A 144,179-nucleotide genomic window follows, 5' to 3' on the forward strand; every position below is an offset into this window, starting at 1 on the left:
TTAGATAGACATAAAAGTGTTTTTAACCACAACCACTTGAAGCACATGAACCGCTGTCCCAGCCCGTGGGGATCAAGAGAGTGCAGGGCTGAGGCTGACGCATTTCTGCTTTCATATTCAGTTCCTTAATACTTTTCTGAAGCTTCAGTATTGAAACCAGACTAATGACATTCTCTGTAGCAGCCGCAAAAGTGGCTAGAAACAACCTAACCAAAGTGTACATAGAGGGGTTTTTTATGTTGCCTCTGCAGTTGTTTCTGGACAGAACTTTACTTAAACCTGAGGGAGAAAATGTAGCCTTAAGTCTCTTGGGTTTTTTAAATAATAATTGTCTATTAGGAGAAGTATCCAGGTTTTCACTCCCAGTCCTAAAGGAGAAAAAGCAGGTCACAAGGCAGCTTAAACCTTTTAAAATGTCATGAAATCTTTCCAATCTGCAGTTGGAAACCCTGACTGTGAGGAGCAGAGATTGTGGATGTGGATCATTGTAGCTGCACAGAGCCCTTGGAGAAGGTAGTAGAAATTCCTTAGGCAGAATCAAGCACAGAGAAAAAACCCTCAGTATCTGCAAGATCTTGATAAGAGAGATGCAGGAATTCAGCAGAACTGCTTGAAGTAAATACATTTGATCTAATGCTGTCTGAATTCTGATTCCACATTGCCAGTGGAGTCGGTATGTAGCAAGCGCAGGGAAGCTCCTCACTTTGGATGAAATGCTCTGGAGGTAGTAAACACTTTTATGTGGACCTCATCCAAGAATGACTGAAGTTAGTGAGGGCAGGATTTCAACCTCAAAGTAATTTATAAAGGTCAGTGAAGTAAAAAGAAAGACTGTTATTGATTTTTATGGGCTTTGAATGCACTTGTTTTTCACCTTTGGGAATTTCAGTCAGATCAGAACTTTGTAAGTCTGATCTGAGCAACAAGAAGTTGTCCTTTTGTTAGGTATTTTCCCACACCCAAAACCACTAAAAACTCTCCCACATTTCAGTATGATTAGCTGTTGCTGTTCAGGTCTGTGGAGAAGGTCCAACCAGAATAAATAAAACCAGGAGAGAAAGCTATACATTTTGGAATCATATTTCATCACTTATGCCACAATATGCATTTTTTTCCAAATGACATTTAATTGCTTTCTTCTGGGGAGCTCCGTTTAAAGCAAGGTTTTCCTAAATAAATCCAGAAGTTTCTACATCTCAGACAAATGACACATCCTGCATTTAATCTGATTTCAAATAATTCCACTTGAAAACATGTTTTCTAATTTTTTTAGGTGAGTAAAATTAAGATCATCAGAGTTGAGAAAAAGGATTACTGTTTCCCAGTTCTTTCAGTCAAATTGCATGTTTGCTTTTTTGATTCTCTACGGGGTCTTTTTAATGGTCTGTAAATGAAGCACAAAACTCATATATTAGGGCAAGAAATGAAGGAGATACATCTTATGCATATGCTTAATAAGGGCTCAGGAAAGTAGTAGATATTCTGGAAAACCCTGTCTTTCCTATCCCCTTTCTGCTTTCCACACACATGGAGCAAACTCTTCAAATGAGAGAGAATGGATATGCCAAGTCTAGGAAACACCTCCTATTTCCCACAGAAGGGTAGCTGAAGAACGTTATGCAATTTGACATGCTGCACCTGAAAGTTAAGAACTGAAGAAACATTCATGGTACAGCATTCAATGACAACTGCAGGTTCACTTGTTTCAGCTAGAGTAGCCAGTTGTATGGACTGTGGTCTGTCCTCCTTCAGACAGGCAGTGGTCCCAGAGAGCTTGGCCAGGCACCACAGAATTTTCCTGTGGAACAGACTTTCCCATAAGTGCTGCTGTATTTCTTATGCAAAACATTCACTATTGCCTTAAGTCCAAGGCTGCCTTCTTGTGGAGTCCATTATTGTCCTCCTCTGCTTCCATTCCCTGCATGCAATTCAAGGTCATTGACTTTGGTGGATGGGCAGGTGTTGGATCAGAGCTGCTGAGGCTCTCAGCTGTGATGCAGAGCTCTGGTTAAGCTCCTCTGTGGAGCCTGTGTGGAAGGCAGGAGCTGCCTGCCCCTGCACTAAGACTTGAGAAGTTTCAGAGAAGCTGCTTGGATCCTTTGGGTCATGGAGCAGGCTCCTGTATGCAGGAGTGCTGCAGCTTTGCTCAAAGGTAACTGGGGTCTAGACCAAGAGGGAGCAATTATCAACTGCTGCAGGGAATCTGCATTACCAGAGCACATAGTACCTGTATAAGCATTTATTTTGAATAGAGTTAGGCACTTATTTTCCTCTTCTTTTTCCCTTCTTTTTTTTTTTTTTTTTTTTTTTTTTTTTAAAGTGAGCAGTAGATGTGGTAAAAGAAATGGAGCTCTGGAGGCAATGAAATAGACAAAAATTTGTTCCAAGATCAACTGAAAGAATTTTGAAGGCTAAAAGGCAATTTTCCTCATTCTCCTTGTATGAAACATTTGTCTACGGAGACAAATGTGCCAGAGTAGTCTGCTGTCGTGGTTTGACACGGAAAAAGAAATTTTCTTAGAAGGAAGAGGTCAGTTTGGATATTGACCAATTGAAGGTGGACACGCCTCTGAGAACACAGAGGGGTTAAAAGCAAAATTCTCAGGAGAACTCGATCTCTTTAGTTTCAGTCAGCATGCAGTGCAGACTCTCCCCTGCCCGGCGACGAGCTGGATGGGGGAGGGGAAAAGCCATGTGGCCTTGGGAGATAGGCCCAAGGGTGCAGGGACTGGGACCAGGCTGGCCCCCTGCAGATGGAAGGGTGGAGAAAACTGAGATGTCTCCATTCCCCCCGCACCCCGTCAGAGTCTCTCTCTCTCTCAAGAGAAAGAGACAGAGGCAGTTTTGTCAGCAGTACGCTGCAGGGAAGGAGAAGAGTGGGGGGGGCCTCAAGCTGCCCAGCTGCCTGTGGAAACCAGAGCCTGGGCAGTGAGCCATCCTTGGGAGTTGGGACTTTTAACCCTTCCTTGAGAAATGAAAGCTTTGTGAAATTTTTCTCCTCCTTGACTTGAAAGAGAGGAAGAGAGACAGCTTAAACCCTAGGATGTCAGAAAGAGAAATTCTAGGTGGGAGGAGATGATGGAGTAGCTTTTGGCTAGACTTTTTCTTGGTAGTCACAGACTAAACCAATCTTCTCCTCCAAGAGAGACTGTATTTTAAGAGGATGCTGGTGGGCCAAAGAGACCTGCTTCAGCTGAGAAAAGACAGAAGTAGAGCGAACAGAGAAAAGTTAGGGAGGTTTGTGGTGGTACCCCCTGTCTTCAGAGAAGAAGAAGAGAAGATCTCTGTTCTTAGACCCTCGGCCCAGGGGAAAATGGGGGGGACTGTAGTCCCAAAAATGAAAAACTGAACTGCTTTTTTTTCCCCTCTTGGCAGGGCATCCTTGAAAGGAAAAATCCTAAAAGCAGTCTGTCTATCCATGCATTAGTAGTGAGAGCACTGTGCATGGGAAAGGAAAAGGGTCACCATGGAAAACTTTTTCTCCAGGTGGTGCCATGTGTGACATGGAAACACATGATGTGGCATCTGTGTTTCTTGGGGGGTCTGTGGCACAAGAGAGACTCCTCTCTTCCTCGATGGACTGAGTATCGATTGTCTGGAGGGTGGAAACCTGATTGGGGTCCAGATTGTGTCTCGCTGTGGTTTGTTGGAGTTAGGTAGTGGAAGGAGGAATGCTTTGCAGAGTTTTCATTTTAATCTTTGTGTGGGGGTTTTTTTCTTTCTTTTTTACTTTTATAGTAGTAGCTTAATAAAGTTTTTTTCCTTGTTATTAAGCTTGTGCCTGCTTTGTTCTTTTCTCGATTTCGTTTCACAGCATTCAATTGAGAGATTGCATTTTCATGGGGGCACTGGCATTGTGCCAGTGTCAAACCATGACATCTGCTTTGACATTTTTACTTCTGGTCCTTTTTCATTAGCATACCTTATAAATAAGGAAGCACAAAAAGCTTCTTTTAAAAGCAATGATGACAAAAGGGTGGATTAAAATGCTTTGTTTCAGAGTAAATTAAATATCTGGAGTTGTCCAAAAATACCTGTTTGTTGTTTCTATTCTGACCTCTCCAAATGGAATCTAAATAATATTTCTCCAACTTTTTCCACTCACACACCAAGAAAAAAAGCCTTTATTCTTCCTACTGTATTCAGAAGTTGTCAACCATACATGAATTATGTGAGCTATCTTGAGGTACAGTTATGTGACCTAAAATCTATAACTTACCGGGCCAAATACCAAGCATTCTGTATGCTTGAACAAAGATTATTTTGCATTTTAATGAAAAATATACTGCAAGTAAGCTGAGGATTTAGAATTTTCTTATTCTCCTACCTAGAGATACTGTGAACATCAAACACAGATAGAAGTTGCAGTTAATAAAGTTTAGAAACTTCAAAAAAAAAGAGAAATTGCTTTTTTAAAAAAGCAAATTATTTTTTTAAAATAGCATTCTTTTAATTCTTAGAGATTTCTGAGCCTATTAAATATTTCACAGGGCACTGGGGAGCTCCCATGTCTAGTTCTGGTGAGACAGTGGATCTGAAACCTGACATCGGTTCAGACTGGTTTATTGCAGGTGCCACTTGGATATTTATAAATCAATGGGACCAGATGGGATCCACCCTAGGGTGATGAGGGAGCTGGCAGATGTGCTTGCGAAGCTGCTCTCCATCATTTATCAGGAGTCGTGGCTCACTGGTGAGGTCCCGGACGATTGGAAACTGGCCAATGTGACACCCATTTGCAAAAAAAGGTAGGAAGGAGGATCCTAGTAATTACAGGCCAGTTAGCCTGACCTCAGTACCAGGTAAGATAATGGAACAGTTCATACTTAGTGCTATCACACAGCACTTACAAGATGGCCAGGCTATCAGACCCAGTCAGCATGGGTTTACAAAGGGTAGTTCATGTCTGACCAACCTGGTCTCCTTCTATGACCAGGTGACTCGTCTGGTAGATGCAGGAAGGGCTGTGGATGTTGTCTATTTAGACTTCAGCAAGGCCTTTGATACTGTTCCCCATAGCATACTCCTGGAAAAGCTGGCAGCCCATGGCTTGGATGGGAGCACCCTTCGTTGGGCTAGGAACTGGCTGGATGGCTGGGCCCAGAGAGTGGTGGTGAACAGTGCTGCATCCAGCTGGGGCCAGTCACTAGTAGTGTCCCTCAGGGCTCTGTGCTGGGACCATCTCTCTTTCATATTTTTATAGATGACATGGATGAGGGCATTGAGTCCTTCATGAGTAAATTTGCAGGTGACACTAAGCTGGGAGCTTGTGTTGATCTGTTGGAAGGAAGAAGGGCTCTGCAAAGGGATTTGGATCGATTGGACAGATGGGCAGAGTCCAACAGCATGAAGTTTAATAAGTCCAAGTGCCGAGTTCTGCATTTTGGACACAAAAATCCCCTACAGTGTGACAGGTTTGGGACAGTATGGCTGGACAGTGTCCAGACAGAAAGGGACCTGAGGGTGTTGGTCGACAGCCGGTTGGATATGAGCCATCAGTGTGCCCTCGTGGCCAAGAAGGCCAATGGCATCCTGGCCTGCATTAGGAATTGTGTGACCAGCAGGAGTAGGGAGGTTATTCTTCCCCTATACTTGGTGCTGGTGAGACCACATCTTGAGTGCTGTGTCCAGTTCTGGGCCATTCAGTTCAGGAAGGACATAGAGATACTTGAGAGCGTCCAGAGGAGGACAACAAGGCTGGTGAGGGGCTTGGAACACAAGCCCTACGAGGAATGTTTGAGGGAGTGTGGGTTGTTTAGCCTGGAGAAGAGGAGGCTTCTTAGAGGTGACCTCATCGCCCTCTACAACTTCCTGAAGGGAGGCTGCAGACAGGTGGGGGTTGATCTCTTCCACTGGGCAGCAACTGGCAGAACAAGAGGACACAGTCTCAAGCTACATCAGGGAAGATTTAGGTCGGATATTAGGAAAAAAATTTTCACTGAAAGAATAATAAAATACTGGAATTGTCTTCTTAGGGAGGTGGTGGAATCACCATCTCTGGATATGTTTAGAAAAAGACTGGATTTGGTACTTGGTGCTATAGTCTAATTGTGGTGTTAGGGCACAGGTTGGACTTGATGATTTTAGACGTCTCTTCCAACCTCATTATTCTGTGATTCTGTGATTCTGTGATTCTGTGATTGCCTGCCTTACACCTTGGGTCAATGCAATTAAAGCAAAAGAACACAAGAAAAGTATCATAGTTTGGTACAACTGAAAGAAAAGGTCTATGATAAGGGGATAATTTGCAAAGTTTTTCAGGTTTTGGAAGTTAGATGTGGTCCTTGTAGGAGACTGGGAGGACCAGGGACAGTCAAAATATGAATGACATTTACCTTCAGTACATCAACATTATTTTTCATCATGCAAAGTGTTTGTTATTTTAGTGCCCTTTAAAGAGCACTGCTCTTCAGAAGCCACAATCTGCATGAATCAGGCCCCAGAAGTTATGAGAACTTCTACTCTGTGACCTCTACCAAAAGCACAGTGCATACAGGCATTTTGTGTGCACAGCCCAGCAGGCAAAGGGCTGCTCACAGTGGTGTGCCATATCCATACACCATTCATGTCTGCAGGATTTAAGATGCATTCAGACACTGGCATCCTAAAGATAGAAGGTCAGATATTCCCCAGACACATTCTCTGTGCCACAGGGATACTTCAACAGTAACAAAGTGCTACTACAGCTGTCAATGAAAAAGACAACTACAACTGCATCCCTTCTTCTCATCCCTTAAAAAAGGCAGCAGAGACAATGCAGGTATTTTGACATGTGAACCCAACTACTAAGAAAAGCAGGGTGTTAATACATGTATACACTCAGTATGTGTATTTGTGTGTGTGCGGCTGGCATGAATGCTCACAGCAGTCAATTACCTGTATCAGGTGTGTTCCATGGGACTCTTCACAGTCCTGGCACCTTGACTGCTCAGCCTGGTGACCTGGCTCTGATCCCCCTGAACCTGCATTCTATACAAGGAGTTGTGACAGTGTGTATCTCTGAGAGTCAGGATGCAGCCAGAGTAGGTACACAGAGCACACAGCTGAGAAGTTATCCTAGATCTGACTGATGAGAGAACACCTACACAAACAGCCAGCAATGTTAAACCTTGTAGTAAAAACTTATTTTCTCAATTTTCCATTGATACTTTTCACTGAGGTCATGGCACTCATGATCCTAATTCCACAGACCAGAAAGCCATCTGAGCAGTTAGAGGCGAGCAACACTGCTGCTGTCCTCCAGCAACAGTGATGGAAAGGAATCTCATATCTTTTTAGTTCCTAGTCCACTGGCAGCCTTATTGTTGCACAGATTGAGAGCTCTACTCCAGGTCGCTGAGGTATCATGAAGTGTGTTGTACATTAATTACACAAAGAGACAGGAGAGCCGTTGCATCCAGAAGTATGTAATGTAAGACATATTAAATTCAAATATATAATATTGGAAGCACACATACAATTGAAAATGCATAAATTGATATGGAGACAAAAATTTTATATTAATTTAAGTGATTTTTCAGTTACTTAGACCCCCTGAAAAAGGGGATATAAAGTCACCCGGTTCCATGCACATGAAGTAGCAGACCAAAGACCTCCCTAGGTCCTCCCTCTGACGAGAACAGACAGTGAAGCTCTTCCAAGAGCAATTCAGTGTCAGTGCTCTGGGTCAATTCCTCTGGGAGCCTTTCTCTGAATACTGTCAGGATGTATTGGTGAAATTAAGGAAGCAGTGAGTTAACCTAGATGATAAAAGATAACTGGCAAAGGTAACATCTTAATACATCCGTGGCTTTTACTCAACACTAGCTACTAAATTTTTTGCTTTATTTTCTCTGTTACTTTAATGTTTAGGATATACTGACCTCTCAGTCAGAGGTACAGATAAAAAAAACAGAATACATTAAATTGCATGGTCACGATACCATTGTGTCACTTCTAATACTTCCCCTGCCATTAGGTAAGATTGTCTACAGGCATATTGTATAACTTTTTCTGTCAATACTGGACATGTGAAACTGAGTAATGTAATGTTACTCTTAGTATCTGTTTATCTTCTGACTTCAAATACAGAGCCATTGAGCTGCTTCTCTGGAGTCTGTGAAAGGTGAAAAGGAAACACAGTGTAAACTACCACAATCTCCATATGAGAAGAGAAGAAAAATCAGTGTTGAAAATAATTGCTCAAAATGAATAAATGGTCTCAGATCACAAAAACTAAATATCCACCCTTACTGTGATGTTTTGCAAGAAGCCTCTTCACGCAACACAAAATTAAGCGTTTTTATTTTTACTGAGCTATAAGAATACTAACATTTTATTTTGAAAATAAGATCATGCCTTATTATCCTAAAATTGATACTCTTAGTTTCACTGTTTTAAAAACTATGAACTAGATTAAATGCAATTTGCATTTAGTTTTGCAGAATATTGTATCTTTGCAAAATTAACTCATTTCTAACATACCAAGATGTTTCTCCTGGATATGCTGCTTAAAGTTTCCATTTTTCTTGGGTTTTGAGAGAATATTAAAATTTGCAAATATGAAACACAAATGCGAAGTAGATAGTTTTTACGGTTTAGAGGAAACACATAACAAAGAATCTGAAAAAAACCCCAAACCCACGACCTGAATCCTTGCCAGCTTTGTTGCAAGATTTAAATTTTTGAATAATTAAGTTAAATTTCCAGATAAGTTGAAACTTAGAGTTAAAACAACATTAAAATGCTATTTCAAAATTATTCTCTTATTCTACCATATAGGACAGTCTGATTAATCTGGATGGCCTTCATTAGATTTTTTTTTTAATATAAATATATATTTGTAAGGAATATCCCGAGCCCTTTTAAAATCCACCTCGACTTCTGTGTCTTTGAAATTGCATGTAATAACAAACAAACAAACAAACAAACAAACATACATACATTTAGGTGTGTTCTGCACAGCTGGTGTAAAGAGACTCTATATGAAAGTTATGCCATTGATAGCACAGTTCCTCAGATTATATATACAGAAGACATTAACAAGAGAGCAGTTGCCAGTGATTCTCACTCTAGTATAGATCTCTGTACTGTTCTGAGAACAGCTGGTGCAGACTCAAAATTTAAAAATTCTTAAATTAGCTAGTGTAAACAAAGGAAAGCTCTGGACTGTGATTTTTTTTTTTTAATGCTTCACTCCATTACTGAACCTGCTCTGTCACCCCAGGACAACAAGAAATCAAGAGAAAGAAGCTGAAAGAAGCCTGAAATCATCCATACAACCTGACCAAACCTGGGCTAGGATGCCAATTTTGTTTTGCTTGAAGAAGAGAACAGAGTTCTGATGATGAGTGCTGTGTATTTTTGCAGTCTATTCGGTGAATAGAACATGTGCTTAGTGGACATCACTGGGGGCCACAAGGTGTGGCCTCTGCTGTCTTAGAGCATCTCTCTGACCTGTGTGTGTACTGCAGATCAGTAAATTTAGTAGGCTGACTCCTCAGAGAGCCAGTGGAGCTCTTCAGCAATATGGTAAACTTGTTCATCAAATCACAGGAACTCCCTTACCTGGCTTGGGGCAAACACCTTACAGGAAGGAGGTATGTTTGCAAAGGACAAAGGAAGATTCTCATGGTCAGTTTTCTCTTAAATGTATGGCCTCACTGTGCAACTAAACCTAGAGAGTTCAGAAACTTCATAGCAAAAGTACCTTCCATATTCTTTGGTGTAAGACAGGACTTTTGCAACATTGCAGGAAGAATTGCAGGCTGATGTTCTTGAACAAGCTGCACACACAATATGAAATCTCTGTATGCCCATTTGCTGCTCACATGCAACACTACTATCACATTTAGCCAGAGCAAATTGGAAAAGGCATTAGGCTTTCAAAAAGTGACTACTCTTTGAAATAGAGCTTCACAAGTTCCTAAAAAAGCACATACAATTATCAGGTTGTAAAAGAGACTGAAATGCAATTGGTGTTGATATTTCTTCTGAGACGGTCGATTTATAGAAGTGCTTAAATATGCGTTTGCTGGACAGATCCCAAGAAGAGATGCCAGTGGAACAGAAGTCTCTCTTCTTTCCAATTTTTTTCTTATACTCCTCTACCTCCTCAAGAATACTTACTGCCCAGCTTCTAGACCAGATGTGTACCTTTTCATTGTAAATATTAAAAACTTGCTAAGAAGAAAATGCAAGTTCTTTACTATACACAAACTGAATTTCCATTATAAAACTGATGAATGTATTAGCCAAGCTTCTTGGCAGATAAATATAATAGGATTACATACAGAGAGGTCTTCAATGTTCCCAGTTTAATGAATGGCATCAGGTCATTCAGAGATAGTAGTTTTTTACTTCATTTAGCAATTCTGATACATAAATCTCCACTGTATCCCCTTCTGTGAATATGTGGATATAAAAAGTGAATTAGGAGCTCCTCTTTTCAGCTATAGCTTTGTGCCTTCCAGAATATTACTTAAAATAGTTCAAAATTTGTATCCTGTGCTCTGACCTTTCCAGTTGCCAATGGAAATACATATTGCTGTTTCCAATAGAATAATAGATTCCTAGAATATTCTGAGTTGGAAAGGACCCACAAGGATCATCAAAGCCTAGCCCTTGGTCCTGCACAGGACACCCCAAAAGTCACACTATGTGCCTGAGGGCATTGCTTAAACACTTCTTGCGCTCTGTCAGCTTTGGTGCCATGACCATTTCCCCGGGGAGCCTGCCTGGTCCAGTGCCAAACACTCTCTGGTTTAAGCACAGCTTCATATCATTTCCTCATGTCCTATCACTAGTCACCAGAGAGAAGAGATCAGTTCTTGCTCCTGCACTTCCCTCATGAGGAAGCTGTAGACCACAAGGAGATCTCCCCTCGATCTTTTCCAGGCTGAAAAAACCAAGTGACCTCAGCCACTCTGCAAATGACTTCCCCTCATCCCATCAGCATGGATGGCCCAGATTAGAAAGGTGTGAAGGTGACAAACTGCAGCTAGGATGTGATCTCCTTGTCATGACTCTGAGCCCCAGTGTCCCTGGGACTGGGAGCTTTCTGGCTCTCTGAGCTCTACACCTAATGGAATCTTGGGGCAGCAGGTAAGGTCTCTTTGACCATGGTTTTCCTGGATTAGAAAAGCATGGAGGCATAAATGTGGGTGTCCTGCCGTGATTCCCTAGCAGGCCTTTTCCAGTCTCAAGTGTCCCCTGGCTGAATCCTTGCTAGTAGATATACACAACTTTAAATCAAACATAGGGAAAAAATAAGGAAAAATATCAGAAATGCAGAGTGCTTAAGGTTTCAGATTTTGGTCTTGCCATCTGAACCCCAGTTGAAAACATAAAGATATTGGCCTCTGCACTCCAATTCACTGCACGTCTGAAGATGGTTGAAGCCAGCAGCTGGTTTTGTTTTGGGTTTGTTTGCGATTTTTTGAGATTGGTTTTTAAAACAGAAATTTCTGTTCCACTTCAGCGTACTACCTTGCATCCATTTTGTTCAGAATTCCCAAACTAGAAATAAAAAGGGTGCAGAAACAGCATATATTTTTATGGTTGATACAACATAAGATGTGAGGGCAGAATGATGTGCCCAAGCATTCAAAGAGAACGGCAGAGCTGGACATTGAATATGTCTTTCAGTATAATATTCCTACACTTATACAAGTACCTGTCTTTCTGCTTTCTCAAAGGCTGACACTGTTACACTTAACACCTTCAGGTCTCTTTCCATATGCCTAACATTGGTATTCCAAGAATCAGTCTCTCTGCATGTCCTACACACCTCTAACCATGCCCACCATGGCATACTCATACACATACATAAGGACGGTTCATACATAAACTAGTGTCATGGTTATGTATGAACTGTCCTTATGTATCCCCTTTCCATGGCTGTGCCCTTTCCCCAGAAGGACAACTACAGAACTGCTTTCCAAAAACTGTAACAGTGTACAAACAAAATCTCCATAGCACAAGGTGTACTTCCTACACCCTCATTTCAGGTCTGGCTCTTTTGGGCTGACAACCATGAACATCGATTGGCCACCCAAATCCATTTTGTTTTTTCTGGTGCATTTCTCTAACACCACCACTTTGTGAAACAACACACTTTAAAACTCAAACATATATATATATATATATATATATATATATATATATACTTATTTCTGGCTTTTTTTCTGACACAGTGGACCCTTCCACTGTCACTAGTCAACAGAAAGATATGATATTTCTTAAAAGACTTTTCTTTTATACAATACTTTTCTCAAAAAAAATTGTTTGAATTCATGTTCTATCTCTTTTTTCTGAAACTTTTCTCTGGGCCACCCACTGTCCTCTAGGCAGTGGTACCTATCCAATAACATGCTGAAAAAGCTTGACAAGCTCTGGCTTTTCCTCATCTATAGCCTCCCAGATCCTATTCTTTCACCCACTAAAACCTTTGGCAAAACTCCATATGACTTCAATGGAAGCAGAATCAGGTTGCTGATGGATAAATGCACTTCTTCCATCAGATCCCCATAACAGATATAGAGTTGGTAACCGTATGGGCCTTTTATTTTTCTCTATTGTCTTATAAGAATACTGAAAAGTATCATAAATGTATAATGCTGTACGTGCCTCTAACACCATTTTCTGAATCTTACACAAAGTACTTGGCTTCTTCCATTTTACTTCTTTCGATTTCAGGTTCACATTCCAACAACCACTTGCAGAATTAAAAAGGACTGACTATCTTGGCCAAATGAAAAAGTACATTCCTGATAGGGCATCCAGCTGAGAATTTGAATAGGAAGCAATATAATCAAAAGGCATTCTGTGTCTTCCTCCAACCCATCATCCCACCGATTTTCTGTTCTCTCAACACTCTCCGACTAAGCAGTTCCTTTACAAGATTAGCTTACTCCAAGATATTTTATTACCTTAACCATTTGTTTGTAATGGTGGTTGCTGAATGCAACCTTACGAAGGCATGGATGAAAAGAAAGGAAAAGGTTTGAATGCAATAAGCTGGCCTGAACGTCAGCCTAGAATGTGTGGTGAACTGTTCTACGAACTACAGATTTATGAAGTGTCTCTACATCCTTCTCTCTCAGTGCATTGCATGGTTACTTTTGAACACCTAGTTCTGCGTGGTTAACGTCAGAACTAGCCTGCTGTAGCAGGGCCTCTCCAGATGTCCTAGTTTAGGGCAAATTTGGGGAAAAGCCTCTTGGAGGGAGCCCCCAGAAAACAAATCCTCACGGCCCCTCCCCACCCACCTGGTTCAGGAAAAAAATTTCACAGAGAGAAGTGGAAAAGAGCCTGTTTATTTAACAAACAAAGCACTCCCCAGCACTAAAAAAAATAACACCACATGACAAAAAAAACTCTTTCACCACTCTGAAGAGATGAACAAATCCAGAGAGTCTTTCCTGGGCGTGGTTGCCCAGGTCTGGACGCTGGGGATTGCTCTCCGGCACTGGGGATGGCTGCTGCAGATCACAAAGCGCAGGCTTTGGGTATTACTTGGTGTTTCCCAGGTCCCAGTCCGGAGCAGGTTGGGTGGCATTCAGGAAAAGGAAAGGAAAAAAAAAACAGTCCAGGGAAAGAATTGGATTGCTTAGCTGAACTAACTAGAAAGCGAAGGCAAAAGCAGAAGCAAGCAAAGCAAAGCAAGTGAAAGCCAGCAAGTAAGCAAAAGCAAGCCAGCCAGCACTAGCCTCTTCTAGACAGCAGACCATGCAGGGAGGTGAACCGGCTGATAACAAGGCAAAACAAACCTTCACTTTCAGAGTCAGTTCTGAAAGTACAGAACATAATATCAAACATAAACAGAACACACAATTGGGGATACAAACACCATAACGTCACCCTACGACACCAGTACACAGCCCTTTTCTGCAATTTCTCCCTCATACTGCTGCCACAGCAGATATTCCTGATGAGACCAAACATAGCACTCCTTGCAGGAAAGACATTTATTTTGTTATGACTGGCAAACTCTGCTGAAAACAGTAATAAAACAAGTCATATAGGCTTAACACTGGATATAAGCAAAACGGCCATCAAAGTGAGCATAAGCCGTGATAATTAAGACTTGTGCTGTGAGCGTCCACCAGAGAGACTTGGGATCTGGGAGCTCTCTCTCCTCTCCTGTTATGGAGCTAGCCAGATAAACAGGGGAAGCTTGACTGCTGTGGTATGCCTTTAATCATACCAAAGTGCATTTATTATGGAGACAAAAATCAAGTTTGCTTGCCAGAATGTCATTATGAAAAACCTAAAATATGATGGAAGGTAGACTGACGTTGTAGGCTTACTTAATAATATATAATTGCTTTATTTATCAGTGAATTCCAATGAATGTGCTATGATGTCAAATGTGCCCAAGATTTTATAACCAATATTTATGAATTTGCAGTGCTGAGTAATTCTCACTGTTGGTTTTTATTAGCAACAGATCAGTCTGTGCTCTACTCATTTTCATCTTGGGCCAAAACTGTTTTAATTTATTGCATGTCCAAAGGAAGTGACATCTTCATTTAGTCAGTCAAACAAGATATCATTACCATTCCCTGCACATCTGCAACACTCAAGTATAGCTACATAAAGAAGAATGTGCTGTTTTATATATTGTCATAAGTCAAAGAGAAATAAAAGTACTTGTGTTTTATTACCTTTAATATAATGATTATCTTAGAAGGCTTATATCTTGCAAAATAATCTCTATAAGGCATTTGTTTGGATTTTGGAAATAAGACCTGCAAACCTGACCTGGAGCATAAAGCCCAGAACTAAAAAGCTGTCAAATTAAAACAAGAAAACAAACAAATAAACTTCAAGATTTTTCAAAAGTACTTCTACAAAAGGTTTTACAAAAATTCCGGTTGTGGTAGACATTTTGTTTCTGGCATCCATTTTGGTACAATACCCCATGGGAATGCTAGCAAACAGAATTAGGGCCTTAGATGTGGGAATCCAGGTCTTCCCTCTGGTAGTCCTGGAAGGTCTGGGACCCTGACAAGGGGTCAGGAATCCCTCTGTACAGAGCCCCCAGAGACACTGTCTGTGATCTCTGTCCATGGAAAAGAGTTTTCAATCCTACAGGATGAATTACAAGCTCTGAGTGTTTGATATAAGTAATAATTAAGTGTGGCATGGGTGCAAAAGTAAAATTTTAGGATTCTAGATTAGGGGTCAAAGGGGACAAGATGGAGGAAATTGGGTGTGTCTTGTCCTTTTTCTTCTTCTTCATGCCCTCCATGTTTCACTGTAGTGTTGGCATTTTTCTATTGGTTTAGGCTGGGGACACGCTGTTCAACGTAGGTGACAGATATTGGCACGTTATTGTAAATATAGCGCAGGTAGTTTCTGGTATATAATGTTTGTAACATCCCACTGAGGGCAGAGCTCCACACGCTGCCCTGCAGGACAGACCTGCGGCAGGGCAGCAGAACATGTTAGAGATAAGCAAGAATAAACAACCTTGGAAAGAGCACAGATGAATTATGACTTCTTCTTTTGCAACTGCGCAGAAAGACAGAGACATTCTACAATCTCGGAATCATCAATACCTCAGATTCTGACACTTAGAGCTTTTATACACAAGAGCTCAGTAGTGGCTAACAAAGAATCCAAGAAAACACGTGTCTTTGTTACCCAGGTTAGTTTCACAGATAGCAAACTTAGCATCTCCAACAACTACGCTTACCAAAACTTATGCTGGGATAACTCCCAGAGACATACCATTGCATCACAAGAGTTGTAAAACCATACACGTGTCTCTGGCAGTCCCACAATCTCTCTACAACACTGTGCAGATCTCAGACCTGAATTTATTTTCTTGTTAATGCATGCACAAACTGCCTCGGGTTTACCAATACCTTCTACACATTTTGCACTCCTACACATTAACAGAGCAAGGTCTTTTAAGAAAAAAAAAAAAGTCACCATAATTCTTCTTTGCTTTTTCCATTGCACTATCCTAGTCCAACCGGAGACCCAGAAAGAATCTTACCCTACAATCATAACAGGAACAAACAAAATTCCTATAAGGGCAGATCTTCTTTCATATGTTCTTTGACATCCAAGCAAAATTTCTAGCTGCGTTAGGCAGCCCAGGACCTCACCCTTGTTTTTGGAAAGAGTGCCAGTGCTGCTGAGAGCCTACAAAGAAGATCTAAACAACAAATACAAAAGAATGAGAGAGAAAGAGTAGCTTGAGAAAACGTGTTACAGCATTTGAAACCAGAAGTATTTTCTCATGACAGAAGGGCACCAGCACACTGTGGCACTCAAACAAAATCAACACCAGTGCCAAAGGATATGGGATAATGGAGAACGGGAATTTGGGACCTGGATTCCCACATCTAAGGCCCTAATTCTGTTTGCTAGCTCCGGTGTAGTGTGCGCAAAGCAGCCGCTTCTCCTGCTCCGGGAGCCGGACAGAGCGGTAGCTTGTACGAGGGCGAAGAACGAAGCCGCAGACCACCGGACTTGTGTGCACAGCCTACGGGCTGCTAGAGGAAGGTGGCTGCTGCTCCCTAACCCATCAATTCACAGCTGGCATGCTCTATGGAGCTGTTCCAGGACAACTTTCATTGCTTATTGGTTCGTCCTGATACAACCCCTCCTGGGAAATTCATGCTCGTCCCCTGAGGCTCCGACATGCAGAAACATCGATGGCAGCTGCAGAAAAGAAGGGCTGCGTTGAGTTGTCGAGAAGCAAGAACATAGCCAGCGCCTTGTGTTTGGGAGTCAGCAGCTGCTGGACTTTTGCGATTGCTTTCACTGTGCACTGAATGCCAGGACGGCATGTGCACGTTAAAACAACAAGGTGGGCAAGAGGAGGAAGGGAGCACGGCCATCAGAGAGCATCTGACATCTTGCCCTGGAAAGAGCACTGTTTTTGGAGTGTGCAGTAAAATCGTGTTTCTGGACAAGGGAGGCATAAGTGCGCTGCGCTCCTAAGCTATCTCCCTGCGAGACACACTGCCAAAGCTTTTCGCTAGGATGCAGTCTAGTGCAGACGCACACTCCGGCTCTCCGGAGCTGTCCGAAGCGAAGCGCCGGTCGCCGGCGTCTTTCGGCTGAAGCAGCGCTTCGGAGCGTACGGCTGTTGTGTGCGCGAAGCAGCCGCTTCTCCTGCTCCGGGAGCCGGACAGAGCGGTAGCTTGTACGAGGGCGAAGAACGAAGCCGCAGAGCACCGGGCTTCTGCGCGCACCCTAAGGACTGCTAGAGGACCGTGGTGGCCGCTCGCCTGCCTCTTCAATTCCATTCTAGCATCCTTAGAGAAGGTGTTCCAGGACAATTTTCCTGAGTTTTGACTTCGTCCTGATGCAGCCCCTCGTGGGAAACTCGTGCTCGTCGTCTGAGTCTCCGAGTGCAGAGACCTCGATGGCAACTGCAGAAATGAAGGACTGCGTTGAGTTGTCGAGAAGCAAGAACCTAGCCAGCGCCTTGTGTTTGGGAGTCAGCAGCTGTTGGAATTTTGCGATTGCTTTCACTGTGCACTGAATGCCAGGACGGCATGTGCACGTTAAAACAACGAGCTGGGCAAGAGTAATCGAAAGATCACGGCCGTCAGAAAGCAGCTTATATATTGCCCTGGAAAGAGCATTGTTTTTGGAGTGTGCAGTAAAATCGTGTTTCTGGACAAGGGAGGCCTAAGTGCGCTGCGCTCCTAAGTTATCTCCCTGCTAAGACACACTGCCAAAGCTTTTCGCTATGATGCAGTCTAGTGCAGACGCACACTCCGGCTCTCCGGAGCTGTCCGAAGCGAAGCGCCGGTCGCCGGCGTCTTTCGGCTGAAGCAGCGCTTCGGAGCGTACGGCTGTTGTGTGCGCGAAGCAGCCGCTTCTCCTGCTCCGGGAGCCGGACAGAGCGGTAGCTTGTACGAGGGCGAAGAACGAAGCCGCAGAGCACCGGGCTTCTGCGCGCACCCTAAGGACTGCTAGAGGACCGTGGTGGCCGCTCGCCTGCCTCTTCAATTCCATTCTAGCATCCTTAGAGAAGGTGTTCCAGGACAATTTTCCTGAGTTTTGAATTCGTCCTGATGCAGCCCCTCGTGGGAAACTCGTGCTCGTCCTCTGAGGCTCCGAGTGCAGAGACCTCGATGGCAACTGCAGAAATGAAGGACTGCGTTGAGTTGTCGAGAAGCAAGAACATAGCCAGCGCCTTGTGTTTGGGAGTCAGCAGCTGTTGGAATTTTGCGATTGCTTTCACTGTGCACTGAATGCCAGGACGGCATGTGCACGTTAAAACAACGAGCTGGGCAAGAGTAATCGAAAGATCACGGCCGTCAGAAAGCAGCTTATATATTGCCCTGGAAAGAGCAGTGTTTTTGGAGTGTGCAGTAAAATCGTGTTTCTGGACAAGGGAGGCATAAGTGCGCTGCGCTCCTAAGTTATCTCCCTGCGAGACACACTGCCAAAGCTTTTCGCTATGATGCAGTCTAGTGCAGACGCACACTCCGGCTCTCCGGAGCTGTCCGAAGCGAAGCGCCGGTCGCCGGCGTCTTTCGGCTGAAGCAGCGCTTCGGAGCGTACGGCTGTTGTGTGCGCGAAGCAGCCGCTTCTCCTGCTCCGGGAGCCGGACAGAGCGGTAGCTTGTACGAGGGCGAAGAACGAAGCCGCAGAGCACCGGGCTTCTGCGCGCACCCTAAGGACTGCTAGAGGACCGTGGTGGCCGCTCGCCTGCCCCTTCAATTCCATTCTAGCATCCTTATGGAAGGTGTTCCAGGACAATTTTCCTGAGTTTTGAATTCGTCCTGATGCAGCCCCTCCTGGGAAACTCGTGCTCGTCCTCTAAGGCTCCGAGTGCAGAGACCTCGATGGCAACTGCAGAAATGAAGGGCTGCGTTGAGTTGTCGAGAAGCAAGAAGATAGCCAGCGCCTTGTGTTTGGGAGTCAGCAGCTGCTGGACTTTTGCGATTGCTTTCACTGTGCACTGAATGCCAGGACGGCATGTGCACGTTAAAACAACGAGCTGGGCAAGAGCAGGAAGGGAGCACGGGCATCAGAGAGCATCTGACATCTTGCCCTGGAAAGAGCACTGTTTTTGGAGTGTGCAGCAAATCCGTGTTTCTGGACAAGGGCGGCATAAGTGCCCTGCGCTCCTAAGCTATCTCCCAGCGAGACACACTGGCAAAGCTTTTCGTTATCATGCAGTCTAGTGCAGACTCAAACTACGGCTCTCCGCTGCTGTTCCGGGGGAAGTGCCGCTCCCCGGCGTCTTTCGCCTGAAGCTCCGCTGTTGTGTGCACGAAGCAGCCGTTTCTCTTGCTCCGGGAGCCGGAGAATGCGGTGTCGTGTACGAGGGCGAAGAACGAAGCCGCAGAGCACCGGATATGTGTGCACAGCCTACGGGCTGCTAGAGGATGGTGGCTGCAGCTCCGTAACCCATCAATTCACAGCTGGCATGCTCTATGGAAGGTGTTCCAGGACAATTTTCCTGGGTTTTGAATTCGTGCTGGTGCAGGCCCTTCTGGGAAATTCGTTCTCAGGCTGGCTGCTCCCTCTGAGCACAGATAAAGCTCCTGGAAAATAGAAAGGTATCTGCTATCAGCAGTAGACAGACATGGCAAGCTCATGAAGTAAAATTCATATATTAACAGGGAAATGTCCTCAAAACAGGAAAAGATGGAGTCACGATTTTGGGTTTGATCACAGAGTGGCCCACTGGAGAGACTGGCCTGCTTGCAAAAGTTGGATGAGTAGTCAGATTGCAGCTTTGAACACTCAAAAGATACTCAGAAATGGGCAGTGGATTCAGATACAGCATCAAATGGGCTTATGTTTTTCTACCAGTACTGTGTGCAGAATAAATGTGAAATAAATTCAGATCACCCCCATTACAGAGGAGAAAATATATTAGTTTCCCCCACTGTGCATCTCATATCTAGATCACTTTGAGAACTGATAACTTCAAAGCTGAGAATGCAGCTGTTTGTAAACAGTTTCAGGCCCAGTTTGCTCAGTCTGTATTTCACATCATCTCAGTTTTTCACACAACATACACGTTCATACTACTTTAGGTAAATACTCCATCCAATCCCCTCCTGAAATTTTGTAACTCTTTTGGTTCCCTCATAAATTACACAGAAAATAACAGAAATTAAAAAAAAAAAAAATCTGTTGTAAGCATTTGGCGATTGAAACACAGAGCAACCAGAAGATTTACACAATCCTCCAGATGTAATCTTGGTATGAAGATCATGGTAGTTTTATCCATGACAGAGCAGAATACAAAGAAATTGTGTCATGTGTAAGAGAAACCCAAAAGCATTTAAACTGGTCATTGCCCAGCTTACTTCTTCTCCCATTACAGAGAAGGCTTTTCGCGGCTAAAATAGTATCTCCAAAGAATCCAGATTCTTTCAGAGCATTTCTGCATCAGTTTACTGGTCCTCTTGTGATGATTCCACTCCTCCCATGTTGAGGGTTGGGACTGGATGATCTTTAAGGTCCCTTCCAACACATAACATTCTATTATTCTGGGATTCCATGTTGCTGAACTGTGGAGCTCTCCACAGTCATGGTTTCCTTTAGGATGGAAACTGAAGAGTGATGGAGTGGACAGGAAAAAGGAAACAATACCCCTCAGAAGGAAGGACAGGAAATCTGAAGTTGGTTTTGCAAGAGAAAATATAAAAAATCTGAGAATCTAAACACTATGTTTTGACAGTATCAAATGAAAATTATCTTGACTGCAGACTCAGAGATCTTTGGCTCTGTCTACATTCTTAAACTTCTACATACATTTGAAGTCTAAAAAGAATGAATCCTGCAAGACTGAGTTTTCAAATTGCAAGAGGGAGCCTTGAAGCTGTCCAGATTCTGAAAAAGAATTGCTCGAGACCTTACTTGCTGCACCTTTAACATTGTCATCCCCAGAGCTATTCAGATAGTGTTCCAAAGCTGTGACTCAGAAAATGAGGCCTCCAGGGAGTTTTTCTCACCTAGTAAAAGCAGCCAAAATCCAGGTTTAGCACCAGAGCAGGCTTCTATTATAAGAGTGTTAGTGTAATGATGGATCCCTCTGAGACACTCTAGGATGACATCTGTGATGATAAGAGCTCTCCCCAGTCAGTTTTTATCTGTCTCTGTTCAGTGACCCTCAGAAAAACAACATGAAATCTGACAAACACATTCCAGGAACATTACTTATGGTACATTTTAGTGACTTCAGCTACAAATATTTCCTCCTGTTTTTCTCATTGTTGTAATCGTTGCATGACAAAATAGCTCTCAGTATTCACTATCACAATTGATTTAACCTATCTATTTTATACAAGCCAACCTATCTGAGTCTAATTTCATTTTGCTTTCAAAACAAGTTTATAGAATAGGCTAAGATATTTTTTTTGTAATTTATAACAACTCCAGACAACCCGTCTAGACTTCTATGTGTGGGAATGCAGAGCTTCCCTCTGGCTGCCCTGGAAGGTCTGGGACCCTGGCAGGGGGTCAGGAATCCCTCTGTACAGAGCCCCCAGAGACACTGTCTGTGATCTCTGTCCATGGAAAAGAGTTTTCAATCCTACAGGATGAATTACAAGCTCTGAGTGTTTGATATAAGTAATAATTAAGTGTGGCATGGGTGCAAAAGTAAAATTTTAGGATTCTAGATTAGGGGTCAAAGGGGACAAGATGGAGGAAATTGGGTGTGTCTTGTCCTTTTTCTTCTTCTTCATGCCCTCCATGTTTCACTGTAGTGTTGGCATTTTTCTATTGGTTTAGGCTGGGGACACGCTGTTCAACGTAGGTGACAGATATTGGCACGTTATTGTAAATATAGCGCAGGTAGTTTCTGGTATATAATGTTTGTAACATCCCACTGAGGGCAGAGCTCCACACGCTGCCCTGCAGGACAGACCTGCGGCAGGGCAGCAGAACATGTTAGAGATAAGCAAGAATAAACAACCTTGGAAAGAGCACAGATGAATTATGACTTCTTCTTTTGCAACTGCGCAGAAAGACAGAGACATTCTACAATCTCGGAATCATCAATACCTCAGATTCTGACACTTAGAGCTTTTATACACAAGAGCTCAGTAGTGGCTAACAAAGAATCCAAGAAAACACGTGTCTTTGTTACCCAGGTTAGTTTCACAGATAGCAAACTTAGCATCTCCAACAACTACGCTTACCAAAACTTATGCTGGGATAACTCCCAGAGACATACCATTGCATCACAAGAGTTGTAAAACCATACACGTGTCTCTGGCAGTCCCACAATCTCTCTACAACACTGTGCAGATCTCAGACCTGAATTTATTTTCTTGTTAATGCATGCACAAACTGCCTCGGGTTTACCAATACCTTCTACACATTTTGCACTCCTACACATTAACAGAGCAAGGTCTTTTAAGAAAAAAAAAAAAGTCACCATAATTCTTCTTTGCTTTTTCCATTGCACTATCCTAGTCCAACCGGAGACCCAGAAAGAATCTTACCCTACAATCATAACAGGAACAAACAAAATTCCTATAAGGGCAGATCTTCTTTCATATGTTCTTTGACATCCAAGCAAAATTTCTAGCTGCGTTAGGCAGCCCAGGACCTCACCCTTGTTTTTGGAAAGAGTGCCAGTGCTGCTGAGAGCCTACAAAGAAGATCTAAACAACAAATACAAAAGAATGAGAGAGAAAGAGTAGCTTGAGAAAACGTGTTACAGCATTTGAAACCAGAAGTATTTTCTCATGACAGAAGGGCACCAGCACACTGTGGCACTCAAACAAAATCAACACCAGTGCCAAAGGATATGGGATAATGGAGAACGGGAATTTGGGACCTGGATTCCCACATCTAAGGCCCTAATTCTGTTTGCTAGCTCCGGTGTAGTGTGCGCAAAGCAGCCGCTTCTCCTGCTCCGGGAGCCGGACAGAGCGGTAGCTTGTACGAGGGCGAAGAACGAAGCCGCAGACCACCGGACTTGTGTGCACAGCCTACGGGCTGCTAGAGAAAGGTGGCTGCTGCTCCCTAACCCATCAGTTCACAGCTGGCATGCTCTATGGAGCTGTTCCAGGACAATTTTCATTGCTTATTGGTTCGTCCTGATACAACCCCTCCTGGGAAATTCATGCTCGTCCCCTGAGGCTCCGACATGCAGAAACATCGATGGCAGCTGCAGAAAAGAAGGGCTGCGTTGAGTTGTCGAGAAGCAAGAACATAGCCAGCGCCTTGTGTTTGGGAGTCAGCAGCTGCTGGACTTTTGCGATTGCTTTCACTGTGCACTGAATGCCAGGACGGCATGTGCACGTTAAAACAACAAGGTGGGCAAGAGGAGGAAGGGAGCACGGCCATCAGAGAGCATCTGACATCTTGCCCTGGAAAGAGCACTGTTTTTGGAGTGTGCAGTAAAATCGTGTTTCTGGACAAGGGAGGCATAAGTGCGCTGCGCTCCTAAGCTATCTCCCTGCGAGACACACTGCCAAAGCTTTTCGCTATCATGCAGTCTAGTGCAGACGCACACTACGGCTCTACGGAGCTGTCCGAAGCCAAGCGCCGGTCGCCGGCGTCTTTCGGCTGAAGCAGCGCTTCGGAGCGTACGGCTGTTGTGTGCGCGAAGCAGCCGCTTCTCCTGCTCCGGGAGCCGGACAGAGCGGTAGCTTGTACGAGGGCGAAGAACGAAGCCGCAGAGCACCGGGCTTCTGCGCGCACCCTAAGGACTGCTAGAGGACCGTGGTGGCCGCTCGCCTGCCTCTTCAATTCCATTCTAGCATCCTTAGAGAAGGTGTTCCAGGACAATTTTCCTGAGTTTTGAATTCGTCCTGATGCAGCCCCTCGTGGGAAACTCGTGCTCGTCGTCTGAGTCTCCGAGTGCAGAGACCTCGATGGCAACTGCAGAAATGAAGGACTGCGTTGAGTTGTCGAGAAGCAAGAACATAGCCAGCGCCTTGTGTTTGGGAGTCAGCAGCTGTTGGAATTTTGCGATTGTTTTCACTGTGCACTGAATGCCAAGACGGCATGTGCACGTTAAAACAACAAGGTGGGCAAGAGTAATCGAAAGATCACGGCCGTCAGAAAGCAGCTTATATATTGCCCTGGAAAGAGCAGTGTTTTTGGAGTGTGCAGTAAAATCGTGTTTCTGGACAAGGGAGGCATAAGTGCGCTGCGCTCCTAAGTTATCTCCCTGCTAAGACACACTGCCAAAGCTTTTCGCTATGATGCAGTCTAGTGCAGACGCACACTACGGCTCTACGGAGCTGTCCGAAGCCAAGCGCCGGTCGCCGGCGTCTTTCGGCTGAAGCAGCGCTTCGGAGCGTACGGCTGCCGCTCCGCTGTTGTGTGCGCGAAGCAGCCGCTTCTCCTGCTCCGGGAGCCGGACAGAGCGGTAGCTTGTACGAGGGCGAAGAACGAAGCCGCAGAGCACCGGGCTTCTGCGCGCACCCTAAGGACTGCTAGAGGACCGTGGTGGCCGCTCGCCTGCCCCTTCAATTCCATTCTAGCATCCTTATGGAAGGTGTTCCAGGACAATTTTCCTGAGTTTTGAATTCGTCCTGATGCAGCCCCTCGTGGGAAACTCGTGCTCGTCCTCTAAGGCTCCGAGTGCAGAGACCTCGATGGCAACTGCAGAAATGAAGGGCTGCGTTGAGTTGTCGAGAAGCAAGAAGATAGCCAGCGCCTTGTGTTTGGGAGTCAGCAGCTGCTGGACTTTTGCGATTGCTTTCACTGTGCACTGAATGCCAGGACGGCATGTGCACGTTAAAACAACGAGCTGGGCAAGAGCAGGAAGGGAGCACGGGCATCAGAGAGCATCTGACATCTTGCCCTGGAAAGAGCACTGTTTTTGGAGTGTGCAGCAAATCCGTGTTTCTGGACAAGGGCGGCATAAGTGCCCTGCGCTCCTAAGCTATCTCCCAGCGAGACACACTGGCAAAGCTTTTCGTTATCATGCAGTCTAGTGCAGACTCAAACTACGGCTCTCCGCTGCTGTTCCGGGGGAAGTGCCGCTCCCCGGCGTCTTTCGCCTGAAGCTCCGCTGTTGTGTGCACGAAGCAGCCGTTTCTCTTGCTCCGGGAGCCGGAGAATGCGGTGTCGTGTACGAGGGCGAAGAACGAAGCCGCAGAGCACCGGATATGTGTGCACAGCCTACGGGCTGCTAGAGGATGGTGGCTGCAGCTCCGTAACCCATCAATTCACAGCTGGCATGCTCTATGGAAGGTGTTCCAGGACAATTTTCCTGGGTTTTGAATTCGTGCTGGTGCAGGCCCTTCTGGGAAATTCGTTCTCAGGCTGGCTGCTCCCTCTGAGCACAGATAAAGCTCCTGGAAAATAGAAAGGTATCTGCTATCAGCAGTAGACAGACATGGCAAGCTCATGAAGTAAAATTCATATATTAACAGGGAAATGTCCTCAAAACAGGAAAAGATGGAGTCACGATTTTGGGTTTGATCACAGAGTGGCCCACTGGAGAGACTGGCCTGCTTGCAAAAGTTGGATGAGTAGTCAGATTGCAGCTTTGAACACTCAAAAGATACTCAGAAATGGGCAGTGGATTCAGATACAGCATCAAATGGGCTTATGTTTTTCTACCAGTACTGTGTGCAGAATAAATGTGAAATAAATTCAGATCACCCCCATTACAGAGGAGAAAATATATTAGTTTCCCCCACTGTGCATCTCATATCTAGATCACTTTGAGAACTGATAACTTCAAAGCTGAGAATGCAGCTGTTTGTAAACAGTTTCAGGCCCAGTTTGCTCAGTCTGTATTTCACATCATCTCAGTTTTTCACACAACATACACGTTCATACTACTTTAGGTAAATACTCCATCCAATCCCCTCCTGAAATTTTGTAACTCTTTTGGTTCCCTCATAAATTACACAGAAAATAACAGAAATTAAAAAAAAAAAAAATCTGTTGTAAGCATTTGGCGATTGAAACACAGAGCAACCAGAAGATTTACACAATCCTCCAGATGTAATCTTGGTATGAAGATCATGGTAGTTTTATCCATGACAGAGCAGAATACAAAGAAATTGTGTCATGTGTAAGAGAAACCCAAAAGCATTTAAACTGGTCATTGCCCAGCTTACTTCTTCTCCCATTACAGAGAAGGCTTTTCGCGGCTAAAATAGTATCTCCAAAGAATCCAGATTCTTTCAGAGCATTTCTGCATCAGTTTACTGGTCCTCTTGTGATGATTCCACTCCTCCCATGTTGAGGGTTGGGACTGGATGATCTTTAAGGTCCCTTCCAACACATAACATTCTATTATTCTGGGATTCCATGTTGCTGAACTGTGGAGCTCTCCACAGTCATGGTTTCCTTTAGGATGGAAACTGAAGAGTGATGGAGTGGACAGGAAAAAGGAAACAATACCCCTCAGAAGGAAGGACAGGAAATCTGAAGTTGGTTTTGCAAGAGAAAATATAAAAAATCTGAGAATCTAAACACTATGTTTTGACAGTATCAAATGAAAATTATCTTGACTGCAGACTCAGAGATCTTTGGCTCTGTCTACATTCTTAAACTTCTACATACATTTGAAGTCTAAAAAGAATGAATCCTGCAAGACTGAGTTTTCAAATTGCAAGAGGGAGCCTTGAAGCTGTCCAGATTCTGAAAAAGAATTGCTCGAGACCTTACTTGCTGCACCTTTAACATTGTCATCCCCAGAGCTATTCAGATAGTGTTCCAAAGCTGTGACTCAGAAAATGAGGCCTCCAGGGAGTTTTTCTCACCTAGTAAAAGCAGCCAAAATCCAGGTTTAGCACCAGAGCAGGCTTCTATTATAAGAGTGTTAGTGTAATGATGGATCCCTCTGAGACACTCTAGGATGACATCTGTGATGATAAGAGCTCTCCCCAGTCAGTTTTTATCTGTCTCTGTTCAGTGACCCTCAGAAAAACAACATGAAATCTGACAAACACATTCCAGGAACATTACTTATGGTACATTTTAGTGACTTCAGCTACAAATATTTCCTCCTGTTTTTCTCATTGTTGTAATCGTTGCATGACAAAATAGCTCTCAGTATTCACTATCACAATTGATTTAACCTATCTATTTTATACAAGCCAACCTATCTGAGTCTAATTTCATTTTGCTTTCAAAACAAGTTTATAGAATAGGCTAAGATATTTTTTTTGTAATTTATAACAACTCCAGACAACCCGTCTAGACTTCTATGTGTGGGAATGCAGAGCTTCCCTCTGGCTGCCCTGGAAGGTCTGGGACCCTGGCAGGGGGTCAGGAATCCCTCTGTACAGAGCCCCCAGAGACACTGTCTGTGATCTCTGTCCATGGAAAAGAGTTTTCAATCCTACAGGATGAATTACAAGCTCTGAGTGTTTGATATAAGTAATAATTAAGTGTGGCATGGGTGCAAAAGTAAAATTTTAGGATTCTAGATTAGGGGTCAAAGGGGACAAGATGGAGGAAATTGGGTGTGTCTTGTCCTTTTTCTTCTTCTTCATGCCCTCCATGTTTCACTGTAGTGTTGGCATTTTTCTATTGGTTTAGGCTGGGGACACGCTGTTCAACGTAGGTGACAGATATTGGCACGTTATTGTAAATATAGCGCAGGTAGTTTCTGGTATATAATGTTTGTAACATCCCACTGAGGGCAGAGCTCCACACGCTGCCCTGCAGGACAGACCTGCGGCAGGGCAGCAGAACATGTTAGAGATAAGCAAGAATAAACAACCTTGGAAAGAGCACAGATGAATTATGACTTCTTCTTTTGCAACTGCGCAGAAAGACAGAGACATTCTACAATCTCGGAATCATCAATACCTCAGATTCTGACACTTAGAGCTTTTATACACAAGAGCTCAGTAGTGGCTAACAAAGAATCCAAGAAAACACGTGTCTTTGTTACCCAGGTTAGTTTCACAGATAGCAAACTTAGCATCTCCAACAACTACGCTTACCAAAACTTATGCTGGGATAACTCCCAGAGACATACCATTGCATCACAAGAGTTGTAAAACCATACACGTGTCTCTGGCAGTCCCACAATCTCTCTACAACACTGTGCAGATCTCAGACCTGAATTTATTTTCTTGTTAATGCATGCACAAACTGCCTCGGGTTTACCAATACCTTCTACACATTTTGCACTCCTACACATTAACAGAGCAAGGTCTTTTAAGAAAAAAAAAAATGTCACCATAATTCTTCTTTGCTTTTTCCATTGCACTATCCTAGTCCAACCGGAGACCCAGAAAGAATCTTACCCTACAATCATAACAGGAACAAACAAAATTCCTATAAGGGCAGATCTTCTTTCATATGTTCTTTGACATCCAAGCAAAATTTCTAGCTGCGTTAGGCAGCCCAGGACCTCACCCTTGTTTTTGGAAAGAGTGCCAGTGCTGCTGAGAGCCTACAAAGAAGATCTAAACAACAAATACAAAAGAATGAGAGAGAAAGAGTAGCTTGAGAAAACGTGTTACAGCATTTGAAACCAGAAGTATTTTCTCATGACAGAAGGGCACCAGCACACTGTGGCACTCAAACAAAATCAACACCAGTGCCAAAGGATATGGGATAATGGAGAACGGGAATTTGGGACCTGGATTCCCACATCTAAGGCCCTAATTCTGTTTGCTAGCTCCGGTGTAGTGTGCGCAAAGCAGCCGCTTCTCCTGCTCCGGGAGCCGGACAGAGCGGTAGCTTGTACGAGGGCGAAGAACGAAGCCGCAGACCACCGGACTTGTGTGCACAGCCTACGGGCTGCTAGAGAAAGGTGGCTGCTGCTCCCTAACCCATCAGTTCACAGCTGGCATGCTCTATGGAGCTGTTCCAGGACAATTTTCATTGCTTATTGGTTCGTCCTGATACAACCCCTCCTGGGAAATTCATGCTCGTCCCCTGAGGCTCCGACATGCAGAAACATCGATGGCAGCTGCAGAAAAGAAGGGCTGCGTTGAGTTGTCGAGAAGCAAGAACATAGCCAGCGCCTTGTGTTTGGGAGTCAGCAGCTGCTGGACTTTTGCGATTGCTTTCACTGTGCACTGAATGCCAGGACGGCATGTGCACGTTAAAACAACAAGGTGGGCAAGAGGAGGAAGGGAGCACGGCCATCAGAGAGCATCTGACATCTTGCCCTGGAAAGAGCACTGTTTTTGGAGTGTGCAGTAAAATCGTGTTTCTGGACAAGGGAGGCATAAGTGCGCTGCGCTCCTAAGCTATCTCCCTGCGAGACACACTGCCAAAGCTTTTCGCTATCATGCAGTCTAGTGCAGACGCACACTACGGCTCTCCGGAGCTGTCCGAAGCCAAGCGCCGGTCGCCGGCGTCTTTCGGCTGAAGCAGCGCTTCGGAGCGTACGGCTGTTGTGTGCGCGAAGCAGCCGCTTCTCCTGCTCCGGGAGCCGGACAGAGCGGTAGCTTGTACGAGGGCGAAGAACGCAGCCGCAGAGCACCGGGCTTCTGCGCGCACCCTAAGGACTGCTAGAGGACCGTGGTGGCCGCTCGCCTGCCTCTTCAATTCCATTCTAGCATCCTTAGAGAAGGTGTTCCAGGACAATTTTCCTGAGTTTTGAATTCGTCCTGATGCAGCCCCTCGTGGGAAACTCGTGCTCGTCGTCTGAGTCTCCGAGTGCAGAGACCTCGATGGCAACTGCAGAAATGAAGGACTGCGTTGAGTTGTCGAGAAGCAAGAACATAGCCAGCGCCTTGTGTTTGGGAGTCAGCAGCTGTTGGAATTTTGCGATTGCTTTCACTGTGCACTGAATGCCAGGACGGCATGTGCACGTTAAAACAACGAGCTGGGCAAGAGTAATCGAAAGATCACGGCCGTCAGAAAGCAGCTTATATATTGCCCTGGAAAGAGCAGTGTTTTTGGAGTGTGCAGTAAAATCGTGTTTCTGGACAAGGGAGGCATAAGTGCGCTGCGCTCCTAAGTTATCTCCCTGCGAGACACACTGCCAAAGCTTTTCGCTATGATGCAGTCTAGTGCAGACGCACACTCCGGCTCTCCGGAGCTGTCCGAAGCGAAGCGCCGGTCGCCGGCGTCTTTCGGCTGAAGCAGCGCTTCGGAGCGTACGGCTGTTGTGTGCGCGAAGCAGCCGCTTCTCCTGCTCCGGGAGCCGGACAGAGCGGTAGCTTGTACGAGGGCGAAGAACGAAGCCGCAGAGCACCGGGCTTCTGCGCGCACCCTAAGGACTGCTAGAGGACCGTGGTGGCCGCTCGCCTGCCCCTTCAATTCCATTCTAGCATCCTTATGGAAGGTGTTCCAGGACAATTTTCCTGAGTTTTGAATTCGTCCTGATGCAGCCCCTCCTGGGAAACTCGTGCTCGTCCTCTAAGGCTCCGAGTGCAGAGACCTCGATGGCAACTGCAGAAATGAAGCACTCCGTTGAGTTGTCGAGAAGCAAGAACATAGCCAGCGCCTTGTGTTTGGGAGTCAGCAGCTGTTGGAATTTTGCGATTGTTTTCACTGTGCACTGAATGCCAAGACGGCATGTGCACGTTAAAACAACAAGGTGGGCAAGAGTAATCGAAAGATCACGGCCGTCAGAAAGCAGCTTATATATTGCCCTGGAAAGAGCAGTGTTTTTGGAGTGTGCAGTAAAATCGTGTTTCTGGACAAGGGAGGCATAAGTGCGCTGCGCTCCTAAGTTATCTCCCTGCTAAGACACACTGCCAAAGCTTTTCGCTATGATGCAGTCTAGTGCAGACGCACACTACGGCTCTACGGAGCTGTCCGAAGCCAAGCGCCGGTCGCCGGCGTCTTTCGGCTGAAGCAGCGCTTCGGAGCGTACGGCTGCCGCTCCGCTGTTGTGTGCGCGAAGCAGCCGCTTCTCCTGCTCCGGGAGCCGGACAGAGCGGTAGCTTGTACGAGGGCGAAGAACGAAGCCGCAGAGCACCGGGCTTCTGCGCGCACCCTAAGGACTGCTAGAGGACCGTGGTGGCCGCTCGCCTGCCCCTTCAATTCCATTCTAGCATCCTTATGGAAGGTGTTCCAGGACAATTTTCCTGAGTTTTGAATTCGTCCTGATGCAGCCCCTCCTGGGAAACTCGTGCTCGTCCTCTAAGGCTCCGAGTGCAGAGACCTCGATGGCAACTGCAGAAATGAAGGGCTGCGTTGAGTTGTCGAGAAGCAAGAAGATAGCCAGCGCCTTGTGTTTGGGAGTCAGCAGCTGCTGGACTTTTGCGATTGCTTTCACTGTGCACTGAATGCCAGGACGGCATGTGCACGTTAAAACAACGAGCTGGGCAAGAGCAGGAAGGGAGCACGGGCATCAGAGAGCATCTGACATCTTGCCCTGGAAAGAGCACTGTTTTTGGAGTGTGCAGCAAATCCGTGTTTCTGGACAAGGGCGGCATAAGTGCCCTGCGCTCCTAAGCTATCTCCCAGCGAGACACACTGGCAAAGCTTTTCGTTATCATGCAGTCTAGTGCAGACTCAAACTACGGCTCTCCGCTGCTGTTCCGGGGGAAGTGCCGCTCCCCGGCGTCTTTCGCCTGAAGCTCCGCTGTTGTGTGCACGAAGCAGCCGTTTCTCTTGCTCCGGGAGCCGGAGAATGCGGTGTCGTGTACGAGGGCGAAGAACGAAGCCGCAGAGCACCGGATATGTGTGCACAGCCTACGGGCTGCTAGAGGATGGTGGCTGCAGCTCCGTAACCCATCAATTCACAGCTGGCATGCTCTATGGAAGGTGTTCCAGGACAATTTTCCTGGGTTTTGAATTCGTGCTGGTGCAGGCCCTTCTGGGAAATTCGTTCTCAGGCTGGCTGCTCCCTCTGAGCACAGATAAAGCTCCTGGAAAATAGAAAGGTATCTGCTATCAGCAGTAGACAGACATGGCAAGCTCATGAAGTAAAATTCATATATTAACAGGGAAATGTCCTCAAAACAGGAAAAGATGGAGTCACGATTTTGGGTTTGATCACAGAGTGGCCCACTGGAGAGACTGGCCTGCTTGCAAAAGTTGGATGAGTAGTCAGATTGCAGCTTTGAACACTCAAAAGATACTCAGAAATGGGCAGTGGATTCAGATACAGCATCAAATGGGCTTATGTTTTTCTACCAGTACTGTGTGCAGAATAAATGTGAAATAAATTCAGATCACCCCCATTACAGAGGAGAAAATATATTAGTTTCCCCCACTGTGCATCTCATATCTAGATCACTTTGAGAACTGATAACTTCAAAGCTGAGAATGCAGCTGTTTGTAAACAGTTTCAGGCCCAGTTTGCTCAGTCTGTATTTCACATCATCTCAGTTTTTCACACAACATACACGTTCATACTACTTTAGGTAAATACTCCATCCAATCCCCTCCTGAAATTTTGTAACTCTTTTGGTTCCCTCATAAATTACACAGAAAATAACAGAAATTAAAAAAAAAAAAAATCTGTTGTAAGCATTTGGCGATTGAAACACAGAGCAACCAGAAGATTTACACAATCCTCCAGATGTAATCTTGGTATGAAGATCATGGTAGTTTTATCCATGACAGAGCAGAATACAAAGAAATTGTGTCATGTGTAAGAGAAACCCAAAAGCATTTAAACTGGTCATTGCCCAGCTTACTTCTTCTCCCATTACAGAGAAGGCTTTTCGCGGCTAAAATAGTATCTCCAAAGAATCCAGATTCTTTCAGAGCATTTCTGCATCAGTTTACTGGTCCTCTTGTGATGATTCCACTCCTCCCATGTTGAGGGTTGGGACTGGATGATCTTTAAGGTCCCTTCCAACACATAACATTCTATTATTCTGGGATTCCATGTTGCTGAACTGTGGAGCTCTCCACAGTCATGGTTTCCTTTAGGATGGAAACTGAAGAGTGATGGAGTGGACAGGAAAAAGGAAACAATACCCCTCAGAAGGAAGGACAGGAAATCTGAAGTTGGTTTTGCAAGAGAAAATATAAAAAATCTGAGAATCTAAACACTATGTTTTGACAGTATCAAATGAAAATTATCTTGACTGCAGACTCAGAGATCTTTGGCTCTGTCTACATTCTTAAACTTCTACATACATTTGAAGTCTAAAAAGAATGAATCCTGCAAGACTGAGTTTTCAAATTGCAAGAGGGAGCCTTGAAGCTGTCCAGATTCTGAAAAAGAATTGCTCGAGACCTTACTTGCTGCACCTTTAACATTGTCATCCCCAGAGCTATTCAGATAGTGTTCCAAAGCTGTGACTCAGAAAATGAGGCCTCCAGGGAGTTTTTCTCACCTAGTAAAAGCAGCCAAAATCCAGGTTTAGCACCAGAGCAGGCTTCTATTATAAGAGTGTTAGTGTAATGATGGATCCCTCTGAGACACTCTAGGATGACATCTGTGATGATAAGAGCTCTCCCCAGTCAGTTTTTATCTGTCTCTGTTCAGTGACCCTCAGAAAAACAACATGAAATCTGACAAACACATTCCAGGAACATTACTTATGGTACATTTTAGTGACTTCAGCTACAAATATTTCCTCCTGTTTTTCTCATTGTTGTAATCGTTGCATGACAAAATAGCTCTCAGTATTCACTATCACAATTGATTTAACCTATCTATTTTATACAAGCCAACCTATCTGAGTCTAATTTCATTTTGCTTTCAAAACAAGTTTATAGAATAGGCTAAGATATTTTTTTTGTAATTTATAACAACTCCAGACAACCCGTCTAGACTTCTATGTGTGGGAATGCAGAGCTTCCCTCTGGCTGCCCTGGAAGGTCTGGGACCCTGGCAGGGGGTCAGGAATCCCTCTGTACAGAGCCCCCAGAGACACTGTCTGTGATCTCTGTCCATGGAAAAGAGTTTTCAATCCTACAGGATGAATTACAAGCTCTGAGTGTTTGATATAAGTAATAATTAAGTGTGGCATGGGTGCAAAAGTAAAATTTTAGGATTCTAGATTAGGGGTCAAAGGGGACAAGATGGAGGAAATTGGGTGTGTCTTGTCCTTTTTCTTCTTCTTCATGCCCTCCATGTTTCACTGTAGTGTTGGCATTTTTCTATTGGTTTAGGCTGGGGACACGCTGTTCAACGTAGGTGACAGATATTGGCACGTTATTGTAAATATAGCGCAGGTAGTTTCTGGTATATAATGTTTGTAACATCCCACTGAGGGCAGAGCTCCACACGCTGCCCTGCAGGACAGACCTGCGGCAGGGCAGCAGAACATGTTAGAGATAAGCAAGAATAAACAACCTTGGAAAGAGCACAGATGAATTATGACTTCTTCTTTTGCAACTGCGCAGAAAGACAGAGACATTCTACAATCTCGGAATCATCAATACCTCAGATTCTGACACTTAGAGCTTTTATACACAAGAGCTCAGTAGTGGCTAACAAAGAATCCAAGAAAACACGTGTCTTTGTTACCCAGGTTAGTTTCACAGATAGCAAACTTAGCATCTCCAACAACTACGCTTACCAAAACTTATGCTGGGATAACTCCCAGAGACATACCATTGCATCACAAGAGTTGTAAAACCATACACGTGTCTCTGGCAGTCCCACAATCTCTCTACAACACTGTGCAGATCTCAGACCTGAATTTATTTTCTTGTTAATGCATGCACAAACTGCCTCGGGTTTACCAATACCTTCTACACATTTTGCACTCCTACACATTAACAGAGCAAGGTCTTTTAAGAAAAAAAAAAATGTCACCATAATTCTTCTTTGCTTTTTCCATTGCACTATCCTAGTCCAACCGGAGACCCAGAAAGAATCTTACCCTACAATCATAACAGGAACAAACAAAATTCCTATAAGGGCAGATCTTCTTTCATATGTTCTTTGACATCCAAGCAAAATTTCTAGCTGCGTTAGGCAGCCCAGGACCTCACCCTTGTTTTTGGAAAGAGTGCCAGTGCTGCTGAGAGCCTACAAAGAAGATCTAAACAACAAATACAAAAGAATGAGAGAGAAAGAGTAGCTTGAGAAAACGTGTTACAGCATTTGAAACCAGAAGTATTTTCTCATGACAGAAGGGCACCAGCACACTGTGGCACTCAAACAAAATCAACACCAGTGCCAAAGGATATGGGATAATGGAGAACGGGAATTTGGGACCTGGATTCCCACATCTAAGGCCCTAATTCTGTTTGCTAGCTCCGGTGTAGTGTGCGCAAAGCAGCCGCTTCTCCTGCTCCGGGAGCCGGACAGAGCGGTAGCTTGTACGAGGGCGAAGAACGAAGCCGCAGACCACCGGACTTGTGTGCACAGCCTACGGGCTGCTAGAGAAAGGTGGCTGCTGCTCCCTAACCCATCAGTTCACAGCTGGCATGCTCTATGGAGCTGTTCCAGGACAACTTTCATTGCTTATTGGTTCGTCCTGATACAACCCCTCCTGGGAAATTCATGCTCGTCCCCTGAGGCTCCGACATGCAGAAACATCGATGGCAGCTGCAGAAAAGAAGGGCTGCGTTGAGTTGTCGAGAAGCAAGAACATAGCCAGCGCCTTGTGTTTGGGAGTCAGCAGCTGCTGGACTTTTGCGATTGCTTTCACTGTGCACTGAATGCCAGGACGGCATGTGCACGTTAAAACAACAAGGTGGGCAAGAGGAGGAAGGGAGCACGGCCATCAGAGAGCATCTGACATCTTGCCCTGGAAAGAGCACTGTTTTTGGAGTGTGCAGTAAAATCGTGTTTCTGGACAAGGGAGGCATAAGTGCGCTGCGCTCCTAAGCTATCTCCCTGCGAGACACACTGCCAAAGCTTTTCGCTATCATGCAGTCTAGTGCAGACGCACACTCCGGCTCTCCGGAGCTGTCCGAAGCCAAGCGCCGGTCGCCGGCGTCTTTCGGCTGAAGCAGCGCTTCGGAGCGTACGGCTGTTGTGTGCGCGAAGCAGCCGCTTCTCCTGCTCCGGGAGCCGGACAGAGCGGTAGCTTGTACGAGGGCGAAGAACGAAGCCGCAGAGCACCGGGCTTCTGCGCGCACCCTAAGGACTGCTAGAGGACCGTGGTGGCCGCTCGCCTGCCCCTTCAATTCCATTCTAGCATCCTTAGAGAAGGTGTTCCAGGACAATTTTCCTGAGTTTTGAATTCGTCCTGATGCAGCCCCTCGTGGGAAACTCGTGCTCGTCGTCTGAGTCTCCGAGTGCAGAGACCTCGATGGCAACTGCAGAAATGAAGGACTGCGTTGAGTTGTCGAGAAGCAAGAACATAGCCAGCGCCTTGTGTTTGGGAGTCAGCAGCTGTTGGAATTTTGCGATTGCTTTCACTGTGCACTGAATGCCAGGACGGCATGTGCACGTTAAAACAACGAGCTGGGCAAGAGTAATCGAAAGATCACGGCCGTCAGAAAGCAGCTTATATATTGCCCTGGAAAGAGCAGTGTTTTTGGAGTGTGCAGTAAAATCGTGTTTCTGGACAAGGGAGGCATAAGTGCGCTGCGCTCCTAAGTTATCTCCCTGCGAGACACACTGCCAAAGCTTTTCGCTATGATGCAGTCTAGTGCAGACGCACACTCCGGCTCTCCGGAGCTGTCCGAAGCGAAGCGCCGGTCGCCGGCGTCTTTCGGCTGAAGCAGCGCTTCGGAGCGTACGGCTGTTGTGTGCGCGAAGCAGCCGCTTCTCCTGCTCCGGGAGCCGGACAGAGCGGTAGCTTGTACGAGGGCGAAGAACGAAGCCGCAGAGCACCGGGCTTCTGCGCGCACCCTAAGGACTGCTAGAGGACCGTGGTGGCCGCTCGCCTGCCTCTTCAATTCCATTCTAGCATCCTTAGAGAAGGTGTTCCAGGACAATTTTCCTGAGTTTTGACTTCGTCCTGATGCAGCCCCTCGTGGGAAACTCGTGCTCGTCGTCTGAGTCTCCGAGTGCAGAGACCTCGATGGCAACTGCAGAAATGAAGGACTGCGTTGAGTTGTCGAGAAGCAAGAACCTAGCCAGCGCCTTGTGTTTGGGAGTCAGCAGCTGTTGGAATTTTGCGATTGCTTTCACTGTGCACTGAATGCCAGGACGGCATGTGCACGTTAAAACAACGAGCTGGGCAAGAGTAATCGAAAGATCACGGCCGTCAGAAAGCAGCTTATATATTGCCCTGGAAAGAGCATTGTTTTTGGAGTGTGCAGTAAAATCGTGTTTCTGGACAAGGGAGGCCTAAGTGCGCTGCGCTCCTAAGTTATCTCCCTGCTAAGACACACTGCCAAAGCTTTTCGCTATGATGCAGTCTAGTGCAGACGCACACTCCGGCTCTCCGGAGCTGTCCGAAGCGAAGCGCCGGTCGCCGGCGTCTTTCGGCTGAAGCAGCGCTTCGGAGCGTACGGCTGTTGTGTGCGCGAAGCAGCCGCTTCTCCTGCTCCGGGAGCCGGACAGAGCGGTAGCTTGTACGAGGGCGAAGAACGAAGCCGCAGAGCACCGGGCTTCTGCGCGCACCCTAAGGACTGCTAGAGGACCGTGGTGGCCGCTCGCCTGCCCCTTCAATTCCATTCTAGCATCCTTAGAGAAGGTGTTCCAGGACAATTTTCCTGAGTTTTGAATTCGTCCTGATGCAGCCCCTCGTGGGAAACTCGTGCTCGTCGTCTGAGTCTCCGAGTGCAGAGACCTCGATGGCAACTGCAGAAATGAAGGACTGCGTTGAGTTGTCGAGAAGCAAGAACATAGCCAGCGCCTTGTGTTTGGGAGTCAGCAGCTGTTGGAATTTTGCGATTGCTTTCACTGTGCACTGAATGCCAGGACGGCATGTGCACGTTAAAACAACGAGCTGGGCAAGAGTAATCGAAAGATCACGGCCGTCAGAAAGCAGCTTATATATTGCCCTGGAAAGAGCAGTGTTTTTGGAGTGTGCAGTAAAATCGTGTTTCTGGACAAGGGAGGCATAAGTGCGCTGCGCTCCTAAGTTATCTCCCTGCGAGACACACTGCCAAAGCTTTTCGCTATGATGCAGTCTAGTGCAGACGCACACTCCGGCTCTCCGGAGCTGTCCGAAGCGAAGCGCCGGTCGCCGGCGTCTTTCGGCTGAAGCAGCGCTTCGGAGCGTACGGCTGTTGTGTGCGCGAAGCAGCCGCTTCTCCTGCTCCGGGAGCCGGACAGAGCGGTAGCTTGTACGAGGGCGAAGAACGAAGCCGCAGAGCACCGGGCTTCTGCGCGCACCCTAAGGACTGCTAGAGGACCGTGGTGGCCGCTCGCCTGCCCCTTCAATTCCATTCTAGCATCCTTATGGAAGGTGTTCCAGGACAATTTTCCTGAGTTTTGAATTCGTCCTGATGCAGCCCCTCCTGGGAAACTCGTGCTCGTCCTCTAAGGCTCCGAGTGCAGAGACCTCGATGGCAACTGCAGAAATGAAGGGCTGCGTTGAGTTGTCGAGAAGCAAGAAGATAGCCAGCGCCTTGTGTTTGGGAGTATGCAGCTGCTGGACTTTTGCGATTGCTTTCACTGTGCACTGAATGCCAGGACGGCATGTGCACGTTAAAACAACGAGCTGGGCAAGAGCAGGAAGGGAGCACGGCCATCAGAGAGCATCTGACATCTTGCCCTGGAAAGAGCACTGTTTTTGGAGTGTGCAGCAAATCCGTGTTTCTGGACAAGGGCGGCATAAGTGCCCTGCGCTCCTAAGCTATCTCCCAGCGAGACACACTGGCAAAGCTTTTCGTTATCATGCAGTCTAGTGCAGACTCAAACTACGGCTCTCCGCTGCTGTTCCGGGGGAAGTGCCGCTCCCCGGCGTCTTTCGCCTGAAGCTCCGCTGTTGTGTGCACGAAGCAGCCGTTTCTCTTGCTCCGGGAGCCGGAGAATGCGGTGTCGTGTACGAGGGCGAAGAACGAAGCCGCAGAGCACCGGATTTGTGTGCACAGCCTACGGGCTGCTAGAGGATGGTGGCTGCAGCTCCGTAACCCATCAATTCACAGCTGGCATGCTCTATGGAAGGTGTTCCAGGACAATTTTCCTGGGTTTTGAATTCGTGCTGGTGCAGGCCCTTCTGGGAAATTCGTTCTCAGGCTGGCTGCTCCCTCTGAGCACAGATAAAGCTCCTGGAAAATAGAAAGGTATCTGCTATCAGCAGTAGACAGACATGGCAAGCTCATGAAGTAAAATTCATATATTAACAGGGAAATGTCCTCAAAACAGGAAAAGATGGAGTCACGATTTTGGGTTTGATCACAGAGTGGCCCACTGGAGAGACTGGCCTGCTTGCAAAAGTTGGATGAGTAGTCAGATTGCAGCTTTGAACACTCAAAAGATACTCAGAAATGGGCAGTGGATTCAGATACAGCATCAAATGGGCTTATGTTTTTCTACCAGTACTGTGTGCAGAATAAATGTGAAATAAATTCAGATCACCCCCATTACAGAGGAGAAAATATATTAGTTTCCCCCACTGTGCATCTCATATCTAGATCACTTTGAGAACTGATAACTTCAAAGCTGAGAATGCAGCTGTTTGTAAACAGTTTCAGGCCCAGTTTGCTCAGTCTGTATTTCACATCATCTCAGTTTTTCACACAACATACACGTTCATACTACTTTAGGTAAATACTCCATCCAATCCCCTCCTGAAATTTTGTAACTCTTTTGGTTCCCTCATAAATTACACAGAAAATAACAGAAATTAAAAAAAAAAAAAATCTGTTGTAAGCATTTGGCGATTGAAACACAGAGCAACCAGAAGATTTACACAATCCTCCAGATGTAATCTTGGTATGAAGATCATGGTAGTTTTATCCATGACAGAGCAGAATACAAAGAAATTGTGTCATGTGTAAGAGAAACCCAAAAGCATTTAAACTGGTCATTGCCCAGCTTACTTCTTCTCCCATTACAGAGAAGGCTTTTCGCAGCTAAAATAGTATCTCCAAAGAATCCAGATTCTTTCAGAGCATTTCTGCATCAGTTTACTGGTCCTCTTGTGATGATTCCACTCCTCCCATGTTGAGGGTTGGGACTGGATGATCTTTAAGGTCCCTTCCAACACATAACATTCTATTATTCTGGGATTCCATGTTGCTGAACTGTGGAGCTCTCCACAGTCATGGTTTCCTTTAGGATGGAAACTGAAGAGTGATGGAGTGGACAGGAAAAAGGAAACAATACCCCTCAGAAGGAAGGACAGGAAATCTGAAGTTGGTTTTGCAAGAGAAAATATAAAAAATCTGAGAATCTAAACACTATGTTTTGACAGTATCAAATGAAAATTATCTTGACTGCAGACTCAGAGATCTTTGGCTCTGTCTACATTCTTAAACTTCTACATACATTTGAAGTCTAAAAAGAATGAATCCTGCAAGACTGAGTTTTCAAATTGCAAGAGGGAGCCTTGAAGCTGTCCAGATTCTGAAAAAGAATTGCTCGAGACCTTACTTGCTGCACCTTTAACATTGTCATCCCCAGAGCTATTCAGATAGTGTTCCAAAGCTGTGACTCAGAAAATGAGGCCTCCAGGGAGTTTTTCTCACCTAGTAAAAGCAGCCAAAATCCAGGTTTAGCACCAGAGCAGGCTTCTATTATAAGAGTGTTAGTGTAATGATGGATCCCTCTGAGACACTCTAGGATGACATCTGTGATGATAAGAGCTCTCCCCAGTCAGTTTTTATCTGTCTCTGTTCAGTGACCCTCAGAAAAACAACATGAAATCTGACAAACACATTCCAGGAACATTACTTATGGTACATTTTAGTGACTTCAGCTACAAATATTTCCTCCTGTTTTTCTCATTGTTGTAATCGTTGCATGACAAAATAGCTCTCAGTATTCACTATCACAATTGATTTAACCTATCTATTTTATACAAGCCAACCTATCTGAGTCTAATTTCATTTTGCTTTCAAAACAAGTTTATAGAATAGGCTAAGATATTTTTTTTGTAATTTATAACAACTCCAGACAACCCGTCTAGACTTCTATGTGTGGGAATGCAGAGCTTCCCTCTGGCTGCCCTGGAAGGTCTGGGACCCTGGCAGGGGGTCAGGAATCCCTCTGTACAGAGCCCCCAGAGACACTGTCTGTGATCTCTGTCCATGGAAAAGAGTTTTCAATCCTACAGGATGAATTACAAGCTCTGAGTGTTTGATATAAGTAATAATTAAGTGTGGCATGGGTGCAAAAGTAAAATTTTAGGATTCTAGATTAGGGGTCAAAGGGGACAAGATGGAGGAAATTGGGTGTGTCTTGTCCTTTTTCTTCTTCTTCATGCCCTCCATGTTTCACTGTAGTGTTGGCATTTTTCTATTGGTTTAGGCTGGGGACACGCTGTTCAACGTAGGTGACAGATATTGGCACGTTATTGTAAATATAGCGCAGGTAGTTTCTGGTATATAATGTTTGTAACATCCCACTGAGGGCAGAGCTCCACACGCTGCCCTGCAGGACAGACCTGCGGCAGGGCAGCAGAACATGTTAGAGATAAGCAAGAATAAACAACCTTGGAAAGAGCACAGATGAATTATGACTTCTTCTTTTGCAACTGCGCAGAAAGACAGAGACATTCTACAATCTCGGAATCATCAATACCTCAGATTCTGACACTTAGAGCTTTTATACACAAGAGCTCAGTAGTGGCTAACAAAGAATCCAAGAAAACACGTGTCTTTGTTACCCAGGTTAGTTTCACAGATAGCAAACTTAGCATCTCCAACAACTACGCTTACCAAAACTTATGCTGGGATAACTCCCAGAGACATACCATTGCATCACAAGAGTTGTAAAACCATACACGTGTCTCTGGCAGTCCCACAATCTCTCTACAACACTGTGCAGATCTCAGACCTGAATTTATTTTCTTGTTAATGCATGCACAAACTGCCTCGGGTTTACCAATACCTTCTACACATTTTGCACTCCTACACATTAACAGAGCAAGGTCTTTTAAGAAAAAAAAAAATGTCACCATAATTCTTCTTTGCTTTTTCCATTGCACTATCCTAGTCCAACCGGAGACCCAGAAAGAATCTTACCCTACAATCATAACAGGAACAAACAAAATTCCTATAAGGGCAGATCTTCTTTCATATGTTCTTTGACATCCAAGCAAAATTTCTAGCTGCGTTAGGCAGCCCAGGACCTCACCCTTGTTTTTGGAAAGAGTGCCAGTGCTGCTGAGAGCCTACAAAGAAGATCTAAACAACAAATACAAAAGAATGAGAGAGAAAGAGTAGCTTGAGAAAACGTGTTACAGCATTTGAAACCAGAAGTATTTTCTCATGACAGAAGGGCACCAGCACACTGTGGCACTCAAACAAAATCAACACCAGTGCCAAAGGATATGGGATAATGGAGAACGGGAATTTGGGACCTGGATTCCCACATCTAAGGCCCTAATTCTGTTTGCTAGCTCCGGTGTAGTGTGCGCAAAGCAGCCGCTTCTCCTGCTCCGGGAGCCGGACAGAGCGGTAGCTTGTACGAGGGCGAAGAACGAAGCCGCAGACCACCGGACTTGTGTGCACAGCCTACGGGCTGCTAGAGAAAGGTGGCTGCTGCTCCCTAACCCATCAGTTCACAGCTGGCATGCTCTATGGAGCTGTTCCAGGACAACTTTCATTGCTTATTGGTTCGTCCTGATACAACCCCTCCTGGGAAATTCATGCTCGTCCCCTGAGGCTCCGACATGCAGAAACATCGATGGCAGCTGCAGAAAAGAAGGGCTGCGTTGAGTTGTCGAGAAGCAAGAACATAGCCAGCGCCTTGTGTTTGGGAGTCAGCAGCTGCTGGACTTTTGCGATTGCTTTCACTGTGCACTGAATGCCAGGACGGCATGTGCACGTTAAAACAACAAGGTGGGCAAGAGGAGGAAGGGAGCACGGCCATCAGAGAGCATCTGACATCTTGCCCTGGAAAGAGCACTGTTTTTGGAGTGTGCAGTAAAATCGTGTTTCTGGACAAGGGAGGCATAAGTGCGCTGCGCTCCTAAGCTATCTCCCTGCGAGACACACTGCCAAAGCTTTTCGCTATCATGCAGTCTAGTGCAGACGCACACTACGGCTCTACGGAGCTGTCCGAAGCCAAGCGCCGGTCGCCGGCGTCTTTCGGCTGAAGCAGCGCTTCGGAGCGTACGGCTGTTGTGTGCGCGAAGCAGCCGCTTCTCCTGCTCCGGGAGCCGGACAGAGCGGTAGCTTGTACGAGGGCGAAGAACGAAGCCGCAGAGCACCGGGCTTCTGCGCGCACCCTAAGGACTGCTAGAGGACCGTGGTGGCCGCTCGCCTGCCCCTTCAATTCCATTCTAGCATCCTTATGGAAGGTGTTCCAGGACAATTTTCCTGAGTTTTGAATTCGTCCTGATGCAGCCCCTCCTGGGAAACTCGTGCTCGTCCTCTAAGGCTCCGAGTGCAGAGACCTCGATGGCAACTGCAGAAATGAAGGGCTGCGTTGAGTTGTCGAGAAGCAAGAACATAGCCAGCGCCTTGTGTTTGGGAGTCAGCAGCTGTTGGAATTTTGCGATTGCTTTCACTGTGCACTGAATGCCAGGACGGCATGTGCACGTTAAAACAACGAGCTGGGCAAGAGTAATCGAAAGATCACGGCCGTCAGAAAGCAGCTTATATATTGCCCTGGAAAGAGCAGTGTTTTTGGAGTGTGCAGTAAAATCGTGTTTCTGGACAAGGGAGGCATAAGTGCGCTGCGCTCCTAAGTTATCTCCCTGCGAGACACACTGCCAAAGCTTTTCGCTATGATGCAGTCTAGTGCAGACGCACACTCCGGCTCTCCGGAGCTGTCCGAAGCCAAGCGCCGGTCGCCGGCGTCTTTCGGCTGAAGCAGCGCTTCGGAGCGTACGGCTGTTGTGTGCGCGAAGCAGCCGCTTCTCCTGCTCCGGGAGCCGGACAGAGCGGTAGCTTGTACGAGGGCGAAGAACGAAGCCGCAGAGCACCGGGCTTCTGCGCGCACCCTAAGGACTGCTAGAGGACCGTGGTGGCCGCTCGCCTGCCCCTTCAATTCCATTCTAGCATCCTTATGGAAGGTGTTCCAGGACAATTTTCCTGAGTTTTGAATTCGTCCTGATGCAGCCCCTCCTGGGAAACTCGTGCTCGTCCTCTAAGGCTCCGAGTGCAGAGACCTCGATGGCAACTGCAGAAATGAAGGGCTGCGTTGAGTTGTCGAGAAGCAAGAACATAGCCAGCGCCTTGTGTTTGGGAGTCAGCAGCTGTTGGAATTTTGAGATTGTTTTCACTGTGCACTGAATGCCAAGACGGCATGTGCACGTTAAAACAACAAGGTGGGCAAGAGTAATCGAAAGATCACGGCCGTCAGAAAGCAGCTTATATATTGCCCTGGAAAGAGCAGTGTTTTTGGAGTGTGCAGTAAAATCGTGTTTCTGGACAAGGGAGGCATAAGTGCGCTGCGCTCCTAAGTTATCTCCCTGCTAAGACACACTGCCAAAGCTTTTCGCTATGATGCAGTCTAGTGCAGACGCACACTCCGGCTCTCCGGAGCTGTCCGAAGCGAAGCGCCGGTCGCCGGCGTCTTTCGGCTGAAGCAGCGCTTCGGAGCGTACGGCTGCCGCTCCGCTGTTGTGTGCGCGAAGCAGCCGCTTCTCCTGCTCCGGGAGCCGGACAGAGCGGTAGCTTGTACGAGGGCGAAGAACGAAGCCGCAGAGCACCGGGCTTCTGCGCGCACCCTAAGGACTGCTAGAGGACCGTGGTGGCCGCTCGCCTGCCCCTTCAATTCCATTCTAGCATCCTTATGGAAGGTGTTCCAGGACAATTTTCCTGAGTTTTGAATTCGTCCTGATGCAGCCCCTCCTGGGAAACTCGTGCTCGTCCTCTAAGGCTCCGAGTGCAGAGACCTCGATGGCAACTGCAGAAATGAAGGGCTGCGTTGAGTTGTCGAGAAGCAAGAAGATAGCCAGCGCCTTGTGTTTGGGAGTATGCAGCTGCTGGACTTTTGCGATTGCTTTCACTGTGCACTGAATGCCAGGACGGCATGTGCACGTTAAAACAACGAGCTGGGCAAGAGCAGGAAGGGAGCACGGCCATCAGAGAGCATCTGACATCTTGCCCTGGAAAGAGCACTGTTTTTGGAGTGTGCAGCAAATCCGTGTTTCTGGACAAGGGCGGCATAAGTGCCCTGCGCTCCTAAGCTATCTCCCAGCGAGACACACTGGCAAAGCTTTTCGTTATCATGCAGTCTAGTGCAGACTCAAACTACGGCTCTCCGCTGCTGTTCCGGGGGAAGTGCCGCTCCCCGGCGTCTTTCGCCTGAAGCTCCGCTGTTGTGTGCACGAAGCAGCCGTTTCTCTTGCTCCGGGAGCCGGAGAATGCGGTGTCGTGTACGAGGGCGAAGAACGAAGCCGCAGAGCACCGGATTTGTGTGCACAGCCTACGGGCTGCTAGAGGATGGTGGCTGCAGCTCCGTAACCCATCAATTCACAGCTGGCATGCTCTATGGAAGGTGTTCCAGGACAATTTTCCTGGGTTTTGAATTCGTGCTGGTGCAGGCCCTTCTGGGAAATTCGTTCTCAGGCTGGCTGCTCCCTCTGAGCACAGATAAAGCTCCTGGAAAATAGAAAGGTATCTGCTATCAGCAGTAGACAGACATGGCAAGCTCATGAAGTAAAATTCATATATTAACAGGGAAATGTCCTCAAAACAGGAAAAGATGGAGTCACGATTTTGGGTTTGATCACAGAGTGGCCCACTGGAGAGACTGGCCTGCTTGCAAAAGTTGGATGAGTAGTCAGATTGCAGCTTTGAACACTCAAAAGATACTCAGAAATGGGCAGTGGATTCAGATACAGCATCAAATGGGCTTATGTTTTTCTACCAGTACTGTGTGCAGAATAAATGTGAAATAAATTCAGATCACCCCCATTACAGAGGAGAAAATATATTAGTTTCCCCCACTGTGCATCTCATATCTAGATCACTTTGAGAACTGATAACTTCAAAGCTGAGAATGCAGCTGTTTGTAAACAGTTTCAGGCCCAGTTTGCTCAGTCTGTATTTCACATCATCTCAGTTTTTCACACAACATACACGTTCATACTACTTTAGGTAAATACTCCATCCAATCCCCTCCTGAAATTTTGTAACTCTTTTGGTTCCCTCATAAATTACACAGAAAATAACAGAAATTAAAAAAAAAAAAAATCTGTTGTAAGCATTTGGCGATTGAAACACAGAGCAACCAGAAGATTTACACAATCCTCCAGATGTAATCTTGGTATGAAGATCATGGTAGTTTTATCCATGACAGAGCAGAATACAAAGAAATTGTGTCATGTGTAAGAGAAACCCAAAAGCATTTAAACTGGTCATTGCCCAGCTTACTTCTTCTCCCATTACAGAGAAGGCTTTTCGCGGCTAAAATAGTATCTCCAAAGAATCCAGATTCTTTCAGAGCATTTCTGCATCAGTTTACTGGTCCTCTTGTGATGATTCCACTCCTCCCATGTTGAGGGTTGGGACTGGATGATCTTTAAGGTCCCTTCCAACACATAACATTCTATTATTCTGGGATTCCATGTTGCTGAACTGTGGAGCTCTCCACAGTCATGGTTTCCTTTAGGATGGAAACTGAAGAGTGATGGAGTGGACAGGAAAAAGGAAACAATACCCCTCAGAAGGAAGGACAGGAAATCTGAAGTTGGTTTTGCAAGAGAAAATATAAAAAATCTGAGAATCTAAACACTATGTTTTGACAGTATCAAATGAAAATTATCTTGACTGCAGACTCAGAGATCTTTGGCTCTGTCTACATTCTTAAACTTCTACATACATTTGAAGTCTAAAAAGAATGAATCCTGCAAGACTGAGTTTTCAAATTGCAAGAGGGAGCCTTGAAGCTGTCCAGATTCTGAAAAAGAATTGCTCGAGACCTTACTTGCTGCACCTTTAACATTGTCATCCCCAGAGCTATTCAGATAGTGTTCCAAAGCTGTGACTCAGAAAATGAGGCCTCCAGGGAGTTTTTCTCACCTAGTAAAAGCAGCCAAAATCCAGGTTTAGCACCAGAGCAGGCTTCTATTATAAGAGTGTTAGTGTAATGATGGATCCCTCTGAGACACTCTAGGATGACATCTGTGATGATAAGAGCTCTCCCCAGTCAGTTTTTATCTGTCTCTGTTCAGTGACCCTCAGAAAAACAACATGAAATCTGACAAACACATTCCAGGAACATTACTTATGGTACATTTTAGTGACTTCAGCTACAAATATTTCCTCCTGTTTTTCTCATTGTTGTAATCGTTGCATGACAAAATAGCTCTCAGTATTCACTATCACAATTGATTTAACCTATCTATTTTATACAAGCCAACCTATCTGAGTCTAATTTCATTTTGCTTTCAAAACAAGTTTATAGAATAGGCTAAGATATTTTTTTTGTAATTTATAACAACTCCAGACAACCCGTCTAGACTTCTATGTGTGGGAATGCAGAGCTTCCCTCTGGCTGCCCTGGAAGGTCTGGGACCCTGGCAGGGGGTCAGGAATCCCTCTGTACAGAGCCCCCAGAGACACTGTCTGTGATCTCTGTCCATGGAAAAGAGTTTTCAATCCTACAGGATGAATTACAAGCTCTGAGTGTTTGATATAAGTAATAATTAAGTGTGGCATGGGTGCAAAAGTAAAATTTTAGGATTCTAGATTAGGGGTCAAAGGGGACAAGATGGAGGAAATTGGGTGTGTCTTGTCCTTTTTCTTCTTCTTCATGCCCTCCATGTTTCACTGTAGTGTTGGCATTTTTCTATTGGTTTAGGCTGGGGACACGCTGTTCAACGTAGGTGACAGATATTGGCACGTTATTGTAAATATAGCGCAGGTAGTTTCTGGTATATAATGTTTGTAACATCCCACTGAGGGCAGAGCTCCACACGCTGCCCTGCAGGACAGACCTGCGGCAGGGCAGCAGAACATGTTAGAGATAAGCAAGAATAAACAACCTTGGAAAGAGCACAGATGAATTATGACTTCTTCTTTTGCAACTGCGCAGAAAGACAGAGACATTCTACAATCTCGGAATCATCAATACCTCAGATTCTGACACTTAGAGCTTTTATACACAAGAGCTCAGTAGTGGCTAACAAAGAATCCAAGAAAACACGTGTCTTTGTTACCCAGGTTAGTTTCACAGATAGCAAACTTAGCATCTCCAACAACTACGCTTACCAAAACTTATGCTGGGATAACTCCCAGAGACATACCATTGCATCACAAGAGTTGTAAAACCATACACGTGTCTCTGGCAGTCCCACAATCTCTCTACAACACTGTGCAGATCTCAGACCTGAATTTATTTTCTTGTTAATGCATGCACAAACTGCCTCGGGTTTACCAATACCTTCTACACATTTTGCACTCCTACACATTAACAGAGCAAGGTCTTTTAAGAAAAAAAAAAATGTCACCATAATTCTTCTTTGCTTTTTCCATTGCACTATCCTAGTCCAACCGGAGACCCAGAAAGAATCTTACCCTACAATCATAACAGGAACAAACAAAATTCCTATAAGGGCAGATCTTCTTTCATATGTTCTTTGACATCCAAGCAAAATTTCTAGCTGCGTTAGGCAGCCCAGGACCTCACCCTTGTTTTTGGAAAGAGTGCCAGTGCTGCTGAGAGCCTACAAAGAAGATCTAAACAACAAATACAAAAGAATGAGAGAGAAAGAGTAGCTTGAGAAAACGTGTTACAGCATTTGAAACCAGAAGTATTTTCTCATGACAGAAGGGCACCAGCACACTGTGGCACTCAAACAAAATCAACACCAGTGCCAAAGGATATGGGATAATGGAGAACGGGAATTTGGGACCTGGATTCCCACATCTAAGGCCCTAATTCTGTTTGCTAGCTCCGGTGTAGTGTGCGCAAAGCAGCCGCTTCTCCTGCTCCGGGAGCCGGACAGAGCGGTAGCTTGTACGAGGGCGAAGAACGAAGCCGCAGACCACCGGACTTGTGTGCACAGCCTACGGGCTGCTAGAGAAAGGTGGCTGCTGCTCCCTAACCCATCAGTTCACAGCTGGCATGCTCTATGGAGCTGTTCCAGGACAACTTTCATTGCTTATTGGTTCGTCCTGATACAACCCCTCCTGGGAAATTCATGCTCGTCCCCTGAGGCTCCGACATGCAGAAACATCGATGGCAGCTGCAGAAAAGAAGGGCTGCGTTGAGTTGTCGAGAAGCAAGAACATAGCCAGCGCCTTGTGTTTGGGAGTCAGCAGCTGCTGGACTTTTGCGATTGCTTTCACTGTGCACTGAATGCCAGGACGGCATGTGCACGTTAAAACAACAAGGTGGGCAAGAGGAGGAAGGGAGCACGGCCATCAGAGAGCATCTGACATCTTGCCCTGGAAAGAGCACTGTTTTTGGAGTGTGCAGTAAAATCGTGTTTCTGGACAAGGGAGGCATAAGTGCGCTGCGCTCCTAAGCTATCTCCCTGCGAGACACACTGCCAAAGCTTTTCGCTATCATGCAGTCTAGTGCAGACGCACACTACGGCTCTACGGAGCTGTCCGAAGCCAAGCGCCGGTCGCCGGCGTCTTTCGGCTGAAGCAGCGCTTCGGAGCGTACGGCTGTTGTGTGCGCGAAGCAGCCGCTTCTCCTGCTCCGGGAGCCGGACAGAGCGGTAGCTTGTACGAGGGCGAAGAACGAAGCCGCAGAGCACCGGGCTTCTGCGCGCACCCTAAGGACTGCTAGAGGACCGTGGTGGCCGCTCGCCTGCCCCTTCAATTCCATTCTAGCATCCTTATGGAAGGTGTTCCAGGACAATTTTCCTGAGTTTTGAATTCGTCCTGATGCAGCCCCTCCTGGGAAACTCGTGCTCGTCCTCTAAGGCTCCGAGTGCAGAGACCTCGATGGCAACTGCAGAAATGAAGGGCTGCGTTGAGTTGTCGAGAAGCAAGAACATAGCCAGCGCCTTGTGTTTGGGAGTCAGCAGCTGTTGGAATTTTGCGATTGCTTTCACTGTGCACTGAATGCCAGGACGGCATGTGCACGTTAAAACAACGAGCTGGGCAAGAGTAATCGAAAGATCACGGCCGTCAGAAAGCAGCTTATATATTGCCCTGGAAAGAGCAGTGTTTTTGGAGTGTGCAGTAAAATCGTGTTTCTGGACAAGGGAGGCATAAGTGCGCTGCGCTCCTAAGTTATCTCCCTGCGAGACACACTGCCAAAGCTTTTCGCTATGATGCAGTCTAGTGCAGACGCACACTCCGGCTCTCCGGAGCTGTCCGAAGCCAAGCGCCGGTCGCCGGCGTCTTTCGGCTGAAGCAGCGCTTCGGAGCGTACGGCTGTTGTGTGCGCGAAGCAGCCGCTTCTCCTGCTCCGGGAGCCGGACAGAGCGGTAGCTTGTACGAGGGCGAAGAACGAAGCCGCAGAGCACCGGGCTTCTGCGCGCACCCTAAGGACTGCTAGAGGACCGTGGTGGCCGCTCGCCTGCCCCTTCAATTCCATTCTAGCATCCTTATGGAAGGTGTTCCAGGACAATTTTCCTGAGTTTTGAATTCGTCCTGATGCAGCCCCTCCTGGGAAACTCGTGCTCGTCCTCTAAGGCTCCGAGTGCAGAGACCTCGATGGCAACTGCAGAAATGAAGGGCTGCGTTGAGTTGTCGAGAAGCAAGAACATAGCCAGCGCCTTGTGTTTGGGAGTCAGCAGCTGTTGGAATTTTGAGATTGTTTTCACTGTGCACTGAATGCCAAGACGGCATGTGCACGTTAAAACAACAAGGTGGGCAAGAGTAATCGAAAGATCACGGCCGTCAGAAAGCAGCTTATATATTGCCCTGGAAAGAGCAGTGTTTTTGGAGTGTGCAGTAAAATCGTGTTTCTGGACAAGGGAGGCATAAGTGCGCTGCGCTCCTAAGTTATCTCCCTGCTAAGACACACTGCCAAAGCTTTTCGCTATGATGCAGTCTAGTGCAGACGCACACTCCGGCTCTCCGGAGCTGTCCGAAGCGAAGCGCCGGTCGCCGGCGTCTTTCGGCTGAAGCAGCGCTTCGGAGCGTACGGCTGCCGCTCCGCTGTTGTGTGCGCGAAGCAGCCGCTTCTCCTGCTCCGGGAGCCGGACAGAGCGGTAGCTTGTACGAGGGCGAAGAACGAAGCCGCAGAGCACCGGGCTTCTGCGCGCACCCTAAGGACTGCTAGAGGACCGTGGTGGCCGCTCGCCTGCCCCTTCAATTCCATTCTAGCATCCTTATGGAAGGTGTTCCAGGACAATTTTCCTGAGTTTTGAATTCGTCCTGATGCAGCCCCTCCTGGGAAACTCGTGCTCGTCCTCTAAGGCTCCGAGTGCAGAGACCTCGATGGCAACTGCAGAAATGAAGGGCTGCGTTGAGTTGTCGAGAAGCAAGAAGATAGCCAGCGCCTTGTGTTTGGGAGTATGCAGCTGCTGGACTTTTGCGATTGCTTTCACTGTGCACTGAATGCCAGGACGGCATGTGCACGTTAAAACAACGAGCTGGGCAAGAGCAGGAAGGGAGCACGGCCATCAGAGAGCATCTGACATCTTGCCCTGGAAAGAGCACTGTTTTTGGAGTGTGCAGCAAATCCGTGTTTCTGGACAAGGGCGGCATAAGTGCCCTGCGCTCCTAAGCTATCTCCCAGCGAGACACACTGGCAAAGCTTTTCGTTATCATGCAGTCTAGTGCAGACTCAAACTACGGCTCTCCGCTGCTGTTCCGGGGGAAGTGCCGCTCCCCGGCGTCTTTCGCCTGAAGCTCCGCTGTTGTGTGCACGAAGCAGCCGTTTCTCTTGCTCCGGGAGCCGGAGAATGCGGTGTCGTGTACGAGGGCGAAGAACGAAGCCGCAGAGCACCGGATTTGTGTGCACAGCCTACGGGCTGCTAGAGGATGGTGGCTGCAGCTCCGTAACCCATCAATTCACAGCTGGCATGCTCTATGGAAGGTGTTCCAGGACAATTTTCCTGGGTTTTGAATTCGTGCTGGTGCAGGCCCTTCTGGGAAATTCGTTCTCAGGCTGGCTGCTCCCTCTGAGCACAGATAAAGCTCCTGGAAAATAGAAAGGTATCTGCTATCAGCAGTAGACAGACATGGCAAGCTCATGAAGTAAAATTCATATATTAACAGGGAAATGTCCTCAAAACAGGAAAAGATGGAGTCACGATTTTGGGTTTGATCACAGAGTGGCCCACTGGAGAGACTGGCCTGCTTGCAAAAGTTGGATGAGTAGTCAGATTGCAGCTTTGAACACTCAAAAGATACTCAGAAATGGGCAGTGGATTCAGATACAGCATCAAATGGGCTTATGTTTTTCTACCAGTACTGTGTGCAGAATAAATGTGAAATAAATTCAGATCACCCCCATTACAGAGGAGAAAATATATTAGTTTCCCCCACTGTGCATCTCATATCTAGATCACTTTGAGAACTGATAACTTCAAAGCTGAGAATGCAGCTGTTTGTAAACAGTTTCAGGCCCAGTTTGCTCAGTCTGTATTTCACATCATCTCAGTTTTTCACACAACATACACGTTCATACTACTTTAGGTAAATACTCCATCCAATCCCCTCCTGAAATTTTGTAACTCTTTTGGTTCCCTCATAAATTACACAGAAAATAACAGAAATTAAAAAAAAAAAAAATCTGTTGTAAGCATTTGGCGATTGAAACACAGAGCAACCAGAAGATTTACACAATCCTCCAGATGTAATCTTGGTATGAAGATCATGGTAGTTTTATCCATGACAGAGCAGAATACAAAGAAATTGTGTCATGTGTAAGAGAAACCCAAAAGCATTTAAACTGGTCATTGCCCAGCTTACTTCTTCTCCCATTACAGAGAAGGCTTTTCGCGGCTAAAATAGTATCTCCAAAGAATCCAGATTCTTTCAGAGCATTTCTGCATCAGTTTACTGGTCCTCTTGTGATGATTCCACTCCTCCCATGTTGAGGGTTGGGACTGGATGATCTTTAAGGTCCCTTCCAACACATAACATTCTATTATTCTGGGATTCCATGTTGCTGAACTGTGGAGCTCTCCACAGTCATGGTTTCCTTTAGGATGGAAACTGAAGAGTGATGGAGTGGACAGGAAAAAGGAAACAATACCCCTCAGAAGGAAGGACAGGAAATCTGAAGTTGGTTTTGCAAGAGAAAATATAAAAAATCTGAGAATCTAAACACTATGTTTTGACAGTATCAAATGAAAATTATCTTGACTGCAGACTCAGAGATCTTTGGCTCTGTCTACATTCTTAAACTTCTACATACATTTGAAGTCTAAAAAGAATGAATCCTGCAAGACTGAGTTTTCAAATTGCAAGAGGGAGCCTTGAAGCTGTCCAGATTCTGAAAAAGAATTGCTCGAGACCTTACTTGCTGCACCTTTAACATTGTCATCCCCAGAGCTATTCAGATAGTGTTCCAAAGCTGTGACTCAGAAAATGAGGCCTCCAGGGAGTTTTTCTCACCTAGTAAAAGCAGCCAAAATCCAGGTTTAGCACCAGAGCAGGCTTCTATTATAAGAGTGTTAGTGTAATGATGGATCCCTCTGAGACACTCTAGGATGACATCTGTGATGATAAGAGCTCTCCCCAGTCAGTTTTTATCTGTCTCTGTTCAGTGACCCTCAGAAAAACAACATGAAATCTGACAAACACATTCCAGGAACATTACTTATGGTACATTTTAGTGACTTCAGCTACAAATATTTCCTCCTGTTTTTCTCATTGTTGTAATCGTTGCATGACAAAATAGCTCTCAGTATTCACTATCACAATTGATTTAACCTATCTATTTTATACAAGCCAACCTATCTGAGTCTAATTTCATTTTGCTTTCAAAACAAGTTTATAGAATAGGCTAAGATATTTTTTTTGTAATTTATAACAACTCCAGACAACCCGTCTAGACTTCTATGTGTGGGAATGCAGAGCTTCCCTCTGGCTGCCCTGGAAGGTCTGGGACCCTGGCAGGGGGTCAGGAATCCCTCTGTACAGAGCCCCCAGAGACACTGTCTGTGATCTCTGTCCATGGAAAAGAGTTTTCAATCCTACAGGATGAATTACAAGCTCTGAGTGTTTGATATAAGTAATAATTAAGTGTGGCATGGGTGCAAAAGTAAAATTTTAGGATTCTAGATTAGGGGTCAAAGGGGACAAGATGGAGGAAATTGGGTGTGTCTTGTCCTTTTTCTTCTTCTTCATGCCCTCCATGTTTCACTGTAGTGTTGGCATTTTTCTATTGGTTTAGGCTGGGGACACGCTGTTCAACGTAGGTGACAGATATTGGCACGTTATTGTAAATATAGCGCAGGTAGTTTCTGGTATATAATGTTTGTAACATCCCACTGAGGGCAGAGCTCCACACGCTGCCCTGCAGGACAGACCTGCGGCAGGGCAGCAGAACATGTTAGAGATAAGCAAGAATAAACAACCTTGGAAAGAGCACAGATGAATTATGACTTCTTCTTTTGCAACTGCGCAGAAAGACAGAGACATTCTACAATCTCGGAATCATCAATACCTCAGATTCTGACACTTAGAGCTTTTATACACAAGAGCTCAGTAGTGGCTAACAAAGAATCCAAGAAAACACGTGTCTTTGTTACCCAGGTTAGTTTCACAGATAGCAAACTTAGCATCTCCAACAACTACGCTTACCAAAACTTATGCTGGGATAACTCCCAGAGACATACCATTGCATCACAAGAGTTGTAAAACCATACACGTGTCTCTGGCAGTCCCACAATCTCTCTACAACACTGTGCAGATCTCAGACCTGAATTTATTTTCTTGTTAATGCATGCACAAACTGCCTCGGGTTTACCAATACCTTCTACACATTTTGCACTCCTACACATTAACAGAGCAAGGTCTTTTAAGAAAAAAAAAAATGTCACCATAATTCTTCTTTGCTTTTTCCATTGCACTATCCTAGTCCAACCGGAGACCCAGAAAGAATCTTACCCTACAATCATAACAGGAACAAACAAAATTCCTATAAGGGCAGATCTTCTTTCATATGTTCTTTGACATCCAAGCAAAATTTCTAGCTGCGTTAGGCAGCCCAGGACCTCACCCTTGTTTTTGGAAAGAGTGCCAGTGCTGCTGAGAGCCTACAAAGAAGATCTAAACAACAAATACAAAAGAATGAGAGAGAAAGAGTAGCTTGAGAAAACGTGTTACAGCATTTGAAACCAGAAGTATTTTCTCATGACAGAAGGGCACCAGCACACTGTGGCACTCAAACAAAATCAACACCAGTGCCAAAGGATATGGGATAATGGAGAACGGGAATTTGGGACCTGGATTCCCACATCTAAGGCCCTAATTCTGTTTGCTAGCTCCGGTGTAGTGTGCGCAAAGCAGCCGCTTCTCCTGCTCCGGGAGCCGGACAGAGCGGTAGCTTGTACGAGGGCGAAGAACGAAGCCGCAGACCACCGGACTTGTGTGCACAGCCTACGGGCTGCTAGAGAAAGGTGGCTGCTGCTCCCTAACCCATCAGTTCACAGCTGGCATGCTCTATGGAGCTGTTCCAGGACAACTTTCATTGCTTATTGGTTCGTCCTGATACAACCCCTCCTGGGAAATTCATGCTCGTCCCCTGAGGCTCCGACATGCAGAAACATCGATGGCAGCTGCAGAAAAGAAGGGCTGCGTTGAGTTGTCGAGAAGCAAGAACATAGCCAGCGCCTTGTGTTTGGGAGTCAGCAGCTGCTGGACTTTTGCGATTGCTTTCACTGTGCACTGAATGCCAGGACGGCATGTGCACGTTAAAACAACAAGGTGGGCAAGAGGAGGAAGGGAGCACGGCCATCAGAGAGCATCTGACATCTTGCCCTGGAAAGAGCACTGTTTTTGGAGTGTGCAGTAAAATCGTGTTTCTGGACAAGGGAGGCATAAGTGCGCTGCGCTCCTAAGCTATCTCCCTGCGAGACACACTGCCAAAGCTTTTCGCTATCATGCAGTCTAGTGCAGACGCACACTACGGCTCTACGGAGCTGTCCGAAGCCAAGCGCCGGTCGCCGGCGTCTTTCGGCTGAAGCAGCGCTTCGGAGCGTACGGCTGTTGTGTGCGCGAAGCAGCCGCTTCTCCTGCTCCGGGAGCCGGACAGAGCGGTAGCTTGTACGAGGGCGAAGAACGAAGCCGCAGAGCACCGGGCTTCTGCGCGCACCCTAAGGACTGCTAGAGGACCGTGGTGGCCGCTCGCCTGCCTCTTCAATTCCATTCTAGCATCCTTAGAGAAGGTGTTCCAGGACAATTTTCCTGAGTTTTGAATTCGTCCTGATGCAGCCCCTCGTGGGAAACTCGTGCTCGTCGTCTGAGTCTCCGAGTGCAGAGACCTCGATGGCAACTGCAGAAATGAAGGACTGCGTTGAGTTGTCGAGAAGCAAGAACATAGCCAGCGCCTTGTGTTTGGGAGTCAGCAGCTGTTGGAATTTTGCGATTGCTTTCACTGTGCACTGAATGCCAGGACGGCACGTGCACGTTAAAACAACGAGCTGGGCAAGAGTAATCGAAAGATCACGGCCGTCAGAAAGCAGCTTATATATTGCCCTGGAAAGAGCAGTGTTTTTGGAGTGTGCAGTAAAATCGTGTTTCTGGACAAGGGAGGCATAAGTGCGCTGCGCTCCTAAGTTATCTCCCTGAGAGACACACTGCCAAAGCTTTTCGCTATGATGCAGTCTAGTGCAGACGCACACTCCGGCTCTCCGGAGCTGTCCGAAGCGAAGCGCCGGTCGCCGGCGTCTTTCAGCTGAAGCAGCGCTTCGGAGCGTACGGCTGTTGTGTGCGCGAAGCAGCCGCTTCTCCTGCTCCGGGAGCCGGACAGAGCGGTAGCTTGTACGAGGGCGAAGAACGAAGCCGCAGAGCACCGGGCTTCTGCGCGCACCCTAAGGACTGCTAGAGGACCGTGGTGGCCGCTCGCCTGCCCCTTCAATTCCATTCTAGCATCCTTATGGAAGGTGTTCCAGGACAATTTTCCTGAGTTTTGAATTCGTCCTGATGCAGCCCCTCCTGGGAAACTCGTGCTCGTCCTCTAAGGCTCCGAGTGCAGAGACCTCGATGGCAACTGCAGAAATGAAGGGCTGCGTTGAGTTGTCGAGAAGCAAGAACATAGCCAGCGCCTTGTGTTTGGGAGTCAGCAGCTGTTGGAATTTTGCGATTGTTTTCACTGTGCACTGAATGCCAAGACGGCATGTGCACGTTAAAACAACAAGGTGGGCAAGAGTAATCGAAAGATCACGGCCGTCAGAAAGCAGCTTATATATTGCCCTGGAAAGAGCAGTGTTTTTGGAGTGTGCAGTAAAATCGTGTTTCTGGACAAGGGAGGCATAAGTGCGCTGCGCTCCTAAGTTATCTCCCTGCTAAGACACACTGCCAAAGCTTTTCGCTATGATGCAGTCTAGTGCAGACGCACACTACGGCTCTACGGAGCTGTCCGAAGCCAAGCGCCGGTCGCCGGCGTCTTTCGGCTGAAGCAGCGCTTCGGAGCGTACGGCTGCCGCTCCGCTGTTGTGTGCGCGAAGCAGCCGCTTCTCCTGCTCCGGGAGCCGGACAGAGCGGTAGCTTGTACGAGGGCGAAGAACGAAGCCGCAGAGCACCGGGCTTCTGCGCGCACCCTAAGGACTGCTAGAGGACCGTGGTGGCCGCTCGCCTGCCCCTTCAATTCCATTCTAGCATCCTTATGGAAGGTGTTCCAGGACAATTTTCCTGAGTTTTGAATTCGTCCTGATGCAGCCCCTCCTGGGAAACTCGTGCTCGTCCTCTAAGGCTCCGAGTGCAGAGACCTCGATGGCAACTGCAGAAATGAAGGGCTGCGTTGAGTTGTCGAGAAGCAAGAAGATAGCCAGCGCCTTGTGTTTGGGAGTATGCAGCTGCTGGACTTTTGCGATTGCTTTCACTGTGCACTGAATGCCAGGACGGCATGTGCACGTTAAAACAACGAGCTGGGCAAGAGCAGGAAGGGAGCACGGCCATCAGAGAGCATCTGACATCTTGCCCTGGAAAGAGCACTGTTTTTGGAGTGTGCAGCAAATCCGTGTTTCTGGACAAGGGCGGCATAAGTGCCCTGCGCTCCTAAGCTATCTCCCAGCGAGACACACTGGCAAAGCTTTTCGTTATCATGCAGTCTAGTGCAGACTCAAACTACGGCTCTCCGCTGCTGTTCCGGGGGAAGTGCCGCTCCCCGGCGTCTTTCGCCTGAAGCTCCGCTGTTGTGTGCACGAAGCAGCCGTTTCTCTTGCTCCGGGAGCCGGAGAATGCGGTGTCGTGTACGAGGGCGAAGAACGAAGCCGCAGAGCACCGGATTTGTGTGCACAGCCTACGGGCTGCTAGAGGATGGTGGCTGCAGCTCCGTAACCCATCAATTCACAGCTGGCATGCTCTATGGAAGGTGTTCCAGGACAATTTTCCTGGGTTTTGAATTCGTGCTGGTGCAGGCCCTTCTGGGAAATTCGTTCTCAGGCTGGCTGCTCCCTCTGAGCACAGATAAAGCTCCTGGAAAATAGAAAGGTATCTGCTATCAGCAGTAGACAGACATGGCAAGCTCATGAAGTAAAATTCATATATTAACAGGGAAATGTCCTCAAAACAGGAAAAGATGGAGTCACGATTTTGGGTTTGATCACAGAGTGGCCCACTGGAGAGACTGGCCTGCTTGCAAAAGTTGGATGAGTAGTCAGATTGCAGCTTTGAACACTCAAAAGATACTCAGAAATGGGCAGTGGATTCAGATACAGCATCAAATGGGCTTATGTTTTTCTACCAGTACTGTGTGCAGAATAAATGTGAAATAAATTCAGATCACCCCCATTACAGAGGAGAAAATATATTAGTTTCCCCCACTGTGCATCTCATATCTAGATCACTTTGAGAACTGATAACTTCAAAGCTGAGAATGCAGCTGTTTGTAAACAGTTTCAGGCCCAGTTTGCTCAGTCTGTATTTCACATCATCTCAGTTTTTCACACAACATACACGTTCATACTACTTTAGGTAAATACTCCATCCAATCCCCTCCTGAAATTTTGTAACTCTTTTGGTTCCCTCATAAATTACACAGAAAATAACAGAAATTAAAAAAAAAAAAAAATCTGTTGTAAGCATTTGGCGATTGAAACACAGAGCAACCAGAAGATTTACACAATCCTCCAGATGTAATCTTGGTATGAAGATCATGGTAGTTTTATCCATGACAGAGCAGAATACAAAGAAATTGTGTCATGTGTAAGAGAAACCCAAAAGCATTTAAACTGGTCATTGCCCAGCTTACTTCTTCTCCCATTACAGAGAAGGCTTTTCGCGGCTAAAATAGTATCTCCAAAGAATCCAGATTCTTTCAGAGCATTTCTGCATCAGTTTACTGGTCCTCTTGTGATGATTCCACTCCTCCCATGTTGAGGGTTGGGACTGGATGATCTTTAAGGTCCCTTCCAACACATAACATTCTATTATTCTGGGATTCCATGTTGCTGAACTGTGGAGCTCTCCACAGTCATGGTTTCCTTTAGGATGGAAACTGAAGAGTGATGGAGTGGACAGGAAAAAGGAAACAATACCCCTCAGAAGGAAGGACAGGAAATCTGAAGTTGGTTTTGCAAGAGAAAATATAAAAAATCTGAGAATCTAAACACTATGTTTTGACAGTATCAAATGAAAATTATCTTGACTGCAGACTCAGAGATCTTTGGCTCTGTCTACATTCTTAAACTTCTACATACATTTGAAGTCTAAAAAGAATGAATCCTGCAAGACTGAGTTTTCAAATTGCAAGAGGGAGCCTTGAAGCTGTCCAGATTCTGAAAAAGAATTGCTCGAGACCTTACTTGCTGCACCTTTAACATTGTCATCCCCAGAGCTATTCAGATAGTGTTCCAAAGCTGTGACTCAGAAAATGAGGCCTCCAGGGAGTTTTTCTCACCTAGTAAAAGCAGCCAAAATCCAGGTTTAGCACCAGAGCAGGCTTCTATTATAAGAGTGTTAGTGTAATGATGGATCCCTCTGAGACACTCTAGGATGACATCTGTGATGATAAGAGCTCTCCCCAGTCAGTTTTTATCTGTCTCTGTTCAGTGACCCTCAGAAAAACAACATGAAATCTGACAAACACATTCCAGGAACATTACTTATGGTACATTTTAGTGACTTCAGCTACAAATATTTCCTCCTGTTTTTCTCATTGTTGTAATCGTTGCATGACAAAATAGCTCTCAGTATTCACTATCACAATTGATTTAACCTATCTATTTTATACAAGCCAACCTATCTGAGTCTAATTTCATTTTGCTTTCAAAACAAGTTTATAGAATAGGCTAAGATATTTTTTTTGTAATTTATAACAACTCCAGACAACCCGTCTAGACTTCTATGTGTGGGAATGCAGAGCTTCCCTCTGGCTGCCCTGGAAGGTCTGGGACCCTGGCAGGGGGTCAGGAATCCCTCTGTACAGAGCCCCCAGAGACACTGTCTGTGATCTCTGTCCATGGAAAAGAGTTTTCAATCCTACAGGATGAATTACAAGCTCTGAGTGTTTGATATAAGTAATAATTAAGTGTGGCATGGGTGCAAAAGTAAAATTTTAGGATTCTAGATTAGGGGTCAAAGGGGACAAGATGGAGGAAATTGGGTGTGTCTTGTCCTTTTTCTTCTTCTTCATGCCCTCCATGTTTCACTGTAGTGTTGGCATTTTTCTATTGGTTTAGGCTGGGGACACGCTGTTCAACGTAGGTGACAGATATTGGCACGTTATTGTAAATATAGCGCAGGTAGTTTCTGGTATATAATGTTTGTAACATCCCACTGAGGGCAGAGCTCCACACGCTGCCCTGCAGGACAGACCTGCGGCAGGGCAGCAGAACATGTTAGAGATAAGCAAGAATAAACAACCTTGGAAAGAGCACAGATGAATTATGACTTCTTCTTTTGCAACTGCGCAGAAAGACAGAGACATTCTACAATCTCGGAATCATCAATACCTCAGATTCTGACACTTAGAGCTTTTATACACAAGAGCTCAGTAGTGGCTAACAAAGAATCCAAGAAAACACGTGTCTTTGTTACCCAGGTTAGTTTCACAGATAGCAAACTTAGCATCTCCAACAACTACGCTTACCAAAACTTATGCTGGGATAACTCCCAGAGACATACCATTGCATCACAAGAGTTGTAAAACCATACACGTGTCTCTGGCAGTCCCACAATCTCTCTACAACACTGTGCAGATCTCAGACCTGAATTTATTTTCTTGTTAATGCATGCACAAACTGCCTCGGGTTTACCAATACCTTCTACACATTTTGCACTCCTACACATTAACAGAGCAAGGTCTTTTAAGAAAAAAAAAAAAGTCACCATAATTCTTCTTTGCTTTTTCCATTGCACTATCCTAGTCCAACCGGAGACCCAGAAAGAATCTTACCCTACAATCATAACAGGAACAAACAAAATTCCTATAAGGGCAGATCTTCTTTCATATGTTCTTTGACATCCAAGCAAAATTTCTAGCTGCGTTAGGCAGCCCAGGACCTCACCCTTGTTTTTGGAAAGAGTGCCAGTGCTGCTGAGAGCCTACAAAGAAGATCTAAACAACAAATACAAAAGAATGAGAGAGAAAGAGTAGCTTGAGAAAACGTGTTACAGCATTTGAAACCAGAAGTATTTTCTCATGACAGAAGGGCACCAGCACACTGTGGCACTCAAACAAAATCAACACCAGTGCCAAAGGATATGGGATAATGGAGAACGGGAATTTGGGACCTGGATTCCCACATCTAAGGCCCTAATTCTGTTTGCTAGCTCCGGTGTAGTGTGCGCAAAGCAGCCGCTTCTCCTGCTCCGGGAGCCGGACAGAGCGGTAGCTTGTACGAGGGCGAAGAACGAAGCCGCAGACCACCGGACTTGTGTGCACAGCCTACGGGCTGCTAGAGAAAGGTGGCTGCTGCTCCCTAACCCATCAGTTCACAGCTGGCATGCTCTATGGAGCTGTTCCAGGACAACTTTCATTGCTTATTGGTTCGTCCTGATACAACCCCTCCTGGGAAATTCATGCTCGTCCCCTGAGGCTCCGACATGCAGAAACATCGATGGCAGCTGCAGAAAAGAAGGGCTGCGTTGAGTTGTCGAGAAGCAAGAACATAGCCAGCGCCTTGTGTTTGGGAGTCAGCAGCTGCTGGACTTTTGCGATTGCTTTCACTGTGCACTGAATGCCAGGACGGCATGTGCACGTTAAAACAACAAGGTGGGCAAGAGGAGGAAGGGAGCACGGCCATCAGAGAGCATCTGACATCTTGCCCTGGAAAGAGCACTGTTTTTGGAGTGTGCAGTAAAATCGTGTTTCTGGACAAGGGAGGCATAAGTGCGCTGCGCTCCTAAGCTATCTCCCTGCGAGACACACTGCCAAAGCTTTTCGCTATGATGCAGTCTAGTGCAGACGCACACTACGGCTCTACGGAGCTGTCCGAAGCCAAGCGCCGGTCGCCGGCGTCTTTCGGCTGAAGCAGCGCTTCGGAGCGTACGGCTGTTGTGTGCGCGAAGCAGCCGCTTCTCCTGCTCCGGGAGCCGGACAGAGCGGTAGCTTGTACGAGGGCGAAGAACGAAGCCGCAGAGCACCGGGCTTCTGCGCGCACCCTAAGGACTGCTAGAGGACCGTGGTGGCCGCTCGCCTGCCCCTTCAATTCCATTCTAGCATCCTTATGGAAGGTGTTCCAGGACAATTTTCCTGAGTTTTGAATTCGTCCTGATGCAGCCCCTCGTGGGAAACTCCTACTCGTCCTCTGAGTCTCCGAGTGCAGAGACCTCGATGGCAACTGCAGAAATGAAGGGCTGCGTTGAGTTGTCGAGAAGCAAGAAGATAGCCAGCGCCTTGTGTTTGGGAGTCAGCAGCTGTTGGAATTTTGCGATTGCTTTCACTGTGCACTGAATGCCAGGACGGCACGTGCACGTTAAAACAACGAGCTGGGCAAGAGTAATCGAAAGATCACGGCCGTCAGAAAGCAGCTTATATATTGCCCTGGAAAGAGCAGTGTTTTTGGAGTGTGCAGTAAAATCGTGTTTCTGGACAAGGGAGGCATAAGTGCGCTGCGCTCCTAAGTTATCTCCCTGCGAGACACACTGCCAAAGCTTTTCGCTATGATGCAGTCTAGTGCAGACGCACACTCCGGCTCTCCGGAGCTGTCCGAAGCCAAGCGCCGGTCGCCGGCGTCTTTCGGCTGAAGCAGCGCTTCGGAGCGTACGGCTGTTGTGTGCGCGAAGCAGCCGCTTCTCCTGCTCCGGGAGCCGGACAGAGCGGTAGCTTGTACGAGGGCGAAGAACGAAGCCGCAGAGCACCGGGCTTCTGCGCGCACCCTAAGGACTGCTAGAGGACCGTGGTGGCCGCTCGCCTGCCCCTTCAATTCCATTCTAGCATCCTTATGGAAGGTGTTCCAGGACAATTTTCCTGAGTTTTGAATTCGTCCTGATGCAGCCCCTCCTGGGAAACTCGTGCTCGTCCTCTAAGGCTCCGAGTGCAGAGACCTCGATGGCAACTGCAGAAATGAAGGGCTGCGTTGAGTTGTCGAGAAGCAAGAACATAGCCAGCGCCTTGTGTTTGGGAGTCAGCAGCTGTTGGAATTTTGAGATTGTTTTCACTGTGCACTGAATGCCAAGACGGCATGTGCACGTTAAAACAACAAGGTGGGCAAGAGTAATCGAAAGATCACGGCCGTCAGAAAGCAGCTTATATATTGCCCTGGAAAGAGCAGTGTTTTTGGAGTGTGCAGTAAAATCGTGTTTCTGGACAAGGGAGGCATAAGTGCGCTGCGCTCCTAAGTTATCTCCCTGCTAAGACACACTGCCAAAGCTTTTCGCTATGATGCAGTCTAGTGCAGACGCACACTCCGGCTCTCCGGAGCTGTCCGAAGCGAAGCGCCGGTCGCCGGCGTCTTTCGGCTGAAGCAGCGCTTCGGAGCGTACGGCTGCCGCTCCGCTGTTGTGTGCGCGAAGCAGCCGCTTCTCCTGCTCCGGGAGCCGGACAGAGCGGTAGCTTGTACGAGGGCGAAGAACGAAGCCGCAGAGCACCGGGCTTCTGCGCGCACCCTAAGGACTGCTAGAGGACCGTGGTGGCCGCTCGCCTGCCCCTTCAATTCCATTCTAGCATCCTTATGGAAGGTGTTCCAGGACAATTTTCCTGAGTTTTGAATTCGTCCTGATGCAGCCCCTCCTGGGAAACTCGTGCTCGTCCTCTAAGGCTCCGAGTGCAGAGACCTCGATGGCAACTGCAGAAATGAAGGGCTGCGTTGAGTTGTCGAGAAGCAAGAACATAGCCAGCGCCTTGTGTTTGGGAGTATGCAGCTGCTGGACTTTTGCGATTGCTTTCACTGTGCACTGAATGCCAGGACGGCATGTGCACGTTAAAACAACGAGCTGGGCAAGAGCAGGAAGGGAGCACGGGCATCAGAGAGCATCTGACATCTTGCCCTGGAAAGAGCACTGTTTTTGGAGTGTGCAGCAAATCCGTGTTTCTGGACAAGGGCGGCATAAGTGCCCTGCGCTCCTAAGCTATCTCCCAGCGAGACACACTGGCAAAGCTTTTCGTTATCATGCAGTCTAGTGCAGACTCAAACTACGGCTCTCCGCTGCTGTTCCGGGGGAAGTGCCGCTCCCCGGCGTCTTTCGCCTGAAGCTCCGCTGTTGTGTGCACGAAGCAGCCGTTTCTCTTGCTCCGGGAGCCGGAGAATGCGGTGTCGTGTACGAGGGCGAAGAACGAAGCCGCAGAGCACCGGATTTGTGTGCACAGCCTACGGGCTGCTAGAGGATGGTGGCTGCAGCTCCGTAACCCATCAATTCACAGCTGGCATGCTCTATGGAAGGTGTTCCAGGACAATTTTCCTGGGTTTTGAATTCGTGCTGGTGCAGGCCCTTCTGGGAAATTCGTTCTCAGGCTGGCTGCTCCCTCTGAGCACAGATAAAGCTCCTGGAAAATAGAAAGGTATCTGCTATCAGCAGTAGACAGACATGGCAAGCTCATGAAGTAAAATTCATATATTAACAGGGAAATGTCCTCAAAACAGGAAAAGATGGAGTCACGATTTTGGGTTTGATCACAGAGTGGCCCACTGGAGAGACTGGCCTGCTTGCAAAAGTTGGATGAGTAGTCAGATTGCAGCTTTGAACACTCAAAAGATACTCAGAAATGGGCAGTGGATTCAGATACAGCATCAAATGGGCTTATGTTTTTCTACCAGTACTGTGTGCAGAATAAATGTGAAATAAATTCAGATCACCCCCATTACAGAGGAGAAAATATATTAGTTTCCCCCACTGTGCATCTCATATCTAGATCACTTTGAGAACTGATAACTTCAAAGCTGAGAATGCAGCTGTTTGTAAACAGTTTCAGGCCCAGTTTGCTCAGTCTGTATTTCACATCATCTCAGTTTTTCACACAACATACACGTTCATACTACTTTAGGTAAATACTCCATCCAATCCCCTCCTGAAATTTTGTAACTCTTTTGGTTCCCTCATAAATTACACAGAAAATAACAGAAATTAAAAAAAAAAAAAATCTGTTGTAAGCATTTGGCGATTGAAACACAGAGCAACCAGAAGATTTACACAATCCTCCAGATGTAATCTTGGTATGAAGATCATGGTAGTTTTATCCATGACAGAGCAGAATACAAAGAAATTGTGTCATGTGTAAGAGAAACCCAAAAGCATTTAAACTGGTCATTGCCCAGCTTACTTCTTCTCCCATTACAGAGAAGGCTTTTCGCGGCTAAAATAGTATCTCCAAAGAATCCAGATTCTTTCAGAGCATTTCTGCATCAGTTTACTGGTCCTCTTGTGATGATTCCACTCCTCCCATGTTGAGGGTTGGGACTGGATGATCTTTAAGGTCCCTTCCAACACATAACATTCTATTATTCTGGGATTCCATGTTGCTGAACTGTGGAGCTCTCCACAGTCATGGTTTCCTTTAGGATGGAAACTGAAGAGTGATGGAGTGGACAGGAAAAAGGAAACAATACCCCTCAGAAGGAAGGACAGGAAATCTGAAGTTGGTTTTGCAAGAGAAAATATAAAAAATCTGAGAATCTAAACACTATGTTTTGACAGTATCAAATGAAAATTATCTTGACTGCAGACTCAGAGATCTTTGGCTCTGTCTACATTCTTAAACTTCTACATACATTTGAAGTCTAAAAAGAATGAATCCTGCAAGACTGAGTTTTCAAATTGCAAGAGGGAGCCTTGAAGCTGTCCAGATTCTGAAAAAGAATTGCTCGAGACCTTACTTGCTGCACCTTTAACATTGTCATCCCCAGAGCTATTCAGATAGTGTTCCAAAGCTGTGACTCAGAAAATGAGGCCTCCAGGGAGTTTTTCTCACCTAGTAAAAGCAGCCAAAATCCAGGTTTAGCACCAGAGCAGGCTTCTATTATAAGAGTGTTAGTGTAATGATGGATCCCTCTGAGACACTCTAGGATGACATCTGTGATGATAAGAGCTCTCCCCAGTCAGTTTTTATCTGTCTCTGTTCAGTGACCCTCAGAAAAACAACATGAAATCTGACAAACACATTCCAGGAACATTACTTATGGTACATTTTAGTGACTTCAGCTACAAATATTTCCTCCTGTTTTTCTCATTGTTGTAATCGTTGCATGACAAAATAGCTCTCAGTATTCACTATCACAATTGATTTAACCTATCTATTTTATACAAGCCAACCTATCTGAGTCTAATTTCATTTTGCTTTCAAAACAAGTTTATAGAATAGGCTAAGATATTTTTTTTGTAATTTATAACAACTCCAGACAACCCGTCTAGACTTCTATGTGTGGGAATGCAGAGCTTCCCTCTGGCTGCCCTGGAAGGTCTGGGACCCTGGCAGGGGGTCAGGAATCCCTCTGTACAGAGCCCCCAGAGACACTGTCTGTGATCTCTGTCCATGGAAAAGAGTTTTCAATCCTACAGGATGAATTACAAGCTCTGAGTGTTTGATATAAGTAATAATTAAGTGTGGCATGGGTGCAAAAGTAAAATTTTAGGATTCTAGATTAGGGGTCAAAGGGGACAAGATGGAGGAAATTGGGTGTGTCTTGTCCTTTTTCTTCTTCTTCATGCCCTCCATGTTTCACTGTAGTGTTGGCATTTTTCTATTGGTTTAGGCTGGGGACACGCTGTTCAACGTAGGTGACAGATATTGGCACGTTATTGTAAATATAGCGCAGGTAGTTTCTGGTATATAATGTTTGTAACATCCCACTGAGGGCAGAGCTCCACACGCTGCCCTGCAGGACAGACCTGCGGCAGGGCAGCAGAACATGTTAGAGATAAGCAAGAATAAACAACCTTGGAAAGAGCACAGATGAATTATGACTTCTTCTTTTGCAACTGCGCAGAAAGACAGAGACATTCTACAATCTCGGAATCATCAATACCTCAGATTCTGACACTTAGAGCTTTTATACACAAGAGCTCAGTAGTGGCTAACAAAGAATCCAAGAAAACACGTGTCTTTGTTACCCAGGTTAGTTTCACAGATAGCAAACTTAGCATCTCCAACAACTACGCTTACCAAAACTTATGCTGGGATAACTCCCAGAGACATACCATTGCATCACAAGAGTTGTAAAACCATACACGTGTCTCTGGCAGTCCCACAATCTCTCTACAACACTGTGCAGATCTCAGACCTGAATTTATTTTCTTGTTAATGCATGCACAAACTGCCTCGGGTTTACCAATACCTTCTACACATTTTGCACTCCTACACATTAACAGAGCAAGGTCTTTTAAGAAAAAAAAAAATGTCACCATAATTCTTCTTTGCTTTTTCCATTGCACTATCCTAGTCCAACCGGAGACCCAGAAAGAATCTTACCCTACAATCATAACAGGAACAAACAAAATTCCTATAAGGGCAGATCTTCTTTCATATGTTCTTTGACATCCAAGCAAAATTTCTAGCTGCGTTAGGCAGCCCAGGACCTCACCCTTGTTTTTGGAAAGAGTGCCAGTGCTGCTGAGAGCCTACAAAGAAGATCTAAACAACAAATACAAAAGAATGAGAGAGAAAGAGTAGCTTGAGAAAACGTGTTACAGCATTTGAAACCAGAAGTATTTTCTCATGACAGAAGGGCACCAGCACACTGTGGCACTCAAACAAAATCAACACCAGTGCCAAAGGATATGGGATAATGGAGAACGGGAATTTGGGACCTGGATTCCCACATCTAAGGCCCTAATTCTGTTTGCTAGCTCCGGTGTAGTGTGCGCAAAGCAGCCGCTTCTCCTGCTCCGGGAGCCGGACAGAGCGGTAGCTTGTACGAGGGCGAAGAACGAAGCCGCAGACCACCGGACTTGTGTGCACAGCCTACAGGCTGCTAGAGAAAGGTGGCTGCTGCTCCCTAACCCATCAGTTCACAGCTGGCATGCTCTATGGAGCTGTTCCAGGACAACTTTCATTGCTTATTGGTTCGTCCTGATACAACCCCTCCTGGGAAATTCATGCTCGTCCCCTGAGGCTCCGACATGCAGAAACATCGATGGCAGCTGCAGAAAAGAAGGGCTGCGTTGAGTTGTCGAGAAGCAAGAACATAGCCAGCGCCTTGTGTTTGGGAGTCAGCAGCTGCTGGACTTTTGCGATTGCTTTCACTGTGCACTGAATGCCAGGACGGCATGTGCACGTTAAAACAACAAGGTGGGCAAGAGGAGGAAGGGAGCACGGCCATCAGAGAGCATCTGACATCTTGCCCTGGAAAGAGCACTGTTTTTGGAGTGTGCAGTAAAATCGTGTTTCTGGACAAGGGAGGCATAAGTGCGCTGCGCTCCTAAGCTATCTCCCTGCGAGACACACTGCCAAAGCTTTTCGCTATCATGCAGTCTAGTGCAGACGCACACTACGGCTCTACGGAGCTGTCCGAAGCCAAGCGCCGGTCGCCGGCGTCTTTCGGCTGAAGCAGCGCTTCGGAGCGTACGGCTGTTGTGTGCGCGAAGCAGCCGCTTCTCCTGCTCCGGGAGCCGGACAGAGCGGTAGCTTGTACGAGGGCGAAGAACGAAGCCGCAGAGCACCGGGCTTCTGCGCGCACCCTAAGGACTGCTAGAGGACCGTGGTGGCCGCTCGCCTGCCTCTTCAATTCCATTCTAGCATCCTTAGAGAAGGTGTTCCAGGACAATTTTCCTGAGTTTTGAATTCGTCCTGATGCAGCCCCTCGTGGGAAACTCGTGCTCGTCGTCTGAGTCTCCGAGTGCAGAGACCTCGATGGCAACTGCAGAAATGAAGGACTGCGTTGAGTTGTCGAGAAGCAAGAACATAGCCAGCGCCTTGTGTTTGGGAGTCAGCAGCTGTTGGAATTTTGCGATTGCTTTCACTGTGCACTGAATGCCAGGACGGCACGTGCACGTTAAAACAACGAGCTGGGCAAGAGTAATCGAAAGATCACGGCCGTCAGAAAGCAGCTTATATATTGCCCTGGAAAGAGCAGTGTTTTTGGAGTGTGCAGTAAAATCGTGTTTCTGGACAAGGGAGGCATAAGTGCGCTGCGCTCCTAAGTTATCTCCCTGCGAGACACACTGCCAAAGCTTTTCGCTATGATGCAGTCTAGTGCAGACGCACACTACGGCTCTACGGAGCTGTCCGAAGCCAAGCGCCGGTCGCCGGCGTCTTTCGGCTGAAGCAGCGCTTCGGAGCGTACGGCTGTTGTGTGCGCGAAGCAGCCGCTTCTCCTGCTCCGGGAGCCGGACAGAGCGGTAGCTTGTACGAGGGCGAAGAACGAAGCCGCAGAGCACCGGGCTTCTGCGCGCACCCTAAGGACTGCTAGAGGACCGTGGTGGCCGCTCGCCTGCCCCTTCAATTCCATTCTAGCATCCTTATGGAAGGTGTTCCAGGACAATTTTCCTGAGTTTTGAATTCGTCCTGATGCAGCCCCTCCTGGGAAACTCGTGCTCGTCCTCTAAGGCTCCGAGTGCAGAGACCTCGATGGCAACTGCAGAAATGAAGGGCTGCGTTGAGTTGTCGAGAAGCAAGAACATAGCCAGCGCCTTGTGTTTGGGAGTCAGCAGCTGTTGGAATTTTGCGATTGTTTTCACTGTGCACTGAATGCCAAGACGGCATGTGCACGTTAAAACAACAAGGTGGGCAAGAGTAATCGAAAGATCACGGCCGTCAGAAAGCAGCTTATATATTGCCCTGGAAAGAGCAGTGTTTTTGGAGTGTGCAGTAAAATCGTGTTTCTGGACAAGGGAGGCATAAGTGCGCTGCGCTCCTAAGTTATCTCCCTGCTAAGACACACTGCCAAAGCTTTTCGCTATGATGCAGTCTAGTGCAGACGCACACTACGGCTCTACGGAGCTGTCCGAAGCCAAGCGCCGGTCGCCGGCGTCTTTCGGCTGAAGCAGCGCTTCGGAGCGTACGGCTGCCGCTCCGCTGTTGTGTGCGCGAAGCAGCCGCTTCTCCTGCTCCGGGAGCCGGACAGAGCGGTAGCTTGTACGAGGGCGAAGAACGAAGCCGCAGAGCACCGGGCTTCTGCGCGCACCCTAAGGACTGCTAGAGGACCGTGGTGGCCGCTCGCCTGCCCCTTCAATTCCATTCTAGCATCCTTATGGAAGGTGTTCCAGGACAATTTTCCTGAGTTTTGAATTCGTCCTGATGCAGCCCCTCCTGGGAAACTCGTGCTCGTCCTCTAAGGCTCCGAGTGCAGAGACCTCGATGGCAACTGCAGAAATGAAGGGCTGCGTTGAGTTGTCGAGAAGCAAGAACATAGCCAGCGCCTTGTGTTTGGGAGTCAGCAGCTGCTGGACTTTTGCGATTGCTTTCACTGTGCACTGAATGCCAGGACGGCATGTGCACGTTAAAACAACGAGCTGGGCAAGAGCAGGAAGGGAGCACGGGCATCAGAGAGCATCTGACATCTTGCCCTGGAAAGAGCACTGTTTTTGGAGTGTGCAGCAAATCCGTGTTTCTGGACAAGGGCGGCATAAGTGCCCTGCGCTCCTAAGCTATCTCCCAGCGAGACACACTGGCAAAGCTTTTCGTTATCATGCAGTCTAGTGCAGACTCAAACTACGGCTCTCCGCTGCTGTTCCGGGGGAAGTGCCGCTCCCCGGCGTCTTTCGCCTGAAGCTCCGCTGTTGTGTGCACGAAGCAGCCGTTTCTCTTGCTCCGGGAGCCGGAGAATGCGGTGTCGTGTACGAGGGCGAAGAACGAAGCCGCAGAGCACCGGATTTGTGTGCACAGCCTACGGGCTGCTAGAGGATGGTGGCTGCAGCTCCGTAACCCATCAATTCACAGCTGGCATGCTCTATGGAAGGTGTTCCAGGACAATTTTCCTGGGTTTTGAATTCGTGCTGGTGCAGGCCCTTCTGGGAAATTCGTTCTCAGGCTGGCTGCTCCCTCTGAGCACAGATAAAGCTCCTGGAAAATAGAAAGGTATCTGCTATCAGCAGTAGACAGACATGGCAAGCTCATGAAGTAAAATTCATATATTAACAGGGAAATGTCCTCAAAACAGGAAAAGATGGAGTCACGATTTTGGGTTTGATCACAGAGTGGCCCACTGGAGAGACTGGCCTGCTTGCAAAAGTTGGATGAGTAGTCAGATTGCAGCTTTGAACACTCAAAAGATACTCAGAAATGGGCAGTGGATTCAGATACAGCATCAAATGGGCTTATGTTTTTCTACCAGTACTGTGTGCAGAATAAATGTGAAATAAATTCAGATCACCCCCATTACAGAGGAGAAAATATATTAGTTTCCCCCACTGTGCATCTCATATCTAGATCACTTTGAGAACTGATAACTTCAAAGCTGAGAATGCAGCTGTTTGTAAACAGTTTCAGGCCCAGTTTGCTCAGTCTGTATTTCACATCATCTCAGTTTTTCACACAACATACACGTTCATACTACTTTAGGTAAATACTCCATCCAATCCCCTCCTGAAATTTTGTAACTCTTTTGGTTCCCTCATAAATTACACAGAAAATAACAGAAATTAAAAAAAAAAAAAAATCTGTTGTAAGCATTTGGCGATTGAAACACAGAGCAACCAGAAGATTTACACAATCCTCCAGATGTAATCTTGGTATGAAGATCATGGTAGTTTTATCCATGACAGAGCAGAATACAAAGAAATTGTGTCATGTGTAAGAGAAACCCAAAAGCATTTAAACTGGTCATTGCCCAGCTTACTTCTTCTCCCATTACAGAGAAGGCTTTTCGCGGCTAAAATAGTATCTCCAAAGAATCCAGATTCTTTCAGAGCATTTCTGCATCAGTTTACTGGTCCTCTTGTGATGATTCCACTCCTCCCATGTTGAGGGTTGGGACTGGATGATCTTTAAGGTCCCTTCCAACACATAACATTCTATTATTCTGGGATTCCATGTTGCTGAACTGTGGAGCTCTCCACAGTCATGGTTTCCTTTAGGATGGAAACTGAAGAGTGATGGAGTGGACAGGAAAAAGGAAACAATACCCCTCAGAAGGAAGGACAGGAAATCTGAAGTTGGTTTTGCAAGAGAAAATATAAAAAATCTGAGAATCTAAACACTATGTTTTGACAGTATCAAATGAAAATTATCTTGACTGCAGACTCAGAGATCTTTGGCTCTGTCTACATTCTTAAACTTCTACATACATTTGAAGTCTAAAAAGAATGAATCCTGCAAGACTGAGTTTTCAAATTGCAAGAGGGAGCCTTGAAGCTGTCCAGATTCTGAAAAAGAATTGCTCGAGACCTTACTTGCTGCACCTTTAACATTGTCATCCCCAGAGCTATTCAGATAGTGTTCCAAAGCTGTGACTCAGAAAATGAGGCCTCCAGGGAGTTTTTCTCACCTAGTAAAAGCAGCCAAAATCCAGGTTTAGCACCAGAGCAGGCTTCTATTATAAGAGTGTTAGTGTAATGATGGATCCCTCTGAGACACTCTAGGATGACATCTGTGATGATAAGAGCTCTCCCCAGTCAGTTTTTATCTGTCTCTGTTCAGTGACCCTCAGAAAAACAACATGAAATCTGACAAACACATTCCAGGAACATTACTTATGGTACATTTTAGTGACTTCAGCTACAAATATTTCCTCCTGTTTTTCTCATTGTTGTAATCGTTGCATGACAAAATAGCTCTCAGTATTCACTATCACAATTGATTTAACCTATCTATTTTATACAAGCCAACCTATCTGAGTCTAATTTCATTTTGCTTTCAAAACAAGTTTATAGAATAGGCTAAGATATTTTTTTTGTAATTTATAACAACTCCAGACAACCCGTCTAGACTTCTATGTGTGGGAATGCAGAGCTTCCCTCTGGCTGCCCTGGAAGGTCTGGGACCCTGGCAGGGGGTCAGGAATCCCTCTGTACAGAGCCCCCAGAGACACTGTCTGTGATCTCTGTCCATGGAAAAGAGTTTTCAATCCTACAGGATGAATTACAAGCTCTGAGTGTTTGATATAAGTAATAATTAAGTGTGGCATGGGTGCAAAAGTAAAATTTTAGGATTCTAGATTAGGGGTCAAAGGGGACAAGATGGAGGAAATTGGGTGTGTCTTGTCCTTTTTCTTCTTCTTCATGCCCTCCATGTTTCACTGTAGTGTTGGCATTTTTCTATTGGTTTAGGCTGGGGACACGCTGTTCAACGTAGGTGACAGATATTGGCACGTTATTGTAAATATAGCGCAGGTAGTTTCTGGTATATAATGTTTGTAACATCCCACTGAGGGCAGAGCTCCACACGCTGCCCTGCAGGACAGACCTGCGGCAGGGCAGCAGAACATGTTAGAGATAAGCAAGAATAAACAACCTTGGAAAGAGCACAGATGAATTATGACTTCTTCTTTTGCAACTGCGCAGAAAGACAGAGACATTCTACAATCTCGGAATCATCAATACCTCAGATTCTGACACTTAGAGCTTTTATACACAAGAGCTCAGTAGTGGCTAACAAAGAATCCAAGAAAACACGTGTCTTTGTTACCCAGGTTAGTTTCACAGATAGCAAACTTAGCATCTCCAACAACTACGCTTACCAAAACTTATGCTGGGATAACTCCCAGAGACATACCATTGCATCACAAGAGTTGTAAAACCATACACGTGTCTCTGGCAGTCCCACAATCTCTCTACAACACTGTGCAGATCTCAGACCTGAATTTATTTTCTTGTTAATGCATGCACAAACTGCCTCGGGTTTACCAATACCTTCTACACATTTTGCACTCCTACACATTAACAGAGCAAGGTCTTTTAAGAAAAAAAAAAATGTCACCATAATTCTTCTTTGCTTTTTCCATTGCACTATCCTAGTCCAACCGGAGACCCAGAAAGAATCTTACCCTACAATCATAACAGGAACAAACAAAATTCCTATAAGGGCAGATCTTCTTTCATATGTTCTTTGACATCCAAGCAAAATTTCTAGCTGCGTTAGGCAGCCCAGGACCTCACCCTTGTTTTTGGAAAGAGTGCCAGTGCTGCTGAGAGCCTACAAAGAAGATCTAAACAACAAATACAAAAGAATGAGAGAGAAAGAGTAGCTTGAGAAAACGTGTTACAGCATTTGAAACCAGAAGTATTTTCTCATGACAGAAGGGCACCAGCACACTGTGGCACTCAAACAAAATCAACACCAGTGCCAAAGGATATGGGATAATGGAGAACGGGAATTTGGGACCTGGATTCCCACATCTAAGGCCCTAATTCTGTTTGCTAGCTCCGGTGTAGTGTGCGCAAAGCAGCCGCTTCTCCTGCTCCGGGAGCCGGACAGAGCGGTAGCTTGTACGAGGGCGAAGAACGAAGCCGCAGACCACCGGACTTGTGTGCACAGCCTACGGGCTGCTAGAGAAAGGTGGCTGCTGCTCCCTAACCCATCAGTTCACAGCTGGCATGCTCTATGGAGCTGTTCCAGGACAACTTTCATTGCTTATTGGTTCGTCCTGATACAACCCCTCCTGGGAAATTCATGCTCGTCCCCTGAGGCTCCGACATGCAGAAACATCGATGGCAGCTGCAGAAAAGAAGGGCTGCGTTGAGTTGTCGAGAAGCAAGAAGATAGCCAGCGCCTTGTGTTTGGGAGTCAGCAGCTGCTGGACTTTTGCGATTGCTTTCACTGTGCACTGAATGCCAGGACGGCATGTGCACGTTAAAACAACAAGGTGGGCAAGAGGAGGAAGGGAGCACGGCCATCAGAGAGCATCTGACATCTTGCCCTGGAAAGAGCAGTGTTTTTGGAGTGTGCAGTAAAATCGTGTTTCTGGACAAGGGAGGCATAAGTGCGCTGCGCTCCTAAGTTATCTCCCTGCTAAGACACACTGCCAAAGCTTTTCGCTATGATGCAGTCTAGTGCAGACGCACACTACGGCTCTACGGAGCTGTCCGAAGCCAAGCGCCGGTCGCCGGCGTCTTTCGGCTGAAGCAGCGCTTCGGAGCGTACGGCTGCCGCTCCGCTGTTGTGTGCGCGAAGCAGCCGCTTCTCCTGCTCCGGGAGCCGGACAGAGCGGTAGCTTGTACGAGGGCGAAGAACGAAGCCGCAGAGCACCGGGCTTCTGCGCGCACCCTAAGGACTGCTAGAGGACCGTGGTGGCCGCTCGCCTGCCCCTTCAATTCCATTCTAGCATCCTTATGGAAGGTGTTCCAGGACAATTTTCCTGAGTTTTGAATTCGTCCTGATGCAGCCCCTCGTGGGAAACTCCTACTCGTCCTCTGAGTCTCCGAGTGCAGAGACCTCGATGGCAACTGCAGAAATGAAGGGCTGCGTTGAGTTGTCGAGAAGCAAGAAGATAGCCAGCGCCTTGTGTTTGGGAGTCAGCAGCTGCTGGACTTTTGCGATTGCTTTCACTGTGCACTGAATGCCAGGACGGCATGTGCACGTTAAAACAACGAGCTGGGCAAGAGCAGGAAGGGAGCACGGGCATCAGAGAGCATCTGACATCTTGCCCTGGAAAGAGCACTGTTTTTGGAGTGTGCAGCAAATCCGTGTTTCTGGACAAGGGCGGCATAAGTGCCCTGCGCTCCTAAGCTATCTCCCAGCGAGACACACTGGCAAAGCTTTTCGTTATCATGCAGTCTAGTGCAGACTCAAACTACGGCTCTCCGCTGCTGTTCCGGGGGAAGTGCCGCTCCCCGGCGTCTTTCGCCTGAAGCTCCGCTGTTGTGTGCACGAAGCAGCCGTTTCTCTTGCTCCGGGAGCCGGAGAATGCGGTGTCGTGTACGAGGGCGAAGAACGAAGCCGCAGAGCACCGGATTTGTGTGCACAGCCTACGGGCTGCTAGAGGATGGTGGCTGCAGCTCCGTAACCCATCAATTCACAGCTGGCATGCTCTATGGAAGGTGTTCCAGGACAATTTTCCTGGGTTTTGAATTCGTGCTGGTGCAGGCCCTTCTGGGAAATTCGTTCTCAGGCTGGCTGCTCCCTCTGAGCACAGATAAAGCTCCTGGAAAATAGAAAGGTATCTGCTATCAGCAGTAGACAGACATGGCAAGCTCATGAAGTAAAATTCATATATTAACAGGGAAATGTCCTCAAAACAGGAAAAGATGGAGTCACGATTTTGGGTTTGATCACAGAGTGGCCCACTGGAGAGACTGGCCTGCTTGCAAAAGTTGGATGAGTAGTCAGATTGCAGCTTTGAACACTCAAAAGATACTCAGAAATGGGCAGTGGATTCAGATACAGCATCAAATGGGCTTATGTTTTTCTACCAGTACTGTGTGCAGAATAAATGTGAAATAAATTCAGATCACCCCCATTACAGAGGAGAAAATATATTAGTTTCCCCCACTGTGCATCTCATATCTAGATCACTTTGAGAACTGATAACTTCAAAGCTGAGAATGCAGCTGTTTGTAAACAGTTTCAGGCCCAGTTTGCTCAGTCTGTATTTCACATCATCTCAGTTTTTCACACAACATACACGTTCATACTACTTTAGGTAAATACTCCATCCAATCCCCTCCTGAAATTTTGTAACTCTTTTGGTTCCCTCATAAATTACACAGAAAATAACAGAAATTAAAAAAAAAAAAAATCTGTTGTAAGCATTTGGCGATTGAAACACAGAGCAACCAGAAGATTTACACAATCCTCCAGATGTAATCTTGGTATGAAGATCATGGTAGTTTTATCCATGACAGAGCAGAATACAAAGAAATTGTGTCATGTGTAAGAGAAACCCAAAAGCATTTAAACTGGTCATTGCCCAGCTTACTTCTTCTCCCATTACAGAGAAGGCTTTTCGCGGCTAAAATAGTATCTCCAAAGAATCCAGATTCTTTCAGAGCATTTCTGCATCAGTTTACTGGTCCTCTTGTGATGATTCCACTCCTCCCATGTTGAGGGTTGGGACTGGATGATCTTTAAGGTCCCTTCCAACACATAACATTCTATTATTCTGGGATTCCATGTTGCTGAACTGTGGAGCTCTCCACAGTCATGGTTTCCTTTAGGATGGAAACTGAAGAGTGATGGAGTGGACAGGAAAAAGGAAACAATACCCCTCAGAAGGAAGGACAGGAAATCTGAAGTTGGTTTTGCAAGAGAAAATATAAAAAATCTGAGAATCTAAACACTATGTTTTGACAGTATCAAATGAAAATTATCTTGACTGCAGACTCAGAGATCTTTGGCTCTGTCTACATTCTTAAACTTCTACATACATTTGAAGTCTAAAAAGAATGAATCCTGCAAGACTGAGTTTTCAAATTGCAAGAGGGAGCCTTGAAGCTGTCCAGATTCTGAAAAAGAATTGCTCGAGACCTTACTTGCTGCACCTTTAACATTGTCATCCCCAGAGCTATTCAGATAGTGTTCCAAAGCTGTGACTCAGAAAATGAGGCCTCCAGGGAGTTTTTCTCACCTAGTAAAAGCAGCCAAAATCCAGGTTTAGCACCAGAGCAGGCTTCTATTATAAGAGTGTTAGTGTAATGATGGATCCCTCTGAGACACTCTAGGATGACATCTGTGATGATAAGAGCTCTCCCCAGTCAGTTTTTATCTGTCTCTGTTCAGTGACCCTCAGAAAAACAACATGAAATCTGACAAACACATTCCAGGAACATTACTTATGGTACATTTTAGTGACTTCAGCTACAAATATTTCCTCCTGTTTTTCTCATTGTTGTAATCGTTGCATGACAAAATAGCTCTCAGTATTCACTATCACAATTGATTTAACCTATCTATTTTATACAAGCCAACCTATCTGAGTCTAATTTCATTTTGCTTTCAAAACAAGTTTATAGAATAGGCTAAGATATTTTTTTTGTAATTTATAACAACTCCAGACAACCCGTCTAGACTTCTATGTGTGGGAATGCAGAGCTTCCCTCTGGCTGCCCTGGAAGGTCTGGGACCCTGGCAGGGGGTCAGGAATCCCTCTGTACAGAGCCCCCAGAGACACTGTCTGTGATCTCTGTCCATGGAAAAGAGTTTTCAATCCTACAGGATGAATTACAAGCTCTGAGTGTTTGATATAAGTAATAATTAAGTGTGGCATGGGTGCAAAAGTAAAATTTTAGGATTCTAGATTAGGGGTCAAAGGGGACAAGATGGAGGAAATTGGGTGTGTCTTGTCCTTTTTCTTCTTCTTCATGCCCTCCATGTTTCACTGTAGTGTTGGCATTTTTCTATTGGTTTAGGCTGGGGACACGCTGTTCAACGTAGGTGACAGATATTGGCACGTTATTGTAAATATAGCGCAGGTAGTTTCTGGTATATAATGTTTGTAACATCCCACTGAGGGCAGAGCTCCACACGCTGCCCTGCAGGACAGACCTGCGGCAGGGCAGCAGAACATGTTAGAGATAAGCAAGAATAAACAACCTTGGAAAGAGCACAGATGAATTATGACTTCTTCTTTTGCAACTGCGCAGAAAGACAGAGACATTCTACAATCTCGGAATCATCAATACCTCAGATTCTGACACTTAGAGCTTTTATACACAAGAGCTCAGTAGTGGCTAACAAAGAATCCAAGAAAACACGTGTCTTTGTTACCCAGGTTAGTTTCACAGATAGCAAACTTAGCATCTCCAACAACTACGCTTACCAAAACTTATGCTGGGATAACTCCCAGAGACATACCATTGCATCACAAGAGTTGTAAAACCATACACGTGTCTCTGGCAGTCCCACAATCTCTCTACAACACTGTGCAGATCTCAGACCTGAATTTATTTTCTTGTTAATGCATGCACAAACTGCCTCGGGTTTACCAATACCTTCTACACATTTTGCACTCCTACACATTAACAGAGCAAGGTCTTTTAAGAAAAAAAAAAAAGTCACCATAATTCTTCTTTGCTTTTTCCATTGCACTATCCTAGTCCAACCGGAGACCCAGAAAGAATCTTACCCTACAATCATAACAGGAACAAACAAAATTCCTATAAGGGCAGATCTTCTTTCATATGTTCTTTGACATCCAAGCAAAATTTCTAGCTGCGTTAGGCAGCCCAGGACCTCACCCTTGTTTTTGGAAAGAGTGCCAGTGCTGCTGAGAGCCTACAAAGAAGATCTAAACAACAAATACAAAAGAATGAGAGAGAAAGAGTAGCTTGAGAAAACGTGTTACAGCATTTGAAACCAGAAGTATTTTCTCATGACAGAAGGGCACCAGCACACTGTGGCACTCAAACAAAATCAACACCAGTGCCAAAGGATATGGGATAATGGAGAACGGGAATTTGGGACCTGGATTCCCACATCTAAGGCCCTAATTCTGTTTGCTAGCTCCGGTGTAGTGTGCGCAAAGCAGCCGCTTCTCCTGCTCCGGGAGCCGGACAGAGCGGTAGCTTGTACGAGGGCGAAGAACGAAGCCGCAGAGCACCGGACTTGTGTGCACAGCCTACGGGCTGCTAGAGAAAGGTGGCTGCTGCTCCCTAACCCATCAGTTCACAGCTGGCATGCTCTATGGAGCTGTTCCAGGACAATTTTCATTGCTTATTGGTTCGTCCTGATACAACCCCTCCTGGGAAATTCATGCTCGTCCCCTGAGGCTCCGACATGCAGAAACATCGATGGCAGCTGCAGAAAAGAAGGGCTGCGTTGAGTTGTCGAGAAGCAAGAACATAGCCAGCGCCTTGTGTTTGGGAGTCAGCAGCTGCTGGACTTTTGCGATTGCTTTCACTGTGCACTGAATGCCAGGACGGCATGTGCACGTTAAAACAACAAGGTGGGCAAGAGGAGGAAGGGAGCACGGCCATCAGAGAGCATCTGACATCTTGCCCTGGAAAGAGCACTGTTTTTGGAGTGTGCAGTAAAATCGTGTTTCTGGACAAGGGAGGCATAAGTGCGCTGCGCTCCTAAGCTATCTCCCTGCGAGACACACTGCCAAAGCTTTTCGCTATCATGCAGTCTAGTGCAGACGCACACTACGGCTCTACGGAGCTGTCCGAAGCCAAGCGCCGGTCGCCGGCGTCTTTCGGCTGAAGCAGCGCTTCGGAGCGTACGGCTGTTGTGTGCGCGAAGCAGCCGCTTCTCCTGCTCCGGGAGCCGGACAGAGCGGTAGCTTGTACGAGGGCGAAGAACGAAGCCGCAGAGCACCGGGCTTCTGCGCGCACCCTAAGGACTGCTAGAGGACCGTGGTGGCCGCTCGCCTGCCTCTTCAATTCCATTCTAGCATCCTTAGAGAAGGTGTTCCAGGACAATTTTCCTGAGTTTTGAATTCGTCCTGATGCAGCCCCTCGTGGGAAACTCGTGCTCGTCGTCTGAGTCTCCGAGTGCAGAGACCTCGATGGCAACTGCAGAAATGAAGGACTGCGTTGAGTTGTCGAGAAGCAAGAACATAGCCAGCGCCTTGTGTTTGGGAGTCAGCAGCTGTTGGAATTTTGCGATTGCTTTCACTGTGCACTGAATGCCAGGACGGCACGTGCACGTTAAAACAACGAGCTGGGCAAGAGTAATCGAAAGATCACGGCCGTCAGAAAGCAGCTTATATATTGCCCTGGAAAGAGCAGTGTTTTTGGAGTGTGCAGTAAAATCGTGTTTCTGGACAAGGGAGGCCTAAGTGCGCTGCGCTCCTAAGTTATCTCCCTGCGAGACACACTGCCAAAGCTTTTCGCTATGATGCAGTCTAGTGCAGACGCACACTCCGGCTCTCCGGAGCTGTCCGAAGCGAAGCGCCGGTCGCCGGCGTCTTTCGGCTGAAGCAGCGCTTCGGAGCGTACGGCTGTTGTGTGCGCGAAGCAGCCGCTTCTCCTGCTCCGGGAGCCGGACAGAGCGGTAGCTTGTACGAGGGCGAAGAACGAAGCCGCAGAGCACCGGGCTTCTGCGCGCACCCTAAGGACTGCTAGAGGACCGTGGTGGCCGCTCGCCTGCCCCTTCAATTCCATTCTAGCATCCTTATGGAAGGTGTTCCAGGACAATTTTCCTGAGTTTTGAATTCGTCCTGATGCAGCCCCTCCTGGGAAACTCGTGCTCGTCCTCTAAGGCTCCGAGTGCAGAGACCTCGATGGCAACTGCAGAAATGAAGCACTCCGTTGAGTTGTCGAGAAGCAAGAACATAGCCAGCGCCTTGTGTTTGGGAGTCAGCAGCTGTTGGAATTTTGCGATTGTTTTCACTGTGCACTGAATGCCAAGACGGCATGTGCACGTTAAAACAACAAGGTGGGCAAGAGTAATCGAAAGATCACGGCCGTCAGAAAGCAGCTTATATATTGCCCTGGAAAGAGCAGTGTTTTTGGAGTGTGCAGTAAAATCGTGTTTCTGGACAAGGGAGGCATAAGTGCGCTGCGCTCCTAAGTTATCTCCCTGCTAAGACACACTGCCAAAGCTTTTCGCTATGATGCAGTCTAGTGCAGACGCACACTACGGCTCTACGGAGCTGTCCGAAGCCAAGCGCCGGTCGCCGGCGTCTTTCGGCTGAAGCAGCGCTTCGGAGCGTACGGCTGCCGCTCCGCTGTTGTGTGCGCGAAGCAGCCGCTTCTCCTGCTCCGGGAGCCGGACAGAGCGGTAGCTTGTACGAGGGCGAAGAACGAAGCCGCAGAGCACCGGGCTTCTGCGCGCACCCTAAGGACTGCTAGAGGACCGTGGTGGCCGCTCGCCTGCCCCTTCAATTCCATTCTAGCATCCTTATGGAAGGTGTTCCAGGACAATTTTCCTGAGTTTTGAATTCGTCCTGATGCAGCCCCTCCTGGGAAACTCGTGCTCGTCCTCTAAGGCTCCGAGTGCAGAGACCTCGATGGCAACTGCAGAAATGAAGGGCTGCGTTGAGTTGTCGAGAAGCAAGAAGATAGCCAGCGCCTTGTGTTTGGGAGTCAGCAGCTGCTGGACTTTTGCGATTGCTTTCACTGTGCACTGAATGCCAGGACGGCATGTGCACGTTAAAACAACGAGCTGGGCAAGAGCAGGAAGGGAGCACGGCCATCAGAGAGCATCTGACATCTTGCCCTGGAAAGAGCACTGTTTTTGGAGTGTGCAGCAAATCCGTGTTTCTGGACAAGGGCGGCATAAGTGCCCTGCGCTCCTAAGCTATCTCCCAGCGAGACACACTGGCAAAGCTTTTCGTTATCATGCAGTCTAGTGCAGACTCAAACTACGGCTCTCCGCTGCTGTTCCGGGGGAAGTGCCGCTCCCCGGCGTCTTTCGCCTGAAGCTCCGCTGTTGTGTGCACGAAGCAGCCGTTTCTCTTGCTCCGGGAGCCGGAGAATGCGGTGTCGTGTACGAGGGCGAAGAACGAAGCCGCAGAGCACCGGATATGTGTGCACAGCCTACGGGCTGCTAGAGGATGGTGGCTGCAGCTCCGTAACCCATCAATTCACAGCTGGCATGCTCTATGGAAGGTGTTCCAGGACAATTTTCCTGGGTTTTGAATTCGTGCTGGTGCAGGCCCTTCTGGGAAATTCGTTCTCAGGCTGGCTGCTCCCTCTGAGCACAGATAAAGCTCCTGGAAAATAGAAAGGTATCTGCTATCAGCAGTAGACAGACATGGCAAGCTCATGAAGTAAAATTCATATATTAACAGGGAAATGTCCTCAAAACAGGAAAAGATGGAGTCACGATTTTGGGTTTGATCACAGAGTGGCCCACTGGAGAGACTGGCCTGCTTGCAAAAGTTGGATGAGTAGTCAGATTGCAGCTTTGAACACTCAAAAGATACTCAGAAATGGGCAGTGGATTCAGATACAGCATCAAATGGGCTTATGTTTTTCTACCAGTACTGTGTGCAGAATAAATGTGAAATAAATTCAGATCACCCCCATTACAGAGGAGAAAATATATTAGTTTCCCCCACTGTGCATCTCATATCTAGATCACTTTGAGAACTGATAACTTCAAAGCTGAGAATGCAGCTGTTTGTAAACAGTTTCAGGCCCAGTTTGCTCAGTCTGTATTTCACATCATCTCAGTTTTTCACACAACATACACGTTCATACTACTTTAGGTAAATACTCCATCCAATCCCCTCCTGAAATTTTGTAACTCTTTTGGTTCCCTCATAAATTACACAGAAAATAACAGAAATTAAAAAAAAAAAAAATCTGTTGTAAGCATTTGGCGATTGAAACACAGAGCAACCAGAAGATTTACACAATCCTCCAGATGTAATCTTGGTATGAAGATCATGGTAGTTTTATCCATGACAGAGCAGAATACAAAGAAATTGTGTCATGTGTAAGAGAAACCCAAAAGCATTTAAACTGGTCATTGCCCAGCTTACTTCTTCTCCCATTACAGAGAAGGCTTTTCGCGGCTAAAATAGTATCTCCAAAGAATCCAGATTCTTTCAGAGCATTTCTGCATCAGTTTACTGGTCCTCTTGTGATGATTCCACTCCTCCCATGTTGAGGGTTGGGACTGGATGATCTTTAAGGTCCCTTCCAACACATAACATTCTATTATTCTGGGATTCCATGTTGCTGAACTGTGGAGCTCTCCACAGTCATGGTTTCCTTTAGGATGGAAACTGAAGAGTGATGGAGTGGACAGGAAAAAGGAAACAATACCCCTCAGAAGGAAGGACAGGAAATCTGAAGTTGGTTTTGCAAGAGAAAATATAAAAAATCTGAGAATCTAAACACTATGTTTTGACAGTATCAAATGAAAATTATCTTGACTGCAGACTCAGAGATCTTTGGCTCTGTCTACATTCTTAAACTTCTACATACATTTGAAGTCTAAAAAGAATGAATCCTGCAAGACTGAGTTTTCAAATTGCAAGAGGGAGCCTTGAAGCTGTCCAGATTCTGAAAAAGAATTGCTCGAGACCTTACTTGCTGCACCTTTAACATTGTCATCCCCAGAGCTATTCAGATAGTGTTCCAAAGCTGTGACTCAGAAAATGAGGCCTCCAGGGAGTTTTTCTCACCTAGTAAAAGCAGCCAAAATCCAGGTTTAGCACCAGAGCAGGCTTCTATTATAAGAGTGTTAGTGTAATGATGGATCCCTCTGAGACACTCTAGGATGACATCTGTGATGATAAGAGCTCTCCCCAGTCAGTTTTTATCTGTCTCTGTTCAGTGACCCTCAGAAAAACAACATGAAATCTGACAAACACATTCCAGGAACATTACTTATGGTACATTTTAGTGACTTCAGCTACAAATATTTCCTCCTGTTTTTCTCATTGTTGTAATCGTTGCATGACAAAATAGCTCTCAGTATTCACTATCACAATTGATTTAACCTATCTATTTTATACAAGCCAACCTATCTGAGTCTAATTTCATTTTGCTTTCAAAACAAGTTTATAGAATAGGCTAAGATATTTTTTTTGTAATTTATAACAACTCCAGACAACCCGTCTAGACTTCTATGTGTGGGAATGCAGAGCTTCCCTCTGGCTGCCCTGGAAGGTCTGGGACCCTGGCAGGGGGTCAGGAATCCCTCTGTACAGAGCCCCCAGAGACACTGTCTGTGATCTCTGTCCATGGAAAAGAGTTTTCAATCCTACAGGATGAATTACAAGCTCTGAGTGTTTGATATAAGTAATAATTAAGTGTGGCATGGGTGCAAAAGTAAAATTTTAGGATTCTAGATTAGGGGTCAAAGGGGACAAGATGGAGGAAATTGGGTGTGTCTTGTCCTTTTTCTTCTTCTTCATGCCCTCCATGTTTCACTGTAGTGTTGGCATTTTTCTATTGGTTTAGGCTGGGGACACGCTGTTCAACGTAGGTGACAGATATTGGCACGTTATTGTAAATATAGCGCAGGTAGTTTCTGGTATATAATGTTTGTAACATCCCACTGAGGGCAGAGCTCCACACGCTGCCCTGCAGGACAGACCTGCGGCAGGGCAGCAGAACATGTTAGAGATAAGCAAGAATAAACAACCTTGGAAAGAGCACAGATGAATTATGACTTCTTCTTTTGCAACTGCGCAGAAAGACAGAGACATTCTACAATCTCGGAATCATCAATACCTCAGATTCTGACACTTAGAGCTTTTATACACAAGAGCTCAGTAGTGGCTAACAAAGAATCCAAGAAAACACGTGTCTTTGTTACCCAGGTTAGTTTCACAGATAGCAAACTTAGCATCTCCAACAACTACGCTTACCAAAACTTATGCTGGGATAACTCCCAGAGACATACCATTGCATCACAAGAGTTGTAAAACCATACACGTGTCTCTGGCAGTCCCACAATCTCTCTACAACACTGTGCAGATCTCAGACCTGAATTTATTTTCTTGTTAATGCATGCACAAACTGCCTCGGGTTTACCAATACCTTCTACACATTTTGCACTCCTACACATTAACAGAGCAAGGTCTTTTAAGAAAAAAAAAAAAGTCACCATAATTCTTCTTTGCTTTTTCCATTGCACTATCCTAGTCCAACCGGAGACCCAGAAAGAATCTTACCCTACAATCATAACAGGAACAAACAAAATTCCTATAAGGGCAGATCTTCTTTCATATGTTCTTTGACATCCAAGCAAAATTTCTAGCTGCGTTAGGCAGCCCAGGACCTCACCCTTGTTTTTGGAAAGAGTGCCAGTGCTGCTGAGAGCCTACAAAGAAGATCTAAACAACAAATACAAAAGAATGAGAGAGAAAGAGTAGCTTGAGAAAACGTGTTACAGCATTTGAAACCAGAAGTATTTTCTCATGACAGAAGGGCACCAGCACACTGTGGCACTCAAACAAAATCAACACCAGTGCCAAAGGATATGGGATAATGGAGAACGGGAATTTGGGACCTGGATTCCCACATCTAAGGCCCTAATTCTGTTTGCTAGCTCCGGTGTAGTGTGCGCAAAGCAGCCGCTTCTCCTGCTCCGGGAGCCGGACAGAGCGGTAGCTTGTACGAGGGCGAAGAACGAAGCCGCAGACCACCGGACTTGTGTGCACAGCCTACGGGCTGCTAGAGAAAGGTGGCTGCTGCTCCCTAACCCATCAGTTCACAGCTGGCATGCTCTATGGAGCTGTTCCAGGACAATTTTCATTGCTTATTGGTTCGTCCTGATACAACCCCTCCTGGGAAATTCATGCTCGTCCCCTGAGGCTCCGACATGCAGAAACATCGATGGCAGCTGCAGAAAAGAAGGGCTGCGTTGAGTTGTCGAGAAGCAAGAACATAGCCAGCGCCTTGTGTTTGGGAGTCAGCAGCTGCTGGACTTTTGCGATTGCTTTCACTGTGCACTGAATGCCAGGACGGCATGTGCACGTTAAAACAACAAGGTGGGCAAGAGGAGGAAGGGAGCACGGCCATCAGAGAGCATCTGACATCTTGCCCTGGAAAGAGCACTGTTTTTGGAGTGTGCAGTAAAATCGTGTTTCTGGACAAGGGAGGCATAAGTGCGCTGCGCTCCTAAGCTATCTCCCTGCGAGACACACTGCCAAAGCTTTTCGCTATCATGCAGTCTAGTGCAGACGCACACTACGGCTCTACGGAGCTGTCCGAAGCCAAGCGCCGGTCGCCGGCGTCTTTCGGCTGAAGCAGCGCTTCGGAGCGTACGGCTGTTGTGTGCGCGAAGCAGCCGCTTCTCCTGCTCCGGGAGCCGGACAGAGCGGTAGCTTGTACGAGGGCGAAGAACGAAGCCGCAGAGCACCGGGCTTCTGCGCGCACCCTAAGGACTGCTAGAGGACCGTGGTGGCCGCTCGCCTGCCTCTTCAATTCCATTCTAGCATCCTTAGAGAAGGTGTTCCAGGACAATTTTCCTGAGTTTTGAATTCGTCCTGATGCAGCCCCTCGTGGGAAACTCGTGCTCGTCGTCTGAGTCTCCGAGTGCAGAGACCTCGATGGCAACTGCAGAAATGAAGGACTGCGTTGAGTTGTCGAGAAGCAAGAACATAGCCAGCGCCTTGTGTTTGGGAGTCAGCAGCTGTTGGAATTTTGCGATTGCTTTCACTGTGCACTGAATGCCAGGACGGCACGTGCACGTTAAAACAACGAGCTGGGCAAGAGTAATCGAAAGATCACGGCCGTCAGAAAGCAGCTTATATATTGCCCTGGAAAGAGCAGTGTTTTTGGAGTGTGCAGTAAAATCGTGTTTCTGGACAAGGGAGGCCTAAGTGCGCTGCGCTCCTAAGTTATCTCCCTGCGAGACACACTGCCAAAGCTTTTCGCTATGATGCAGTCTAGTGCAGACGCACACTCCGGCTCTCCGGAGCTGTCCGAAGCGAAGCGCCGGTCGCCGGCGTCTTTCGGCTGAAGCAGCGCTTCGGAGCGTACGGCTGTTGTGTGCGCGAAGCAGCCGCTTCTCCTGCTCCGGGAGCCGGACAGAGCGGTAGCTTGTACGAGGGCGAAGAACGAAGCCGCAGAGCACCGGGCTTCTGCGCGCACCCTAAGGACTGCTAGAGGACCGTGGTGGCCGCTCGCCTGCCCCTTCAATTCCATTCTAGCATCCTTATGGAAGGTGTTCCAGGACAATTTTCCTGAGTTTTGAATTCGTCCTGATGCAGCCCCTCCTGGGAAACTCGTGCTCGTCCTCTAAGGCTCCGAGTGCAGAGACCTCGATGGCAACTGCAGAAATGAAGCACTCCGTTGAGTTGTCGAGAAGCAAGAACATAGCCAGCGCCTTGTGTTTGGGAGTCAGCAGCTGTTGGAATTTTGCGATTGTTTTCACTGTGCACTGAATGCCAAGACGGCATGTGCACGTTAAAACAACAAGGTGGGCAAGAGTAATCGAAAGATCACGGCCGTCAGAAAGCAGCTTATATATTGCCCTGGAAAGAGCAGTGTTTTTGGAGTGTGCAGTAAAATCGTGTTTCTGGACAAGGGAGGCATAAGTGCGCTGCGCTCCTAAGTTATCTCCCTGCTAAGACACACTGCCAAAGCTTTTCGCTATGATGCAGTCTAGTGCAGACGCACACTACGGCTCTACGGAGCTGTCCGAAGCCAAGCGCCGGTCGCCGGCGTCTTTCGGCTGAAGCAGCGCTTCGGAGCGTACGGCTGCCGCTCCGCTGTTGTGTGCGCGAAGCAGCCGCTTCTCCTGCTCCGGGAGCCGGACAGAGCGGTAGCTTGTACGAGGGCGAAGAACGAAGCCGCAGAGCACCGGGCTTCTGCGCGCACCCTAAGGACTGCTAGAGGACCGTGGTGGCCGCTCGCCTGCCCCTTCAATTCCATTCTAGCATCCTTATGGAAGGTGTTCCAGGACAATTTTCCTGAGTTTTGAATTCGTCCTGATGCAGCCCCTCCTGGGAAACTCGTGCTCGTCCTCTAAGGCTCCGAGTGCAGAGACCTCGATGGCAACTGCAGAAATGAAGGGCTGCGTTGAGTTGTCGAGAAGCAAGAAGATAGCCAGCGCCTTGTGTTTGGGAGTCAGCAGCTGCTGGACTTTTGCGATTGCTTTCACTGTGCACTGAATGCCAGGACGGCATGTGCACGTTAAAACAACGAGCTGGGCAAGAGCAGGAAGGGAGCACGGGCATCAGAGAGCATCTGACATCTTGCCCTGGAAAGAGCACTGTTTTTGGAGTGTGCAGCAAATCCGTGTTTCTGGACAAGGGCGGCATAAGTGCCCTGCGCTCCTAAGCTATCTCCCAGCGAGACACACTGGCAAAGCTTTTCGTTATCATGCAGTCTAGTGCAGACTCAAACTACGGCTCTCCGCTGCTGTTCCGGGGGAAGTGCCGCTCCCCGGCGTCTTTCGCCTGAAGCTCCGCTGTTGTGTGCACGAAGCAGCCGTTTCTCTTGCTCCGGGAGCCGGAGAATGCGGTGTCGTGTACGAGGGCGAAGAACGAAGCCGCAGAGCACCGGATATGTGTGCACAGCCTACGGGCTGCTAGAGGATGGTGGCTGCAGCTCCGTAACCCATCAATTCACAGCTGGCATGCTCTATGGAAGGTGTTCCAGGACAATTTTCCTGGGTTTTGAATTCGTGCTGGTGCAGGCCCTTCTGGGAAATTCGTTCTCAGGCTGGCTGCTCCCTCTGAGCACAGATAAAGCTCCTGGAAAATAGAAAGGTATCTGCTATCAGCAGTAGACAGACATGGCAAGCTCATGAAGTAAAATTCATATATTAACAGGGAAATGTCCTCAAAACAGGAAAAGATGGAGTCACGATTTTGGGTTTGATCACAGAGTGGCCCACTGGAGAGACTGGCCTGCTTGCAAAAGTTGGATGAGTAGTCAGATTGCAGCTTTGAACACTCAAAAGATACTCAGAAATGGGCAGTGGATTCAGATACAGCATCAAATGGGCTTATGTTTTTCTACCAGTACTGTGTGCAGAATAAATGTGAAATAAATTCAGATCACCCCCATTACAGAGGAGAAAATATATTAGTTTCCCCCACTGTGCATCTCATATCTAGATCACTTTGAGAACTGATAACTTCAAAGCTGAGAATGCAGCTGTTTGTAAACAGTTTCAGGCCCAGTTTGCTCAGTCTGTATTTCACATCATCTCAGTTTTTCACACAACATACACGTTCATACTACTTTAGGTAAATACTCCATCCAATCCCCTCCTGAAATTTTGTAACTCTTTTGGTTCCCTCATAAATTACACAGAAAATAACAGAAATTAAAAAAAAAAAAAATCTGTTGTAAGCATTTGGCGATTGAAACACAGAGCAACCAGAAGATTTACACAATCCTCCAGATGTAATCTTGGTATGAAGATCATGGTAGTTTTATCCATGACAGAGCAGAATACAAAGAAATTGTGTCATGTGTAAGAGAAACCCAAAAGCATTTAAACTGGTCATTGCCCAGCTTACTTCTTCTCCCATTACAGAGAAGGCTTTTCGCGGCTAAAATAGTATCTCCAAAGAATCCAGATTCTTTCAGAGCATTTCTGCATCAGTTTACTGGTCCTCTTGTGATGATTCCACTCCTCCCATGTTGAGGGTTGGGACTGGATGATCTTTAAGGTCCCTTCCAACACATAACATTCTATTATTCTGGGATTCCATGTTGCTGAACTGTGGAGCTCTCCACAGTCATGGTTTCCTTTAGGATGGAAACTGAAGAGTGATGGAGTGGACAGGAAAAAGGAAACAATACCCCTCAGAAGGAAGGACAGGAAATCTGAAGTTGGTTTTGCAAGAGAAAATATAAAAAATCTGAGAATCTAAACACTATGTTTTGACAGTATCAAATGAAAATTATCTTGACTGCAGACTCAGAGATCTTTGGCTCTGTCTACATTCTTAAACTTCTACATACATTTGAAGTCTAAAAAGAATGAATCCTGCAAGACTGAGTTTTCAAATTGCAAGAGGGAGCCTTGAAGCTGTCCAGATTCTGAAAAAGAATTGCTCGAGACCTTACTTGCTGCACCTTTAACATTGTCATCCCCAGAGCTATTCAGATAGTGTTCCAAAGCTGTGACTCAGAAAATGAGGCCTCCAGGGAGTTTTTCTCACCTAGTAAAAGCAGCCAAAATCCAGGTTTAGCACCAGAGCAGGCTTCTATTATAAGAGTGTTAGTGTAATGATGGATCCCTCTGAGACACTCTAGGATGACATCTGTGATGATAAGAGCTCTCCCCAGTCAGTTTTTATCTGTCTCTGTTCAGTGACCCTCAGAAAAACAACATGAAATCTGACAAACACATTCCAGGAACATTACTTATGGTACATTTTAGTGACTTCAGCTACAAATATTTCCTCCTGTTTTTCTCATTGTTGTAATCGTTGCATGACAAAATAGCTCTCAGTATTCACTATCACAATTGATTTAACCTATCTATTTTATACAAGCCAACCTATCTGAGTCTAATTTCATTTTGCTTTCAAAACAAGTTTATAGAATAGGCTAAGATATTTTTTTTGTAATTTATAACAACTCCAGACAACCCGTCTAGACTTCTATGTGTGGGAATGCAGAGCTTCCCTCTGGCTGCCCTGGAAGGTCTGGGACCCTGGCAGGGGGTCAGGAATCCCTCTGTACAGAGCCCCCAGAGACACTGTCTGTGATCTCTGTCCATGGAAAAGAGTTTTCAATCCTACAGGATGAATTACAAGCTCTGAGTGTTTGATATAAGTAATAATTAAGTGTGGCATGGGTGCAAAAGTAAAATTTTAGGATTCTAGATTAGGGGTCAAAGGGGACAAGATGGAGGAAATTGGGTGTGTCTTGTCCTTTTTCTTCTTCTTCATGCCCTCCATGTTTCACTGTAGTGTTGGCATTTTTCTATTGGTTTAGGCTGGGGACACGCTGTTCAACGTAGGTGACAGATATTGGCACGTTATTGTAAATATAGCGCAGGTAGTTTCTGGTATATAATGTTTGTAACATCCCACTGAGGGCAGAGCTCCACACGCTGCCCTGCAGGACAGACCTGCGGCAGGGCAGCAGAACATGTTAGAGATAAGCAAGAATAAACAACCTTGGAAAGAGCACAGATGAATTATGACTTCTTCTTTTGCAACTGCGCAGAAAGACAGAGACATTCTACAATCTCGGAATCATCAATACCTCAGATTCTGACACTTAGAGCTTTTATACACAAGAGCTCAGTAGTGGCTAACAAAGAATCCAAGAAAACACGTGTCTTTGTTACCCAGGTTAGTTTCACAGATAGCAAACTTAGCATCTCCAACAACTACGCTTACCAAAACTTATGCTGGGATAACTCCCAGAGACATACCATTGCATCACAAGAGTTGTAAAACCATACACGTGTCTCTGGCAGTCCCACAATCTCTCTACAACACTGTGCAGATCTCAGACCTGAATTTATTTTCTTGTTAATGCATGCACAAACTGCCTCGGGTTTACCAATACCTTCTACACATTTTGCACTCCTACACATTAACAGAGCAAGGTCTTTTAAGAAAAAAAAAAAAGTCACCATAATTCTTCTTTGCTTTTTCCATTGCACTATCCTAGTCCAACCGGAGACCCAGAAAGAATCTTACCCTACAATCATAACAGGAACAAACAAAATTCCTATAAGGGCAGATCTTCTTTCATATGTTCTTTGACATCCAAGCAAAATTTCTAGCTGCGTTAGGCAGCCCAGGACCTCACCCTTGTTTTTGGAAAGAGTGCCAGTGCTGCTGAGAGCCTACAAAGAAGATCTAAACAACAAATACAAAAGAATGAGAGAGAAAGAGTAGCTTGAGAAAACGTGTTACAGCATTTGAAACCAGAAGTATTTTCTCATGACAGAAGGGCACCAGCACACTGTGGCACTCAAACAAAATCAACACCAGTGCCAAAGGATATGGGATAATGGAGAACGGGAATTTGGGACCTGGATTCCCACATCTAAGGCCCTAATTCTGTTTGCTAGCTCCGGTGTAGTGTGCGCAAAGCAGCCGCTTCTCCTGCTCCGGGAGCCGGACAGAGCGGTAGCTTGTACGAGGGCGAAGAACGAAGCCGCAGACCACCGGACTTGTGTGCACAGCCTACGGGCTGCTAGAGAAAGGTGGCTGCTGCTCCCTAACCCATCAGTTCACAGCTGGCATGCTCTATGGAGCTGTTCCAGGACAATTTTCATTGCTTATTGGTTCGTCCTGATACAACCCCTCCTGGGAAATTCATGCTCGTCCCCTGAGGCTCCGACATGCAGAAACATCGATGGCAGCTGCAGAAAAGAAGGGCTGCGTTGAGTTGTCGAGAAGCAAGAACATAGCCAGCGCCTTGTGTTTGGGAGTCAGCAGCTGCTGGACTTTTGCGATTGCTTTCACTGTGCACTGAATGCCAGGACGGCATGTGCACGTTAAAACAACAAGGTGGGCAAGAGGAGGAAGGGAGCACGGCCATCAGAGAGCATCTGACATCTTGCCCTGGAAAGAGCACTGTTTTTGGAGTGTGCAGTAAAATCGTGTTTCTGGACAAGGGAGGCATAAGTGCGCTGCGCTCCTAAGCTATCTCCCTGCGAGACACACTGCCAAAGCTTTTCGCTATGATGCAGTCTAGTGCAGACGCACACTACGGCTCTACGGAGCTGTCCGAAGCCAAGCGCCGGTCGCCGGCGTCTTTCGGCTGAAGCAGCGCTTCGGAGCGTACGGCTGTTGTGTGCGCGAAGCAGCCGCTTCTCCTGCTCCGGGAGCCGGACAGAGCGGTAGCTTGTACGAGGGCGAAGAACGAAGCCGCAGAGCACCGGGCTTCTGCGCGCACCCTAAGGACTGCTAGAGGACCGTGGTGGCCGCTCGCCTGCCTCTTCAATTCCATTCTAGCATCCTTAGAGAAGGTGTTCCAGGACAATTTTCCTGAGTTTTGAATTCGTCCTGATGCAGCCCCTCGTGGGAAACTCGTGCTCGTCGTCTGAGTCTCCGAGTGCAGAGACCTCGATGGCAACTGCAGAAATGAAGGACTGCGTTGAGTTGTCGAGAAGCAAGAACATAGCCAGCGCCTTGTGTTTGGGAGTCAGCAGCTGTTGGAATTTTGCGATTGCTTTCACTGTGCACTGAATGCCAGGACGGCATGTGCACGTTAAAACAACGAGCTGGGCAAGAGTAATCGAAAGATCACGGCCGTCAGAAAGCAGCTTATATATTGCCCTGGAAAGAGCAGTGTTTTTGGAGTGTGCAGTAAAATCGTGTTTCTGGACAAGGGAGGCCTAAGTGCGCTGCGCTCCTAAGTTATCTCCCTGCGAGACACACTGCCAAAGCTTTTCGCTATGATGCAGTCTAGTGCAGACGCACACTCCGGCTCTCCGGAGCTGTCCGAAGCGAAGCGCCGGTCGCCGGCGTCTTTCGGCTGAAGCAGCGCTTCGGAGCGTACGGCTGTTGTGTGCGCGAAGCAGCCGCTTCTCCTGCTCCGGGAGCCGGACAGAGCGGTAGCTTGTACGAGGGCGAAGAACGAAGCCGCAGAGCACCGGGCTTCTGCGCGCACCCTAAGGACTGCTAGAGGACCGTGGTGGCCGCTCGCCTGCCCCTTCAATTCCATTCTAGCATCCTTATGGAAGGTGTTCCAGGACAATTTTCCTGAGTTTTGAATTCGTCCTGATGCAGCCCCTCCTGGGAAACTCGTGCTCGTCCTCTAAGGCTCCGAGTGCAGAGACCTCGATGGCAACTGCAGAAATGAAGCACTCCGTTGAGTTGTCGAGAAGCAAGAACATAGCCAGCGCCTTGTGTTTGGGAGTCAGCAGCTGTTGGAATTTTGCGATTGTTTTCACTGTGCACTGAATGCCAAGACGGCATGTGCACGTTAAAACAACAAGGTGGGCAAGAGTAATCGAAAGATCACGGCCGTCAGAAAGCAGCTTATATATTGCCCTGGAAAGAGCAGTGTTTTTGGAGTGTGCAGTAAAATCGTGTTTCTGGACAAGGGAGGCATAAGTGCGCTGCGCTCCTAAGTTATCTCCCTGCTAAGACACACTGCCAAAGCTTTTCGCTATGATGCAGTCTAGTGCAGACGCACACTACGGCTCTACGGAGCTGTCCGAAGCCAAGCGCCGGTCGCCGGCGTCTTTCGGCTGAAGCAGCGCTTCGGAGCGTACGGCTGCCGCTCCGCTGTTGTGTGCGCGAAGCAGCCGCTTCTCCTGCTCCGGGAGCCGGACAGAGCGGTAGCTTGTACGAGGGCGAAGAACGAAGCCGCAGAGCACCGGGCTTCTGCGCGCACCCTAAGGACTGCTAGAGGACCGTGGTGGCCGCTCGCCTGCCCCTTCAATTCCATTCTAGCATCCTTATGGAAGGTGTTCCAGGACAATTTTCCTGAGTTTTGAATTCGTCCTGATGCAGCCCCTCGTGGGAAACTCGTGCTCGTCCTCTAAGGCTCCGAGTGCAGAGACCTCGATGGCAACTGCAGAAATGAAGGGCTGCGTTGAGTTGTCGAGAAGCAAGAAGATAGCCAGCGCCTTGTGTTTGGGAGTCAGCAGCTGCTGGACTTTTGCGATTGCTTTCACTGTGCACTGAATGCCAGGACGGCATGTGCACGTTAAAACAACGAGCTGGGCAAGAGCAGGAAGGGAGCACGGGCATCAGAGAGCATCTGACATCTTGCCCTGGAAAGAGCACTGTTTTTGGAGTGTGCAGCAAATCCGTGTTTCTGGACAAGGGCGGCATAAGTGCCCTGCGCTCCTAAGCTATCTCCCAGCGAGACACACTGGCAAAGCTTTTCGTTATCATGCAGTCTAGTGCAGACTCAAACTACGGCTCTCCGCTGCTGTTCCGGGGGAAGTGCCGCTCCCCGGCGTCTTTCGCCTGAAGCTCCGCTGTTGTGTGCACGAAGCAGCCGTTTCTCTTGCTCCGGGAGCCGGAGAATGCGGTGTCGTGTACGAGGGCGAAGAACGAAGCCGCAGAGCACCGGATATGTGTGCACAGCCTACGGGCTGCTAGAGGATGGTGGCTGCAGCTCCGTAACCCATCAATTCACAGCTGGCATGCTCTATGGAAGGTGTTCCAGGACAATTTTCCTGGGTTTTGAATTCGTGCTGGTGCAGGCCCTTCTGGGAAATTCGTTCTCAGGCTGGCTGCTCCCTCTGAGCACAGATAAAGCTCCTGGAAAATAGAAAGGTATCTGCTATCAGCAGTAGACAGACATGGCAAGCTCATGAAGTAAAATTCATATATTAACAGGGAAATGTCCTCAAAACAGGAAAAGATGGAGTCACGATTTTGGGTTTGATCACAGAGTGGCCCACTGGAGAGACTGGCCTGCTTGCAAAAGTTGGATGAGTAGTCAGATTGCAGCTTTGAACACTCAAAAGATACTCAGAAATGGGCAGTGGATTCAGATACAGCATCAAATGGGCTTATGTTTTTCTACCAGTACTGTGTGCAGAATAAATGTGAAATAAATTCAGATCACCCCCATTACAGAGGAGAAAATATATTAGTTTCCCCCACTGTGCATCTCATATCTAGATCACTTTGAGAACTGATAACTTCAAAGCTGAGAATGCAGCTGTTTGTAAACAGTTTCAGGCCCAGTTTGCTCAGTCTGTATTTCACATCATCTCAGTTTTTCACACAACATACACGTTCATACTACTTTAGGTAAATACTCCATCCAATCCCCTCCTGAAATTTTGTAACTCTTTTGGTTCCCTCATAAATTACACAGAAAATAACAGAAATTAAAAAAAAAAAAAATCTGTTGTAAGCATTTGGCGATTGAAACACAGAGCAACCAGAAGATTTACACAATCCTCCAGATGTAATCTTGGTATGAAGATCATGGTAGTTTTATCCATGACAGAGCAGAATACAAAGAAATTGTGTCATGTGTAAGAGAAACCCAAAAGCATTTAAACTGGTCATTGCCCAGCTTACTTCTTCTCCCATTACAGAGAAGGCTTTTCGCGGCTAAAATAGTATCTCCAAAGAATCCAGATTCTTTCAGAGCATTTCTGCATCAGTTTACTGGTCCTCTTGTGATGATTCCACTCCTCCCATGTTGAGGGTTGGGACTGGATGATCTTTAAGGTCCCTTCCAACACATAACATTCTATTATTCTGGGATTCCATGTTGCTGAACTGTGGAGCTCTCCACAGTCATGGTTTCCTTTAGGATGGAAACTGAAGAGTGATGGAGTGGACAGGAAAAAGGAAACAATACCCCTCAGAAGGAAGGACAGGAAATCTGAAGTTGGTTTTGCAAGAGAAAATATAAAAAATCTGAGAATCTAAACACTATGTTTTGACAGTATCAAATGAAAATTATCTTGACTGCAGACTCAGAGATCTTTGGCTCTGTCTACATTCTTAAACTTCTACATACATTTGAAGTCTAAAAAGAATGAATCCTGCAAGACTGAGTTTTCAAATTGCAAGAGGGAGCCTTGAAGCTGTCCAGATTCTGAAAAAGAATTGCTCGAGACCTTACTTGCTGCACCTTTAACATTGTCATCCCCAGAGCTATTCAGATAGTGTTCCAAAGCTGTGACTCAGAAAATGAGGCCTCCAGGGAGTTTTTCTCACCTAGTAAAAGCAGCCAAAATCCAGGTTTAGCACCAGAGCAGGCTTCTATTATAAGAGTGTTAGTGTAATGATGGATCCCTCTGAGACACTCTAGGATGACATCTGTGATGATAAGAGCTCTCCCCAGTCAGTTTTTATCTGTCTCTGTTCAGTGACCCTCAGAAAAACAACATGAAATCTGACAAACACATTCCAGGAACATTACTTATGGTACATTTTAGTGACTTCAGCTACAAATATTTCCTCCTGTTTTTCTCATTGTTGTAATCGTTGCATGACAAAATAGCTCTCAGTATTCACTATCACAATTGATTTAACCTATCTATTTTATACAAGCCAACCTATCTGAGTCTAATTTCATTTTGCTTTCAAAACAAGTTTATAGAATAGGCTAAGATATTTTTTTTGTAATTTATAACAACTCCAGACAACCCGTCTAGACTTCTATGTGTGGGAATGCAGAGCTTCCCTCTGGCTGCCCTGGAAGGTCTGGGACCCTGGCAGGGGGTCAGGAATCCCTCTGTACAGAGCCCCCAGAGACACTGTCTGTGATCTCTGTCCATGGAAAAGAGTTTTCAATCCTACAGGATGAATTACAAGCTCTGAGTGTTTGATATAAGTAATAATTAAGTGTGGCATGGGTGCAAAAGTAAAATTTTAGGATTCTAGATTAGGGGTCAAAGGGGACAAGATGGAGGAAATTGGGTGTGTCTTGTCCTTTTTCTTCTTCTTCATGCCCTCCATGTTTCACTGTAGTGTTGGCATTTTTCTATTGGTTTAGGCTGGGGACACGCTGTTCAACGTAGGTGACAGATATTGGCACGTTATTGTAAATATAGCGCAGGTAGTTTCTGGTATATAATGTTTGTAACATCCCACTGAGGGCAGAGCTCCACACGCTGCCCTGCAGGACAGACCTGCGGCAGGGCAGCAGAACATGTTAGAGATAAGCAAGAATAAACAACCTTGGAAAGAGCACAGATGAATTATGACTTCTTCTTTTGCAACTGCGCAGAAAGACAGAGACATTCTACAATCTCGGAATCATCAATACCTCAGATTCTGACACTTAGAGCTTTTATACACAAGAGCTCAGTAGTGGCTAACAAAGAATCCAAGAAAACACGTGTCTTTGTTACCCAGGTTAGTTTCACAGATAGCAAACTTAGCATCTCCAACAACTACGCTTACCAAAACTTATGCTGGGATAACTCCCAGAGACATACCATTGCATCACAAGAGTTGTAAAACCATACACGTGTCTCTGGCAGTCCCACAATCTCTCTACAACACTGTGCAGATCTCAGACCTGAATTTATTTTCTTGTTAATGCATGCACAAACTGCCTCGGGTTTACCAATACCTTCTACACATTTTGCACTCCTACACATTAACAGAGCAAGGTCTTTTAAGAAAAAAAAAAAAAGTCACCATAATTCTTCTTTGCTTTTTCCATTGCACTATCCTAGTCCAACCGGAGACCCAGAAAGAATCTTACCCTACAATCATAACAGGAACAAACAAAATTCCTATAAGGGCAGATCTTCTTTCATATGTTCTTTGACATCCAAGCAAAATTTCTAGCTGCGTTAGGCAGCCCAGGACCTCACCCTTGTTTTTGGAAAGAGTGCCAGTGCTGCTGAGAGCCTACAAAGAAGATCTAAACAACAAATACAAAAGAATGAGAGAGAAAGAGTAGCTTGAGAAAACGTGTTACAGCATTTGAAACCAGAAGTATTTTCTCATGACAGAAGGGCACCAGCACACTGTGGCACTCAAACAAAATCAACACCAGTGCCAAAGGATATGGGATAATGGAGAACGGGAATTTGGGACCTGGATTCCCACATCTAAGGCCCTAATTCTGTTTGCTAGCTCCGGTGTAGTGTGCGCAAAGCAGCCGCTTCTCCTGCTCCGGGAGCCGGACAGAGCGGTAGCTTGTACGAGGGCGAAGAACGAAGCCGCAGACCACCGGACTTGTGTGCACAGCCTACGGGCTGCTAGAGAAAGGTGGCTGCTGCTCCCTAACCCATCAGTTCACAGCTGGCATGCTCTATGGAGCTGTTCCAGGACAATTTTCATTGCTTATTGGTTCGTCCTGATACAACCCCTCCTGGGAAATTCATGCTCGTCCCCTGAGGCTCCGACATGCAGAAACATCGATGGCAGCTGCAGAAAAGAAGGGCTGCGTTGAGTTGTCGAGAAGCAAGAACATAGCCAGCGCCTTGTGTTTGGGAGTCAGCAGCTGCTGGACTTTTGCGATTGCTTTCACTGTGCACTGAATGCCAGGACGGCATGTGCACGTTAAAACAACAAGGTGGGCAAGAGGAGGAAGGGAGCACGGCCATCAGAGAGCATCTGACATCTTGCCCTGGAAAGAGCACTGTTTTTGGAGTGTGCAGTAAAATCGTGTTTCTGGACAAGGGAGGCATAAGTGCGCTGCGCTCCTAAGCTATCTCCCTGCGAGACACACTGCCAAAGCTTTTCGCTATGATGCAGTCTAGTGCAGACGCACACTACGGCTCTACGGAGCTGTCCGAAGCCAAGCGCCGGTCGCCGGCGTCTTTCGGCTGAAGCAGCGCTTCGGAGCGTACGGCTGTTGTGTGCGCGAAGCAGCCGCTTCTCCTGCTCCGGGAGCCGGACAGAGCGGTAGCTTGTACGAGGGCGAAGAACGAAGCCGCAGAGCACCGGGCTTCTGCGCGCACCCTAAGGACTGCTAGAGGACCGTGGTGGCCGCTCGCCTGCCTCTTCAATTCCATTCTAGCATCCTTAGAGAAGGTGTTCCAGGACAATTTTCCTGAGTTTTGAATTCGTCCTGATGCAGCCCCTCGTGGGAAACTCGTGCTCGTCGTCTGAGTCTCCGAGTGCAGAGACCTCGATGGCAACTGCAGAAATGAAGGACTGCGTTGAGTTGTCGAGAAGCAAGAACATAGCCAGCGCCTTGTGTTTGGGAGTCAGCAGCTGTTGGAATTTTGCGATTGCTTTCACTGTGCACTGAATGCCAGGACGGCATGTGCACGTTAAAACAACGAGCTGGGCAAGAGTAATCGAAAGATCACGGCCGTCAGAAAGCAGCTTATATATTGCCCTGGAAAGAGCAGTGTTTTTGGAGTGTGCAGTAAAATCGTGTTTCTGGACAAGGGAGGCATAAGTGCGCTGCGCTCCTAAGTTATCTCCCTGCGAGACACACTGCCAAAGCTTTTCGCTATGATGCAGTCTAGTGCAGACGCACACTCCGGCTCTCCGGAGCTGTCCGAAGCGAAGCGCCGGTCGCCGGCGTCTTTCGGCTGAAGCAGCGCTTCGGAGCGTACGGCTGTTGTGTGCGCGAAGCAGCCGCTTCTCCTGCTCCGGGAGCCGGACAGAGCGGTAGCTTGTACGAGGGCGAAGAACGAAGCCGCAGAGCACCGGGCTTCTGCGCGCACCCTAAGGACTGCTAGAGGACCGTGGTGGCCGCTCGCCTGCCCCTTCAATTCCATTCTAGCATCCTTATGGAAGGTGTTCCAGGACAATTTTCCTGAGTTTTGAATTCGTCCTGATGCAGCCCCTCCTGGGAAACTCGTGCTCGTCCTCTAAGGCTCCGAGTGCAGAGACCTCGATGGCAACTGCAGAAATGAAGCACTCCGTTGAGTTGTCGAGAAGCAAGAACATAGCCAGCGCCTTGTGTTTGGGAGTCAGCAGCTGTTGGAATTTTGCGATTGTTTTCACTGTGCACTGAATGCCAAGACGGCATGTGCACGTTAAAACAACAAGGTGGGCAAGAGTAATCGAAAGATCACGGCCGTCAGAAAGCAGCTTATATATTGCCCTGGAAAGAGCAGTGTTTTTGGAGTGTGCAGTAAAATCGTGTTTCTGGACAAGGGAGGCATAAGTGCGCTGCGCTCCTAAGTTATCTCCCTGCTAAGACACACTGCCAAAGCTTTTCGCTATGATGCAGTCTAGTGCAGACGCACACTACGGCTCTACGGAGCTGTCCGAAGCCAAGCGCCGGTCGCCGGCGTCTTTCGGCTGAAGCAGCGCTTCGGAGCGTACGGCTGCCGCTCCGCTGTTGTGTGCGCGAAGCAGCCGCTTCTCCTGCTCCGGGAGCCGGACAGAGCGGTAGCTTGTACGAGGGCGAAGAACGAAGCCGCAGAGCACCGGGCTTCTGCGCGCACCCTAAGGACTGCTAGAGGACCGTGGTGGCCGCTCGCCTGCCCCTTCAATTCCATTCTAGCATCCTTATGGAAGGTGTTCCAGGACAATTTTCCTGAGTTTTGAATTCGTCCTGATGCAGCCCCTCCTGGGAAACTCGTGCTCGTCCTCTAAGGCTCCGAGTGCAGAGACCTCGATGGCAACTGCAGAAATGAAGGGCTGCGTTGAGTTGTCGAGAAGCAAGAAGATAGCCAGCGCCTTGTGTTTGGGAGTCAGCAGCTGCTGGACTTTTGCGATTGCTTTCACTGTGCACTGAATGCCAGGACGGCATGTGCACGTTAAAACAACGAGCTGGGCAAGAGCAGGAAGGGAGCACGGGCATCAGAGAGCATCTGACATCTTGCCCTGGAAAGAGCACTGTTTTTGGAGTGTGCAGCAAATCCGTGTTTCTGGACAAGGGCGGCATAAGTGCCCTGCGCTCCTAAGCTATCTCCCAGCGAGACACACTGGCAAAGCTTTTCGTTATCATGCAGTCTAGTGCAGACTCAAACTACGGCTCTCCGCTGCTGTTCCGGGGGAAGTGCCGCTCCCCGGCGTCTTTCGCCTGAAGCTCCGCTGTTGTGTGCACGAAGCAGCCGTTTCTCTTGCTCCGGGAGCCGGAGAATGCGGTGTCGTGTACGAGGGCGAAGAACGAAGCCGCAGAGCACCGGATATGTGTGCACAGCCTACGGGCTGCTAGAGGATGGTGGCTGCAGCTCCGTAACCCATCAATTCACAGCTGGCATGCTCTATGGAAGGTGTTCCAGGACAATTTTCCTGGGTTTTGAATTCGTGCTGGTGCAGGCCCTTCTGGGAAATTCGTTCTCAGGCTGGCTGCTCCCTCTGAGCACAGATAAAGCTCCTGGAAAATAGAAAGGTATCTGCTATCAGCAGTAGACAGACATGGCAAGCTCATGAAGTAAAATTCATATATTAACAGGGAAATGTCCTCAAAACAGGAAAAGATGGAGTCACGATTTTGGGTTTGATCACAGAGTGGCCCACTGGAGAGACTGGCCTGCTTGCAAAAGTTGGATGAGTAGTCAGATTGCAGCTTTGAACACTCAAAAGATACTCAGAAATGGGCAGTGGATTCAGATACAGCATCAAATGGGCTTATGTTTTTCTACCAGTACTGTGTGCAGAATAAATGTGAAATAAATTCAGATCACCCCCATTACAGAGGAGAAAATATATTAGTTTCCCCCACTGTGCATCTCATATCTAGATCACTTTGAGAACTGATAACTTCAAAGCTGAGAATGCAGCTGTTTGTAAACAGTTTCAGGCCCAGTTTGCTCAGTCTGTATTTCACATCATCTCAGTTTTTCACACAACATACACGTTCATACTACTTTAGGTAAATACTCCATCCAATCCCCTCCTGAAATTTTGTAACTCTTTTGGTTCCCTCATAAATTACACAGAAAATAACAGAAATTAAAAAAAAAAAAAAATCTGTTGTAAGCATTTGGCGATTGAAACACAGAGCAACCAGAAGATTTACACAATCCTCCAGATGTAATCTTGGTATGAAGATCATGGTAGTTTTATCCATGACAGAGCAGAATACAAAGAAATTGTGTCATGTGTAAGAGAAACCCAAAAGCATTTAAACTGGTCATTGCCCAGCTTACTTCTTCTCCCATTACAGAGAAGGCTTTTCGCGGCTAAAATAGTATCTCCAAAGAATCCAGATTCTTTCAGAGCATTTCTGCATCAGTTTACTGGTCCTCTTGTGATGATTCCACTCCTCCCATGTTGAGGGTTGGGACTGGATGATCTTTAAGGTCCCTTCCAACACATAACATTCTATTATTCTGGGATTCCATGTTGCTGAACTGTGGAGCTCTCCACAGTCATGGTTTCCTTTAGGATGGAAACTGAAGAGTGATGGAGTGGACAGGAAAAAGGAAACAATACCCCTCAGAAGGAAGGACAGGAAATCTGAAGTTGGTTTTGCAAGAGAAAATATAAAAAATCTGAGAATCTAAACACTATGTTTTGACAGTATCAAATGAAAATTATCTTGACTGCAGACTCAGAGATCTTTGGCTCTGTCTACATTCTTAAACTTCTACATACATTTGAAGTCTAAAAAGAATGAATCCTGCAAGACTGAGTTTTCAAATTGCAAGAGGGAGCCTTGAAGCTGTCCAGATTCTGAAAAAGAATTGCTCGAGACCTTACTTGCTGCACCTTTAACATTGTCATCCCCAGAGCTATTCAGATAGTGTTCCAAAGCTGTGACTCAGAAAATGAGGCCTCCAGGGAGTTTTTCTCACCTAGTAAAAGCAGCCAAAATCCAGGTTTAGCACCAGAGCAGGCTTCTATTATAAGAGTGTTAGTGTAATGATGGATCCCTCTGAGACACTCTAGGATGACATCTGTGATGATAAGAGCTCTCCCCAGTCAGTTTTTATCTGTCTCTGTTCAGTGACCCTCAGAAAAACAACATGAAATCTGACAAACACATTCCAGGAACATTACTTATGGTACATTTTAGTGACTTCAGCTACAAATATTTCCTCCTGTTTTTCTCATTGTTGTAATCGTTGCATGACAAAATAGCTCTCAGTATTCACTATCACAATTGATTTAACCTATCTATTTTATACAAGCCAACCTATCTGAGTCTAATTTCATTTTGCTTTCAAAACAAGTTTATAGAATAGGCTAAGATATTTTTTTTGTAATTTATAACAACTCCAGACAACCCGTCTAGACTTCTATGTGTGGGAATGCAGAGCTTCCCTCTGGCTGCCCTGGAAGGTCTGGGACCCTGGCAGGGGGTCAGGAATCCCTCTGTACAGAGCCCCCAGAGACACTGTCTGTGATCTCTGTCCATGGAAAAGAGTTTTCAATCCTACAGGATGAATTACAAGCTCTGAGTGTTTGATATAAGTAATAATTAAGTGTGGCATGGGTGCAAAAGTAAAATTTTAGGATTCTAGATTAGGGGTCAAAGGGGACAAGATGGAGGAAATTGGGTGTGTCTTGTCCTTTTTCTTCTTCTTCATGCCCTCCATGTTTCACTGTAGTGTTGGCATTTTTCTATTGGTTTAGGCTGGGGACACGCTGTTCAACGTAGGTGACAGATATTGGCACGTTATTGTAAATATAGCGCAGGTAGTTTCTGGTATATAATGTTTGTAACATCCCACTGAGGGCAGAGCTCCACACGCTGCCCTGCAGGACAGACCTGCGGCAGGGCAGCAGAACATGTTAGAGATAAGCAAGAATAAACAACCTTGGAAAGAGCACAGATGAATTATGACTTCTTCTTTTGCAACTGCGCAGAAAGACAGAGACATTCTACAATCTCGGAATCATCAATACCTCAGATTCTGACACTTAGAGCTTTTATACACAAGAGCTCAGTAGTGGCTAACAAAGAATCCAAGAAAACACGTGTCTTTGTTACCCAGGTTAGTTTCACAGATAGCAAACTTAGCATCTCCAACAACTACGCTTACCAAAACTTATGCTGGGATAACTCCCAGAGACATACCATTGCATCACAAGAGTTGTAAAACCATACACGTGTCTCTGGCAGTCCCACAATCTCTCTACAACACTGTGCAGATCTCAGACCTGAATTTATTTTCTTGTTAATGCATGCACAAACTGCCTCGGGTTTACCAATACCTTCTACACATTTTGCACTCCTACACATTAACAGAGCAAGGTCTTTTAAGAAAAAAAAAAAAGTCACCATAATTCTTCTTTGCTTTTTCCATTGCACTATCCTAGTCCAACCGGAGACCCAGAAAGAATCTTACCCTACAATCATAACAGGAACAAACAAAATTCCTATAAGGGCAGATCTTCTTTCATATGTTCTTTGACATCCAAGCAAAATTTCTAGCTGCGTTAGGCAGCCCAGGACCTCACCCTTGTTTTTGGAAAGAGTGCCAGTGCTGCTGAGAGCCTACAAAGAAGATCTAAACAACAAATACAAAAGAATGAGAGAGAAAGAGTAGCTTGAGAAAACGTGTTACAGCATTTGAAACCAGAAGTATTTTCTCATGACAGAAGGGCACCAGCACACTGTGGCACTCAAACAAAATCAACACCAGTGCCAAAGGATATGGGATAATGGAGAACGGGAATTTGGGACCTGGATTCCCACATCTAAGGCCCTAATTCTGTTTGCTAGCTCCGGTGTAGTGTGCGCAAAGCAGCCGCTTCTCCTGCTCCGGGAGCCGGACAGAGCGGTAGCTTGTACGAGGGCGAAGAACGAAGCCGCAGACCACCGGACTTGTGTGCACAGCCTACGGGCTGCTAGAGAAAGGTGGCTGCTGCTCCCTAACCCATCAGTTCACAGCTGGCATGCTCTATGGAGCTGTTCCAGGACAACTTTCATTGCTTATTGGTTCGTCCTGATACAACCCCTCCTGGGAAATTCATGCTCGTCCCCTGAGGCTCCGACATGCAGAAACATCGATGGCAGCTGCAGAAAAGAAGGGCTGCGTTGAGTTGTCGAGAAGCAAGAACATAGCCAGCGCCTTGTGTTTGGGAGTCAGCAGCTGCTGGACTTTTGCGATTGCTTTCACTGTGCACTGAATGCCAAGACGGCCTGTGCACGTTAAAACAACAAGGTGGGCAAGAGGAGGAAGGGAGCACGGCCATCAGAGAGCATCTGACATCTTGCCCTGGAAAGAGCACTGTTTTTGGAGTGTGCAGTAAAATCGTGTTTCTGGACAAGGGAGGCATAAGTGCGCTGCGCTCCTAAGCTATCTCCCTGCGAGACACACTGCCAAAGCTTTTCGCTATGATGCAGTCTAGTGCAGACGCACACTACGGCTCTACGGAGCTGTCCGAAGCCAAGCGCCGGTCGCCGGCGTCTTTCGGCTGAAGCAGCGCTTCGGAGCGTACGGCTGTTGTGTGCGCGAAGCAGCCGCTTCTCCTGCTCCGGGAGCCGGACAGAGCGGTAGCTTGTACGAGGGCGAAGAACGAAGCCGCAGAGCACCGGGCTTCTGCGCGCACCCTAAGGACTGCTAGAGGACCGTGGTGGCCGCTCGCCTGCCTCTTCAATTCCATTCTAGCATCCTTAGAGAAGGTGTTCCAGGACAATTTTCCTGAGTTTTGAATTCGTCCTGATGCAGCCCCTCGTGGGAAACTCGTGCTCGTCGTCTGAGTCTCCGAGTGCAGAGACCTCGATGGCAACTGCAGAAATGAAGGACTGCGTTGAGTTGTCGAGAAGCAAGAACATAGCCAGCGCCTTGTGTTTGGGAGTCAGCAGCTGTTGGAATTTTGCGATTGCTTTCACTGTGCACTGAATGCCAGGACGGCATGTGCACGTTAAAAAAACGAGCTGGGCAAGAGTAATCGAAAGATCACGGCCGTCAGAAAGCAGCTTATATATTGCCCTGGAAAGAGCAGTGTTTTTGGAGTGTGCAGTAAAATCGTGTTTCTGGACAAGGGAGGCATAAGTGCGCTGCGCTCCTAAGTTATCTCCCTGCGAGACACACTGCCAAAGCTTTTCGCTATGATGCAGTCTAGTGCAGACGCACACTACGGCTCTACGGAGCTGTCCGAAGCCAAGCGCCGGTCGCCGGCGTCTTTCGGCTGAAGCAGCGCTTCGGAGCGTACGGCTGTTGTGTGCGCGAAGCAGCCGCTTCTCCTGCTCCGGGAGCCGGACAGAGCGGTAGCTTGTACGAGGGCGAAGAACGAAGCCGCAGAGCACCGGGCTTCTGCGCGCACCCTAAGGACTGCTAGAGGACCGTGGTGGCCGCTCGCCTGCCCCTTCAATTCCATTCTAGCATCCTTATGGAAGGTGTTCCAGGACAATTTTCCTGAGTTTTGAATTCGTCCTGATGCAGCCCCTCCTGGGAAACTCGTGCTCGTCCTCTAAGGCTCCGAGTGCAGAGACCTCGATGGCAACTGCAAAAATGAAGGGCTGCGTTGAGTTGTCGAGAAGCAAGAACATAGCCAGCGCCTTGTGTTTGGGAGTCAGCAGCTGTTGGAATTTTGCGATTGTTTTCACTGTGCACTGAATGCCAAGACGGCATGTGCACGTTAAAACAACAAGGTGGGCAAGAGTAATCGAAAGATCACGGCCGTCAGAAAGCAGCTTATATATTGCCCTGGAAAGAGCAGTGTTTTTGGAGTGTGCAGTAAAATCGTGTTTCTGGACAAGGGAGGCATAAGTGCGCTGCGCTCCTAAGTTATCTCCCTGCTAAGACACACTGCCAAAGCTTTTCGCTATGATGCAGTCTAGTGCAGACGCACACTACGGCTCTACGGAGCTGTCCGAAGCCAAGCGCCGGTCGCCGGCGTCTTTCGGCTGAAGCAGCGCTTCGGAGCGTACGGCTGCCGCTCCGCTGTTGTGTGCGCGAAGCAGCCGCTTCTCCTGCTCCGGGAGCCGGACAGAGCGGTAGCTTGTACGAGGGCGAAGAACGAAGCCGCAGAGCACCGGGCTTCTGCGCGCACCCTAAGGACTGCTAGAGGACCGTGGTGGCCGCTCGCCTGCGTCTTCAATTCCATTCTAGCATCCTTATGGAAGGTGTTCCAGGACAATTTTCCTGAGTTTTGAATTCGTCCTGATGCAGCCCCTCCTGGGAAACTCGTGCTCGTCCTCTAAGGCTCCGAGTGCAGAGACCTCGATGGCAACTGCAGAAATGAAGGGCTGCGTTGAGTTGTCGAGAAGCAAGAAGATAGCCAGCGCCTTGTGTTTGGGAGTATGCAGCTGCTGGACTTTTGCGATTGCTTTCACTGTGCACTGAATGCCAGGACGGCATGTGCACGTTAAAACAACGAGCTGGGCAAGAGCAGGAAGGGAGCACGGGCATCAGAGAGCATCTGACATCTTGCCCTGGAAAGAGCACTGTTTTTGGAGTGTGCAGCAAATCCGTGTTTCTGGACAAGGGCGGCATAAGTGCCCTGCGCTCCTAAGCTATCTCCCAGCGAGACACACTGGCAAAGCTTTTCGTTATCATGCAGTCTAGTGCAGACTCAAACTACGGCTCTCCGCTGCTGTTCCGGGGGAAGTGCCGCTCCCCGGCGTCTTTCGCCTGAAGCTCCGCTGTTGTGTGCACGAAGCAGCCGTTTCTCTTGCTCCGGGAGCCGGAGAATGCGGTGTCGTGTACGAGGGCGAAGAACGAAGCCGCAGAGCACCGGATTTGTGTGCACAGCCTACGGGCTGCTAGAGGATGGTGGCTGCAGCTCCGTAACCCATCAATTCACAGCTGGCATGCTCTATGGAAGGTGTTCCAGGACAATTTTCCTGGGTTTTGAATTCGTGCTGGTGCAGGCCCTTCTGGGAAATTCGTTCTCAGGCTGGCTGCTCCCTCTGAGCACAGATAAAGCTCCTGGAAAATAGAAAGGTATCTGCTATCAGCAGTAGACAGACATGGCAAGCTCATGAAGTAAAATTCATATATTAACAGGGAAATGTCCTCAAAACAGGAAAAGATGGAGTCACGATTTTGGGTTTGATCACAGAGTGGCCCACTGGAGAGACTGGCCTGCTTGCAAAAGTTGGATGAGTAGTCAGATTGCAGCTTTGAACACTCAAAAGATACTCAGAAATGGGCAGTGGATTCAGATACAGCATCAAATGGGCTTATGTTTTTCTACCAGTACTGTGTGCAGAATAAATGTGAAATAAATTCAGATCACCCCCATTACAGAGGAGAAAATATATTAGTTTCCCCCACTGTGCATCTCATATCTAGATCACTTTGAGAACTGATAACTTCAAAGCTGAGAATGCAGCTGTTTGTAAACAGTTTCAGGCCCAGTTTGCTCAGTCTGTATTTCACATCATCTCAGTTTTTCACACAACATACACGTTCATACTACTTTAGGTAAATACTCCATCCAATCCCCTCCTGAAATTTTGTAACTCTTTTGGTTCCCTCATAAATTACACAGAAAATAACAGAAATTAAAAAAAAAAAAAAATCTGTTGTAAGCATTTGGCGATTGAAACACAGAGCAACCAGAAGATTTACACAATCCTCCAGATGTAATCTTGGTATGAAGATCATGGTAGTTTTATCCATGACAGAGCAGAATACAAAGAAATTGTGTCATGTGTAAGAGAAACCCAAAAGCATTTAAACTGGTCATTGCCCAGCTTACTTCTTCTCCCATTACAGAGAAGGCTTTTCGCGGCTAAAATAGTATCTCCAAAGAATCCAGATTCTTTCAGAGCATTTCTGCATCAGTTTACTGGTCCTCTTGTGATGATTCCACTCCTCCCATGTTGAGGGTTGGGACTGGATGATCTTTAAGGTCCCTTCCAACACATAACATTCTATTATTCTGGGATTCCATGTTGCTGAACTGTGGAGCTCTCCACAGTCATGGTTTCCTTTAGGATGGAAACTGAAGAGTGATGGAGTGGACAGGAAAAAGGAAACAATACCCCTCAGAAGGAAGGACAGGAAATCTGAAGTTGGTTTTGCAAGAGAAAATATAAAAAATCTGAGAATCTAAACACTATGTTTTGACAGTATCAAATGAAAATTATCTTGACTGCAGACTCAGAGATCTTTGGCTCTGTCTACATTCTTAAACTTCTACATACATTTGAAGTCTAAAAAGAATGAATCCTGCAAGACTGAGTTTTCAAATTGCAAGAGGGAGCCTTGAAGCTGTCCAGATTCTGAAAAAGAATTGCTCGAGACCTTACTTGCTGCACCTTTAACATTGTCATCCCCAGAGCTATTCAGATAGTGTTCCAAAGCTGTGACTCAGAAAATGAGGCCTCCAGGGAGTTTTTCTCACCTAGTAAAAGCAGCCAAAATCCAGGTTTAGCACCAGAGCAGGCTTCTATTATAAGAGTGTTAGTGTAATGATGGATCCCTCTGAGACACTCTAGGATGACATCTGTGATGATAAGAGCTCTCCCCAGTCAGTTTTTATCTGTCTCTGTTCAGTGACCCTCAGAAAAACAACATGAAATCTGACAAACACATTCCAGGAACATTACTTATGGTACATTTTAGTGACTTCAGCTACAAATATTTCCTCCTGTTTTTCTCATTGTTGTAATCGTTGCATGACAAAATAGCTCTCAGTATTCACTATCACAATTGATTTAACCTATCTATTTTATACAAGCCAACCTATCTGAGTCTAATTTCACTTTGCTTTCAAAACAAGTTTATAGAATAGGCTAAGATATTTTTTTTGTAATTTATAACAACTCCAGACAACCCGTCTAGACTTCTATGTGTGGGAATGCAGAGCTTCCCTCTGGCTGCCCTGGAAGGTCTGGGACCCTGGCAGGGGGTCAGGAATCCCTCTGTACAGAGCCCCCAGAGACACTGTCTGTGATCTCTGTCCATGGAAAAGAGTTTTCAATCCTACAGGATGAATTACAAGCTCTGAGTGTTTGATATAAGTAATAATTAAGTGTGGCATGGGTGCAAAAGTAAAATTTTAGGATTCTAGATTAGGGGTCAAAGGGGACAAGATGGAGGAAATTGGGTGTGTCTTGTCCTTTTTCTTCTTCTTCATGCCCTCCATGTTTCACTGTAGTGTTGGCATTTTTCTATTGGTTTAGGCTGGGGACACGCTGTTCAACGTAGGTGACAGATATTGGCACGTTATTGTAAATATAGCGCAGGTAGTTTCTGGTATATAATGTTTGTAACATCCCACTGAGGGCAGAGCTCCACACGCTGCCCTGCAGGACAGACCTGCGGCAGCGCAGCAGAACATGTTAGAGATAAGCAAGAATAAACAACCTTGGAAAGAGCACAGATGAATTATGACTTCTTCTTTTGCAACTGCGCAGAAAGACAGAGACATTCTACAATCTCGGAATCATCAATACCTCAGATTCTGACACTTAGAGCTTTTATACACAAGAGCTCAGTAGTGGCTAACAAAGAATCCAAGAAAACACGTGTCTTTGTTACCCAGGTTAGTTTCACAGATAGCAAACTTAGCATCTCCAACAACTACGCTTACCAAAACTTATGCTGGGATAACTCCCAGAGACATACCATTGCATCACAAGAGTTGTAAAACCATACACGTGTCTCTGGCAGTCCCACAATCTCTCTACAACACTGTGCAGATCTCAGACCTGAATTTATTTTCTTGTTAATGCATGCACAAACTGCCTCGGGTTTACCAATACCTTCTACACATTTTGCACTCCTACACATTAACAGAGCAAGGTCTTTTAAGAAAAAAAAAAAAGTCACCATAATTCTTCTTTGCTTTTTCCATTGCACTATCCTAGTCCAACCGGAGACCCAGAAAGAATCTTACCCTACAATCATAACAGGAACAAACAAAATTCCTATAAGGGCAGATCTTCTTTCATATGTTCTTTGACATCCAAGCAAAATTTCTAGCTGCGTTAGGCAGCCCAGGACCTCACCCTTGTTTTTGGAAAGAGTGCCAGTGCTGCTGAGAGCCTACAAAGAAGATCTAAACAACAAATACAAAAGAATGAGAGAGAAAGAGTAGCTTGAGAAAACGTGTTACAGCATTTGAAACCAGAAGTATTTTCTCATGACAGAAGGGCACCAGCACACTGTGGCACTCAAACAAAATCAACACCAGTGCCAAAGGATATGGGATAATGGAGAACGGGAATTTGGGACCTGGATTCCCACATCTAAGGCCCTAATTCTGTTTGCTAGCTCCGGTGTAGTGTGCGCAAAGCAGCCGCTTCTCCTGCTCCGGGAGCCGGACAGAGCGGTAGCTTGTACGAGGGCGAAGAACGAAGCCGCAGACCACCGGACTTGTGTGCACAGCCTACGGGCTGCTAGAGAAAGGTGGCTGCTGCTCCCTAACCCATCAGTTCACAGCTGGCATGCTCTATGGAGCTGTTCCAGGACAATTTTCATTGCTTATTGGTTCGTCCTGATACAACCCCTCCTGGGAAATTCATGCTCGTCCCCTGAGGCTCCGACATGCAGAAACATCGATGGCAGCTGCAGAAAAGAAGGGCTGCGTTGAGTTGTCGAGAAGCAAGAACATAGCCAGCGCCTTGTGTTTGGGAGTCAGCAGCTGCTGGACTTTTGCGATTGCTTTCACTGTGCACTGAATGCCAGGACGGCATGTGCACGTTAAAACAACAAGGTGGGCAAGAGGAGGAAGGGAGCACGGCCATCAGAGAGCATCTGACATCTTGCCCTGGAAAGAGCACTGTTTTTGGAGTGTGCAGTAAAATCGTGTTTCTGGACAAGGGAGGCATAAGTGCGCTGCGCTCCTAAGCTATCTCCCTGCGAGACACACTGCCAAAGCTTTTCGCTATCATGCAGTCTAGTGCAGACGCACACTACGGCTCTACGGAGCTGTCCGAAGCCAAGCGCCGGTCGCCGGCGTCTTTCGGCTGAAGCAGCGCTTCGGAGCGTACGGCTGTTGTGTGCGCGAAGCAGCCGCTTCTCCTGCTCCGGGAGCCGGACAGAGCGGTAGCTTGTACGAGGGCGAAGAACGAAGCCGCAGAGCACCGGGCTTCTGCGCGCACCCTAAGGACTGCTAGAGGACCGTGGTGGCCGCTCGCCTGCCTCTTCAATTCCATTCTAGCATCCTTAGAGAAGGTGTTCCAGGACAATTTTCCTGAGTTTTGAATTCGTCCTGATGCAGCCCCTCGTGGGAAACTCGTGCTCGTCGTCTGAGTCTCCGAGTGCAGAGACCTCGATGGCAACTGCAGAAATGAAGGACTGCGTTGAGTTGTCGAGAAGCAAGAACATAGCCAGCGCCTTGTGTTTGGGAGTCAGCAGCTGTTGGAATTTTGCGATTGTTTTCACTGTGCACTGAATGCCAAGACGGCATGTGCACGTTAAAACAACAAGGTGGGCAAGAGTAATCGAAAGATCACGGCCGTCAGAAAGCAGCTTATATATTGCCCTGGAAAGAGCAGTGTTTTTGGAGTGTGCAGTAAAATCGTGTTTCTGGACAAGGGAGGCATAAGTGCGCTGCGCTCCTAAGTTATCTCCCTGCTAAGACACACTGCCAAAGCTTTTCGCTATGATGCAGTCTAGTGCAGACGCACACTACGGCTCTACGGAGCTGTCCGAAGCCAAGCGCCGGTCGCCGGCGTCTTTCGGCTGAAGCAGCGCTTCGGAGCGTACGGCTGCCGCTCCGCTGTTGTGTGCGCGAAGCAGCCGCTTCTCCTGCTCCGGGAGCCGGACAGAGCGGTAGCTTGTACGAGGGCGAAGAACGAAGCCGCAGAGCACCGGGCTTCTGCGCGCACCCTAAGGACTGCTAGAGGACCGTGGTGGCCGCTCGCCTGCCCCTTCAATTCCATTCTAGCATCCTTATGGAAGGTGTTCCAGGACAATTTTCCTGAGTTTTGAATTCGTCCTGATGCAGCCCCTCCTGGGAAACTCGTGCTCGTCCTCTAAGGCTCCGAGTGCAGAGACCTCGATGGCAACTGCAAAAATGAAGGGCTGCGTTGAGTTGTCGAGAAGCAAGAACATAGCCAGCGCCTTGTGTTTGGGAGTCAGCAGCTGTTGGAATTTTGCGATTGTTTTCACTGTGCACTGAATGCCAAGACGGCATGTGCACGTTAAAACAACAAGGTGGGCAAGAGTAATCGAAAGATCACGGCCGTCAGAAAGCAGCTTATATATTGCCCTGGAAAGAGCAGTGTTTTTGGAGTGTGCAGTAAAATCGTGTTTCTGGACAAGGGAGGCATAAGTGCGCTGCGCTCCTAAGTTATCTCCCTGCTAAGACACACTGCCAAAGCTTTTCGCTATGATGCAGTCTAGTGCAGACGCACACTACGGCTCTACGGAGCTGTCCGAAGCCAAGCGCCGGTCGCCGGCGTCTTTCGGCTGAAGCAGCGCTTCGGAGCGTACGGCTGCCGCTCCGCTGTTGTGTGCGCGAAGCAGCCGCTTCTCCTGCTCCGGGAGCCGGACAGAGCGGTAGCTTGTACGAGGGCGAAGAACGAAGCCGCAGAGCACCGGGCTTCTGCGCGCACCCTAAGGACTGCTAGAGGACCGTGGTGGCCGCTCGCCTGCCCCTTCAATTCCATTCTAGCATCCTTATGGAAGGTGTTCCAGGACAATTTTCCTGAGTTTTGAATTCGTCCTGATGCAGCCCCTCCTGGGAAACTCGTGCTCGTCCTCTAAGGCTCCGAGTGCAGAGACCTCGATGGCAACTGCAGAAATGAAGGGCTGCGTTGAGTTGTCGAGAAGCAAGAAGATAGCCAGCGCCTTGTGTTTGGGAGTATGCAGCTGCTGGACTTTTGCGATTGCTTTCACTGTGCACTGAATGCCAGGACGGCATGTGCACGTTAAAACAACGAGCTGGGCAAGAGCAGGAAGGGAGCACGGGCATCAGAGAGCATCTGACATCTTGCCCTGGAAAGAGCACTGTTTTTGGAGTGTGCAGCAAATCCGTGTTTCTGGACAAGGGCGGCATAAGTGCCCTGCGCTCCTAAGCTATCTCCCAGCGAGACACACTGGCAAAGCTTTTCGTTATCATGCAGTCTAGTGCAGACTCAAACTACGGCTCTCCGCTGCTGTTCCGGGGGAAGTGCCGCTCCCCGGCGTCTTTCGCCTGAAGCTCCGCTGTTGTGTGCACGAAGCAGCCGTTTCTCTTGCTCCGGGAGCCGGAGAATGCGGTGTCGTGTACGAGGGCGAAGAACGAAGCCGCAGAGCACCGGATTTGTGTGCACAGCCTACGGGCTGCTAGAGGATGGTGGCTGCAGCTCCGTAACCCATCAATTCACAGCTGGCATGCTCTATGGAAGGTGTTCCAGGACAATTTTCCTGGGTTTTGAATTCGTGCTGGTGCAGGCCCTTCTGGGAAATTCGTTCTCAGGCTGGCTGCTCCCTCTGAGCACAGATAAAGCTCCTGGAAAATAGAAAGGTATCTGCTATCAGCAGTAGACAGACATGGCAAGCTCATGAAGTAAAATTCATATATTAACAGGGAAATGTCCTCAAAACAGGAAAAGATGGAGTCACGATTTTGGGTTTGATCACAGAGTGGCCCACTGGAGAGACTGGCCTGCTTGCAAAAGTTGGATGAGTAGTCAGATTGCAGCTTTGAACACTCAAAAGATACTCAGAAATGGGCAGTGGATTCAGATACAGCATCAAATGGGCTTATGTTTTTCTACCAGTACTGTGTGCAGAATAAATGTGAAATAAATTCAGATCACCCCCATTACAGAGGAGAAAATATATTAGTTTCCCCCACTGTGCATCTCATATCTAGATCACTTTGAGAACTGATAACTTCAAAGCTGAGAATGCAGCTGTTTGTAAACAGTTTCAGGCCCAGTTTGCTCAGTCTGTATTTCACATCATCTCAGTTTTTCACACAACATACACGTTCATACTACTTTAGGTAAATACTCCATCCAATCCCCTCCTGAAATTTTGTAACTCTTTTGGTTCCCTCATAAATTACACAGAAAATAACAGAAATTAAAAAAAAAAAAAAATCTGTTGTAAGCATTTGGCGATTGAAACACAGAGCAACCAGAAGATTTACACAATCCTCCAGATGTAATCTTGGTATGAAGATCATGGTAGTTTTATCCATGACAGAGCAGAATACAAAGAAATTGTGTCATGTGTAAGAGAAACCCAAAAGCATTTAAACTGGTCATTGCCCAGCTTACTTCTTCTCCCATTACAGAGAAGGCTTTTCGCGGCTAAAATAGTATCTCCAAAGAATCCAGATTCTTTCAGAGCATTTCTGCATCAGTTTACTGGTCCTCTTGTGATGATTCCACTCCTCCCATGTTGAGGGTTGGGACTGGATGATCTTTAAGGTCCCTTCCAACACATAACATTCTATTATTCTGGGATTCCATGTTGCTGAACTGTGGAGCTCTCCACAGTCATGGTTTCCTTTAGGATGGAAACTGAAGAGTGATGGAGTGGACAGGAAAAAGGAAACAATACCCCTCAGAAGGAAGGACAGGAAATCTGAAGTTGGTTTTGCAAGAGAAAATATAAAAAATCTGAGAATCTAAACACTATGTTTTGACAGTATCAAATGAAAATTATCTTGACTGCAGACTCAGAGATCTTTGGCTCTGTCTACATTCTTAAACTTCTACATACATTTGAAGTCTAAAAAGAATGAATCCTGCAAGACTGAGTTTTCAAATTGCAAGAGGGAGCCTTGAAGCTGTCCAGATTCTGAAAAAGAATTGCTCGAGACCTTACTTGCTGCACCTTTAACATTGTCATCCCCAGAGCTATTCAGATAGTGTTCCAAAGCTGTGACTCAGAAAATGAGGCCTCCAGGGAGTTTTTCTCACCTAGTAAAAGCAGCCAAAATCCAGGTTTAGCACCAGAGCAGGCTTCTATTATAAGAGTGTTAGTGTAATGATGGATCCCTCTGAGACACTCTAGGATGACATCTGTGATGATAAGAGCTCTCCCCAGTCAGTTTTTATCTGTCTCTGTTCAGTGACCCTCAGAAAAACAACATGAAATCTGACAAACACATTCCAGGAACATTACTTATGGTACATTTTAGTGACTTCAGCTACAAATATTTCCTCCTGTTTTTCTCATTGTTGTAATCGTTGCATGACAAAATAGCTCTCAGTATTCACTATCACAATTGATTTAACCTATCTATTTTATACAAGCCAACCTATCTGAGTCTAATTTCACTTTGCTTTCAAAACAAGTTTATAGAATAGGCTAAGATATTTTTTTTGTAATTTATAACAACTCCAGACAACCCGTCTAGACTTCTATGTGTGGGAATGCAGAGCTTCCCTCTGGCTGCCCTGGAAGGTCTGGGACCCTGGCAGGGGGTCAGGAATCCCTCTGTACAGAGCCCCCAGAGACACTGTCTGTGATCTCTGTCCATGGAAAAGAGTTTTCAATCCTACAGGATGAATTACAAGCTCTGAGTGTTTGATATAAGTAATAATTAAGTGTGGCATGGGTGCAAAAGTAAAATTTTAGGATTCTAGATTAGGGGTCAAAGGGGACAAGATGGAGGAAATTGGGTGTGTCTTGTCCTTTTTCTTCTTCTTCATGCCCTCCATGTTTCACTGTAGTGTTGGCATTTTTCTATTGGTTTAGGCTGGGGACACGCTGTTCAACGTAGGTGACAGATATTGGCACGTTATTGTAAATATAGCGCAGGTAGTTTCTGGTATATAATGTTTGTAACATCCCACTGAGGGCAGAGCTCCACACGCTGCCCTGCAGGACAGACCTGCGGCAGGGCAGCAGAACATGTTAGAGATAAGCAAGAATAAACAACCTTGGAAAGAGCACAGATGAATTATGACTTCTTCTTTTGCAACTGCGCAGAAAGACAGAGACATTCTACAATCTCGGAATCATCAATACCTCAGATTCTGACACTTAGAGCTTTTATACACAAGAGCTCAGTAGTGGCTAACAAAGAATCCAAGAAAACACGTGTCTTTGTTACCCAGGTTAGTTTCACAGATAGCAAACTTAGCATCTCCAACAACTACGCTTACCAAAACTTATGCTGGGATAACTCCCAGAGACATACCATTGCATCACAAGAGTTGTAAAACCATACACGTGTCTCTGGCAGTCCCACAATCTCTCTACAACACTGTGCAGATCTCAGACCTGAATTTATTTTCTTGTTAATGCATGCACAAACTGCCTCGGGTTTACCAATACCTTCTACACATTTTGCACTCCTACACATTAACAGAGCAAGGTCTTTTAAGAAAAAAAAAAAAGTCACCATAATTCTTCTTTGCTTTTTCCATTGCACTATCCTAGTCCAACCGGAGACCCAGAAAGAATCTTACCCTACAATCATAACAGGAACAAACAAAATTCCTATAAGGGCAGATCTTCTTTCATATGTTCTTTGACATCCAAGCAAAATTTCTAGCTGCGTTAGGCAGCCCAGGACCTCACCCTTGTTTTTGGAAAGAGTGCCAGTGCTGCTGAGAGCCTACAAAGAAGATCTAAACAACAAATACAAAAGAATGAGAGAGAAAGAGTAGCTTGAGAAAACGTGTTACAGCATTTGAAACCAGAAGTATTTTCTCATGACAGAAGGGCACCAGCACACTGTGGCACTCAAACAAAATCAACACCAGTGCCAAAGGATATGGGATAATGGAGAACGGGAATTTGGGACCTGGATTCCCACATCTAAGGCCCTAATTCTGTTTGCTAGCTCCGGTGTAGTGTGCGCAAAGCAGCCGCTTCTCCTGCTCCGGGAGCCGGACAGAGCGGTAGCTTGTACGAGGGCGAAGAACGAAGCCGCAGACCACCGGACTTGTGTGCACAGCCTACGGGCTGCTAGAGAAAGGTGGCTGCTGCTCCCTAACCCATCAGTTCACAGCTGGCATGCTCTATGGAGCTGTTCCAGGACAATTTTCATTGCTTATTGGTTCGTCCTGATACAACCCCTCCTGGGAAATTCATGCTCGTCCCCTGAGGCTCCGACATGCAGAAACATCGATGGCAGCTGCAGAAAAGAAGGGCTGCGTTGAGTTGTCGAGAAGCAAGAACATAGCCAGCGCCTTGTGTTTGGGAGTCAGCAGCTGCTGGACTTTTGCGATTGCTTTCACTGTGCACTGAATGCCAGGACGGCATGTGCACGTTAAAACAACAAGGTGGGCAAGAGGAGGAAGGGAGCACGGCCATCAGAGAGCATCTGACATCTTGCCCTGGAAAGAGCACTGTTTTTGGAGTGTGCAGTAAAATCGTGTTTCTGGACAAGGGAGGCATAAGTGCGCTGCGCTCCTAAGCTATCTCCCTGCGAGACACACTGCCAAAGCTTTTCGCTATCATGCAGTCTAGTGCAGACGCACACTACGGCTCTACGGAGCTGTCCGAAGCCAAGCGCCGGTCGCCGGCGTCTTTCGGCTGAAGCAGCGCTTCGGAGCGTACGGCTGTTGTGTGCGCGAAGCAGCCGCTTCTCCTGCTCCGGGAGCCGGACAGAGCGGTAGCTTGTACGAGGGCGAAGAACGAAGCCGCAGAGCACCGGGCTTCTGCGCGCACCCTAAGGACTGCTAGAGGACCGTGGTGGCCGCTCGCCTGCCTCTTCAATTCCATTCTAGCATCCTTAGAGAAGGTGTTCCAGGACAATTTTCCTGAGTTTTGAATTCGTCCTGATGCAGCCCCTCGTGGGAAACTCGTGCTCGTCGTCTGAGTCTCCGAGTGCAGAGACCTCGATGGCAACTGCAGAAATGAAGGACTGCGTTGAGTTGTCGAGAAGCAAGAACATAGCCAGCGCCTTGTGTTTGGGAGTCAGCAGCTGTTGGAATTTTGCGATTGTTTTCACTGTGCACTGAATGCCAAGACGGCATGTGCACGTTAAAACAACAAGGTGGGCAAGAGTAATCGAAAGATCACGGCCGTCAGAAAGCAGCTTATATATTGCCCTGGAAAGAGCAGTGTTTTTGGAGTGTGCAGTAAAATCGTGTTTCTGGACAAGGGAGGCATAAGTGCGCTGCGCTCCTAAGTTATCTCCCTGCTAAGACACACTGCCAAAGCTTTTCGCTATGATGCAGTCTAGTGCAGACGCACACTACGGCTCTACGGAGCTGTCCGAAGCCAAGCGCCGGTCGCCGGCGTCTTTCGGCTGAAGCAGCGCTTCGGAGCGTACGGCTGCCGCTCCGCTGTTGTGTGCGCGAAGCAGCCGCTTCTCCTGCTCCGGGAGCCGGACAGAGCGGTAGCTTGTACGAGGGCGAAGAACGAAGCCGCAGAGCACCGGGCTTCTGCGCGCACCCTAAGGACTGCTAGAGGACCGTGGTGGCCGCTCGCCTGCCCCTTCAATTCCATTCTAGCATCCTTATGGAAGGTGTTCCAGGACAATTTTCCTGAGTTTTGAATTCGTCCTGATGCAGCCCCTCCTGGGAAACTCGTGCTCGTCCTCTAAGGCTCCGAGTGCAGAGACCTCGATGGCAACTGCAAAAATGAAGGGCTGCGTTGAGTTGTCGAGAAGCAAGAACATAGCCAGCGCCTTGTGTTTGGGAGTCAGCAGCTGTTGGAATTTTGCGATTGTTTTCACTGTGCACTGAATGCCAAGACGGCATGTGCACGTTAAAACAACAAGGTGGGCAAGAGTAATCGAAAGATCACGGCCGTCAGAAAGCAGCTTATATATTGCCCTGGAAAGAGCAGTGTTTTTGGAGTGTGCAGTAAAATCGTGTTTCTGGACAAGGGAGGCATAAGTGCGCTGCGCTCCTAAGTTATCTCCCTGCTAAGACACACTGCCAAAGCTTTTCGCTATGATGCAGTCTAGTGCAGACGCACACTACGGCTCTACGGAGCTGTCCGAAGCCAAGCGCCGGTCGCCGGCGTCTTTCGGCTGAAGCAGCGCTTCGGAGCGTACGGCTGCCGCTCCGCTGTTGTGTGCGCGAAGCAGCCGCTTCTCCTGCTCCGGGAGCCGGACAGAGCGGTAGCTTGTACGAGGGCGAAGAACGAAGCCGCAGAGCACCGGGCTTCTGCGCGCACCCTAAGGACTGCTAGAGGACCGTGGTGGCCGCTCGCCTGCCCCTTCAATTCCATTCTAGCATCCTTATGGAAGGTGTTCCAGGACAATTTTCCTGAGTTTTGAATTCGTCCTGATGCAGCCCCTCCTGGGAAACTCGTGCTCGTCCTCTAAGGCTCCGAGTGCAGAGACCTCGATGGCAACTGCAGAAATGAAGGGCTGCGTTGAGTTGTCGAGAAGCAAGAAGATAGCCAGCGCCTTGTGTTTGGGAGTCAGCAGCTGCTGGACTTTTGCGATTGCTTTCACTGTGCACTGAATGCCAGGACGGCATGTGCACGTTAAAACAACGAGCTGGGCAAGAGCAGGAAGGGAGCACGGGCATCAGAGAGCATCTGACATCTTGCCCTGGAAAGAGCACTGTTTTTGTAGTGTGCAGCAAATCCGTGTTTCTGGACAAGGGCGGCATAAGTGCCCTGCGCTCCTAAGCTATCTCCCAGCGAGACACACTGGCAAAGCTTTTCGTTATCATGCAGTCTAGTGCAGACTCAAACTACGGCTCTCCGCTGCTGTTCCGGGGGAAGTGCCGCTCCCCGGCGTCTTTCGCCTGAAGCTCCGCTGTTGTGTGCACGAAGCAGCCGTTTCTCTTGCTCCGGGAGCCGGAGAATGCGGTGTCGTGTACGAGGGCGAAGAACGAAGCCGCAGAGCACCGGATTTGTGTGCACAGCCTACGGGCTGCTAGAGGATGGTGGCTGCAGCTCCGTAACCCATCAATTCACAGCTGGCATGCTCTATGGAAGGTGTTCCAGGACAATTTTCCTGGGTTTTGAATTCGTGCTGGTGCAGGCCCTTCTGGGAAATTCGTTCTCAGGCTGGCTGCTCCCTCTGAGCACAGATAAAGCTCCTGGAAAATAGAAAGGTATCTGCTATCAGCAGTAGACAGACATGGCAAGCTCATGAAGTAAAATTCATATATTAACAGGGAAATGTCCTCAAAACAGGAAAAGATGGAGTCACGATTTTGGGTTTGATCACAGAGTGGCCCACTGGAGAGACTGGCCTGCTTGCAAAAGTTGGATGAGTAGTCAGATTGCAGCTTTGAACACTCAAAAGATACTCAGAAATGGGCAGTGGATTCAGATACAGCATCAAATGGGCTTATGTTTTTCTACCAGTACTGTGTGCAGAATAAATGTGAAATAAATTCAGATCACCCCCATTACAGAGGAGAAAATATATTAGTTTCCCCCACTGTGCATCTCATATCTAGATCACTTTGAGAACTGATAACTTCAAAGCTGAGAATGCAGCTGTTTGTAAACAGTTTCAGGCCCAGTTTGCTCAGTCTGTATTTCACATCATCTCAGTTTTTCACACAACATACACGTTCATACTACTTTAGGTAAATACTCCATCCAATCCCCTCCTGAAATTTTGTAACTCTTTTGGTTCCCTCATAAATTACACAGAAAATAACAGAAATTAAAAAAAAAAAAATCTGTTGTAAGCATTTGGCGATTGAAACACAGAGCAACCAGAAGATTTACACAATCCTCCAGATGTAATCTTGGTATGAAGATCATGGTAGTTTTATCCATGACAGAGCAGAATACAAAGAAATTGTGTCATGTGTAAGAGAAACCCAAAAGCATTTAAACTGGTCATTGCCCAGCTTACTTCTTCTCCCATTACAGAGAAGGCTTTTCGCGGCTAAAATAGTATCTCCAAAGAATCCAGATTCTTTCAGAGCATTTCTGCATCAGTTTACTGGTCCTCTTGTGATGATTCCACTCCTCCCATGTTGAGGGTTGGGACTGGATGATCTTTAAGGTCCCTTCCAACACATAACATTCTATTATTCTGGGATTCCATGTTGCTGAACTGTGGAGCTCTCCACAGTCATGGTTTCCTTTAGGATGGAAACTGAAGAGTGATGGAGTGGACAGGAAAAAGGAAACAATACCCCTCAGAAGGAAGGACAGGAAATCTGAAGTTGGTTTTGCAAGAGAAAATATAAAAAATCTGAGAATCTAAACACTATGTTTTGACAGTATCAAATGAAAATTATCTTGACTGCAGACTCAGAGATCTTTGGCTCTGTCTACATTCTTAAACTTCTACATACATTTGAAGTCTAAAAAGAATGAATCCTGCAAGACTGAGTTTTCAAATTGCAAGAGGGAGCCTTGAAGCTGTCCAGATTCTGAAAAAGAATTGCTCGAGACCTTACTTGCTGCACCTTTAACATTGTCATCCCCAGAGCTATTCAGATAGTGTTCCAAAGCTGTGACTCAGAAAATGAGGCCTCCAGGGAGTTTTTCTCACCTAGTAAAAGCAGCCAAAATCCAGGTTTAGCACCAGAGCAGGCTTCTATTATAAGAGTGTTAGTGTAATGATGGATCCCTCTGAGACACTCTAGGATGACATCTGTGATGATAAGAGCTCTCCCCAGTCAGTTTTTATCTGTCTCTGTTCAGTGACCCTCAGAAAAACAACATGAAATCTGACAAACACATTCCAGGAACATTACTTATGGTACATTTTAGTGACTTCAGCTACAAATATTTCCTCCTGTTTTTCTCATTGTTGTAATCGTTGCATGACAAAATAGCTCTCAGTATTCACTATCACAATTGATTTAACCTATCTATTTTATACAAGCCAACCTATCTGAGTCTAATTTCACTTTGCTTTCAAAACAAGTTTATAGAATAGGCTAAGATATTTTTTTTGTAATTTATAACAACTCCAGACAACCCGTCTAGACTTCTATGTGTGGGAATGCAGAGCTTCCCTCTGGCTGCCCTGGAAGGTCTGGGACCCTGGCAGGGGGTCAGGAATCCCTCTGTACAGAGCCCCCAGAGACACTGTCTGTGATCTCTGTCCATGGAAAAGAGTTTTCAATCCTACAGGATGAATTACAAGCTCTGAGTGTTTGATATAAGTAATAATTAAGTGTGGCATGGGTGCAAAAGTAAAATTTTAGGATTCTAGATTAGGGGTCAAAGGGGACAAGATGGAGGAAATTGGGTGTGTCTTGTCCTTTTTCTTCTTCTTCATGCCCTCCATGTTTCACTGTAGTGTTGGCATTTTTCTATTGGTTTAGGCTGGGGACACGCTGTTCAACGTAGGTGACAGATATTGGCACGTTATTGTAAATATAGCGCAGGTAGTTTCTGGTATATAATGTTTGTAACATCCCACTGAGGGCAGAGCTCCACACGCTGCCCTGCAGGACAGACCTGCGGCAGGGCAGCAGAACATGTTAGAGATAAGCAAGAATAAACAACCTTGGAAAGAGCACAGATGAATTATGACTTCTTCTTTTGCAACTGCGCAGAAAGACAGAGACATTCTACAATCTCGGAATCATCAATACCTCAGATTCTGACACTTAGAGCTTTTATACACAAGAGCTCAGTAGTGGCTAACAAAGAATCCAAGAAAACACGTGTCTTTGTTACCCAGGTTAGTTTCACAGATAGCAAACTTAGCATCTCCAACAACTACGCTTACCAAAACTTATGCTGGGATAACTCCCAGAGACATACCATTGCATCACAAGAGTTGTAAAACCATACACGTGTCTCTGGCAGTCCCACAATCTCTCTACAACACTGTGCAGATCTCAGACCTGAATTTATTTTCTTGTTAATGCATGCACAAACTGCCTCGGGTTTACCAATACCTTCTACACATTTTGCACTCCTACACATTAACAGAGCAAGGTCTTTTAAGAAAAAAAAAATGTCACCATAATTCTTCTTTGCTTTTTCCATTGCACTATCCTAGTCCAACCGGAGACCCAGAAAGAATCTTACCCTACAATCATAACAGGAACAAACAAAATTCCTATAAGGGCAGATCTTCTTTCATATGTTCTTTGACATCCAAGCAAAATTTCTAGCTGCGTTAGGCAGCCCAGGACCTCACCCTTGTTTTTGGAAAGAGTGCCAGTGCTGCTGAGAGCCTACAAAGAAGATCTAAACAACAAATACAAAAGAATGAGAGAGAAAGAGTAGCTTGAGAAAACGTGTTACAGCATTTGAAACCAGAAGTATTTTCTCATGACAGAAGGGCACCAGCACACTGTGGCACTCAAACAAAATCAACACCAGTGCCAAAGGATATGGGATAATGGAGAACGGGAATTTGGGACCTGGATTCCCACATCTAAGGCCCTAATTCTGTTTGCTAGCTCCGGTGTAGTGTGCGCAAAGCAGCCGCTTCTCCTGCTCCGGGAGCCGGACAGAGCGGTAGCTTGTACGAGGGCGAAGAACGAAGCCGCAGACCACCGGACTTGTGTGCACAGCCTACGGGCTGCTAGAGAAAGGTGGCTGCTGCTCCCTAACCCATCAGTTCACAGCTGGCATGCTCTATGGAGCTGTTCCAGGACAACTTTCATTGCTTATTGGTTCGTCCTGATACAACCCCTCCTGGGAAATTCATGCTCGTCCCCTGAGGCTCCGACATGCAGAAACATCGATGGCAGCTGCAGAAAAGAAGGGCTGCGTTGAGTTGTCGAGAAGCAAGAACATAGCCAGCGCCTTGTGTTTGGGAGTCAGCAGCTGCTGGACTTTTGCGATTGCTTTCACTGTGCACTGAATGCCAGGACGGCATGTGCACGTTAAAACAACAAGGTGGGCAAGAGGAGGAAGGGAGCACGGGCATCAGAGAGCATCTGACATCTTGCCCTGGAAAGAGCACTGTTTTTGGAGTGTGCAGTAAAATCGTGTTTCTGGACAAGGGAGGCATAAGTGCGCTGCGCTCCTAAGCTATCTCCCTGCGAGACACACTGCCAAAGCTTTTCGCTATGATGCAGTCTAGTGCAGACGCACACTACGGCTCTACGGAGCTGTCCGAAGCCAAGCGCCGGTCGCCGGCGTCTTTCGGCTGAAGCAGCGCTTCGGAGCGTACGGCTGTTGTGTGCGCGAAGCAGCCGCTTCTCCTGCTCCGGGAGCCGGACAGAGCGGTAGCTTGTACGAGGGCGAAGAACGAAGCCGCAGAGCACCGGGCTTCTGCGCGCACCCTAAGGACTGCTAGAGGACCGTGGTGGCCGCTCGCCTGCCCCTTCAATTCCATTCTAGCATCCTTATGGAAGGTGTTCCAGGACAATTTTCCTGAGTTTTGAATTCGTCCTGATGCAGCCCCTCGTGGGAAACTCCTACTCGTCCTCTGAATCGCCGAGTGCAGAGACCTCGATGGCAACTGCAGAAATGAAGGGCTGCGTTGAGTTGTCGAGAAGCAAGAACATAGCCAGCGCCTTGTGTTTGGGAGTCAGCAGCTGCTGGACTTTTGCGATTGCTTTCACTGTGCACTGAATGCCAGGACGGCATGTGCACGTTAAAACAACGAGCTGGGCAAGAGTAATCGAAAGATCACGGCCGTCAGAAAGCAGCTTATATATTGCCCTGGAAAGAGCAGTGTTTTTGGAGTGTGCAGTAAAATCGTGTTTCTGGACAAGGGAGGCATAAGTGCGCTGCGCTCCTAAGTTATCTCCCTGCTAAGACACACTGCCAAAGCTTTTCGCTATGATGCAGTCTAGTGCAGACGCACACTCCGGCTCTCCGGAGCTGTCCGAAGCGAAGCGCCGGTCGCCGGCGTCTTTCGGCTGAAGCAGCGCTTCGGAGCGTACGGCTGTTGTGTGCGCGAAGCAGCCGCTTCTCCTGCTCCAGGAGCCGGACAGAGCGGTAGCTTGTACGAGGGCGAAGAACGAAGCCGCAGAGCACCGGGCTTCTGCGCGCACCCTAAGGACTGCTAGAGGACCGTGGTGGCCGCTCGCCTGCCCCTTCAATTCCATTCTAGCATCCTTATGGAAGGTGTTCCAGGACAATTTTCCTGAGTTTTGAATTCGTCCTGATGCAGCCCCTCCTGGGAAACTCGTGCTCGTCCTCTAAGGCTCCGAGTGCAGAGACCTCGATGGCAACTGCAGAAATGAAGGGCTGCGTTGAGTTGTCGAGAAGCAAGAACATAGCCAGCGCCTTGTGTTTGGGAGTCAGCAGCTGTTGGAATTTTGCGATTGCTTTCACTGTGCACTGAATGCCAAGACGGCATGTGCACGTTAAAACAACAAGGTGGGCAAGAGTAATCGAAAGATCACGGCCGTCAGAAAGCAGCTTATATATTGCCCTGGAAAGAGCAGTGTTTTTGGAGTGTGCAGTAAAATCGTGTTTCTGGACAAGGGAGGCATAAGTGCGCTGCGCTCCTAAGTTATCTCCCTGCTAAGACACACTGCCAAAGCTTTTCGCTATGATGCAGTCTAGTGCAGACGCACACTCCGGCTCTCCGGAGCTGTCCGAAGCCAAGCGCCGGTCGCCGGCGTCTTTCGGCTGAAGCAGCGCTTCGGAGCGTACGGCTGTTGTGTGCGCGAAGCAGCCGCTTCTCCTGCTCCAGGAGCCGGACAGAGCGGTAGCTTGTACGAGGGCGAAGAACGAAGCCGCAGAGCACCGGGCTTCTGCGCGCACCCTAAGGACTGCTAGAGGACCGTGGTGGCCGCTCGCCTGCCCCTTCAATTCCATTCTAGCATCCTTATGGAAGGTGTTCCAGGACAATTTTCCTGAGTTTTGAATTCGTCCTGATGCAGCCCCTCCTGGGAAACTCGTGCTCGTCCTCTAAGGCTCCGAGTGCAGAGACCTCGATGGCAACTGCAGAAATGAAGGGCTGCGTTGAGTTGTCGAGAAGCAAGAACATAGCCAGCGCCTTGTGTTTGGGAGTCAGCAGCTGTTGGAATTTTGCGATTGTTTTCACTGTGCACTGAATGCCAAGACGGCATGTGCACGTTAAAACAACAAGGTGGGCAAGAGTAATCGAAAGATCACGGCCGTCAGAAAGCAGCTTATATATTGCCCTGGAAAGAGCAGTGTTTTTGGAGTGTGCAGTAAAATCGTGTTTCTGGACAAGGGAGGCATAAGTGCGCTGCGCTCCTAAGTTATCTCCCTGCTAAGACACACTGCCAAAGCTTTTCGCTATGATGCAGTCTAGTGCAGACGCACACTACGGCTCTCCGGAGCTGTCCGAAGCCAAGCGCCGGTCGCCGGCGTCTTTCGGCTGAAGCAGCGCTTCGGAGCGTACGGCTGCCGCTCCGCTGTTGTGTGCGCGAAGCAGCCGCTTCTCCTGCTCCGGGAGCCGGACAGAGCGGTAGCTTGTACGAGGGCGAAGAACGAAGCCGCAGAGCACCGGGCTTCTGCGCGCACCCTAAGGACTGCTAGAGGACCGTGGTGGCCGCTCGCCTGCCCCTTCAATTCCATTCTAGCATCCTTATGGAAGGTGTTCCAGGACAATTTTCCTGAGTTTTGAATTCGTCCTGATGCAGCCCCTCGTGGGAAACTCGTGCTCGTCGTCTGAGTCTCCGAGTGCAGAGACCTCGATGGCAACTGCAGAAATGAAGGGCTGCGTTGAGTTGTCGAGAAGCAAGAAGATAGCCAGCGCCTTGTGTTTGGGAGTCAGCAGCTGCTGGACTTTTGCGATTGCTTTCACTGTGCACTGAATGCCAGGACGGCATGTGCACGTTAAAACAACGAGCTGGGCAAGAGCAGGAAGGGAGCACGGGCATCAGAGAGCATCTGACATCTTGCCCTGGAAAGAGCACTGTTTTTGGAGTGTGCAGCAAATCCGTGTTTCTGGACAAGGGCGGCATAAGTGCCCTGCGCTCCTAAGCTATCTCCCAGCGAGACACACTGGCAAAGCTTTTCGTTATCATGCAGTCTAGTGCAGACTCAAACTACGGCTCTCCGCTGCTGTTCCGGGGGAAGTGCCGCTCCCCGGCGTCTTTCGCCTGAAGCTCCGCTGTTGTGTGCACGAAGCAGCCGTTTCTCTTGCTCCGGGAGCCGGAGAATGCGGTGTCGTGTACGAGGGCGAAGAACGAAGCCGCAGAGCACCGGATTTGTGTGCACAGCCTACGGGCTGCTAGAGGATGGTGGCTGCAGCTCCGTAACCCATCAATTCACAGCTGGCATGCTCTATGGAAGGTGTTCCAGGACAATTTTCCTGGGTTTTGAATTCGTGCTGGTGCAGGCCCTTCTGGGAAATTCGTTCTCAGGCTGGCTGCTCCCTCTGAGCACAGATAAAGCTCCTGGAAAATAGAAAGGTATCTGCTATCAGCAGTAGACAGACATGGCAAGCTCATGAAGTAAAATTCATATATTAACAGGGAAATGTCCTCAAAACAGGAAAAGATGGAGTCACGATTTTGGGTTTGATCACAGAGTGGCCCACTGGAGAGACTGGCCTGCTTGCAAAAGTTGGATGAGTAGTCAGATTGCAGCTTTGAACACTCAAAAGATACTCAGAAATGGGCAGTGGATTCAGATACAGCATCAAATGGGCTTATGTTTTTCTACCAGTACTGTGTGCAGAATAAATGTGAAATAAATTCAGATCACCCCCATTACAGAGGAGAAAATATATTAGTTTCCCCCACTGTGCATCTCATATCTAGATCACTTTGAGAACTGATAACTTCAAAGCTGAGAATGCAGCTGTTTGTAAACAGTTTCAGGCCCAGTTTGCTCAGTCTGTATTTCACATCATCTCAGTTTTTCACACAACATACACGTTCATACTACTTTAGGTAAATACTCCATCCAATCCCCTCCTGAAATTTTGTAACTCTTTTGGTTCCCTCATAAATTACACAGAAAATAACAGAAATTAAAAAAAAAAAAAATCTGTTGTAAGCATTTGGCGATTGAAACACAGAGCAACCAGAAGATTTACACAATCCTCCAGATGTAATCTTGGTATGAAGATCATGGTAGTTTTATCCATGACAGAGCAGAATACAAAGAAATTGTGTCATGTGTAAGAGAAACCCAAAAGCATTTAAACTGGTCATTGCCCAGCTTACTTCTTCTCCCATTACAGAGAAGGCTTTTCGCGGCTAAAATAGTATCTCCAAAGAATCCAGATTCTTTCAGAGCATTTCTGCATCAGTTTACTGGTCCTCTTGTGATGATTCCACTCCTCCCATGTTGAGGGTTGGGACTGGATGATCTTTAAGGTCCCTTCCAACACATAACATTCTATTATTCTGGGATTCCATGTTGCTGAACTGTGGAGCTCTCCACAGTCATGGTTTCCTTTAGGATGGAAACTGAAGAGTGATGGAGTGGACAGGAAAAAGGAAACAATACCCCTCAGAAGGAAGGACAGGAAATCTGAAGTTGGTTTTGCAAGAGAAAATATAAAAAATCTGAGAATCTAAACACTATGTTTTGACAGTATCAAATGAAAATTATCTTGACTGCAGACTCAGAGATCTTTGGCTCTGTCTACATTCTTAAACTTCTACATACATTTGAAGTCTAAAAAGAATGAATCCTGCAAGACTGAGTTTTCAAATTGCAAGAGGGAGCCTTGAAGCTGTCCAGATTCTGAAAAAGAATTGCTCGAGACCTTACTTGCTGCACCTTTAACATTGTCATCCCCAGAGCTATTCAGATAGTGTTCCAAAGCTGTGACTCAGAAAATGAGGCCTCCAGGGAGTTTTTCTCACCTAGTAAAAGCAGCCAAAATCCAGGTTTAGCACCAGAGCAGGCTTCTATTATAAGAGTGTTAGTGTAATGATGGATCCCTCTGAGACACTCTAGGATGACATCTGTGATGATAAGAGCTCTCCCCAGTCAGTTTTTATCTGTCTCTGTTCAGTGACCCTCAGAAAAACAACATGAAATCTGACAAACACATTCCAGGAACATTACTTATGGTACATTTTAGTGACTTCAGCTACAAATATTTCCTCCTGTTTTTCTCATTGTTGTAATCGTTGCATGACAAAATAGCTCTCAGTATTCACTATCACAATTGATTTAACCTATCTATTTTATACAAGCCAACCTATCTGAGTCTAATTTCACTTTGCTTTCAAAACAAGTTTATAGAATAGGCTAAGATATTTTTTTTGTAATTTATAACAACTCCAGACAACCCGTCTAGACTTCTATGTGTGGGAATGCAGAGCTTCCCTCTGGCTGCCCTGGAAGGTCTGGGACCCTGGCAGGGGGTCAGGAATCCCTCTGTACAGAGCCCCCAGAGACACTGTCTGTGATCTCTGTCCATGGAAAAGAGTTTTCAATCCTACAGGATGAATTACAAGCTCTGAGTGTTTGATATAAGTAATAATTAAGTGTGGCATGGGTGCAAAAGTAAAATTTTAGGATTCTAGATTAGGGGTCAAAGGGGACAAGATGGAGGAAATTGGGTGTGTCTTGTCCTTTTTCTTCTTCTTCATGCCCTCCATGTTTCACTGTAGTGTTGGCATTTTTCTATTGGTTTAGGCTGGGGACACGCTGTTCAACGTAGGTGACAGATATTGGCACGTTATTGTAAATATAGCGCAGGTAGTTTCTGGTATATAATGTTTGTAACATCCCACTGAGGGCAGAGCTCCACACGCTGCCCTGCAGGACAGACCTGCGGCAGGGCAGCAGAACATGTTAGAGATAAGCAAGAATAAACAACCTTGGAAAGAGCACAGATGAATTATGACTTCTTCTTTTGCAACTGCGCAGAAAGACAGAGACATTCTACAATCTCGGAATCATCAATACCTCAGATTCTGACACTTAGAGCTTTTATACACAAGAGCTCAGTAGTGGCTAACAAAGAATCCAAGAAAACACGTGTCTTTGTTACCCAGGTTAGTTTCACAGATAGCAAACTTAGCATCTCCAACAACTACGCTTACCAAAACTTATGCTGGGATAACTCCCAGAGACATACCATTGCATCACAAGAGTTGTAAAACCATACACGTGTCTCTGGCAGTCCCACAATCTCTCTACAACACTGTGCAGATCTCAGACCTGAATTTATTTTCTTGTTAATGCATGCACAAACTGCCTCGGGTTTACCAATACCTTCTACACATTTTGCACTCCTACACATTAACAGAGCAAGGTCTTTTAAGAAAAAAAAAAATGTCACCATAATTCTTCTTTGCTTTTTCCATTGCACTATCCTAGTCCAACCGGAGACCCAGAAAGAATCTTACCCTACAATCATAACAGGAACAAACAAAATTCCTATAAGGGCAGATCTTCTTTCATATGTTCTTTGACATCCAAGCAAAATTTCTAGCTGCGTTAGGCAGCCCAGGACCTCACCCTTGTTTTTGGAAAGAGTGCCAGTGCTGCTGAGAGCCTACAAAGAAGATCTAAACAACAAATACAAAAGAATGAGAGAGAAAGAGTAGCTTGAGAAAACGTGTTACAGCATTTGAAACCAGAAGTATTTTCTCATGACAGAAGGGCACCAGCACACTGTGGCACTCAAACAAAATCAACACCAGTGCCAAAGGATATGGGATAATGGAGAACGGGAATTTGGGACCTGGATTCCCACATCTAAGGCCCTAATTCTGTTTGCTAGCTCCGGTGTAGTGTGCGCAAAGCAGCCGCTTCTCCTGCTCCGGGAGCCGGACAGAGCGGTAGCTTGTACGAGGGCGAAGAACGAAGCCGCAGACCACCGGACTTGTGTGCACAGCCTACGGGCTGCTAGAGAAAGGTGGCTGCTGCTCCCTAACCCATCAGTTCACAGCTGGCATGCTCTATGGAGCTGTTCCAGGACAACTTTCATTGCTTATTGGTTCGTCCTGATACAACCCCTCCTGGGAAATTCATGCTCGTCCCCTGAGGCTCCGACATGCAGAAACATCGATGGCAGCTGCAGAAAAGAAGGGCTGCGTTGAGTTGTCGAGAAGCAAGAACATAGCCAGCGCCTTGTGTTTGGGAGTCAGCAGCTGCTGGACTTTTGCGATTGCTTTCACTGTGCACTGAATGCCAAGACGGCCTGTGCACGTTAAAACAACAAGGTGGGCAAGAGGAGGAAGGGAGCACGGGCATCAGAGAGCATCTGACATCTTGCCCTGGAAAGAGCACTGTTTTTGGAGTGTGCAGTAAAATCGTGTTTCTGGACAAGGGAGGCATAAGTGCGCTGCGCTCCTAAGTTATCTCCCTGCGAGACACACTGCCAAAGCTTTTCGCTATGATGCAGTCTAGTGCAGACGCACACTCCGGCTCTCCGGAGCTGTCCGAAGCGAAGCGCCGGTCGCCGGCGTCTTTCGGCTGAAGCAGCGCTTCGGAGCGTACGGCTGTTGTGTGCGCGAAGCAGCCGCTTCTCCTGCTCCGGGAGCCGGACAGAGCGGTAGCTTGTACGAGGGCGAAGAACGAAGCCGCAGAGCACCGGGCTTCTGCGCGCACCCTAAGGACTGCCAGAGGACCGTGGTGGCCGCTCGCCTGCCCCTTCAATTCCATTCTAGCATCCTTATGGAAGGTGTTCCAGGACAATTTTCCTGAGTTTTGAATTCGTCCTGATGCAGCCCCTCCTGGGAAACTCGTGCTCGTCCTCTAAGGCTCCGAGTGCAGAGACCTCGATGGCAACTGCAGAAATGAAGGTCTGCGTTGAGTTGTCGAGAAGCAAGAACATAGCCAGCGCCTTGTGTTTGGGAGTCAGCAGCTGTTGGAATTTTGCGATTGCTTTCACTGTGCACTGAATGCCAAGACGGCATGTGCACGTTAAAACAACAAGGTGGGCAAGAGTAATCGAAAGATCACGGCCGTCAGAAAGCAGCTTATATATTGCCCTGGAAAGAGCAGTGTTTTTGGAGTGTGCAGTAAAATCGTGTTTCTGGACAAGGGAGGCATAAGTGCGCTGCGCTCCTAAGTTATCTCCCTGCTAAGACACACTGCCAAAGCTTTTCGCTATGATGCAGTCTAGTGCAGACGCACACTACGGCTCTACGGAGCTGTCCGAAGCCAAGCGCCGGTCGCCGGCGTCTTTCGGCTGAAGCAGCGCTTCGGAGCGTACGGCTGCCGCTCCGCTGTTGTGTGCGCGAAGCAGCCGCTTCTCCTGCTCCGGGAGCCGGACAGAGCGGTAGCTTGTACGAGGGCGAAGAACGAAGCCGCAGAGCACCGGGCTTCTGCGCGCACCCTAAGGACTGCTAGAGGACCGTGGTGGCCGCTCGCCTGCCCCTTCAATTCCATTCTAGCATCCTTATGGAAGGTGTTCCAGGACAATTTTCCTGAGTTTTGAATTCGTCCTGATGCAGCCCCTCCTGGGAAACTCGTGCTCGTCCTCTAAGGCTCCGAGTGCAGAGACCTCGATGGCAACTGCAGAAATGAAGGGCTGCGTTGAGTTGTCGAGAAGCAAGAAGATAGCCAGCGCCTTGTGTTTGGGAGTATGCAGCTGCTGGACTTTTGCGATTGCTTTCACTGTGCACTGAATGCCAGGACGGCATGTGCACGTTAAAACAACGAGCTGGGCAAGAGCAGGAAGGGAGCACGGGCATCAGAGAGCATCTGACATCTTGCCCTGGAAAGAGCACTGTTTTTGGAGTGTGCAGCAAATCCGTGTTTCTGGACAAGGGCGGCATAAGTGCCCTGCGCTCCTAAGCTATCTCCCAGCGAGACACACTGGCAAAGCTTTTCGTTATCATGCAGTCTAGTGCAGACTCAAACTACGGCTCTCCGCTGCTGTTCCGGGGGAAGTGCCGCTCCCCGGCGTCTTTCGCCTGAAGCTCCGCTGTTGTGTGCACGAAGCAGCCGTTTCTCTTGCTCCGGGAGCCGGAGAATGCGGTGTCGTGTACGAGGGCGAAGAACGAAGCCGCAGAGCACCGGATTTGTGTGCACAGCCTACGGGCTGCTAGAGGATGGTGGCTGCAGCTCCGTAACCCATCAATTCACAGCTGGCATGCTCTATGGAAGGTGTTCCAGGACAATTTTCCTGGGTTTTGAATTCGTGCTGGTGCAGGCCCTTCTGGGAAATTCGTTCTCAGGCTGGCTGCTCCCTCTGAGCACAGATAAAGCTCCTGGAAAATAGAAAGGTATCTGCTATCAGCAGTAGACAGACATGGCAAGCTCATGAAGTAAAATTCATATATTAACAGGGAAATGTCCTCAAAACAGGAAAAGATGGAGTCACGATTTTGGGTTTGATCACAGAGTGGCCCACTGGAGAGACTGGCCTGCTTGCAAAAGTTGGATGAGTAGTCAGATTGCAGCTTTGAACACTCAAAAGATACTCAGAAATGGGCAGTGGATTCAGATACAGCATCAAATGGGCTTATGTTTTTCTACCAGTACTGTGTGCAGAATAAATGTGAAATAAATTCAGATCACCCCCATTACAGAGGAGAAAATATATTAGTTTCCCCCACTGTGCATCTCATATCTAGATCACTTTGAGAACTGATAACTTCAAAGCTGAGAATGCAGCTGTTTGTAAACAGTTTCAGGCCCAGTTTGCTCAGTCTGTATTTCACATCATCTCAGTTTTTCACACAACATACACGTTCATACTACTTTAGGTAAATACTCCATCCAATCCCCTCCTGAAATTTTGTAACTCTTTTGGTTCCCTCATAAATTACACAGAAAATAACAGAAATTAAAAAAAAAAAAAATCTGTTGTAAGCATTTGGCGATTGAAACACAGAGCAACCAGAAGATTTACACAATCCTCCAGATGTAATCTTGGTATGAAGATCATGGTAGTTTTATCCATGACAGAGCAGAATACAAAGAAATTGTGTCATGTGTAAGAGAAACCCAAAAGCATTTAAACTGGTCATTGCCCAGCTTACTTCTTCTCCCATTACAGAGAAGGCTTTTCGCGGCTAAAATAGTATCTCCAAAGAATCCAGATTCTTTCAGAGCATTTCTGCATCAGTTTACTGGTCTTCTTGTGATGATTCCACTCCTCCCATGTTGAGGGTTGGGACTGGATGATCTTTAAGGTCCCTTCCAACACATAACATTCTATTATTCTGGGATTCCATGTTGCTGAACTGTGGAGCTCTCCACAGTCATGGTTTCCTTTAGGATGGAAACTGAAGAGTGATGGAGTGGACAGGAAAAAGGAAACAATACCCCTCAGAAGGAAGGACAGGAAATCTGAAGTTGGTTTTGCAAGAGAAAATATAAAAAATCTGAGAATCTAAACACTATGTTTTGACAGTATCAAATGAAAATTATCTTGACTGCAGACTCAGAGATCTTTGGCTCTGTCTACATTCTTAAACTTCTACATACATTTGAAGTCTAAAAAGAATGAATCCTGCAAGACTGAGTTTTCAAATTGCAAGAGGGAGCCTTGAAGCTGTCCAGATTCTGAAAAAGAATTGCTCGAGACCTTACTTGCTGCACCTTTAACATTGTCATCCCCAGAGCTATTCAGATAGTGTTCCAAAGCTGTGACTCAGAAAATGAGGCCTCCAGGGAGTTTTTCTCACCTAGTAAAAGCAGCCAAAATCCAGGTTTAGCACCAGAGCAGGCTTCTATTATAAGAGTGTTAGTGTAATGATGGATCCCTCTGAGACACTCTAGGATGACATCTGTGATGATAAGAGCTCTCCCCAGTCAGTTTTTATCTGTCTCTGTTCAGTGACCCTCAGAAAAACAACATGAAATCTGACAAACACATTCCAGGAACATTACTTATGGTACATTTTAGTGACTTCAGCTACAAATATTTCCTCCTGTTTTTCTCATTGTTGTAATCGTTGCATGACAAAATAGCTCTCAGTATTCACTATCACAATTGATTTAACCTATCTATTTTATACAAGCCAACCTATCTGAGTCTAATTTCATTTTGCTTTCAAAACAAGTTTATAGAATAGGCTAAGATATTTTTTTTGTAATTTATAACAACTCCAGACAACCCGTCTAGACTTCTATGTGTGGGAATGCAGAGCTTCCCTCTGGCTGCCCTGGAAGGTCTGGGACCCTGGCAGGGGGTCAGGAATCCCTCTGTACAGAGCCCCCAGAGACACTGTCTGTGATCTCTGTCCATGGAAAAGAGTTTTCAATCCTACAGGATGAATTACAAGCTCTGAGTGTTTGATATAAGTAATAATTAAGTGTGGCATGGGTGCAAAAGTAAAATTTTAGGATTCTAGATTAGGGGTCAAAGGGGACAAGATGGAGGAAATTGGGTGTGTCTTGTCCTTTTTCTTCTTCTTCATGCCCTCCATGTTTCACTGTAGTGTTGGCATTTTTCTATTGGTTTAGGCTGGGGACACGCTGTTCAACGTAGGTGACAGATATTGGCACGTTATTGTAAATATAGCGCAGGTAGTTTCTGGTATATAATGTTTGTAACATCCCACTGAGGGCAGAGCTCCACACGCTGCCCTGCAGGACAGACCTGCGGCAGGGCAGCAGAACATGTTAGAGATAAGCAAGAATAAACAACCTTGGAAAGAGCACAGATGAATTATGACTTCTTCTTTTGCAACTGCGCAGAAAGACAGAGACATTCTACAATCTCGGAATCATCAATACCTCAGATTCTGACACTTAGAGCTTTTATACACAAGAGCTCAGTAGTGGCTAACAAAGAATCCAAGAAAACACGTGTCTTTGTTACCCAGGTTAGTTTCACAGATAGCAAACTTAGCATCTCCAACAACTACGCTTACCAAAACTTATGCTGGGATAACTCCCAGAGACATACCATTGCATCACAAGAGTTGTAAAACCATACACGTGTCTCTGGCAGTCCCACAATCTCTCTACAACACTGTGCAGATCTCAGACCTGAATTTATTTTCTTGTTAATGCATGCACAAACTGCCTCGGGTTTACCAATACCTTCTACACATTTTGCACTCCTACACATTAACAGAGCAAGGTCTTTTAAGAAAAAAAAAAATGTCACCATAATTCTTCTTTGCTTTTTCCATTGCACTATCCTAGTCCAACCGGAGACCCAGAAAGAATCTTACCCTACAATCATAACAGGAACAAACAAAATTCCTATAAGGGCAGATCTTCTTTCATATGTTCTTTGACATCCAAGCAAAATTTCTAGCTGCGTTAGGCAGCCCAGGACCTCACCCTTGTTTTTGGAAAGAGTGCCAGTGCTGCTGAGAGCCTACAAAGAAGATCTAAACAACAAATACAAAAGAATGAGAGAGAAAGAGTAGCTTGAGAAAACGTGTTACAGCATTTGAAACCAGAAGTATTTTCTCATGACAGAAGGGCACCAGCACACTGTGGCACTCAAACAAAATCAACACCAGTGCCAAAGGATATGGGATAATGGAGAACGGGAATTTGGGACCTGGATTCCCACATCTAAGGCCCTAATTCTGTTTGCTAGCTCCGGTGTAGTGTGCGCAAAGCAGCCGCTTCTCCTGCTCCGGGAGCCGGACAGAGCGGTAGCTTGTACGAGGGCGAAGAACGAAGCCGCAGACCACCGGACTTGTGTGCACAGCCTACGGGCTGCTAGAGAAAGGTGGCTGCTGCTCCCTAACCCATCAGTTCACAGCTGGCATGCTCTATGGAGCTGTTCCAGGACAACTTTCATTGCTTATTGGTTCGTCCTGATACAACCCCTCCTGGGAAATTCATGCTCGTCCCCTGAGGCTCCGACATGCAGAAACATCGATGGCAGCTGCAGAAAAGAAGGGCTGCGTTGAGTTGTCGAGAAGCAAGAACATAGCCAGCGCCTTGTGTTTGGGAGTCAGCAGCTGCTGGACTTTTGCGATTGCTTTCACTGTGCACTGAATGCCAGGACGGCATGTGCACGTTAAAACAACAAGGTGGGCAAGAGGAGGAAGGGAGCACGGCCATCAGAGAGCATCTGACATCTTGCCCTGGAAAGAGCACTGTTTTTGGAGTGTGCAGTAAAATCGTGTTTCTGGACAAGGGAGGCATAAGTGCGCTGCGCTCCTAAGTTATCTCCCTGCGAGACACACTGCCAAAGCTTTTCGCTATGATGCAGTCTAGTGCAGACGCACACTACGGCTCTACGGAGCTGTCCGAAGCCAAGCGCCGGTCGCCGGCGTCTTTCGGCTGAAGCAGCGCTTCGGAGCGTACGGCTGTTGTGTGCGCGAAGCAGCCGCTTCTCCTGCTCCGGGAGCCGGACAGAGCGGTAGCTTGTACGAGGGCGAAGAACGAAGCCGCAGAGCACCGGGCTTCTGCGCGCACCCTAAGGACTGCTAGAGGACCGTGGTGGCCGCTCGCCTGCCCCTTCAATTCCATTCTAGCATCCTTATGGAAGGTGTTCCAGGACAATTTTCCTGAGTTTTGAATTCGTCCTGATGCAGCCCCTCCTGGGAAACTCGTGCTCGTCCTCTAAGGCTCCGAGTGCAGAGACCTCGATGGCAACTGCAGAAATGAAGGGCTGCGTTGAGTTGTCGAGAAGCAAGAACATAGCCAGCGCCTTGTGTTTGGGAGTCAGCAGCTGTTGGAATTTTGCGATTGCTTTCACTGTGCACTGAATGCCAAGACGGCATGTGCACGTTAAAACAACAAGGTGGGCAAGAGTAATCGAAAGATCACGGCCGTCAGAAAGCAGCTTATATATTGCCCTGGAAAGAGCAGTGTTTTTGGAGTGTGCAGTAAAATCGTGTTTCTGGACAAGGGAGGCATAAGTGCGCTGCGCTCCTAAGTTATCTCCCTGCTAAGACACACTGCCAAAGCTTTTCGCTATGATGCAGTCTAGTGCAGACGCACACTCCGGCTCTCCGGAGCTGTCCGAAGCGAAGCGCCGGTCGCCGGCGTCTTTCGGCTGAAGCAGCGCTTCGGAGCGTACGGCTGTTGTGTGCGCGAAGCAGCCGCTTCTCCTGCTCCGGGAGCCGGACAGAGCGGTAGCTTGTACGAGGGCGAAGAACGAAGCCGCAGAGCACCGGGCTTCTGCGCGCACCCTAAGGACTGCCAGAGGACCGTGGTGGCCGCTCGCCTGCCCCTTCAATTCCATTCTAGCATCCTTATGGAAGGTGTTCCAGGACAATTTTCCTGAGTTTTGAATTCGTCCTGATGCAGCCCCTCCTGGGAAACTCGTGCTCGTCCTCTAAGGCTCCGAGTGCAGAGACCTCGATGGCAACTGCAGAAATGAAGGTCTGCGTTGAGTTGTCGAGAAGCAAGAACATAGCCAGCGCCTTGTGTTTGGGAGTCAGCAGCTGTTGGAATTTTGCGATTGTTTTCACTGTGCACTGAATGCCAAGACGGCCTGTGCACGTTAAAACAACAAGGTGGGCAAGAGTAATCGAAAGATCACGGCCGTCAGAAAGCAGCTTATATATTGCCCTGGAAAGAGCAGTGTTTTTGGAGTGTGCAGTAAAATCGTGTTTCTGGACAAGGGAGGCATAAGTGCGCTGCGCTCCTAAGTTATCTCCCTGCTAAGACACACTGCCAAAGCTTTTCGCTATGATGCAGTCTAGTGCAGACGCACACTCCGGCTCTCCGGAGCTGTCCGAAGCCAAGCGCCGGTCGCCGGCGTCTTTCGGCTGAAGCAGCGCTTCGGAGCGTACGGCTGCCGCTCCGCTGTTGTGTGCGCGAAGCAGCCGCTTCTCCTGCTCCGGGAGCCGGACAGAGCGGTAGCTTGTACGAAGGCGAAGAACGAAGCCGCAGAGCACCGGGCTTCTGCGCGCACCCTAAGGACTGCTAGAGGACCGTGGTGGCCGCTCGCCTGCCCCTTCAATTCCATTCTAGCATCCTTATGGAAGGTGTTCCAGGACAATTTTCCTGAGTTTTGAATTCGTCCTGATGCAGCCCCTCGTGGGAAACTCCTACTCGTCCTCTGAGTCTCCGAGTGCAGAGACCTCGATGGCAACTGCAGAAATGAAGGGCTGCGTTGAGTTGTCGAGAAGCAAGAAGATAGCCAGCGCCTTGTGTTTGGGAGTCAGCAGCTGCTGGACTTTTGCGATTGCTTTCACTGTGCACTGAATGCCAGGACGGCATGTGCACGTTAAAACAACGAGCTGGGCAAGAGCAGGAAGGGAGCACGGGCATCAGAGAGCATCTGACATCTTGCCCTGGAAAGAGCACTGTTTTTGGAGTGTGCAGCAAATCCGTGTTTCTGGACAAGGGCGGCATAAGTGCCCTGCGCTCCTAAGCTATCTCCCAGCGAGACACACTGGCAAAGCTTTTCGTTATCATGCAGTCTAGTGCAGACTCAAACTACGGCTCTCCGCTGCTGTTCCGGGGGAAGTGCCGCTCCCCGGCGTCTTTCGCCTGAAGCTCCGCTGTTGTGTGCACGAAGCAGCCGTTTCTCTTGCTCCGGGAGCCGGAGAATGCGGTGTCGTGTACGAGGGCGAAGAACGAAGCCGCAGAGCACCGGATTTGTGTGCACAGCCTACGGGCTGCTAGAGGATGGTGGCTGCAGCTCCGTAACCCATCAATTCACAGCTGGCATGCTCTATGGAAGGTGTTCCAGGACAATTTTCCTGGGTTTTGAATTCGTGCTGGTGCAGGCCCTTCTGGGAAATTCGTTCTCAGGCTGGCTGCTCCCTCTGAGCACAGATAAAGCTCCTGGAAAATAGAAAGGTATCTGCTATCAGCAGTAGACAGACATGGCAAGCTCATGAAGTAAAATTCATATATTAACAGGGAAATGTCCTCAAAACAGGAAAAGATGGAGTCACGATTTTGGGTTTGATCACAGAGTGGCCCACTGGAGAGACTGGCCTGCTTGCAAAAGTTGGATGAGTAGTCAGATTGCAGCTTTGAACACTCAAAAGATACTCAGAAATGGGCAGTGGATTCAGATACAGCATCAAATGGGCTTATGTTTTTCTACCAGTACTGTGTGCAGAATAAATGTGAAATAAATTCAGATCACCCCCATTACAGAGGAGAAAATATATTAGTTTCCCCCACTGTGCATCTCATATCTAGATCACTTTGAGAACTGATAACTTCAAAGCTGAGAATGCAGCTGTTTGTAAACAGTTTCAGGCCCAGTTTGCTCAGTCTGTATTTCACATCATCTCAGTTTTTCACACAACATACACGTTCATACTACTTTAGGTAAATACTCCATCCAATCCCCTCCTGAAATTTTGTAACTCTTTTGGTTCCCTCATAAATTACACAGAAAATAACAGAAATTAAAAAAAAAAAAAATCTGTTGTAAGCATTTGGCGATTGAAACACAGAGCAACCAGAAGATTTACACAATCCTCCAGATGTAATCTTGGTATGAAGATCATGGTAGTTTTATCCATGACAGAGCAGAATACAAAGAAATTGTGTCATGTGTAAGAGAAACCCAAAAGCATTTAAACTGGTCATTGCCCAGCTTACTTCTTCTCCCATTACAGAGAAGGCTTTTCGCGGCTAAAATAGTATCTCCAAAGAATCCAGATTCTTTCAGAGCATTTCTGCATCAGTTTACTGGTCTTCTTGTGATGATTCCACTCCTCCCATGTTGAGGGTTGGGACTGGATGATCTTTAAGGTCCCTTCCAACACATAACATTCTATTATTCTGGGATTCCATGTTGCTGAACTGTGGAGCTCTCCACAGTCATGGTTTCCTTTAGGATGGAAACTGAAGAGTGATGGAGTGGACAGGAAAAAGGAAACAATACCCCTCAGAAGGAAGGACAGGAAATCTGAAGTTGGTTTTGCAAGAGAAAATATAAAAAATCTGAGAATCTAAACACTATGTTTTGACAGTATCAAATGAAAATTATCTTGACTGCAGACTCAGAGATCTTTGGCTCTGTCTACATTCTTAAACTTCTACATACATTTGAAGTCTAAAAAGAATGAATCCTGCAAGACTGAGTTTTCAAATTGCAAGAGGGAGCCTTGAAGCTGTCCAGATTCTGAAAAAGAATTGCTCGAGACCTTACTTGCTGCACCTTTAACATTGTCATCCCCAGAGCTATTCAGATAGTGTTCCAAAGCTGTGACTCAGAAAATGAGGCCTCCAGGGAGTTTTTCTCACCTAGTAAAAGCAGCCAAAATCCAGGTTTAGCACCAGAGCAGGCTTCTATTATAAGAGTGTTAGTGTAATGATGGATCCCTCTGAGACACTCTAGGATGACATCTGTGATGATAAGAGCTCTCCCCAGTCAGTTTTTATCTGTCTCTGTTCAGTGACCCTCAGAAAAACAACATGAAATCTGACAAACACATTCCAGGAACATTACTTATGGTACATTTTAGTGACTTCAGCTACAAATATTTCCTCCTGTTTTTCTCATTGTTGTAATCGTTGCATGACAAAATAGCTCTCAGTATTCACTATCACAATTGATTTAACCTATCTATTTTATACAAGCCAACCTATCTGAGTCTAATTTCACTTTGCTTTCAAAACAAGTTTATAGAATAGGCTAAGATATTTTTTTTGTAATTTATAACAACTCCAGACAACCCGTCTAGACTTCTATGTGTGGGAATGCAGAGCTTCCCTCTGGCTGCCCTGGAAGGTCTGGGACCCTGGCAGGGGGTCAGGAATCCCTCTGTACAGAGCCCCCAGAGACACTGTCTGTGATCTCTGTCCATGGAAAAGAGTTTTCAATCCTACAGGATGAATTACAAGCTCTGAGTGTTTGATATAAGTAATAATTAAGTGTGGCATGGGTGCAAAAGTAAAATTTTAGGATTCTAGATTAGGGGTCAAAGGGGACAAGATGGAGGAAATTGGGTGTGTCTTGTCCTTTTTCTTCTTCTTCATGCCCTCCATGTTTCACTGTAGTGTTGGCATTTTTCTATTGGTTTAGGCTGGGGACACGCTGTTCAACGTAGGTGACAGATATTGGCACGTTATTGTAAATATAGCGCAGGTAGTTTCTGGTATATAATGTTTGTAACATCCCACTGAGGGCAGAGCTCCACACGCTGCCCTGCAGGACAGACCTGCGGCAGGGCAGCAGAACATGTTAGAGATAAGCAAGAATAAACAACCTTGGAAAGAGCACAGATGAATTATGACTTCTTCTTTTGCAACTGCGCAGAAAGACAGAGACATTCTACAATCTCGGAATCATCAATACCTCAGATTCTGACACTTAGAGCTTTTATACACAAGAGCTCAGTAGTGGCTAACAAAGAATCCAAGAAAACACGTGTCTTTGTTACCCAGGTTAGTTTCACAGATAGCAAACTTAGCATCTCCAACAACTACGCTTACCAAAACTTATGCTGGGATAACTCCCAGAGACATACCATTGCATCACAAGAGTTGTAAAACCATACACGTGTCTCTGGCAGTCCCACAATCTCTCTACAACACTGTGCAGATCTCAGACCTGAATTTATTTTCTTGTTAATGCATGCACAAACTGCCTCGGGTTTACCAATACCTTCTACACATTTTGCACTCCTACACATTAACAGAGCAAGGTCTTTTAAGAAAAAAAAAAATGTCACCATAATTCTTCTTTGCTTTTTCCATTGCACTATCCTAGTCCAACCGGAGACCCAGAAAGAATCTTACCCTACAATCATAACAGGAACAAACAAAATTCCTATAAGGGCAGATCTTCTTTCATATGTTCTTTGACATCCAAGCAAAATTTCTAGCTGCGTTAGGCAGCCCAGGACCTCACCCTTGTTTTTGGAAAGAGTGCCAGTGCTGCTGAGAGCCTACAAAGAAGATCTAAACAACAAATACAAAAGAATGAGAGAGAAAGAGTAGCTTGAGAAAACGTGTTACAGCATTTGAAACCAGAAGTATTTTCTCATGACAGAAGGGCACCAGCACACTGTGGCACTCAAACAAAATCAACACCAGTGCCAAAGGATATGGGATAATGGAGAACGGGAATTTGGGACCTGGATTCCCACATCTAAGGCCCTAATTCTGTTTGCTAGCTCCGGTGTAGTGTGCGCAAAGCAGCCGCTTCTCCTGCTCCGGGAGCCGGACAGAGCGGTAGCTTGTACGAGGGCGAAGAACGAAGCCGCAGACCACCGGACTTGTGTGCACAGCCTACGGGCTGCTAGAGAAAGGTGGCTGCTGCTCCCTAACCCATCAGTTCACAGCTGGCATGCTCTATGGAGCTGTTCCAGGACAACTTTCATTGCTTATTGGTTCGTCCTGATACAACCCCTCCTGG

This window comes from Lonchura striata, chromosome 31 (assembly GCF_050655825.1).
Source record: "Lonchura striata isolate lonStrDom1 chromosome 31, ASM5065582v1, whole genome shotgun sequence".
Lineage (NCBI taxonomy): Eukaryota > Metazoa > Chordata > Aves > Passeriformes > Estrildidae > Lonchura > Lonchura striata.